This window comes from Pollicipes pollicipes, unplaced genomic scaffold (genome assembly GCF_011947565.3).
Source record: "Pollicipes pollicipes isolate AB1234 unplaced genomic scaffold, Ppol_2.1 Scaffold_6138;HRSCAF=7277_pilon_pilon_pilon, whole genome shotgun sequence".
Taxonomy (NCBI): domain Eukaryota; kingdom Metazoa; phylum Arthropoda; class Thecostraca; order Pollicipedomorpha; family Pollicipedidae; genus Pollicipes; species Pollicipes pollicipes.
This window is the reverse complement of record NW_023596818.1, coordinates 12,746,893-12,856,892: the sequence shown is the minus strand read 5'-3', so window position 1 is coordinate 12,856,892 and position 110,000 is coordinate 12,746,893. Positions and strand designations below refer to the sequence as shown.

General features: G+C 51.0%; 2 protein-coding genes and 1 long non-coding RNA gene across 3 annotated transcripts; 1 reads left to right on the top strand and 2 right to left on the bottom strand.

Annotated features, from left to right (window-relative positions):
* The first annotated feature begins 33,051 nt into the window (after positions 1-33,051).
* Positions 33,052-74,025, top strand: LOC119105318 (post-GPI attachment to proteins factor 3). Its single transcript, XM_037228786.1, has 8 exons — positions 33,052-33,069; positions 34,017-34,095; positions 34,555-34,670; positions 35,935-36,087; positions 53,093-53,217; positions 56,736-56,872; positions 63,352-63,556; positions 63,895-74,025. The coding sequence occupies exons 1-8, from the start codon at positions 33,052-33,054 to the stop codon at positions 63,953-63,955; spliced, it is 894 nt and encodes a 297-aa protein (XP_037084681.1). The 3' UTR covers positions 63,956-74,025.
* An 88-nt stretch (positions 74,026-74,113) lies between these two features.
* LOC119106490 (uncharacterized) lies at positions 74,114-80,967 on the bottom strand. The gene is made up of 5 exons (XR_005095151.1): positions 80,848-80,967; positions 78,125-78,268; positions 76,828-76,957; positions 76,298-76,439; positions 74,114-74,343 (listed from the first exon to the last, which is right to left on the bottom strand). It is a non-coding gene; the product is annotated as an uncharacterized LOC119106490 (long non-coding RNA).
* An 89-nt stretch (positions 80,968-81,056) lies between these two features.
* On the bottom strand, positions 81,057-106,590 carry LOC119105317 (dentin sialophosphoprotein; the record flags this gene model as incomplete). The annotated part of the gene is made up of 4 exons (XM_037228785.1): positions 106,580-106,590; positions 105,556-105,692; positions 87,964-88,186; positions 81,057-84,855 (listed from the first exon to the last, which is right to left on the bottom strand). Coding segments are annotated over exons 1-4 (4,170 nt in total), but the record flags the coding sequence as incomplete, so codon positions are not given.
* Positions 106,591-110,000: the final 3,410 nt, after the last annotated feature.

The following is a 110,000-nucleotide window of genomic DNA, read 5'->3' as shown; positions in this document are numbered from 1 at the left end:
TATGTCATTATCGAAATATATATATATATATATATATATATATATATATATATATATACCATTAGCAAATTCAAAATTGCTTGCTGATACTAATACATTTTTTAGGTTTCTTTTTAAACAGTGAGGTACAGTTTTTACAGATCACCAACGTTCAGGGGATTAAACAAGGAGCAGATGCCATCGATCTCTATGATACAATGTGCACCTAGAAATAAAAACACGCAAAAAATGTGTGTACATGCAAATGAATTCAAGTTAACAGGCATCACACATCAAGCATCATGCATGCACGCAAGCGATTTCAACAAAACAATTTTAATCAAACAGACATCACGCATCAGTTACGTGTGCAAGCGATTTCAATTAAACAGGCATCGCGCATCACGCGCCAGGCATCATTCATACATGAAAACGATTTACGCTAGCGCGCATCACACATCAAGATATTAATAACATTTGCATAATCGGCCACGATGAGCCTAGTGTGATAAGGTCTGGTCGTCAACTTCTTATAAGAACAGATTCATTTATTTTCCTGCCCAGATTGCCTCGTGCTCTGTAGATGACTTTGACCTCTAAAACTGGTTAAGAGTCCGTACCTCCCTGGATTTCAGCCTGTGTGTGCTTTGTTTTAAAAAATGTCGCTGGAAGGGGTATTTGCTGTTTTGTTTTTAGCGTCTCGCAGGTGTTCATTATGCATCAAACGAATTGAGCGCAAGGACTCCCGACATAGACTAGGTTCTCCCATGTTTTTTCACACAGTTTACAGTTCGTTTCCAAACCACACTTTTTTACGTGCAAACCCTTCAAACCAAGAAATGATGCCTATCGCCCCCTGGACACTTAGGCTTCGCAATATAATATTTTACCAGATACTTTTTTAGCTTAGTATCGTTTTTCAAGCTATGCATACGCGTACAAAGCAAGCTATACGCATAACATAAATCTGAAAATTTAGTGGAATCAGCGAGTAATTTTGATTTTACTGCTGATATTCGTAACGATAAGGTAGCCAATGTAGCCAAAATATCACATCGACCTTTCCATTCTCCTGTTTATTCTATGAGGAATAAGGCAGTTAATACCGTCCAATCTCACGTTAATTTAAAATGCGGAGTCGTTCGTCCTCAAGAAAGTAATTTGAAATATACGAAACAAAAAAAAAGTTTTATATTAACATTGGGAACACAGATTCAAATCGCCGAAATCCGGTGACAAATCAGTTTTTTGGGAGAGCTTAGGTCAGCGTTTTAAATTGCACTTCCAGTCAATTTCAGAAAATGGCATCCCTTCTCATAAGCATGCAAAAAGTTTATGCTATCACGGTCAAATGCCGTACATGCCCATTTCTCGTACGCGCTGTCACTGACAACAGTGTTGCACGGAATAAAATCTACATCGATCATCGGCACAACATTCGAACTCTTCACCGGGTGTGGTGCAGCCGTCCAAGCAGCGTGTCTGGCTCAGATGGGGACTGCCAGACAGGCGACCGACAAACTCGCTCGCATTAGTCGTCTAGACAAGCAAATCACGCTTGCATCACTCCACAGACAGCCGACGCCACGGGCGCTGACAGCGCCGCCTCAAATGTCGAAGCGCTGCTTCTTGCACCAGCAATATAAAACGCACCTTCTTCAGCACTCACAGCCGGTTCCCGCTCGTTTCGCTGCGCGATGAGACCGCGTCGTCAACACCGGTAGTGGCGCGACTCGTAGCGTAAGATTGACTCGCGTGTGGGTAATGCAAAATCCATGCCATTTGATGTCTGCAAGCCTTTCGGCATTCATAGGTTACTGGAATCATTGCCTATGTAAAGCCTTTCCGCACGTTGGGGTATTTAGCATATTCATTCCACCAACCAACCGCAGGTTTCTTTGGAAGGAGGATCCGTCCTAACCGCTGCATTAGCCACAATATATGTTTTCAATAGCTTGGCTAGATCGGGAAAACGTGGAGGAATCATGGGCTTGGCTATATGGCCTTGGGCTTGGCCAACGCTATAGGAAGGCAAGCCTTGGCGTTTGCTCACCTTGTTTCCCTATGCGTGCAAAAATTGTCTTCCTACGAAATGCCAAAAGTTGTCAAGTGCATTTGCAAGGATCATTATGCACATAGATACGACAGTAGCAACAGCCTTTCCTTTGAGAAAAGCCAGGAGAATGGAGATGTACATGCGCTGACATTTCTGCAGCATGCTTTTGTCGAAACGAATAGCAGACTTCTGCCACTCGTTTCGATAAAGGCATGTTACCGAAATATCAGCGCATCTATAACTCAATTTTCCTGTTTTTTTCTCCGAAGAATAAAGCTATTATTACTGTCGTTTAAATGTCAAAAGCGTTACTTTAGCTGCATAATATTGGTTGGCATCTCCTTGATGCACAGTGTCTTAACCAGTTTTCTGAGGTTTTAAAGCTTCCTTTGCGCGCTAAGGTTTCAATGTTTGCGCAAAGCTTTATATGGTGCCAATGCTCCAACTCTATACTCATCGCTGCTGCTGCTTTCCACCATGTTTTCGGTGATAAGGGATTTGCAAAACTTGCTTCTCCTGCACGCAAAAAATACCACGCACACCTTTCATCAATTTCAGAGTCTGGATTCTCTGCCAATCTATTTTGATTATTAATATATTTTAGACGCCTCCCACTGCTTTCGAGAATACTGCGGTTGGCTTTCAGTCAGACAGCGTCCGGGGACACACACACGTACACACACACACACACACACACACACACACACACACACACACACACACACACACACACACACACACACACACACACACACACACACACACACACACACACACACACACACACACACACACACACACACACACACACACACACACACACACACACACACACACACACACACACACACACACACACACACACACACACACACACACACACACACACACACACACACACACACACACACACACACACACACACACACACACACACACACACACACACACACACACACACACACACACACACACACACACACACACACACACACACACACACACACACACACACACACACACACACACACACACACACACACACACACACACACACAAAAAAATCAAAATCAAATCGAATCAAAAAGTGCAATTCAGTCATTTCCCGTAACCATGAACTTCGTCACACACGTGCCTCGCCTAGATCCATGTCGTTTCTCATACCCTACACTGCCTCTCAGCCGAGAACGGAGCCTCCCCCGCCAGTCAATCATGCGCTCCGAATCACGGGCCGAGCCTACCCCTCACCGGTCGCAGAGGCGTCCGGCCGGGCGCGGCGTTTATGTCTCGGGGTGAGGTGCTGGTGCCGTATCAGTGTCTGTAGCGGCCGGACCGACCCTGCAGTGCTCGCGGGGTGGCTGGTTGACTACTGGATGCTTTGGAGCTGCCTTTTCCAGGCTGGCGACATCACTCACAGTTATTTCATGCCGCGCGACTTCGTCCTGGAGTTATCTGCCGTCGGCCATTTCGGCCTCACGAAACCAAGCTGAACGTGTGTTGTTAAAACTTGGCCATAATTATGATCAAAAGGCGCTTAGTTGCCGGTGCCGGTTAGTTTGCCTCCGTGTTTTTTAATGTATGGGACCATTTGCCTCATTTGTGTCAAGGACCCTTCAAGCCCAACTGGAGGCTGTGTGCCAATTATTTGTCTGCTATCTTCTGTTTTGCTCGCATACCACGTACCTTTGTATTCCAACCGCACAACTATCCGTTTATGTATAAATATTGAATGTTTTGGGAATGCATTACATTAAACCAAATTAATCGCAGACGTGCATTGTTTCGACCAGACAAAAATGGCGACTGAGTAGGCGACAGCAAACCGATTACAAGAAGTATTTGCGTTACTTAACACGTTGTCCGGGCCCCATCGTTATAACCAGGCCCGATCCTTCTAAACATATGCTTTGGTTCATTTGATATAAGCATGACGTCTCCATCCCTTGGTTTTGTAATGTTTTTTATCACTCGGTATCATAAACAGAGTTTGAAACGTCAGATATTGACAATATAACCAATATTTGCTGGATATGATTCTTCAACTAGCACCTACTGTTGCCGTGAAGGTCGATAACGGTCAGCAAACGAACTTTGAACTCATACTGCTTCGATATAGCCACTTTTGGGAATGTTGTTACGACCGGTTGCTATTGTGCCTTACTATGCGATCTTTGACAAAAATATTGATATTCCACGGCAATACCAGTACGTAGAGTACGTTTTGTGTTGTCTTCTTTGGCACAAGGAAACAGAGGTTATGGCCAGGGTCCATTGCCATTTGTGTTGGTAAATGAAAGCTGCTGTCGAGCGTCAGCTTCATGAATTCATTTCTGATGTAATTCCGGTAAATGAAGATCACCAAATCATGCGATTTGTACATCGCACGCGATACATTGTCTTCCCGTTTTTCCGGCTTATCCAGCCGCGTACGCAGCGAAGACCGATGTATACATGCATTCGATATTCCAAAGTAATTTTACAGGCTGTATGCAACGAACTAGCCAAGTGTTGTCTTAACAATGAACCAGGGAAGGGGAAAGCTACTGATTCCAGCCACTGATTCACCTAAAGGGTGGTTTTGGCCGCTTTTCCATGGAGCTGTCTTCCTAAAATGTTGTGATATCAATAACCAACACGACTTTAACCGACCAGAACCATGAGCGCAAGGTCACAATCAATCTGAATCTTAGGTAAACGCTTACTTTGATCTCGATAACTGTTCAATATGCTACATCCTGAAAAGATATTGATGTTATGTGCAACTGAACGGAGCGTGTAAATAATGTCACAATTAGGATTACACAAATAATCATTTTAGGTTCTAGTGAGCGACAACGGAACCAGTACTAAAGGCGCACTCCACCGATGTCATCGAACGTGACAGACACCGGTTTGCGGTGATATCCTGCGCTAGTTGCCGGCAGCGCCGAGTGTGAACATGATGTCCACCAGTTGACAATATGCAGCAACACAAGACATCTCACTACCCTGAAGGCAAATAAGACACGGCCAGCTGAACGTGAAAGACTAGCCCAAATTATCAACGATGCATCGTGTGCCTTTCATAATCACCAAGCATTTGTTGCAATTCGTGTGAAGGCGTTGGCAGCGTCGACATTCTTTATGTGCGCGGATGCCAGCCCCTCGATCAATGCTGCCCGTCGCCCAGTTCTGCTGTCTTGATGAGGGCACCAGCTTTCCGTCGGAGTGGGAGGGGCGTCGCAGTCGAGAGAGGGCCGGAGGAAATTTGGACTTGCCGTCACCCCGGTCGCCCCAGCAGTGTGGGAATCACGCGGATTGAACACGGCACCACCAAATCCAAGGTTTTAAGTACAGAGAGAGTTTCGGAGAGAAGTACGCCTTCCCGCTGGCCTAGCCTGAACGCGCCCTTGGCGTCGACCCTGCACCCTGAGCGCAGCGTGCTCCCCTCCTAACCTGACCTGGACGCGCCCCTCGTCACGACCTTGCGCCCTGAGCGGGCCAGCGCGAGGCTGACGTGCTGCACCTGCGGGCGGCGGCGTCTGCGGCGGCGGCGCGTCGCAGCGCCAGCTACAGGCCAACGCCCGGACGCGTCTCGCCGGGTCTGGCCCGCACGCGGCGCCTGTCAGGGCTGGGGCTTTTATCCGATGTCACGCACGGTCCGGCGGGCGGGAGCGCCCCCTCTGTCTCCGGTATGAAGCTTGTGAGCTAGGGGCCTTGCGCGTGTGGGCATGCTGTATCCTGTCAGATGATGTTGCATCCTGCCTCTGAGATGTTGCCTTGGCTGCTGATATGATCTTAGAGCCTGGTATCAAAACGTAAGTCACTGCTAAATGACTGGTCCGGGCAAAATTTTCAGCGTGTCCACAAATGTTTATTTCTTACTGCGGAATGCTGGAACCACCGAACAACATTCCGCAGACACAAAAGTCAGGCACATCCAGAAAGGCATACTTACATAGATACTAACTTTGCTATCTCCTTTAAAGAACACCGGCCACTTTGGAAAGGTATCGTGCAAGATTAGGCCGACAGAACTGTAAGAGCGATAACAGCGAACTGGCCCACGTGTGTAAGAGCGGTGCGCTGTAACTACTAGAGTCTGTGGCTCACGTGCTGCATGAAGAGCCATATGTCTGTGGTTATGCGTGCCGCATGTTTGACCATTATGCGCATGATAGGTAATATTTTGGGAGATCTTTCCGGTTGTATGGCATGCGTTGACAGAGATAAGCCGTTTGGACGCGATGGGCAGCTTGACGCTGTGGACGGGCTTTGCAGGTAGGTGAAATAATCAAGTCTGAATCCGTCTTCGGCTTATTGTCTCGTCCACCTTCCTATAAGACAGAGCAGGGCACGCCTCAAAAACTGTAAGTGAAGAGATGAGAACGTATTTATAAGCAGAAGTGGCATTTTATGCAGCTGTGTCTCCCCTGTATATTAAGTTCAAGTGTTCATGGCATAACTGCAATGTGGGCATTTGTTACCGCAAGAGCCAACGGTGCGTTTGTCGCCGCATGAGCAAGGCTTGTGATATGTTCAAAGCGAGGTTTTTAATCATCTGATCAACAGATAATTTGAAATCCATCCGCTCTTGGCTAGTGTTCCATGGATTTTCATATATGAAATGCTATTTGCATGATTGGGATCCATGCTACAAGTGACATGTTTATGCAAGATGACTACGCCGACTGTGGCAACTGAAGGGCGTTTACAACGCAAGGAAGCTCGGACGCTTTTGAGCCTCCACTCACGCTAGATATGCTCGCTTCAGCTGGCATGGAATGTTGTTCAGCTGTGTTCAAATGATCACGATTTCTGGTCTCCAAATTCAGGCAGGACGTCAAGCTTGAGAACAGGATGGGCCCTTGATGCGCTTCCTATTCATAATTCACGATGCGGTCTGACGGAAACTTGTCAGGCGCAGAGTCTGAAGCCCGCATGCAATATTTCCCGCTAACGGCTCTACCAGTGATGCATCGTTCGGCCTAAAGGGAGGTCAGAGCAAAGGGCAAATGTATTATAATTGTTGAAGAGGTGAGTGCTAAATGTTTTCATTTTGCTGTCTTCCATTACTACCCAGTGTGATGATCGTTAACAAAAACAGAGCAGCACTCATTGAACTGCCAGGGTCTCCTCTAAAAATTGAGAACGAAAGCCTAAGTACATTCGGATCGTTTGATTCGTTGATTTCAATGTCTCATCGCCGGATCAGATATTGGTCCTTCCGTCCCGCCCCGGGTAATACCCAAACCGTGGCCCTACTCACATCCCTACTCCTCCCTCACACTGATAACCCGCTGTCATTTTCCTCAACTCATCCACTATTTATACCACCACTCCATCTCCCCCCTCCCCCTCCCCCAGCAGCCCCGCCCACGCGCTGCTTTTACGACCGCCCGGCTCTCCGTCGTCGATGAGCCCCGGCCCGCCCGCAGCTGATGCCGCAGAAGCCCCGACGGCGACGCTTTTGGCGCGCTGCGGCGGTCGCCCGGAGCCGACGCACCGGAGTCGCTCCCGGGGGAGGCGGCAGCTCGGCTGGGCTCCCATCCGGTCGGTAATGGACCCTTCCCGGCCGGCCCGGTCAGAGAAGGCTGAGGCCGTACTGAATGAGCCTGGCTCCCGGCCAAAGGAGGCTGAGGTTGTCCTCAATGGGACCGGCTTCCGGTCAGAGGAGACTGATGTACTGAGTGGGTCCTGATCAGGGGAGCTGAGGTCGTAAGGAGTGGGTGGGCTCCCGGCCAGAGGAGGCTGAGGCCGTACTGAATGAGCCGGGCTTCCAGTCAGAGGAGGCTGAGGTCGCACTGGGGAAGCCCGGCTCCCCGTCAGGGGAGGCTGATGCCGTACTGAGTGGCCCCGGCCCCCTGTCAGAAGAGGCTGTGATGTACTGAGTGGGTCGGCTGTTGGTCAGAGGGGCTGAGGTCATAATGAGTGGGTCGACTCCCGGTCAGAGGGGGCTGCGGCCGTACTGAGTGAGCCCGGCTCTCGTTTAGAGGAGGCTGAGGTGTACTGAGTGGGTCGGCTGTTGGTTAGAGGGGGTTGAGGTCATAATGAGCGGGTCGGCTCCCGGTCAGAGGGGGCTGCGGCCGTACTGAGTGAGCCCGGCTCTCGTTTAGAGGAGGCTGAGGTGTACTGAGTGGGTCGGCTGTTGGTCAGAGAGGCTGAGGTCATAATGGGTGGGTCGACTCCCGGTCAGAGGAGGCTGCGGCCGTACTGAGTGAGCCCGGCTCTCGGTTAGAGGAGGCTGAGGTGTACTGAGTGGGTCGGCTGTTGGTTAGAGGGGGTTGAGGTCATAATGAGCGGGTCGGCTCCCGGTCAGAGGGGGCTGAGGCGATACTGAGTGAGCCCGGCTCCCGGTCGGAGGAGACTGAGGCCGTACTGAGCGAGCCCGGCTCTCGGTCAGAGCAGGCCGGGCTGCCCTCAGGCGACATGGGTTCGCTGCGCAGTTGTGGTGTGGGCTCCTGCTGTCTGCGGACGCGGTAAAAGGTGGTAAAAAGGTGCCGCTGATGGAGAAGCACAGCTGTGGCTCTAGAGAAAATGGGCTGCAGTCGATGAAAAAGGGAGGAAGCTTTCAGTGAGAGGAAGGGACGCTGCTAATTGCAAAACAGGGCGTTTCTATCCAGAAAAGTAGTACTTTTAAAAAAGTAAGTAGTAAAAAGCAAAAGTAGTACTTTTTTGGGCTAAATAAAACCTTTCAGCATTTAGAAAAAAATGTAAGGCTGCAGCGGCGATTCGGTCATAGTGTATTCTGGCACCAATAGAAAGGCGTAAATATGGCTCAGACTGATACGAGTTGCGCATACACACAACATAGGTCTCCTTGTCTGTCCTGGCGAACAAGAGCGTTGAATGTTTCGCCAATATTTGAGGAAGACAAGCTCTTGCATTGAGGCATACTGTGGCACGTTTTGCCAGGCAGCAACAAACGTTAATGCATTTGCGGGGATTTGCTGTCCAGGGGCATCTTGCTTGCATAATGCCCTATATTTTTAAAACATTCGGGAAACGGGTAGCCGAACTTTTTGGTGGAATGCAAATGCTTAACTGATATATTTTATCGACAGCTTACCTTGCATTTTAAGATGTTCTTCATCGGAAGAGCTTTTTTGGGGCCGCAATAATAACCTGGCATAGCATCCCACGATAGTCCAAGAGCACCAAGAGCATAGGATCTATTTTTCATTCAGTTTTTTTTTGGCACTAACTTTGTAAAGATTTCCTTTGTACTGCGCCAAGAAAGCTGGCGTCAAAATTAGCTGCCATGTTGTGATGATGCTTCCAAATCTAATTATTCGAATTCGAAAAAATCTGTCCGTCCCGATGGCACAATTGGTTAGAGTGCTTGCCAAGCGAATTGCTCAACCGTGGCGAGGTAAGTTCGAGTCGCTTTAGTCTCTCGCTATTTGTCCTTGACAGGTATGGCCTGCGGCCGGTGGCAGCGACCGCGATAAAGGTCAGATGACGTCAGAGGGCAGGACGGACTGTGCCGAGCATTGTGGCACATTAAGCTTTCGCCACCAAACCCTGCCGTTGGCCTGGGAGTGCGTGATCAGACGTTAGGGGTCAGGGCTAGCACAAGCACTGCTTAGCATGAGCTCTGATCCGAGGATGAGGCTTATATGCATTTTTTTCTAAATCTCCGGCTATGTACGGGTCTCTCTCAGGAGTCAATACTTCGCAGTTCGAGGCCCACAGGATTCGTGCTATGTCAGTGGCGATGAGCTACTCCACTAAACCTGGTATGCTTCTAAATCCGCGATAATTTAGGAAGAGCGACGCGTATTGAAACGATACAGAGCTATCCTCTCATACCTAGTCATACCAGCATACATAGTCATACAACCTAGTCATACCACAGCATACATACAACCTAGTCATACCATACATACATAGTACACACCAGCCTCTGCTGATATCCCTCTGTCTTTTTTTTTATCTCTCTACTCCCAATGCTGCCGTCCCATTGGGTGGAATTGAGATGCTACAACAATTTAATGTCATGCTAAGATAGCTACTAAAAGCATGTATGAACAGTGGAGAAGAGGGCATAACAAAAAGCGCTTTGGTTACGCGCTGCATAAATACAGGCAGCCAACTAAATCACATACCAGTGCTGTGGTTAGTCACTACTAATAGATTGATCACAGCATATAGTTTACTACTGCCGCGGTCCCAATATTTACAAGTTCGAAAGGCAACTCCCGCCTGATTTTTCCTTAACTTTCTTATTTCTTATGTCAATGCTTTTAGGATTGTTTAATTCTGATCACGGAACAAGAAGGATGTGGTACAATGTGTGGAGAGACTGCAGCATCCGCCTGCATTGCACTGCACTCAAACAACGGCTACAGCAAACGCTTCTCCAAATGAGACCTGCTTAGCGTGTCATCTCTCACCAGGTTCTCGAATCGATGTTTAACGGCCTTGTGTTAGGAAAAGTGTTGCTTGATATGTCTGCATGTTTCAAAGCGATGTTTTATATATGGTGTGCATGCCTCATGGAAAGTTTTTGCAAACCTTACTCCGTAGGGCTTCGACGACCACCGGCTCCAAAACATTTGACGGGTCACACTTAGCAGGCACAAACTAGTGGCAAAGATGGCCGCGCCGTGCTATCTCAGACAAAAAGCAACGCGCTATGGTTTTATATAAAAAATTGCCTTCATCGTTTGGCTTTTCGGTTTGATTAGTTAAAAGCTCTTATGTAGATTTAGCGACCTGCATTATAGCAGGAGGTACTGGTTGAATAACGTAGTGCTAATCACTTGAGGATGAGCCCAGCTCAAGAAATTGTGTTCCGTCAATATAGTCACAAGTTAACACGGTAACGTCGTTTACCAACTATACATAAGAACTTAGAGCTCATAACGCAATACGGATTTTCTCAAAGGTTCCCTCAACTGTGTTTGTGTTGTGCCTTTCGTGATTGAACTCAACCTATGCACACTGAAGCCGGTAGGCAAAGTATTCCCCAGTCGCGGACAGCGCCCAGCTTTTGGTAAGTGGGAAAAGCAAATTGTGCAGGCTCTTGTAAAAACTATGGAGGATGTCTTGACGTCAGTATTTATACGGTTTCGCGCAAATATAACCGAACTGAATGCCGCAAAAGCCAGATAAATGGATCAGACGCGTCTGCCATCCTCAGAAGCGTGATGCCAAAGACGTCATTGGAACATGTTCCTTAGCGCGCAGTGCTGTCCTTTCCAAAAACCTGCATTTTCGCTAGTAGCATTCACTGGCGGTGGAAACCAATCACATTAGGTTCAGCCGAGCCTGAACTTTTGTGGCCGCGTCATTCGCGGAAGTCAAAAGCATGACCGTATGTGAAATGTTTTTCATCAGCTTCAGTTGATGTGTGCATGCGAGCTGGTACAACGCCGTGAGGTATTTTCAGCACATGCCGTCCTGACCAACGTCCAGCCTGAAGCCCCAACGGTAAGAACGCTTACATACATGCTAGGTGCCACAATACTTAGGTGCCACACAGACTGTGATCATGACTTGAATATTTCTCCTCTGGTGTCTGCATCTGCGCTGTTGGTCAGGCATTTTCCCGCACTTGGCTGAGGAAACTATAAACGATACATATGTTACGACTGTGACTGCACGACCCCAAATTGCCACCAATATCTAAGTTTTGTGTCTCCGGCATGCAGTGGTCAAAATTTACTTGCTTATACGTGTTGCGAGACATGTCCTGAATTTTGTAAAAAAAAAACGTGTTCCAGTACTAATTTCGTCGAATATTTGCGCCGTAGCTCGCTTCACGCGTATGATGGACGTGGGAAGATGGGGCATGAATGGACGAGCTGACGGACCAATGGCGTGGCATCTGTCGGTGTCGCCACCGAGCTCGGAAATTGCGAGCTCATTTCTCAATGACGCGCTCGCCAGGTTATCATGCAGGCGCGCTAAACGTGAACGGTGTTGATATTGCTTTGGAGTTGACTGAGGACCTGCAAAATTTCGTGGTGTGGCAAATCTCGTGCAGCTGTAGTTAAAGGGCCCAATATTTGCAGGTTCGATCGTCTGTAGTTGCCAAACTACTTTAAATCCAGGGTGGTATGGGGTCATACACGTTATATGCGGGCTTCGAACGGAGCAGAGAATGCAGAGGATGCGATTCTCAAGCCAGTGCAATTCGGAAGAGCCACTGTGGTAAACGCCTTAGGGTAGGAATCAAAGCCGTAGTAGAAAGCTTCGTTGAACTCGCGGGATAAAAGCTTCATGTTCATTTATCGTCTTGCCTAAACGGAGTGTCCTTTTTTGTCATATCTTACACAAACATTTTAGCACATCGGTGTGTTGCGAACAGTACATAACACATACGTTGGAGAGCCAAAGCAAATGATCTGCATCACTTCTTAAGTGGTGAGCGGGGAGTCAAATAAGATTTCTCTCGTAGAGCCGGCGTCTTTAAATAAATATTCGGAGTTTTCCAGGATTTCAAGAAAGCTAGTATTGCTGATCAATTCGTCCACATCGGATGAACAGTAAGTGAACAGTACAACAAAATATGGGATACCCACCCCCTCAAGCCGAGTGGAAACGAAGTGATCATTTCTGCCGTGGCATCCCTGCGAATTATAATCGATCGAAGTGTTCAATTCAGGTAAACACCGACGCTAAATTCACAACCAACTTTACCAAAAAAGAAATATACCGCACATTGCGTGCATGCAATTCGGCATGTTACAAGGCAATTGCAACTTCGTACTACCCGTGATGGTCCCTCGTACCGGCACATGTCGCGGCTTCGACATCTGACTCCTGACGTCGGCCCTGGGGGTGCAGGCGGAACGGCAGCTGATCCGTCGGCTGGCGCGGCGCTCGGCGTGCGTCCCCACAGCCAACACAAGGGCGCACCCAGCGAAACGTATCGGGGAGGACGCTATTGAAACCGCCCCCAATAGAGCCGAACGCTGCTTCGTTTAGACGCCGTCAGCTGCTGCGTGTCTTCGGAATTTTTGAAGGGCATTCCACCGTGAGCCCATTGGGCTCGCCCCTGGAGCCACGTGCCACGTGGGATCGGCCGCCGTCTGCAAATGTCAGCGCCGCGGGCGTTTCATTCCGACCGTCAGGCACTGGTAGCCTGGTCCGATCCGCATCGGCGAGCGACGCATAGCCAGCCGCGCGCCCGAATTCGACGCGGGTGATGTGATGTTGCCAGGGGCTTATCAAGATATGTTCGATAGGCGCTGCGTTGATGCCACTGTGGCAGCCGAGATGTGACCATCTAGATGTCTGTTGTTTGGGACGTAGTATTGAAATTCTGATATGGTGCATGTTTTTAATTCGCAAATAGGTAGAAGTCTGGTCACCTGTCTGTCTGGTTGCCATAGTAGTCTGGTTGTAGTATAGTTATAGCATTATAGTTGCAGTTCCGCAGTCAGGCAGTGTCAGGGCTGCTCAGTTATTAGCATTGTGGAAACAGGCCAACAAAATTGTTGATGTTTTTAGCGAATCGGCAGCGTCATTCGTCTCACCTTTCAAAGAAGTGAGCAATACCTTCAGAGACGTCCCCAGAGCGCTTACGTGTGGGCGGGTCAGTGTACTGATCCACTTCAGGCATTTTGATAAAAAGGAGGTTGCATTGCAGATGAAATTTGACAGCGTCTCACAGGCCAAGTCACCACCATTGTTGTCCGAATTTGCCACATCATATCGACAGAAGCATTTGCGTTTTCGAGGTTACTGATTATTGTGAAATTTGGTTTATATTTAACGCGGTAGAACATCTAAGACTTACATCAAAAGTTATGAAGCCCTATATGGCTAGTGAGTATATACTTACTCGTATACCATCAACTCGTAACCCAAGTCAGCAGTATATGGCTTTTCAGCCTCAGTGACGAGATGGGCCGATCAGTTGCTGATTGGCAAAACCAATAGGATTTCCCAACTTCGGAGGAACTCGGTGCTGAAAGTTGTTCCGCCAGAGCTAGTTATGCCAATAAGAATGCCAGGCCGGGCTGCTTGGCAAGTCAGCTCTTCTCGGAATCAAACGATTTCACATAGATCGAAGGCAATGATTAAGAAGAAGTGAAAGAGAGAGGAGAAGGGGAAGGAGAGTAGAGAGACGAAAAATCTTCCACATCTTCACACTGTGCTTTCTACTTCCTTTTGTTGCGCCCGGGAGGAAAGAGAAAGAAAGAAAAAGAGAGAGAGAGAAATATATATATATATATATATATATATATATATATATATATATATATATATATATATATATAAGGGGCAGAAAACCGGCATGGCAAGAGCGGCAGTCGCTATCATTTATGTAGTCGTCAACGCTACGATACATTGCATGCCACCATCAAGACAAATACAATAGTTCAAGGTCAATCAAGTCGCAATGAAACGTTAGAACATTTAACCAGCATCGCTGGACGTGACAACAGTCATGGTTAACACTATTCAACACGACCTTTCTGCACATAAGCAGTACAGCTTGAAAATACAGAAGCCACACGATGAAATATCCATCTAGACTCTGCACGAAAAAGGCTATCTTATAATTTGCGAAGGACATGCAGACCCCATGATGTTCAATGGCGGCTTTTTTGGTGAATATGAAGTGCTTTTAAAATCATAAGATCGAGAGAATTGCTACAACGCCCTAACACAGAAAAGTTATTGATGCAAAGAGAGTGTCACATGCAACTGAGTGGTCTCACGTGGGCGAAGCGTCTCGGTCAGACGGAATGCTCCCTGTACGCTCAGACCTTTGCGAGTGTTGCTGCAATGTGCAGTGCAAATTACGAAAGGTTGGACGCGCGTGAGATGCTCCACACGAAGCACCTACTTATACTTGTTGTCTTTCAATCCAAAGAAAGATCCAGCAGTAAAAGAGTTAACCAATATGATTCTTGTGAATAGAAAAAGGGTAAACACTTATATCAGGGTTGCAAGCTCATGTTTTATTTGTATTGAATGTTGTCCAAGAGGGGAAATACCATACATTTATTCAGTCTTAGGACTTCATGAACGGTGGGGTTTTGCATATTTTGCATCCAAGAGGCTATTTATTAAGCGATTGATGATTAAAAGTGGGAAACCGTTTCCCTGAAGAAATTATCTGAGCCGATCAAGTCCTGAATAAAGGAGTTTATAGCTGAAACTTAAATGGAAAAGGCTGTAAATAGCTGTTTTACACCACACAGCTTAAAAGCGTAACAAATGAATGAGGAAGCCCTCAGTCGAAGACCACTGAACGTGGACTTTCTATAGACAGAGGTTCCAAATTTGTCTTGCAAATTTCGGGCTCGTGCATCAAGGTGGGGCAAGGAGCCAATTTCATCCTCCCCCTCCTCCTTCAAAATGTCTTTTCTCCGCAGCCATTTATAAATGTTGTGCTGCTTCGTGTGGAGCATCTTACGTGGGTTTAACCTTGCATAACTTGCACTGGAGAGTGCAGGAACATTTGGGAAGATCTAAATGTACAGGTAGCAATCTGTCTAACCGAGACCCTATGCCCATCTGAGTATTCACTTGCGTGTGACACTCACTTTAACATGAACGTTTCTCCGTATTAGCGCGTTGTAGCAATTCTCTCGATCTTAGGATTTAAGAGTCATTTCACATTCACCAAAAAGGCCACTATTGACCAGCATGTGGTCTGCATATCCTTTGCAAATTATAAAGTAGTCTTTTTCACGCAGAGTTAAGAAGATATTTCGTCGCGCGCATTTTGTATTTTTCAAGCTGTCCTGTTCATGCACAGAGCGGTCGCGTTGGATTGTGTTAACTGTGACCGTTGTCATTTTCAGCAATTTTGGTTAAGTGTTCCAATATTCCATTGCAACTTTATCGACCTTGTACCATGGTACTTGTCCTGATGATGATACTGATGATGATACTGATGATGATACGCAATGTATCGAAACGTTGACAACTACATCAATGATAACAACTGCTGTCACCATTAGGCTTTTAATGCTTCTTACTATACAAGGATGTTCCACGTATGAGATTATATATATATATATATATATATATATATATACGACATAAAGATGTATATATATATATATATATATATATATACGATATAAAGATGTAAAACCTTCCGTAGATGCGCGGCATGTGCATTTCAAAGTGGACCTGAGTTATCAGACCGAGTCGGCGTGGGCCCCATCCCGTTGTCTCGTGAATTAAGTATGGTGTGACAACGGAAACATCCACAATGGGGTAGTCTTTGCGAAATGGCATCAGAGTACTGATTACACCAGCCTGTGATGTGGAACACGGTGCTATGAACGTTAAGCATGATACTGTAAGAGTTGCCTTGTTTTGCATATTTGACCTAGTTTGACGCATGATGACCTTGTCTCGTAATTTGACTCAATAGAATTACACCATCACGCATAATGATAGAATAGTAGAAAGATGTGTAGAGCTGCAAATCAGTAGACGCACTTCATGACAGTATTTTATTGAGCTTGTGAACGAAAAATGCGACAGGGGTCACCCACACTCAGAGGTCATCGCTTGTGACCTTCGGGGACGGAATTCCAGGGACCAGCAAGTTTTGTTCGTAAGTGTAAATTGCTCATTTTGTTCATATGTTTGACATGAATCAAATGCATGAGCACATCGCGCCTAGACAGCTTAACATATAATTAGATAAACTCAAAAGCATACACCATCAACAGCCATTTGTCGGTGCCATCAAACGTGACATTTACGGCCGCATCACCTCAGGAGCCAATCACATCAGGCGGGTCTGTCGGGACCGGCTGCCGTCGGTCGCCGCCGCTCGCAGGGTTGACAGTCTCATCTGGGTCCGCCAACGCCGTCGGCCGCTCGATACACGGTCGACGGGGGCGGGCCGTTACAGCAGCGAGTCCTCCCTCGCCTCCGCGGGGCCGGCTGCTCCGTCCCGGGCAGCGCTCCTCGGGGAGGCGGAGCGGCGGCGCCGGCTCCCGGAGCCGCGAGGAGCGACGCCATCAGAGGCGACGCGCCCCTGGAGGGAGCGGCTCCGACACAGGCGGCGGGAGGAGGAATCAGGCGACACAGGCTGAGGAGGAATCCTCAGCCATGCTCCCCCGAGGGCAGTGGTATTGCCGCGGGCCGCCGCTCCGGCAGACGGCGACGCGGCCCATTCATGTGGTACACTGCGCTGGTCCTTTGAAGGCTGCTAATGCAAGGCATTCAGACGCAGTCTAAGATACCTTATAAGCTTGTTTGCGGTGGCCGTGTTTTGTTCCCGTGCTGATGCGCTAAGTATGGAATGGTCGTTCACGATCCTGCCTAAGGCATTGGAGCCGCAGAAGAGGTAGCTATACAACTTGTGGCTGCGATTGCAACCCGTCTTCCGCCTAAGAATAGCACAACCATCGCGGAGGATTTCGTGTGGAGGTCACAACTTCATTCTGTGTTTTGTCTCTGTATTTTAAGCCTTGAAAACATCGGGATTTTTAAAAACCGTTTTGAGTGTTCCTAAGCATGAATTTTACATATCTCGTGAAAGTGCGAGCTCCGTTGTCTGGCAAAGACGACTCAGAGAGCCAAAAATTGGGGACATTTTAGGACACGTCACAGGCAATTTCAAGCGAATGTGTCGTCAACTGTCCACTTGCTGTACCCAGACGATGTCAGACTGGGGTAAGTTTTCGTACGGTTATTAACATCAAAAGTATCTCATCTAGGTAATGTGTGAATAATTTGCGCTGCATAGGTTGAATCCAGGAGTTTTCCCCAGCGTATGTGCGATGAAAGGAAAGTGGTTATTGTCACGCAGGTGTAGCATTAGCATTCAGACATGGTACTGACATTTGTTACATGATATTGGCCTTCATGGCTTAACTTTTACGCCAACTTCATGGCATTGCTTACCAAAACCAATTATTTTTTGTGACCGACTTTTGTCCGGGGTGCGACATTCATTTCCTTATTTATTGACGCACGTTTGCTTTTGACGTGTTTCACGTCTGTTTATGTGGGTCCCAATGCATGAGCTCTTTTGAAAATCAAAGCTTGACCAGAATAGCCACAGTGTAAAGGTTCAAAGGCATACACGGTTGTGTCTAATGAGGGGGGCTTAGAACATAGCTTCCAACATGAGTTGAAGTAAATGATTTATGGAAAGCGCATGACTCTGTCAAAGGTAGAACACACATAGATGGTGCATGAAATATGCAACAAAATCAATCAAGTCACATGCACAAGTAACACCAGGTGGGAGGTGGCTGCAACTGATGCTTATTTTGAGTGTGTCTTTTGGGCAATTTCGCTGTCATCCTAGTATATTTCTCTCGCTGATACTAAGCATTTTATAGTGGAAGTATTTCAGAAGGCTTTGTTGGCATGAATAAGGGTGAAACCAGTCAACTTGGGCCGACACTGAATACATTTTTATGTCAAGTTCACACTAATTTTCTGGTATTTACGCTCTAAAATGTCCACTGCCATGAAAATATTATAATCTATGGATCCAATAAAATATGACAGGGGCAAAGCCAGATCAGACAAAAAGGGGTCGTCTAGATAAGACAGTAATAATAGCCTTATTCCTCGGAGAAAAACTAGTAGAATGGAAATATACATGGGTCCATATTTCGCCAACATGCCTTCATCGAAACAATAGCAGAAGTAAATTTAAAACTGTCTGCCGATGATTCTACTCGATTTTTCAGGGTTTTTTTAAACAGCAAGCCACAGTTTTTACAGGACACCAACATTCAGGGGATTAAACATAGAGCGATTGCCCGCCACTACCACGATACAGTGCCTATCTAAGAATTAGAATACGTGAACATATGTGCACATGCAAACGAATTCAAGCAAGTAGGCACCACGCATCACGCTTCCTTAAAACATTCAAGCGAGTTGAAGTAAACAGGCATGACACACCGCGCATCAATTATGTATGCACGTGATTTCAGTTGAACAGGCATCGCCCATCACGCGACAGGTGTCACTTACACATGTAAGCAATTTTAGGCCAGCACACATCACACATAAACGCACATATCATGTTTGCATAATCGGCCGTGATGAGCCCTGTATGTTAACATTTGGTCGCCGACTTTTTATAAGAACAGATTCAGGTATTTACCTGTCTGGGTGGTCCTGTGCTCTGTAGATGACCTAAAGCTCTAAAATTGGCATAGAGTCAATACCTCCCTCGATTCCAGCCTGAGCGTGTTTTGCCAAAAATGTTCACCGAAATCATCATCATCATCATTCATATCAATCAATCATAATCGTTCCCTGTTTTGTTTTTGGCGTATCGCAGGTGTTCATTATGTCTGAAACGAAAAGGGTGCATGAACTCCACGAAAAAGACTCACGGCGTAAAGTCCCTCCCATTCTTTTTCACACAGACTGGACTTGATTTCGTTAACCACTTTCTTAGCGTCTCGCAGATATTCGTGGTTTACGACATCAAGTGAAAAATTGAACTCACTTCTGCTATTGTATTGATAACGGCATGTTGCCGAAATATCAGCCCATCTATATTTCCATTCTCCTGTTCTTTTTTCTCTCAGGAATAAGGCTATTACTATTGTCTTATCTATGTAAACAATCTTCCTCGCTAATGCAGTGAACAACTTACGTAAAAAGGGGTCATAGTGCATTTCACTGTGACATCTGAATTAGTTATGTGCGTCGTCACGTAATGCATTTACGTGAAACCGCGGAAATGGCCAAATTGGCATCCCCGTCAATATTCATGCATCTGCCACTGGCAGCAACAGACGTTGAAAGTATCCGTTTTTAGATTGATCAGATTGCCATTAACTTAATGAGGTCATCTGGTTATTTCACGGAGCAGGGGTCAGCTTGATCGTACTCTGCTGCAGCATGGTTTGTTGCAGGTGAGATTAGCGAAATCCGTCAAATGCCACTCACCGAGTTCGTTCCGCACCCGCTGCCAACTAAGTGCCTCGTTGGGTCATGACCGATCTATGCCATGGGTTCAAAACACTGGTGTGCTGATGAAAGTGTATGATATATCACCGGATTTTTACAGCTGCCATGAGGCTGGCGCAGTCGCGCGACCCTTGTACGTAGTGCTCGCGGCTGGGGTGCTCAGGTCAGCGTCCGAAGGTTACGGCGTCGGCCGGAATGAACCCGGATCTCCCGCAGGGAAGTCGAAGACCCTGCTGACTGACCCATTGCGTATGACTATGATGCACTGTAATCTTGAGTGGCCGAGCTGTGCAAAGTGCGGATGTAAACATGCATGACACTAGGTCAATGAATGGTATGTAACAGTCCTTTGCGGAAGAGAAGCGATGCGAAACACTGATTGTATACAACAGCGATTTCTCAAAAGCATTTGTTTGCAATGTAGCACTGCAGAGTTCAGCTTTATTTGCCGCATCGCTGCCCTCTCCAGGAGACATTAAGCATGGCATTGGCCCCGATGACCAAAAACGCCATTTCCACGTCACTTGGTGCGATTTGGCAAAGCGCTCTGGATTGAATCATCTTACAGTATTGTACCCAATAAGGATCATTGAGGGTTTAGGATCTGGCCCCATGCAGAACCATGCAGGCATTATACCGTTTAACCCTATCTCCACGTGGGAGTCCCTTCCCTCCCCCCCCCCCCCCCCCCAGATGTGTTTTGCAGCTACATTGCGAGCCGTAGGGTAGCGTTCTCAAACTTCGTGACGCTTCTAAAACCATTCTGGCATAACCTGTCAAACGTCACTAGCTCTGCACATCATCCGGAGACGGCTCCAAAAGAGGTTTTTGGGGAGCATTTCAGGGCGAATTACGGCCTGATCAATGCCACCGGCTTCCATATTTATACTGCGATGAGGACTCGAAGGCACGTAAGATCTTAAAGGGCGTTAGTTAACTCGTCAATCTGGCTTGAATGGTGCATTCTTTCGCGCTTTGAGCTCAAACCCTCGAATCGGGCATTTGGATGGACAAAAGACAGCAAGCTGCTAAGCCGCTGCCGTTCTCCCCGTGGTTTAAATCACGGGAAGAACAGCGGTGGAAACCCTTCGCTAAGCTTGGGTACTATTGCACGATGGCAAATGTGATCTTTGACAGGTCAAAGCAGGCTACATGGGTTAAATTTGCACTTTGCGGCACTTCTCATAATCGCATGAGCCAAATGTGCCGCTTACGACATGTCAAAAACAGTTTTGAATGGTTTAAAAGCTGTACGCAGATGTACGCTAGTGTAAATCGGCAGTTGCAGCCTGTGATATGTCATCTCAGGTGAAAGGGATGAAGGCTTTTTCCCATTGGCAAATGTGATCTTTTGTGTCTGCGTGTGTGTGTGTGTGTGTGTGTGTGTGTGTGTGTGTGTGTGTGTGTGTGTGTGTGTGTGTGTGTGTGTGTGTGTGTGTGTGTGTGTGTGTGTGTGTGTGTGTGTGTGTGTGTGTGTGTGTGTGTGTGTGTGTGTGTGTGTGTGTGTGTGTGTGTGTGTGTGTGTGTGTGTGTGTGTGTGTGTGTGTGTGTGTGTGTGTGTGTGTGTGTGTGTGTGTGTGTGTGTGTGTGTGTGTGTGTGTGTGTGTGTGTGTGTGTGTGTGTGTGTGTGTGTGTGTGTCTAATGTGTCTGTTTCTATCTGGACGTAAACAGCCATATTGATGTACATTTCAATGGCATGCATGATTGGACATTTCAGCACCGTTGTCCCGCAAAGCTGCAAGATGTGTTATTAGGGTTAAGATCTATGGGCTTTTAAGAAAATCAATCTGGTTACCGAGGTCAAGGTATGACCTGTGATCTCACCTTGCAAAAGCAGCCGCAACGATACTAATGCGCTTAAGAGTGATAGCATTTAGAAAAGTGGTCTGAAAAATCCCTTTGGGGTGTATTTCCTGTTATAAATAAGCGTCATTTGGCACTTGAGCGAAACGTTGGCGACGTGACCTCAGGGTTGAGGTGATAGGCCAGGGTTAAAGGCTTCACAATCTCAAAACAGTTCTGTAAGTGGCAAGCCAAAGGCGCTAGCCGTGCGCTCCAATTGGTGTGGGCTTTTCCTCCGGGTCTCTTAACTTACAATAGTAAAGAAGGCAGGCATATATACATCATTAAGACATTGTTTGTCAGCCGGGCGTGTCACCGGATAAGGGCTGTGCACTGCATTTGGCGTGGGCCTGCCGATCGTACGTTGACTTGGTGTCTGCGGGCTCTGTATGCTTTCCAGTGGGCGATGATCTTCACACCTGCGCGCCCACTGCAGGGTAGGCGCCGTTTGAACTGCTACATTGCACCGGCCAGTGAAGTGATGTGGAGTCCCGCCTCAGCCAGTATTGAATGCGACGCGGAGTGAAAGCCTGCCGCACAGACTGTGCCGCAGGACATTGCCGGCAGGCGTGACCGCCCCCGGCTGGCCCAGCAGGAGGGAACGGATGTGACACGTTCGTGAGGTTGGGCCCGCCGACCGGCGGCCGCGGGCCGCTGTTCTGTTCGTTACGGTCGCGTTGGGTGCTAGTGTAGGTCAACTGTATGTACTGTACACAACCTTTTTAGACACAAACTTTTAGTCGGCTGTTCCACGGCCGACTGAAAGTTGAGATATCGACGCACTTACGCATCACGTTCCCGATAAAACCACTACGAAAATGTGCTGTGCATGAGTTGTGTACTCATTAGCTTAAAATACTGAGTGACAATATGCTAAACTATATAGAAAATGAAAATTTTACTGGTTCCTCCCGCAATTCGTCAAGTAATTGCAGCTGTGGATTTTTTTAGATTTATGAAGGGATTTATCATATGACAAGAATTTGGACTAATGAGTTGGGCCCTTGCATTACAGGATAGAACCAATGACAAGTTGTCTGATTGTCTTTTATTAAGTGTATTCATTTTAAATCGTAGCTTAATTGGATCCCTGTATTACAGACAGAATATTCGAAAATGAATCTACCTGCGTTCTCTTAAGTTTCTATTTCAATCCAAAAAATTCCAACGCCATAAATTGCATCCTTTTTGCTTTTGCTCCTCAGCCTTTTAAAACTGAAGAATTAGGCACGGCGTTATGAATATTTCGTGTGTGATACTGCTCATTCAGCCCGTGTTTAAGTCAAAACTTTACTAGATTATTACGGCGCGAGAAAACTTCCGGACAAAAAAGGACGAGAAACCAGTAGATTATGTTCCAACTTCCCACATATTCAGCCCAAAACGTTTGTTTCGTAGGCTGCATCCAAAAATGCATACACATGCAGCTTTAGCTCTTGTTAAAATCTTATTAAACAGCGAAACTTCACCTTCAGAGACGTGGTAATCTTTAGTAGCGTCTTAAGTTTGTCTCCAGAAGAGTTGACAACTTAATTTGTTGTAATCAGCGTGGAACAACCTTAAAGAAACCGAGGGGTAGCACACAGGTCGCTTAATACAGCATTTACATGTATGCGCTGCGATGAGGACGTCATGCCAATGCTTATGGCGTTCAGGGCCCCCTCCCCCCCCCCCGCCCCTCCCCCCCCCCCCCTTTTGGTGAGTCGGGCATGGACAGCAAACTGTGTAAAGGACTAGGCGACAATTCAAGCTGCAAATCTCACCTCGCTTAGAACAGAATGGAAATGAAGTATGTGCCTTGAGAGGATAATACAACTTGCAATTTTTCCAAATTCACAAGCGCACGCACTCCCCTCCGTGTCGGCTGTTTACATTTGACAGAATGTCTGCTGCAACCTGGTCCGCCATCTGGCGATCATCCTCGTAACTTCTGAAAGGCTCTTCCGTGTCCAGGTGACACTGGAGGGCGCTTGGTGAAAAATGCCTATGTAGATTAAGGGACTGAGGAGGGCCATTCTCGGCTGATGACCTGTATAGCCTATCGTAGAAGTGGCTCCATAAATAGCTAGGATGCTGCTTGTAAACGCTTTGGCCATGGGCGGTCTCACCGCTGATTTTGGCGGCCGCCTGAACCGGACCTGGACCCGCTGCCATGAGAAGCCAGTGGCTGCCAAAGGCAGCTCTGAAAGAGTCTTGTGTCCAATACATTTGCAGGCAGCACCCCGGCTCTTTCCACAGCCATCTCCGCGATGCGGCATATGGGCTATCGACCCAGAAGATATACGGGGTTGACGTATACTGTCATCTAGCGGACCTTCGGAGAACTCCAGGATTGAGCAAGGACTGTACAAATGAGAGGGGCTGAAGACGGGCCGTGAAGATCAGGCGGGCTCAGGTGGGGCGCAGGGGATATGTGCCCACATCTCGAGAAGGAAACGTGTCTTGAAACGCGTCGGAAAGCAGCACCCCTGTGACAGGGCGGCATCCCAGGAACTGGGCGTCATAATCTCTCTAATCACTCCCACTCCCGTCATAAATAAGCACACCTCTGACATAAGTTGATCAATGCGACACGGTGGGATAGAAGGTACCCTCTCATGAAAACATCATCCGTGTGCTTTCATGTATTTGGCGTTGGAAATAGGCGATCCTTTACCCACCATGTCACTACTGTGAGCATGACATTAACTGGCGACAAGTATGGACACCACTCATAACACACGCTGCTGTGATAACCTATAAATGAGACCTCTTCTCTTATATCCTTACTCGTCGCTCTTTTCGCCATCTATGCAACACTTCGCTCAACCGGGACAAGCTGCATGCATCCGCCATGAGTGCGCCCCCCCCCCCCCCCCCGCTTCCCCGGCGCGAGCCCCGCCCAAGCGGCTGCACGCAGCCAAAAGAAGGTTCCTAGTGCGGAGTAGGCACGGGTAGCTGGGGGCGGGGGGGACTCCCAGGTGCATGCGGTCTTTTCCTACCACTCTCCACTCTCTTTCGTCCCATATCCCTCCAACGGTCATCGCTGTCGGAAGGGGCTCTAGTCAGGGCGTCACTTTATATGCTTTTGGGAGGCCTAAAACCCACCACACTGCTGGATTAGGCCCCCCCATGCTGATTTGGGCCCCCCCCCCCCATGCTCCTCAAAGCCCCCTCAATGCATATAAGCGATGAACCGCTGGACCAAAGAAATGCAGAAAATGATCGAATAGCTAAGACAATTTGTTATCACAATGGTATACCAGCACACTGTACCAGTGCACAAGGTACCGAGACGGGTCACTATTGGTGCCATGTTCATTGTGTTCCAAAAACTATCATATGGGTACATTGTGTTTTCTTCATGCCAGCGCCTTCATATGTTTGGTTTGTCTACAAATGTTTGGCTAATGTACACATGATAACAACTTGATTGGGAAAATAAACAACTAACAACTAACGTTCTAAAGAGTGGCCCAAATGAAACATAGCCCACGTTTCCGTCTACCGAACCAAGTTAATTTACTGCACAATTGTGAATGTGATGGTATTCAACTGCCAACTGAATGGTAAAGCATGATCAGCGACAGCGGTAATGATCAGTGATCCCACACCGGTGGTATCGTGACAACAGAAGTTGCTCCAGATGGGCCGCCTGGCGGTCCAGGATGCAGCACAGCTAAACCTGCAGCAGGCGGTTGACTGGCCGGTCGGTTGTCCGTTTTAAGTCTGAAGCAGTCCTTGGGGCCTTTTGAAAGTTCGCTTCCTTGTCCCCGCGGACGTGATCTTTTTTTTCTTTTTTTTTTTTTTGCTTACCCCACAGCATGGGGTGTAGAAATGTTCCACAATTGAAGACATGGAGGCAAACTTCTGAGATGATAAAAGAAACTCATTTGTAACTATTGGTGTGCTTTCAAGTGAAAAAGGCTACGCTAGATAGCAAAGTTTTACTGTCTAGCAGATAGGCTTCGCAATACGTCATCGGTTGATTACGTTAAGGAGCCTTTTTATGACGTCGGAGTCGCTGCTGGATGGCTGTGTCAGACTTGCTGTTGTATCGGAAGGACTGACTCACTTGTAGCATTTCAACTTGCCGAGAGGTGTTGCGCGTGCTGGCATGTGTTGAAGAATCCTTTATGGCTATGTGTGCGTGTTTCGGCCATTTCTCGTGATGTTCTTGTATATGTGTCCATAATTTTATGCTGTGTACTTGCATTCACGTAGTTATGGCGCTTGCCTTAAGTTACCCGATTTGCAGTCTTACTTCCGTCATACCTCCTACCATTTCCCAAAGTCACACTGCCCTGATGGGTGATGGGTTTTACCAAAATAGTTGAACTTATCTACACTCAAGCATCTGGAGATCTTAAGACGTTCACACCTCTCTCTCCCATTTTGATAAAGGACTGGTTCTTTCGTAGCCTTGGGGTGCACGGAGTCGTACTGAGAAGTGTGTTGGGGAGGCCAGTATTTTTTTAAAGCTCTGGCCCGAACCTTTTGATTGGATGCATTTTTCGGAAGGGCACCCACGCCAAGCAATGCTCGTTTGGCGAGCGCTGACCCCATTGCCAAATTGTGGGTCAGCGGCGGAACTTTGCGTCGGTAGCCTTAAGTACAAAGCGCTCGGCTCGACCTACCCTGCCCTCTGGAGTTACCTGGCCGTTACCGCCGCCGCTGCCACCTGCCGCAGGCTTCAACAGTCCGGAACAAATAGCGAACGCCTAAAGCAACTCGAACCCACCCTGCCACTGATTCGTGAACCGGAAGGCAGGCGCTCTATCTAGCTGAATTATCGGGACGGACTTAAGTATGTTGCGGGACGGGGCGATTTAAAATACAATTCAATGGTGTATTCTCCACCAGGCTGCACCACCAAATAATGTCAACGGATCAAATTAACATAAATTGTGCGGTGTCATCCTCCCGAAAAAGATATTGGGAGCGTGTTGATCTACTATTTTGAAATCCGACGATGGGCATGGCTTGGAAACGTCCAGTCTCCGCGACACAACCAATGACTTTTGAGAACATCATGTAGCCACTATTACCCGGTGTACTGAAGGTCAGTTACTTTTAGTATCATACTTCCCAACTCATCACCTAGAAACATCAAGTTTCAAAACCTTTCTTACTGATATCAGCTTCCACACGTGCCAAAGTGGTGGACTCGCCATTTTATTCGGTTGGTCATTCTTAAGACCCATTCATTGCCCGTCATTTCAGTTGTCGACATGCCTGTTCAAAGCGTCCAGAAAATTCCGTTTTGCGGTTATATATAGGTACATCACGGCAGCGTACTCGAACATTTTCCAAAGGCCCTCGTCCGTGCATGTCATCCCACGTCATTCAACAAAAAACATATGTTTGCAGCTCAGGCCTTGTTTGATGAACGATGAACGCCACCTATGTTTGTTCATCACTAGAGCATTCCTCTGCAAGCATCCTTCAGAGTCGCTGCTTTCCATCAAAAATATTTTTGGAACCCATTAAATATTTTCCACGCCGTTATTTAAATATCAGGATGTGGGCTGTGATGGCAGAAATTCGTAGATAAAACAGTTTTTAGGGGTAGGCTAGATCAACATCATCGGTCAGCCCGCCTCACGCCCAAATGATTGTAAAAGATGACGCCCTGGCTTTAATACCAGCTAAGCTAAACGCGTGGCGAGTAATGTTGATGAAAATACGCGTGTCGTTCAGAAGATGATGCTTGGGATAATGCGCAATGGACGCCAGTCATAGAGCTGGGCGTTCCTTTAACATCGATCGGGTTCGCGACGGGACACGGACATGTTTTTGAAAACCGATACTCATTTCATGTAAAGTAAGCAGCACGACATGACAGACTTGCGTTGCGTCCTCTGCATAAAAGCGATATCCGCGTGATGTTGAGCGTGTCTTTCTTCGGAACAATGGCGGTCTTTTCCCAGAGTGCCCCCCTATAGCCTTGAGCAGAAATCAAGAGAATCGGTGCCAGCATGGATAGGTAGAAGGCAGGCATCATGTCATGAAAGTGACCATGCCTTTAGCACGCTTTACGCGATAAAACCGTGCGCTTAAATTCGGTGTGGCCACCGAGGCCCACGGTGCTCTAGCATTGCACAGCGCTCGTTTTTACGCGGTAGACCACATAGCATGCAGCGCCACAAGATTCGCCGTTAGCTTCGGATAGAAACCCGAGTTGAAAGTGGTGAAGTGTTCCCGGACCAATAAGCGACCCGGGCACAGTTACGCAAGAGCTTGGAAGTAAACGGAAACAGGAGACACCTGTGGCAGTAGGTGAGTTATGTGTGATATACGTAGCAGAAAAAAGGCCAAAGATAGGCACAAGGAAGCTCATCCAGACGAACGAAAAGGTTGACGTCGAGCAAACACAAAATGAAGCGTATAAAGATCTGGTGACAAGAAAATTATAACTAGTATGATAGCCTGATGCATTTCAAATCATCCATATAAAAGCGAATGCACAACTAATAGAGACGAACAAAGTCATTGTCACTTTGCTAGCAGAGGCACCGCTTATCAGACAGATACTTAGTCTGCAAGCATTATTAGAATACTTCACGGTCGTGGGAACAGAGAACCATACAGACACGTCCCTCCCACTCTTCGCGAAAACTAGCACCACCATGTTTTTGATTCATGGGGAGCCCCTGAGCCAAAAGAGATCGGGCTTGTACATGTTTTGGGACTGCTTCTTTTGGGTATGCTCCTGACAACACTACCAGGCCTAGCCGTACTTCCTGCACGCAAATGAAAATGGCGTGTCTTGGGGTGTAGTTTCCTACCCAGGTAAGGGGAAGCTCCAGTTGCGCTAGCTTTTAGAGGGAAATTTGTCAAATGAGCGAGAAGTCTATTTTTCTCGTGTGTTAAGGGTAGGTTTAGCCACTTTTCTTTGCGTAGCCCGGCCCCCACTGACAATTTACTTTGGCGAACTACACCCATTGGCGTGCCAAAATGCGAGGAAATAACATTCAGTAAGTTGAATCTAGCATTTTCTTAACTCAGAGAAAACGTTGAAATATGTTGACACGGATGAAGAAATCAAGTATTTGAGGAAAAATTACCCAAAATGTGCTGCGCAGTCCGGTCGGCTCGCGGGGCACGCCGGCGGTCGGTGGCCGCGGTGTGGGCTGCACTGTGCCGCAGTACACGGACGCACGGCGGGTTAGGCTACCGGCGGTGCGCCAGGGCCAGACGCCCAGCGAGGCGCCGGGCGGTGGCAGGCAGGCGCAGGCAGTGGTCAGAAAACGGCGTGGCTTCAGGTGCGATGAACAAGGCTGCCCTGCTGTGGGTGCGCACGTGGCGTGTCAGTTTATAAATTTGGTAATGCGTCAAAGCAATCTAGAAAGCCCTCACATGATTATTGACACAATTCTACCGTTGTTGTCAGTGCAATGTTGCCCTCATGTCGTTTAATTTGTATAAAAGTACGCAGCGTCTGAATTCAGCGCACTCGATTCAGAGGATTCTCAATTTCGCAACATGCTACGTGACCCATTGCAGAGGATTTCAAAGTAACAGGAGCTTTCTTCCAATATATCGATCGGCAGGTACATGTTATGAGACACAGCTGTGCACGCTGTGTGATGAAGCTGCACGTACTGGGGGACACAGCTTGTGCATGTTGGGTCAGCTCTGCATGAAGCATGTTGCATCAGCCATACAACGGCCCGACAACGACGTTATTGACTGATATGCAGGGTATCTTAGTGGACATAACCGAGGTAGCAGTGGTTGTAAAAAAAACTTACTGATAACAGCAACTGACAGCAGCGGCAACCGAGGTGGCAGTGTAGCGATTACGACAACTTGCAAGACAGTGGAGGCGAAGGTGTTTTGTTCTAACTCTTGTAAAGTATTGAAGTGGCTGGCGATGCGGCCCATCTCTGTACTTCATGCAAAAGGAATAGATACTACTCTCTCGCTACGTGATACCATTTAGTCGGGTGTGGGGTTGTTTGCAGCGTTCGAAAGCGATCCACTGAAACTCATTTGCTTAAGAATTCATATAAGCTCAACGTGTCAATGCGTTTTGTCCAGAGAGTTGCCGCCACAGACGTGGCTGAAGGTTATAGCTGTCTGCAAATATGAGAATACTGGTCCCGAGAAGTTACGGTGTTATATTGTGTTAAAGCTCACAGTACGAACTGATGTAATTCGCTCTACTCTCCAATGCTTTCCTTCCTATCCGCTATGGCCGCATGCCGAGCCTCCGTTATATCCATGACCGTACATTAGCGACCCTTGCTAATGTGTATACCAAAGTCGGAGTTGGAGCCAGCGCCGTGGCCGAAGCCGGAGCCGGAACCGGAGCTGTAGCCGGACAAGTTTAAGACTTTGGAGCTCTCACGCCAGCCTCCTCTCTCTCTCTCTCTCTCCCACCTGGTGCAGAAAATGGCTGAACCATCGTATGTGGCAAATATGTGTCCAGACTAATGTCGCGGTATGAATAACCCAACCCACATGGGGACGCCGTTATCTGAAACTGGATCCTGATCCGCGATTGGAAGGCTGGGCACGGACCGAAGTGGCCGGCTCTTCGCTGGCAGGTGACTGACACCGAGTGCGGTCGGTCGGGGTCGAGAGGCGGGCGGGCGACGGGTCGAGAGGCGGGCGGGCGACGGGTCGCGACCGTTTTCCTTAAAGACCAAGCCTTTTTGTCGCCGCGCCGCCAGCGCTAAGCGTCACCGTGACGGCCGGAGGGCAGTGACGTGTCGGTGCGTTGTGACTCAGAACGGCCGTGTGATAGGGTTAGTGCAGTGACGTGTCGGTGCGTTGTGGTTCAGAACGGCCGTGTGATAGGGTTAGTGCAGTGACGTGTCGGTGCGTTGTGACTCAGAACGGCCGTGTGATAGGGTTAGTGCAGTGACGTGTCGGTGCGTTGTGACTCAGAACGGCCGTGTGATAGGGTTAGTGCAGTGACGTGTCGGTGCGTTGTGACTCAGAACGGCCGTGTGATAGGATTTCATATATGTGTGGCAGGAAGGCAGTGCATCGCCTGTAGATGATCACGCAAATGATGTGAGTCCGGCGGAATCATGTCACGACACTTTATGAGCTTCAGAAAGTTTGGCCCGTCGCCATCGCGTATTCGTGCTCAAGCGCACTATCCCAGCGTGATCAATGGCAGCCGTGCAACCAGACAGCTTTGAAAACAGAAGATCCCCGCATATTTCCAAACCATGCAACAGCCTTCACCGTGCCTGGATGATGCCGGGTCTTGAAAGCCAGTGGCACTGGCTTCGACCGTTTGAGCGTGAGCAATACACCTTGTTAGGACTGATTGGCGCACTATTGTCATCTGAAGCTTGCCAGAAAAGGTAAAGCGGGCGGGGCTTGAGGGTTTCCTCGAAGGATTACACCAGTGCAGTAACTCCATAAAGCAGCACCGTGCTTCTGGAAATGATCAATCTGGCCCGCCTCGCTAGCAATGCGGAGGGAAGATAATGAATTGGAGTTGGGACCTGCGCCGCTTGGGCAGCTTGGGTGCGAGCGTCAGGTTCAGCTTAGATGGTATTCTGACGCCGAAGAAGTACGCATGATAAAGTGTCTGAACGCTCGCCTGGGTGATGATCGACTTGATCACTGTGCGGGTTTTCCAAAAGTTCTGGTTAGGCGCGATTAAGCAACGACAAGGTTGGCAGAACTGTAGACATATTGATATACAATCTCGCGATCCAAAACAATTGACGCATACTTTTAAAAGCCACTGACTTGCGCACGAGTCACGTTCAAGACATGGTTGCCACCAAAGGCAATTCTCGCTGTTGCATTTCAGGTAATGCGACCGCAAATGTTTTTCAAGAAAGTTACTTAATTTGCCATGGCTGATTAGATAATTTGACCATCTGTATTTGGATGGATACATTGGGGATCAGATATGAAGGTCAGATCAAGGTTAAAAGTAAGCGATTTTTTGTTGGGGAACTTGTTCCTTGGGGCAGTTTCCGCCACTCATTCGAATTTTCCCGTCATAAAGACGTTGACAGATTCCAGGTCAAGTGTGCTCACCGTCCTAAGATAACCCTGATTAGCTGTTTGCTTTGAAAAACCTGTCGCGTATAGTATTTTGTTAGGTTGGTTTCAGATTTAATTGCTTAAATGATCTCACAATAATTTCTGCGTGGATGGATTCTTCCACAGTCAAGGGTTACTGACCTAGCATGGCCCTGACTGACCTGTTTCTAGAAAAGGCATCATCCAGGTTAAAGTTGGATGCGTGAGAAGTCTGAGGGACTTCAGACACTCATTTCTCGTTTGACCTGCTTTAATCTCAGTTTACCTGAAGGTCACGGGCTAGACATGTACAAATTCCACCAAGCTAGTTTACATAGAGTCCCATGCAGTTTGTGCTTTTGGTATTGCTAGCTCTCGTACTTGTGTCATATCGCAAGGTCGAATTCCACCGCTCCCACCACCACTCACATCCAAGCGTGTCGTATTCGCTCTGCCACCCGGACACATGCCAATAACTTGTATTTAATCTATTATTATGTTACACTTATAGTCACATCCACCCATAGCCCACTTACGGGTTGTCTTGATTTACCACTAGCAGGCTGCTACAGCTCGAGTGCCTGTTTTCCGATTTCTTTCTCCAGTTGCTTTGACGTCTATCATAGATTTATTGCATCTGCTCGTACATCGCTTGCCACAACAATGTGCTGCGCATGCTCAGAGCCCACCATGCCTTTCTTGTTCAAAATGGACTGTTTGAGCCTGGAACACTTAAAGCTTCGCTAATCACCAGCAATTAAAGTGGTCCACGCAGAACTAAAACACTTTGGCTTCAATTGAAACCAATTATCTCATTCTGCTAATGCAACGACAGATTAACGTCAGCAGGCATACGATACGTTATAATTAGTGACTGAAACTGTGGGCATGTTTGCCCGTTTATGGATGAGATGTTGAGCCTTCAAACTACCTTTAATTATGCGTAGTGAACTTTGTTTGTTATCGCTGCTTTTATGCGTTCTTCCTTTGTTCCAAAGTTCGCTGCCACGCTCTATCTTCTGATGAAGCTTCCTTGCCATTGACCCGGACCCTTTCGCGCCTGGTCATACATGCCCCACACTATCACAGAGTAAAGGATGTCACGAAAATAGAGCCTCGATGACGAGTCATTTGAGAGTTTGTCAGCCTTCATCAAAGCTTCAGCAGGCCAGCACGTGTGGTGAGGCAGCTTTGCACCAACTTCTGCAGTGACGCGTGGTTTTCCTAACGTGATCCTGAATTGGTTTGAGCTCTCACACTCTGCGACAGTCGCATTTTTTATGAAAATAGTGACAGTTTTTCACTCTCATAACTTATTTCGGTTGCGACACAATCAGCCATGGTCACGCACCTCAGGGTTAGTGCACCACTCTTCGCAGTTTTCTCAATGGATCTGAAGAACTGACCAGCAATATTACAGCTCTCAATGTTGTTTACAAAACCAGTGAATTGAAATTCACAGCCGTGACATAATCGAATTGCGAATGTGTGTCTAGTATGCACTCGCAACTAGAAGTGTTACTCAGTGAGGGATGCTATGTGCACTGTAATGTTAAGGTAAGTGGTAACCAAATGATGATATTCAGAAGCCCGCTAATGTGGTCTTACCCTGAATTTTGCGTGCCTGATTGTATTCCAAGACTGGTGAACAAATCGCGAAGATACTCTCTACATAGGATAACGGGTGGGTGATAGGTGGCTGGTAAAGGGGTCGGTCACGCAACAGTCCCTTCACTTGAAATCTGCCAGATTTTTCCTGGAACAAACCCCTGTTCCCTCTCACCCCTATCCCAAGATCGATATCGAAAGGCCTTGAAGACAATCAGCTGATCGGAGCACAACACACGCAGCTGACTGGGTCGGCCGCCGCCAGTGTGGCCGCCACTGCGCCTGCGCGGAACCCGCCAGCTGACCGACGCGGCGGCGGTGGCGGCGGCGGCGGCGGGGGTGCACTTCACTCCCTCGACAAGCGTTGTTCCCACCGGCCGGCCGGACCGCGCGACCCGACCCGACCTCGCCACCGCGGCAGACCCTCCGAGGGGCGACACCTCTCGCCGCGCCCCGCCTCCAGTGAGCACCTCTCCCGCACCCGGCCCGCGGCACCCCCGCTCCGTCCATTCACCAGCGCCGCCACGAGCGCTTCCACATCGATCTCTTTGTTGGCGGCGGCGGCGGCGGCGGCGGCGGCAGCGGCGGCAGTGTGCCGGAGCGCGGCGCCGCGTCACCAGCGCGATGGTCCGTCGAGCAGCGCCGGTCGGTCCGCTGCTCGCCCTGCTGCTGGCGGCGCTGGCGCGGCCGGCCGAGGCCTCGCCCGGCGACAGGGCGCACGTCTTTCAGTCATGCCTGGCCAAGTGCGTCAAGATGAACTGCACCCGGTCGGAAGGTAGGCCCGCTGGAGTGGCACGTGGCGCTCGTGGGCGGAGTGTTGTTGGGTCGATGGGCGGGAGCCACTGCGCGGCCCGCGTGCGGTCGGAAGGGAGGCGGCGTGGTGAGATGCCTGACGGGCATGAAGCGGTGTATGCTGCTTATCTAAGCTGTACTGCGTCATACGACGCAACACATTTTGAGATAAGCTTTCAATTCATTTGTACGTGCGAGTAATCGCGGTGCTTTGTTTATCTAGTCGAGGGTACATGCAGTTGCATTAACGTATTAGGCGGGCATGGCTACCATTTTCAACGATGCCTTCAGTTTGATGCGCCCATATTCCCAGCAAAGCCTGACGGCCTTGTTATAGTCCTAAGTTTGCAATGCGTTCGCTTGTAACTGGCGACGTAGTAAAAGTTACGTGCCGATGCTGGTCGAAGCCCCGTGCTGACAGGTGATTGCTCCCTCTTGGCAGGTCTGGCGAGAGGGCTGGTGTGGACGTGCCCTGACGATTGTAAATACGAGTGCATGTGGAAAACGGTGGACGCTTTCGTGGAAAATGGGATTGATATACCGCAATTTTACGGCAAGGTGAGCAGCGGGGATTTGTGTCTTTGCGCCGGAAGCGATACGGCTACAGTCGGCTGCAAAATGCGTTGGTGGTGATCATGTAGATGGGTAAGCCCTCTGTGGCACGTCTGCATAAATGTTGAAGCGTAACAAACTGGACAATGTATCAGTGTAGCACGTTGAACTTCAGCGGCGAATTGGGCGCTTTGCAAGATCCGCATCGCGGTAACCGATACCCTCGACCATTCCGTGGTCATAGCTTGGCTCCTTCGCAGTTATTGAGCTCACCGTGTTTTCGTCCGTGTGGTTTGTCATTATGGACTTATTTTCCCAGCCAGATTTTATGTAATGTGTTGTTATGGGCTTGTCGTGTGTCACTATAACTGCGTTTGTCATTACGCAATGTCAGTCTGATAATGTCGGGGTGTAATTTCCCGCGGCTGTTTTTGGCGTATTGATGCATGCGTTTACTGCGTCAACACAAAACACATGATAGGCCGTGCAGTTAATAACAGGGGGCACTTTACTTGCATAGCCCATATAGAACGGTGGGATTTCTCCGTCCACCGAGCTTGGGAAGCTCCACCATGACCACCACCACCAGCCTCGTCTAGGAACCCTGCATACGTCCCTGATTGGTGACCACGGTCAATTTTTGCGGAGTTCCTCATTCTTGTTTTGTGCGTCGTGCTGTTTGCCTCCAGGTATTCGTTTCATGCTGCCGAAATTTTCTCGACGTCTTCTACGCATCTCCGTATGAATGCGCCACCTCTATCCGTTTACCCACGGTCATCCAAGACCAGCTTCACCATTTGAGTGTCAGTGTCCGAGTTCTCCAGTGACTTCATGTCGGTGCATGTGTTTTAGTCTCGCTGTCAGTAGGTCTGTGTCCGTGGCCCTCTGTGAGAACATCTTAGCGTCAGTGACCTGTTGTCGTACCTCGATGTCCGTGGCCCCGTGTGAGACCCTGAATGACCCCCGTGACCCCGTGATCCCCGTGACTCCCGTGGCCCCCGTGAGAGATATCTCTGGGCCAGTCGCCCGGTGCTGAACCTCGATGTCCGTGACCCCCTGCCACCATATCTTAGCGTCATTGACTTGGTGTTGTACCTCGTTGTCCGTAACCCCTGTGAGAATATATCAGCATCAGTGAGCTGGTGTCATGCCTCGGCGTCCATGGCCCATGTAAGAATATCTCAGCGTCAGTGACCCGGTGTCGTACCTCGGTGTCCGTGACGTCCTGCCAGTGTGTGTCGGTGTCAGCCCCCACTCCCTCTGCCGGCAGTGGCCGTTCGTGCGGTGGCTGGGGATGCAGGAGCCGGCCAGCGCCATCTTCTCCATCCTGAACCTGCTGGGGCACGTGCTGATGCTGGTGCGGTTCACGCGGCTGGTGCCCCGGCGCGCGCCGCTCTACTGGCTCTGGATCGCCTACAGCCTGGTATGTGGCCGCGGTCGCCCAGCGGCGTATCTTGCAGACGACAGTGGAGATAACAAGCTCCTGGGCCTTGATAAGCGGGCATTGCACTGATGTGAAAGGCTTCATTCATTACTTCTGGTACAAAATATGACGGCTGCAGGTCACTGATTGACGCCGTCAAGGTAACACTTCTCCTGATGCACCGGATGAGTTTGTGACGAAACGTAGCAATAGATCAGATTGCATGCGGTGTGATCCACTTGGAACATATGCATTCTGGTCCATCTAATTCGCCTTCCCTTCACCCGAATAGAACGCAGTAGCTACTGCTTTCGATGTTCGTGTGCTATGTCCAGGAACAAAGATGTGGAATACCGGAAAAGTGTGCCGGCATTTCGCATGCTTGCTGCGCGCCATGTTGTACGCCAAACGTGATACGATTCCGGCGCGCATTTCCGCAAATCGGCGCGCCCGTTTACGGAATGGGTCAGCTGTGACCAGAGTGCTTCAATAACGCGGCCCGAAATAGCCCGTATGTGCGTTTTGTGGGGCAGGCTTACCCCCACGCGCCGAGTTCATTGCCCGTCCTGATGCGCTGGTATTGAAGTCAGGGATTTTAAAGTGCGAGCTGAGTGAACCACAAGCCCGAATAGACAACCAATGACAGCAAACGCCCATTCGGAGGAGGTCTGAGCTGGTGGTGGCAGGGAGCGAGTGATCAACGACTTCTAGATGTGGCTGTGTGGTGGTATGTGACCATCAAGCATGTGTTTATCCAGCGTGCATTCTCAGCAACCCGTTTTACATCATAGCATCAGGAAAGCACCCTTAGGTCACCGAAAAATTAAACAAGAACGACGGCCTGGAATTACGTGGCTGGCGCTTTGAAGACGGTCGCCAACACGCTACAAACTATTTAATTTTATCTGCGAGTGCGTCACGATCACCACGCGCTTTTCCGCTGTGCGGCCGGGACGGAGATGGTGCATCTGCGCCGCGCCCGCTCCAGTGACAGCGTCGGGAGGCGGCCCGTACCGGGAAATTAAGTTTTCAATGCCCTTGAAGTTTGTGGCTGTACTTTGTGACGAGCCAGCCATTGCGCAGCAGGTACTGGAGAGAATAGCTGGCCGATTCTCTCGAGGAGCTCTCACAGCCGCGTCGCTCAATATCCTCGGCAGTGCACGACCGCTCGGGTCCGCCGCCGGCTGATGGGATATTGGCGGTCAGCGGAGCGGAGATGTCGTTCAGTGCGCCTTGCGCCGGCCGCGGTCGGGGCTCAGCGGCATCGCGCGGCGCCTCGAGCTCCTCTTGCGCCGCGCCTGGATGATATGTGCGGCACGTGCCATCGTGTTGCGCATTTTGTGCGCTTGGTGACGCGAGTCGCCTTCAGCCCAGGAGGACGCTTGCGCAATTAATGAGATGATGACCCGCGTGTCAACCTTACTAAGGCTCATGACGGACGCGATGCGCTCGGGCGGTTCAGTCCCTTGTGCAAACTCGAAGCGGCTGAGTTCCGCAAGCGTGGCTGGCTGGGGCTCCAATAGATTGACATTGTAAAATGTGATGACTCGGCGCTGAAAATCGCATAAAGCACGCGGAACCATCACCATTGGCGCCGCCAGGACGGCATTCTGGACAGGATATATGGACACGAAACGCGCCGAGTTGTGAAACATTACTTCCAGCAGCCTCCCATGCCGACATAATACCTCGATCAGCCAAGTCCGTCGGAACGGCGGGCGCCCGTTCCAGCCTCAACGGCCGCGCGCCGCCAGCGTGGCAGCACCTCGAGCCCTCCCCTCCCCTCCCCCTCCCCAGCGGGTCTGTTTGCCGGCCTCCAGCTCTGCCGGCCCCGTATTTGCATACAGACGTGTACCCAGCGAGTTACAGCGCGGCCAGCTGCGCGCATCGCCGGGAACACCGCGCTCTTCAATGGCAGCCCGGACGGAAAGGTCAAATGTCGCCAGGTCGGCGCAGAAAGGTCAGCACGGCGGAAGCAGAGTCGCGGCGGGCGGGCGGGGAGGCTCGCGACTGACCTGGTCCGCTCGCTCGTCGCTGGCGGGGCTCGTTACCACCCGGGAGAGCCTCGCCGCTTATCCGCCGGAAGCGCGCGGTCAGCTACCGCCGCTAAAGATACCGCCTGCTGCGAAACGAGCAGGTGTCGGCTCCACGCCGACCGCGTTTGTGATTCAACTTTGGCGGTGCAGGAGTCGACCTTTCGACGCCGTGCTCAGCGCTGGGCCGCCGGCTGGCGAGTGGGGAGGGGGTGGACGGGGCCTCGACCGAGCGAGCGGAAAGTGGAGATGGGTTGATGACGTCTGGAAGGCCCGGAAGTGGGCCAATGGGCCTCGCAGGCTCGCTCCAGTTGGGCAATGACCTTGATGTCGACGCAGATGATCCCATAGCAAGCGTGCGTCCATATTTATACGCAATTGGGCTGTACAAGCTCCGTATAACGTTGTGTGTGCAGACTTCGTCTGTTGTCGCATGATATGTCTCTATTTGATTATGTATGCGACGTTTGTAATTGTATGTTTGATGCAAGCAAATGCACTCGCTTAGGCCACTTAATTGAAGATTGATGCGCTACGTTATCTCGCTAAAGAACTGTCATACTGCCAGGTAATTTGACGGCCGACACTGTTTTCGTTATCTGTCAAGTTACCTGTTGCATATTTTATCATTACCGCGATGGCTGCAATTCGATTGTCTCTCCCCAGCGCTGCTAACGCAATCACGGCTAATGGAGCGCTTGCGCGGTGCTGCTATCACACAACACTCATGGAGCTAGTCCATCTGCCGATACGGTTCGGCCAATGATGGTATTGCTGACTCGGTGTTAGCACCATGCGATTACTCGAGAGTTTCCGCCGCCAGTTTTCATGCCAGGCTGACTCTACTGACGAGTGTTGATAGGTGTTAAGAAACGTTTGGAGCCAAGTTCCAAATTTGCTACCAATTTAATAAAAACCAAGCACAATCAGGGTAACTTTGGGTGATTTCAGCGTCTTAACAAAGTCACGTCCCTTCGACTTCCTTGCATACTCGCTTGTGTTGCGTCATGACGGCATTACAGGACGTCGCTGTTCTGGCGGCAACACGGGCCTTCGGATGGCTTTGCGTTCAGGGCCTGCCAAATATTTTCTGTCTGGTATAGCACTACTTATTTTGACTTATGCCAGATTCAGGGTGTAGTCAAAATTGGCCTCGAATTAACCAATGTTTTGCTCACGCAAGGTGGGGACGATTCTCATGAAAACTCGCATGAGCCGGAGACAGAGCTTAGTTAGTGCATTAATGATGAGTTGCGATGATAAGATGATTGACTGACGAATGAGTTTGTAAATAAAAAATTGGGAGTGAAAACCAATGTTATCGTTCTGGCAGCCATAACACTTTAAGCAGATGAAATTTAAGATCACGACAGCGGCCTGTCAAGCTCGCTGTCGTAACCGAACAAAACTCAAAACTGATCTGCTGCTCGGGACCAGAGCCTTAGTAAACAGCGCGTGGTGGGAGTCGGAGTCCGAATAAATTCTGCGAGGCTGAAATGAAACAAGCCTGGTATTGATTTTGCTCATCATTCCGCGTAAGGGTGGCGTTGGTGAAAGAAGTGTCCCCTAAGATGTTTCATAATCTCTCGCAAAATGTGTGAAGCCACCATCGTCTTCAACAAATTATTGACCCATCTTCGATGTGCTCACCGCAATGCCTCTTCACGGCCACGGCATTTTCCTTCCGTGGTGCCAGCGTTGGTGGTGTCAGTACAGTCATATGTTCTGACTGCTCCGAACGAGTGTGGTGGCTTCGCTGGCGAGTGGTCTGACCTTTTATCCCTGAGGTGAGGCTGTGTCGCTAGGGTGATAACAGCGACCGACAGATGATATCCTTTGCCACCTCTCTGGGGTGACAAGCACCGGGATCTGCCGTTAGGCAGTGGCGGCCAATCAGGGGTAGCGCTGCGGAGGTTCTCGGACGTCATGACGATAACGCCTTCTCCTGCTGGTGACTGTAACCACGTTAAAGCCAGACGATGCCTGCCTCAGCCGCCAGACGCCCGCAGACGAGCGGGACAGCCGAGCATCGCCGGCCGGTCACAGCACGACGCCGCGACCTCAGGAATCCATGGCCACACCGAGCTTACGCCGGTCGTGCACTTCATTGATGTTTTCGCCAGTTCAGGTTGCAGCCGCTAAATTTAGCCTGCGCCTGCCCGCCGCGCTCACGATGACGTCAGAGGAGGATCGATGTCGCCAATTTGTAGTGCGCCCTCATCTATTTCGGATCGGCTGTGTCCGAGTGTCGACCGGCTTACTGGCGGCTTCCTCCGTGGCCAAAGGTCAGCTGCTTCAGATTCGCGGGCACTCAATGGCCGCGGGGCGGCTACCGCGAGAGCGAGCACGTCGGCGCGGCTTACCCACGCTCCGCAAGCTAACGAGCGATCCTGCCGGCCCGCCGCGTTTGGCGACTGAAGCACGTGTCTCCCACCCCGGGGCAACCCCGCGAACGTGGCACGAGGCGTATCGTGGCGCGCTCAAAATGAGTCATCCCCAGTCTGTGACTACTGCGCTGCATAAGTGTTTGGGAAGCACTCATGCAGGTCAGGGGCTCAGCCCCAAATTCGTGAAAACGCATCGGTTCGGGTGTGACCCCTTTACAGTGTTAACACCAACGTAAGGTGTAAAACATTATGATTCACTCTTTCAATAGTCTGTCTCCGGGATCATTGTGACACCTTGTAAAGTTAACTTCCTCGAAAACGCCGACCCGAGCACATCTTGCGCTCAGTGTAGTGAGGCTGCTTCCTTATGGGGTTTGTACCAGTGACTCGAAAGTTGTGTATTGAATACGTCTCACAGACCCACCATGTCTACGTGACGATGTAGCCCGAGGTCACCAGAGGTCACCAGATGTCGTCCATCAAGGACGAAGCGTTCGTCCAACGGTGCCCAGCTGCGAGCCGGCTCTGACGCTGCACATAACGCGGGCGACAATGGGCCGTTTGTTTCCATTCCGGAGATCATGAAGGTATATGGCCCCAGGGAGTCTTTGTCCCCGGCGCGAATGACTGAAAGTTTATAACATTGGCGGAAACACGTGCTGCCGCTGCCAGCGAAGAGCCATCACAGGTCAGGGCACTGACACCAGAGCCACAAAGAAGCCACGAGCCTATCGTCTTTTCCTCGTGCGGGCAGAAAGCAAAGATTTTCCCGGCTGTGGAATCTCTTTGGGCAACGGCATTGTGCTGGCCTCGTGAGGCTCCCAACGGCGGTGTTTGTTCTGCGCATGCTTGCGGACTTCTGCCGTAAAGACGGGTTCGGGTGTGGGGTGACTGAGATTTCATCGCCATGACATTGTGTTACTTTCCTGTTGGCCGTAAGCCTCTTCCAATTCTGCATTTTGTGATGTTCTTGCCTTAATTGGCTGCTATATGTTATTTGTGCAGACACTTGTATCCAGCTTGAAGACAAGCAAAATATTGAGAAGCCAAGTCGATATGACAGGCTTAGCAAATCAATCAAAGGAAATCTTAACCTTGCGGTGCAAGCACGATGATTTGATTTGATTAGTGCACAGCATCATTGTAAGATATCAGGTAAATCATGCTAAATTGGCCGCCGCAAAATCATTGTGACCACCCTGCAACAAAGCGAAAATGAAGCAAGCAAATTTGTTCATTAAAGCAGTCAGTAGCGTGAACGGTAGTCTAAGTGTTCATGCTTGTTTACCATGTGTGTTTTTTTACTCTGCCATGTGCAGCTAGTGCGAAAAGAAATGTCTTCTGGAATGCAGACATCAATAAACCCACACAAGAAGCAAGGTTAGTTATAATTCCTATTTTTGTTAATGTCCCTTCTGTCGAGCTGTCTGCCAATAGCTGAGTCAGTATAGACATCGGAAACCAGTGAACGAATCGAATAAATGTCAGTGACAATGCTAGCCTTGGACCTGCTTTTCCCCGCTTCTCAACGAACCGGGCAGTTAATATTTCCTGCCAAATCGTTGACACGACAAACCTGCTGATATAAATCAGCGCCGCAAAGGTCAAGGCGTGCGACCAAGTTGGTCGCCTCACCTTCACCACCGTGCAGGTGCTGTGTTCCCACGCCCCCGCCGCGGGGGCGTAAAGCTTGCAGTTGGGCCTGCGGGTGTTCTGGTGACCGACCGGTCGTTCCTAGCGCCAGGAGCTCTCCGTGTCCGTATGGACTGTGGCTTACGCCGGAAAGGCGTTTGTGATCAGAAGCGGTCACGCGGCGCTAGATGCTAGAGTGAGTGAGCGTGTACAAGGAAATAGCGACTGGAGTAGGATCTCATCAGGCAGGAGGTCCTGGCTTGCAAACTGGGCAGGGTTGTGACTCTACCACACTGTGTATTGGGGAATCACGGGGAACCTGCGGACGGCCGGCGCCATAGACAGCAGATTGAGGGTTGGGTGGGATGTTTCACCCCAGACTCACATTCCGTGAGGTTCATGCTATCCACATGGCTATGCTTTCACACTGGATTTGCTCCCTACCCCGTGACCTCTCATTCATAGTCGGAGTGGCGGACGGGTCCTCCGCGCGGCGGCCACTTTTAGCAGTGATCGTACCCTTTCCCCTGTGACCCCTTGTCTCGGCTTGAGAGCGTTCTCGTCCCCTGCGCCCTCAGTTCAGTGGCGTGCTAGTGGTTTTCCCAAACAGCCCAGGTGCCGCTGTGCCATTTTTCACAGAAAAATTGCTTGTTTCGCACACGGCTGCCTGATGAAGTATGATTCAGCGCCAATGGCACGTCCTTCGTGAGCGCCGTGGCCTGTGAAAGAAGGTCATTCCTGGGACCACTCAGATAGTCTCACCACCCTAGTAAAACTGCAGCCCACTCAGGCCATATTAAAACGGCAAACGTGCTGCAACTTTCCTGACCTTCCGTCCGGACTCCAACAAGCTGTTTCGCGCCCCGTGCTAATACATTACAACTCGGCAGCCTACCAACATGTCCGCTGAGTGCTCCTCTCTTCAACTTTTCACTTCTTGTCCTCCTGCTCCCGGCCTGTGCGCGTTTGACATGTCCACGGGGCGCCTCCACGGGCGCCGCGCTGCCTGGCAGCAGAGCGCCGCTCTCCCAGCGGTGACCCGAGCCCGCGTGCCGCGACCCCTGGGCCGCAGCCTCCGAGGCCTGCGCGCTCTGTGTCGCCGGCGCCGTATTGATTGCTGCCCGGCCGTCGCCCACGCGTCTCCCGCCGCCGGCAGGCCCCACCTGTTGGTGCGCTGGCAGCGCGCGCTCTCCCCAAAGTGCTCTTTGTCGGTAATGGCTTTGTCCACGTGCCGGGCGCGAGCCGGACGGCCACAAGGACGGCTGAGCCTTTCCCTGTTGGCCCGGCAACTTGCTTTGTGCGTGCGAGCTCGGCAAAATGGGATAGGGTTTTTCGTTCGGTCAGTTATAGCCGGTGAAAGGTCAGGTTGACTGCCCGGCGCCCGTAAGGGTAATCATGTACCAATCAGCGCCGTTCAGCTTGTGACGTTCGACGTCACCTTCCCGGGAATGTCCTGATTTGCTCCGCGTCAGAGCAGAAAACCGTGACAATTTCAGGTTAGTTTCAAGGTAAAGACCGCTGCATGTACAACGACGAAGGATGTCGACAGAGTTGGTGTTGCTGTGTATCCCGTTCTGCACTGTCCCAAGCAACCTACAGTTATGCCCCCCCCCCCCCCCCCCCCCACACACACACTGCGCCATTGTTCTTGGACAGATCAATGTATCCACTGGACTGGATCCGGCCAAGTTTGAACGGGCGCTGTTCCTCTTTGGAGCGCAAAGGTCTGTTGCGTAGTGGCTCGTACTTTGCTGCATAGTTTGTTTCATTCCGTTCTGACCCCACGATGTGTGAAGCTCCATTATTTACCCAAAACATCGTTATGAGATACTGCTTTATTGGCTTGGTAGAGATGCATGCTGGACTATGGTCAATTCAGATTGAAACAATTTCGATTATGGCTAAACCAAAGTTTGACTATAGATTTTATATTTTTTATATTTTTCCAACGTTTCTTGATGCGTGTTTTTAAGAGAGGTCAGTCTCCTTTGGACCAGCAAAGGTGATCCATTCTGCTGGAAGCTACGTTTTGACATAAATAAGTGGCCACTGTTACTCCTAGGTTTTCATATCATAAAGGTCACAATGACCTGGTCATAGGTTATGAGTGGCCTGGGCTGATTTATGACACACAGAGTTGACAACAGCACTGAATTCCGGATACGTTCTGCATCTTTTAAATCAATGTCATCTCAGATCAACTTGAAGGCATCTTTTAAAGTGAAGTGTTGGGATGCTGTATTTTTGTCAACACGTGCTTCGAGTTTTGGGAGACTTGGAATCAGAGTTGGTTTGCTTAGACCAGCTATCTGTTTCATACTTTTGATGTTTCCGTAACGGAGTAAACTGCACTGGATACCATCGTTTCGCAACACATTTTTGTCAGGCGCCTTAGCGCGTCGAGAAAATTTGTGCAGAATCGCTTTGGCGACCTAGCAGCTGCATTGTCAGTTAGCCATTCTCAGTCCTTAGAAATCAGGGTGGTAAGCTTTACTTGCTGCCTCACTCGTAAGTCCGAAGTTGGAGGGTAGCCCCGTTCATGGGTGAATTAACGATATTAAGAACTACTTTGAAGCCAACTTCAAAACTCCACCTGATGGAACTTGGACTTTGAGTGACTTACGATAACATCACAGACTTTGATGACACTCGTTATATAGTGGGTTATATAACACATTTCGAACCATTAGACAACACGATATGACGCGTATAGTTCTAGCAATGAGTTGAGAGCCGACGATGTCCCATATTTCACCCTCACGGAATTTTGAAAAAGCGGGGAATGGCCGTTTTCACAATTAAATTTCGTGGCATTGGCATATTGCGTTGTGGCGAAGTGACTTACATAGTTTTTTTGGTCGTTTTGAATTCGGAGATGACGACATCTATCTATATTTTGTAAAAATACGGAAGGGAGGTGTTAAATACAAGTACTTATATCCGTCAGTTTCTGTGAAAATGCCGCCCTAGTTAATATATGTGTCAGGCTGACTGAAAGAAATGTTCTCCTAAAAATGAAATGAAAATGACTGAATGAAATGAAATGACTGAATGAAATGTTACCCTGCGCTGTCAAATGCACAAACCACCTCGTTACTTGCAAAATTGGCGAACATATTCTAGAGTGGCAGCCCTTGTATCACCGACCGACATTTCCTATGAAGTCAGGGATGGAAAAACTAAAAGGAAAAGCGGTGGAGAAAAGGAAGAAATGATACGAACCTGTTTTACCAGCTTTGGTTGTGCAACGCGTATATATTTGCTCACAAACTATTCCAATGTTTGGTTGCATTTTGTGCCTGAATTAAAAGAAACAAAAACAGTGATTGAAGATGATTAATAGGACTGGGTACGATTTTAGTGATTCAACGTGACTGACACTTCAATCAGGTCAGACAATAAACCTAAGGCAATGTTTCCACGATAAAAAAAAACAACGAAAAGCTGTTGAGTAAAACTTGAGAGGGGTGTAACGGATAGCGGGCTGTAATGCTCATCGCCCGCGTCTCGATAAAAAGTGCGAGATATTGACTGACTCCCCGACCCCCAGACCCCTAGCGCTTCACTTGCCCTCCGCCAGGTACACTAATGCGCATTGATTAAATCCGTGCACTATTATTTCAAGAAATAGCGTTTGCTGGCCAAGAATACGATGCATACAGTCCAGACCAGGGGAGCAGTTTTCGTTCCACGCGGGTGTGTTTCAGACCCTCGAATTGGGCTATAGACCACCAACTTCGGGGAAAATGTGCGCCAAATGCAGGGAGAATCCTGTTTGCTGGCGTATTTTGGAGGTAGGTTGAGACTTTTTTCGCTCAGCACCCACCCCCACTCAATTTCTGAAATTACGCCGCTGGTCCAGAACGGTGAGGTGGCATTGCCGGTGCTGACACATTATGCAGTACTCAGCGAGGACGCGGACCCCAATGCCATTCGTGCATTCAGTGATTCAAGTATTGAAACATTCTTGCAATTGAAGGCAGGGGAAATGAAGGTAGGGGATAAGAAATAAGAATGCATTGCACGCACATCTCACGAAATAACTTTGGTAGTTTCGTGCTTTCTTTCCGGATATCTGACTTCTCTTCTTTCTAGAAGCTTTATCTCTAGATTCTTGCTTTGGCGTTCTTTCCACCAGTAATTCGTTCGCACGGCTGTGGTATGTCTGTAAATACTTTCTAGAAGCTTTATCTCTAGATTCTTGCTTTGGCGTTCTTTCCACCAGTAATTTGTTCGCACGGCTGTGGTATGTCTGTAAATACTTCCTAGAAGCTTTATCTCTAGATTCTTGCTTTGGCGTTCTTTCCACCAGTAATTCGTTCGCACGGCTGTGGTATGTCTGTAAATATTCGACCTCAGCACGGGCTTCGTGAGCGGCCGACACGCGGTAATGGTGTCATCGTTGTGGCACGGCGGCAGTTTTTATGTCATAGCATTACGGTGGAGTGAATATGAGCATCATTAACCCAAATGACCACATCTCCGTTGTTCTGCATTATGAAACATTTTCTCTGGCTGACCTGGCAGTTTCGTAGCATAAAAGGCATTTTCACACATGATAAGCAAATGCTCATGTTTGAGCGATGTGAGTTTCCTGCTGTAGCTTTTGAAAATAATGGCGTACGACGTGAGTTCAAGATTCCAAAGTCCAAAAGTGAAATCAGTCATTTTTCTCATCCGTCACCACGCAATATTATAATCCTGTAGAACTTCAATTGTGAACACGGCGATAATCTCGTTTGTCAACATTTGCGCGGCGAAAATAAAAGCATGGGCAATAGTTCAAATGCTAATTTTTCCGTCTACGGTTGGCATAATTGCTCGAACTCCCGTCCCCGTCTGGTGTACTAGTATAGAAACAGCAGACAGACAGACAGACGTAGTCGCGTGCCTAATGATGCATCGGGCGAAGACGATAGTTTGAACAGCTGGTCCATCTGTGATACTAATAACTCGTCTCAATCCTTCCGCAAAATTGCCGCCGTTTTGCGTATGTTGTAGTGGCAAAACTGCTTTTCTATCATTACGACGTTGCCCTGCTTCCGTGAAAACTACAAATATTGTTCTGTCTGAATAATTCGTTGTGTGTTGCTGTTCTCCTTCCTACATTTCCTCGTTAGTTTAACGTTACAAGCAGGTCATGCAGCAGGTTAGCACTGTCACGTGCAGGTCGTCATACGTGAAGTTACCTGCAGAATGAGCCATGAAACCCAGAACTTTCCGGTGGGTGCTTGCACACCGTGAGCCGCGAGAAAGTTCTCAAGCTTTCCACATCGATATCCGCCTGGTTATTTTGCGTTGCGTCTCGAATGACGTCAGGTCATCGCCTTTGAAACACGCCCGCATCTCCATAATCATATTTTCCTTGGGCTGCCAGCGGTGCTTCACGCCAGAGCGTTGGAGTCCTGGCTTCGACGGCAGCTGCTTCCTACGTCGGTGCGGGAGGTCAAAGACCTGGCACTAGCCGGAAGTCATTGATGGAAATGTGTTTCCCCACTTCCGGTTTCGGTGACCTCTGGATGATCGATATACAGGTCGTAAAGATCGGACTTCCGCTGAACTGTTGCCGACCTTTGGATGTCAGCGCGAGGCTGCGGCTTTCCCGACCTGTTTACTGTCCGTCAAACGCTGTCGTATTGATCACATTCGGCGAAACCGATGAGCCATGCGAGGGACTCATAGGTGGATGGTGCACGCGGCTTCCCAGAACCGCAAAACATTGCGAAAAACGACGCCCAGCCACTCGTAACGACCTCCGCTCGGAAACATTGATCGCTGAATCACTTCCCTTGTAGTTGGAATTGGTCCGGAACTGACGTGGGGAGCACCTGTTCGAAGGGCAGGTGCTCCTCCATGAAGCCCTGGAGTTGCGTTGGTCCGCCCCGAGGCGGGCCAGACGAGTCCAAAGCGCAACATGTCAAGCTTTTTAATACGTTTTAACTGAACGCAGTGCAGGTAATATGTAATTAGTTGAGTTGGTGTTTATAATGTCTCACATTTCTTAGCTCTTCATAGCAGAACTCCAAAACTTTGCATGGAGATCGGCGACATTTCGTTGGGAACAGATTGGGGCAGACATTTTTGCTGGAACACCTTCCACCGTGAAATTTAACACTGAAACAGATCCCACCAGCGGTTTCTCGCATGGCAAAAATTCTCAACGTCAAAACGGTCTCCGTTTTGGCCCGCCCAATTTTGGGAATATTGTATCATTAAATCATTGTCGCCGGGCAATTTCGTCCGCTCGCATTGTCGCAGCGCCGTTTAAGCGCCGTAATGTTCTTGAGGTTACAATGGTGCTGGCTCGTCGAGCCCAGCCGTGGCCGGTCGCCTAGCGTTCCGCTGCGAAGCCCGCCAGAGCTCCACCCTTCCGAGAATACCACTTACGCTCACGTGCTGACCGATGCCCAGTATGTGCTGAAGGCAGCCGCTAACAAGTGTTTAGCGACGAGTGAAACTGAGTTTAGTCGCTACCTTGGTGGTTGATTCATTAACGCTGCCTTTTGCCCAATCGAAGCTCGGTGTATTTTTTTAAAGCAAAAGTCATGCTTTATTCACCTTTGAATTCTTACAACTTTCAAAAGGATCTGCTGGTGGCCATTGAAAACTACACTTACAACACGTGGTTAATGTTTCATCTAGCCAAGTTGTTTGGTCTGTTCAGCCAGAGCTCCCTAGTCCGTAGGTTCAATCAGACTATTTCCTAGCCATCGTATGAAGGCGACAAGCAGAAAACCATGCGCGACAGCATCCAGCGCGTGTCACCTTTCGGCGACAGAGTATTGCTAATGCCCGGGCCTCAGTGGGATTGGGACCCATGCCCGGATGGGTCGGGACTAGGCTGTATGGAGGCTGTATCCAGCCAGCGGCTGACCGAGACATATGCCAGCCACGGCGAGCGTGTGATTGATGCGACATCTGGCCAGGAGAGAGAGAGCGCCAGAGGTAGAGAGAGGGGAGAGAGAGACGGAGGGAGAGAGAGAGAGAGAGAGAGAGAGAGAGAGAGAGAGAGAGAGAGAGAGAGAGAGAGAGAGAGAGAGAGAGAGAGAGAGAGAGAGAGAGAGAGAGAGAGAGAGAGAGAGAGAGAGAAGGTGGACGGGCACACAACCACCCAGCGCCTACCACCCGCCCCAATCGTCAAACCTAACCGCCGAACTTGCTCACAGGAACTCCCCGCCTTATCCTCACAAGACACTGTGAGGGCTATTCGGAAGAACTACGACTTCGGAGTTAATAGATATGCTCTGGCGGTCGCAGCCGAGTGTCTCAAACCAACCGCGCTAGCACCGCGCCGTCACGTGTGCCCGACATTCAAACTCAATTACGGGCAGCAGTGGGACTGGATAATGCCGGTGACAGCTGGACGGTGCTGAGCCAGAAGTTCAGGATTCCTCGGCGGCGCCGGCGCCATTTCCCCGCCAAACTGCATTTCGCAAGAATGACTCGGAGCTCTAATTTCCTCAGCCACGTCGAAGTTCTCATTCACGTGACAATGGGTGCTCGTCATGCATCGTTAAGCATAAGTCACCTCACCGCGTAGCAATGGCGCTGGCTCCGCATGGCAACTGCTCAGCAGCGGGGGGTGACAGGGAACACCGGCCCTCTGTTTCCTAGGCATCCCCTCGCGTCGATTTCAGTTTGGGCATCCACCTAGCCTGGCTGCGCACATGTGCACGGACCCTCGCCTGCCAGCACTGCGTCGTAAGTATTTTGCTCCGCGCAGTCGCCCGGCTCTCCCGGCCCTCCGTGACTACCATCGAATATTGCATGTCCTTGCGGGGTCACGAGGCCGTCTGGTGACATTTAACCTTCTAAATGGCAAGACGGCGCGGGTTGCATTATGGCATTGCATGAGCGCTGCTAGACAGTTGTAAAATAATCCCGTGCAGGCGTAATAAGATGGGTAATTATATGTGGAAGGTGCAAAGAGTAAATAGGAAGAATAGAAAGCGGGGTTGCCAAATCCTGTTCAGTTGGGAGATTCCAGTCCCACCAACTTAGGCTCTAGCCTCCCAAATTTAAAGAGGAGATGAGCCAAATCCGGACAGAAATCCGTTTGTTGGCGCGTTTAGGGGTTAGACTTTGTCATTTTTCACTGCTCAGCCCGTCCAACTAATTTTGCTGAAACTACATCCCAGATAGACAGGCATGTGCCCATGTGATAAGAATTAATTTTCTAATTAATGCGATAATTCTGAACTAGTAATGCTCAACACATGCGTACGTATTTCATCAAAATGTTATTATTGCTTGGAAAATTCGCGTCCTCTTCTAACAGTCACTGCAACGTACTTCGGGTTGTTCTTTTGCCAATTTCTGATGGAATCTGTATATTGTGGTCCAGGTACGTGCATTCCGTGCACATTATTTAGAGTAGCGATGGAGACCTGCGGATGCTGCTTTTCATTTTTGGCTTTTGCACCGCGCTGGATGTTCAAAAACCTAGATCGGATGTAAAATTAGCAATATCCCTTATGTCTAGCTGCAGAAGTAAGTATACGGCTGTTGAGAACGGCGGTGCTCGGAGGCCGTTCTTAAAATGATTGGTCGTGCTGTAATCCGATGCTGTGGTTTCTTGATCCGCGAGCAAGATTTTGAAGTGGTTCTGGAGAACTTCCGAGCCTGCCCTGTCACCGTTTATCATGCTACACATCGAGTCGAAGTCAAACCGGTCGCTTCCCTGGTAGTTCCTGAGAAAAGCTTGCTTATGTGATTGATTTACGGCCTGTCACGGAAAGGAAGCATGAATTTCTTGCTGGCTTTGCTTGATATTTCAAACTAGTAACTTGTGGCACCACAGATCAAGAGGTGGCTGCAAATTAGCTGACAGGTAGCTGTCGAAAACAGCGGGGCTCAAGTGTTGCCGCGAACTCAGAACTTCATTTTGATGACGCTCTGTATGTTTTACCCAATGACATATGTCGTCGTTTTCGCAGACCTTTTGTTGCCACCGGATGATTCACTTCGTAGGCATCTTGACCTTTGCGCTTCATTTTGTAGCACTGTCCTCGCTCGATGCACGCGTCTCTGCGGGCGAAACTTATTACCCTGGGTGCTCATACAGCGCCTGTTTCCGCCACTTTTCGCAGCCCTCTCACGTGTTCTCTGGCAGTAATTCACCAAACCTCGAGCCGCAAGAGGTCGCCGTGCGCTGGCGTCCAGCTCCCCTGGCGCCGCCGCCGCGCGGGGTCCCCTGGCGACGCCGGTTCGCCGTACGGGCGCCCGTGTTGTCGGTTGAGTCAGCGGGTCCGCCTGTCACCGCGCTCGTCGCTGGACCGTTCCTGGAAGCGGCGCCGGAGCGCCGGGCCGCGTGGCGCCGCCGGTGCCGACGCCGACGCTACCGACGACCGCGATACGGCTGCATAAACACGGCTACGGGGAAGCGAGGAAAGCGTGCAGGTTTTCTGGCCGCTATCGGCCGTTGTTGTGCGCTGTTGATGGCGCTGGGACGTGGACGAACGCCGGCCGTCTGGCCGCCATCGGCCGTTGTTGTGCGCTGTTGATGGCGCTGGGACGTGGACGAACGCCGGCCGTCTGGCCGCCATCGGCCGTTGCTGTTCGCCGTTGATGGAGCTGGGACGTGAACGATCACCGGCGCTGCACGATCATTGCGGGCATGTTTGCCATCAGTGTGATCGGTTGCGGGTTTTGTGGTATTTCTTCTCTCATGGCTAGCGACTAAACCGCCATGCGGCGATCTGCAACCAACTACATGCGCTAGTGCGAAATCCCGCGCAGATCGGAAGTTCCCGGTCCCTTCCCCTGCCCCTCCCTTCCCTCTTTTCTATCAAAGCACAACATATGTTGTAACAGAATTTGGAGTGCTCCCTGCTTATGCGTGAGAAACGACTGAAACATAGAAAATACAAGACAGGGTAGTGAACGTGCCATCAGTGCAATGCATAAAAATCAGTGCAGCGACAAGTGTTTAAGATTGAAGTGAATGCTTCTCTGTTCACTGACTCACCCAGAGCCAGCTATCGGAAGCTGTGTAAGACCTTGCGGCGTCTTGTTTGTGACAGATAACGCGATGGCTGGCTTTTTAGCCGGCATTGCTTGTAGAACGCGAACCTGAGCCAGCTTGTTGTCGGGTGAAGTTGTGGGCGGCTGTGAAGCTGACGTCTGATTGTGGAGGTTTGACTTCCTTTGTTCTGAAATTTCTGCTCGGATTTCTGCGAAGTTTGTGTCCTCCCGCGGCGCCTGAGATTTAATTTGTGATATTTCTGCAATAAGTTGCGGGACCACAACTTCGTATTGCGAAAAACGCCGACGGTGTGCCACTCTCTGTCCGCCAGTGATAAGCTTATTAGTTCTGTGGGAAGAACACAGTAACAAAAACGTCTGCCAGTCCGATGGTCCACCCGCACGGCGAGCCCGCCTCCTTCCCGGATCTGTGTCATTGTGTCAATTGTTGGCCCTTGACAGGCAGCGGCCGTCGCTGTGTGCCCGAAGCAGCGGTGCTTTCGACGCTCCATGCGCCATTGCCGTATACTGCCGCGGAGAAAAAAGCAAATTAGTTCGCTTGTTGGCGACTCGGCCCTGGTCTTTGTCGCCCGACAAAGATGCAAACCGCCGCATTGTGCTGTTGTCACGTGTCAGTCATAGGCTTTGTTTCCATTACGAGTGAGGGACTTGCATGCTATCTGCATGATGTACACGTGATCGCGCCGTATGTTTGCTACCCTAACGGGTAATAACCGATTCACGGTTGCCCGGATATAGCATAATTTGCCAAAGAGCAAAATAGGTAAATAAATGATGAAGGAAAAGTATGTCGGCTACAGCACGTGATGCAATACAGAAATCCATCCAAAAGGAAGGTTAAGATTGTTCAGACGGTGAAAGCTGTGCAGCATCGGGTAACAAACCTCGTGTTTGGTACTCAGCCAGTTCGCCTGGTCCCGCGCTCACCAGCGCGGACATTGACCTGGCCTCCTTTGCTTGTGCGCGCAGGTGTGTATCAACGCCTGGTTTTGGTCGACTGTCTTCCACGCCAAGGACAGTGACGTCACGGAGAAGCTGGACTACTTCTGTGCCTTCTCTATGGTCCTGTTCTCGTTTTACTCCGCTTGCATCAGGTAAGCACGCGCGCACAGACACGTGCACGTAAGCAGCGTACACAATGCCTTGACCCGTAAGGCATTCGGGCTGTTCGCATTATAAAGTTGTTGCAATGTTGTTCCCCATGCATGTCTTATCTTGGTTAGCTATAATAGGATCACTGACGTACGTTGCCCTTACTCATTGAAAGATGGACAATTTTCGCCACAAAAACTGGCTTCCATAAGATAAATATAAGTTCATCTTAAGCCCAAGGCTCAAGAAATTCCACAACGCACTTTTTTTAGCATAGTTAATTCCTCCGAATGTTAAGTAGCTGGCAGGCCTTCGTGAAGAAACCTTGCGCAAGGCACCATGGTGACCAATACTGGAGATATTGCGATAAGTGCAAACGGTGGCCATTTACATCCTGCCGCGAAAAGGCTCTTACAGGGATGAAGCCAGTTCTGGTTAACCATCAGCCGTGCCTCCATCAGTTTTCCGGCTAAAGCCTTTTAAAACTTGAAGGAATCCTTCTCCTAAAAATTAATTGGAGCTTGTGAGTATATGATGGAATAAAGTGCGAGCAATATCCTACGAATGCCATCGCTTAGATTCGACCACGCTAGCCATAGGATATGTCGCGGACGTGTGTGTGGCGATGCGTGTGTGATCGTGTGCTATCTTTTGTGTGGCAATGCGTGTGTGATCGTGTGATATCTTTTGTGTGACGATGTGTGTGTGTGTGATCATGTGATATCTTTCAATGGTATGGGGAACGGGAACAGGAGCTGATATCTGACGCATCTACATCAAATGATCAACCACGGACGTCATCTGGATCGGTTCCTCGATGCCGCTGTTACAATGCCCTCCTTCCAGCTATTCGGACATGCTTGAGATCTGACCCTGGGCTACCCGTTACGGTAGCGATCCTTACTGCCAAGAATAGTCTGCGTCGACCGCCAGCGGTTATAAATTAATGCTGCCGCCTATTTCTGGTCCCAGACAGCCGCTGCCAATGCAAGTGCGATCCTCTCTGTTTCCAGCCACCCCGTGGCGGTCAGCCGTGTTTCGGTGGTCGCCCCCAGCAGCCAGGCCTCAAACCTTGACAGTCGCCCTTAACCTTGGCAGCCTGCCTGCGCTTGGCGGCAGCGACGTCGCGACCTAGGAAGGCGCTGTTGTGTCATGCTAGCTCGTTGTCGGCGCTGTTGGCTCAGGCCATGCGTCACAGCTCCCGCGCCGTGCAGAATAGGCGTCAGCGTTAGGCAAGCGTCATACTGAGCGCGTGACGTCACCACGTGTGACCTGCTTTGTGCTACTTACATTGCGACGGCCCGAGTCGCGTTCGCTGAACCGTCGTTTATGATCCTCCTGACGTCATCCGATTCGATTGCTTCATTGCGCCGCGTAAAATGTTGATGGCGTCTGATGGTGAATGTCCTCGGTTTGCTCGCGGCGAATTGTAGCCGCCGGAGAACGCGAGCCCCGCTTTACGAGGCGCCGAAATGTTTCCTATTGGATCGGCGCGAGCTCCTCGGCGGCGTGACCGAGGAGTTGGAGAGACTGTTCGGAGCTCGAGTCAACCTGGCGCGCCCTGATGGCGAAATCCGGGCCGTACGTAACGTGCTGGGCTCCCGAAGTTGCCTTGAGGCAGCCCCCATTTCAAGGATTCCTCGGTGCGGCTTCGGACGGGCGGTAGCGCCTCTTTTAGTTCATTTTACTGCGCCACGTCTGCAATCAGGCTCTATTTCGGGTCGGTGCAGCGGTCATGGCTCGAGTGCGTCCAGCACGAACTCCGGCGGAGGGACACTCCGAACTCCCAGCATCGACCGCCGGCGCTCCGGCCGGCAAAGTCGCGCCGACCGCGGCCTCGGACGCCACCGTCTGCTGAGCTTACGGCGGCGCGGCTTCGTGCCACGACACACCGATCCAGGGCAGGCCAGCCAACCAGACACACACATACGCACACAGAGAGCTCGAGCACGTGACCGACCGCGAACAGCACTGTCGTGGCGCAGGCTGGTTCGCCGTTGGGGACGATGAATTAGGCGGCATTGGAAGGGCGATATCAGAATCAGTGATCGGCGAGTCAAATTTTCGCTCTGGTGCGGGTGTGCTGTGAGATTTGTTGTGGTGATTCGGCTGTCTTGACCGCATTCCTGGCTCTCCTGAATCGGATGTGTTCTTTAAAGGAAGTGCTCCACATTTATATGGGGTCTTGAGCCGAAATACCCATCTTGAAGATCTTTTGGTATTGTTCACAACTTTATCGTTTTCAAGACCTAAGCCCCTCTAGTTTCTGAGAGAGAGAGAGAGAGAGAGAGAGAGAGAGAGAGAGAGAGAGAGAGAGAGAGAGAGATATATATATATATATATATATATATATATATATATATATATATATATATATATATACTTCCGCGAAAATGGGAGAGTTTTTAAAAGGCACTTTGGCATTCATGACGTTCATAATAGTGCCGTACAAATCCAGCCATTCCATAAGACATACGGTGATCAATGTCAAGAAAAATTTACTTGCCGAGGCGATCATTTCTGGCGTTCGTGAACACCATTTCCAGATAAAACAGCCGTCAGCTGGCTCTCAGCCAATGCTGTGTAAGGTACGATGACGTAATCAAACCATGACGCATTGAGCAGCATTTTTACTCAACAGCGAATTGTGCTGTCTAGAGCAGTCTTTTCCACTTAAAAGCATACCCAAAGTTGAAAGTGAGCTTGTTTTATCATATCTGATGATTGCTTTGATATCTTCAAATGTGAAACATTCCCCTTAACGTGAGAGCTGCGTAGCGAGGCTGTCGTGGGATATGCTCTCAGTGTGCCTACTCCCGGGCTGGGTGCATATCGGCGATCGTGTTTGGTAATCGATATTATATATATATATATATATATATATATAATTAATATAATATGGTGTGTGTGTGTGTGTGTGTGTGTGTGTGTGTGTGTGTGTGTGGTGTGTGTGTGTGTGTGTGTGTGTGTGTGTGTGTGTGTGTGTGTGTGTGTGTGTGTGTGTGTGGTGTGTGTGTGTGTGTGTGTGGTGTGTGTGTGTGTGTGTGTGTGTGTGTGTGTGTGTGTGTGTGTATGTGTGTTTGATATTAATCTGGTACTTATATACGCATGCATGCAACCTTGACGATTATATTGTATCTGTAAATCATACAACCCAAGTCTCCTGAACCATGCGACCAGTTTTTCCAGACCTTTTGCCAAATCGTTCCCGGCATTTTGATGGGTTATGCAAAGCCGCAACATGTACTCAAGTTTTCCCTCCCCGGTTACCGAACCAGTACATCGATCACTCACTGCGATCCAGGTCCCGTCCTCTAATCACTGTACCACCCGGACAGGGCAAGTCTACATCAATAAAACTTATATGTATATGGCCGTGACCAGCATAGTGATATAAGCCTACTTCTGTAAACTATTTGGTCTGTTGTATGCGTCTTAGCATAACCTAAACATTATTGCGTAAGTGTATGCTAGCCTTCTACGCATGTCAGGTGATGGCGTCGCCATTTTCCTTTCGCAGGTTTCTGGGGCCGAATCTGTCGTGCTCTACAATTTCGGTGACGGTGCTCTGTCTCGGCTTCATGGTCTACCACATCCTCTACTTGTCGCTGGTCAAGTTCGACTATGGTTACAACATGAAGGCCAATATCCTTTTGGGTAAGCAGAGTGTCATCAACTGGGCTGTGAAGCTAAGGCTGCTTGTTCGTTGTCAAGAAAAACTTAATAAGTGATGTGCAAACGGCTACTAATTCATGTTCTAAAGCAGTACGGTCCAGTTAGAAATTAAATACATTGTCAAATGTATTTGCAAGGAGCATTATTTATAAAGACGAGACAGTACTAATAGCCTTATTCCTCATGGAATAGCCTAGAGAATGGAGAAATAGATGGAACGGCTGGCTATTCTAGAGGGAATAACTCTTCATCTGGAAAGCCGGCTCATTATTATCGAACTGCGTACCTACTAAGCGTTCAGATCCTTCCACATTGAAGTAGCCTAACTGTGTCCTCTATTGCCTTAGTTTGCTGAGGATTGCCTCAGTTCGCAGTGACTGTTAAGCTACCTCAATGTTCTGGGCAAGCATCGTGTGACTCCAGCCTCCTTTAATCCGCCGCGCATTTTTCCATGCCTCACGCCATTTCCGCACTACAAAGCAACGCTTAGGAAATTCCGGTGCAAAGCAGCCCATTTTAGGCTTGCTTGATCCCCTATTGAAGTCAGCAACTCGGCACAAGCCGTCTGTGCATGAGATAGGGTTTTCTGATGTATTGCATATGGTGCTCTGAATTGAAGCATGATCTCAGCTGGGACGCTGCAGCCCTGCTCCTGCAAACAGATCCTTGTCTCGGAATATACAGATCTGTCTCTGATTCCATGATTCCTCACTTTGGCCCACCCATATAGGCTGAAGCCGGACTTGACAATTTGTCGTCGCTCCAAATGACTCTACAATCAATACAGAGGATCTGTGACATGTGACCCTACAGTAATGTGAACCTGTCTGTCCGCTTTCTGATTCGACTTCACGACTTGTTCCGAGCCCGAGCCACGTGCCTCCCCTCCATCAGCTTCAGTCAGCTTATCCCTGAACTTGTTGATTTATTTACGACGGCCTTTGGACTGGCAGGTGACAGGAAATATCCACTTCGATATTTACACGAAACAGATGGCGCTGATCGCAGGCCTCGACAGCCAGATACCACAGCTTATATCCGATTCCATTTCAGCCAAATCGATTCCGATTCCGACCAGTGACACACTGAGCAGAACCCAACGCTGACTGAGTGGCGGGTCACACTGTTGAGTTGACTTTGATCATGACTAAGAGACAAGCGATGATTTTGAACTTGATTCCGGTGATAGCATGTATCACAATGAACCGTTCCATGTACTACAAGTAGGCTTGCTTCTGTCGTGTATTCTGGTCGACAGCCTTTGCATGTATGATGTTCATGTGTCGGGCTGCTGTCGCAACAAGAACAGAGGTTAGTACTTACATTCCATCCCTTTAGAACTTGAGTAAGCATTCTAGTCACTTTGAAATTGTTGTTTGGGAAGACCCGTGGATTATTTCACCCGACGCACATGACTCAACTCCAACATAGACTCATGCAGGTTTGAAACAAACCTGCTCTTCCTCGCCCGGTCGAAAGTATGATTGGTGCTGGAGGCAGCTGGATGGTTGTGTGAGCCCAAACCCAATAAGCCCAATTGTCTATCCCCGTGGAAGGCTTTACATTTCTTACACTTCTCAGCCTTGGGTGGCAGGACGTATGGAGCATTCGGGCAAGTTGCCACTGGTTGAATGGGTAGCACAATCCAATTTTGTGGCTTTCTGGCGACAAACATGCCTTCTTGGTGGTCCGTAGCAACCAAAAGGTGTTGCCCCGCTTGTGGCTGCACCAAGTTGCTCAACCACGACATCTGTGTCGAGCGATTCTCCAGAAAACGCTGCACGCCGCATGTCCCTTACTATCAGTACATTTCCTTCCTCTGCTAAATGTGATTAGCGAAACCCGTCGCTGATGACAGAAGGCACGAGCGACCTCCATCCCCGGAGCGTCACCGACCGCGGCCTGGTCTCACGAAACGTGCCTGCAGGCGCCATGGGACCGGGCGGCTGGCCGGCGGCGGCCAGCGACGTGGTTCGAATGGCCCGGACCGGGACCTTGACCTTGTTGTCCGCAATCGATGCCGCGGCCGCTCCGTCGCCGGTCACGTGACGACCCCCGTCCTGCTGTGGTGGTCGCCCCTCCCCCTCCCCGCCCCCCGTAAACCGGAGCCCCCGCCGGCACGGTAACAAAGAGACGGCTGCGGCGACGGGCGGGGTGTTGACCTTGTGGTGTGCGCTCAGCCCGCTGCCTTGGTGGAGGCCCTGGGCGATCGAAGCACAAAACAGGCAGCCTCGGCTGGGATCCTGGATTCATCGCAGTCGCATTCACTGGGGGAGGTTGGCGTGGCCTGCCTTTCGGGTTTTTAAAGGAACCCTCTGAACCGACGAATGTTTTGTAAAGGAGCTCCAACTAGCTCGGTTTCAATGCGTCTTTCACTTGACTGAGAGGGCTAAATTCCTATCAAGTCAGTTCATCGACTTTTGATTTTGTTCTTTGTGATCTTCACGACAAAAATGTGAAGCAGTGAAGCTCAGCGACGGATTCTGAGCTGACCTTGCATCACCTCTTCATGTCCAATATTCCTGTAGGTGGAAACTGAAAACTTCATCAGCGATTGTGTCGCTTCTTGAGGTTGTTGAAAGTTAGAATCGAATCCTGGAATTGTAGACGTCTTAGCTCTGAGGACCGATAAAGTCCACATTAAAGTGGCAGATATCAGCGGTGGTGGAGCGGTCACCCGAGGTCAATGTCTCATCAGGTCGGGCCTCCAAAACCGCTCCGCGCATTACAAGCAGGCCTTCCGCAGCGCAAGCGTCAATATCATGATGGACATAAACGGCGTATGTAAGAGATAATCAAAGGTTGTAGTCATGGGAGGTCATAGACGGCGATGGCATCACTGCCTCCGATATCATTCTAGGCCGGGCCTGAGCATAGTGCTGACTCATGAGGCTGGGTCATGCTGTGATGGTGCGCGTGCATATCAGACTAAGAACTGTGTCGAACTGCCGTCGGGATGATGGATGTGGGTAGGAAAACGTCCCAAGGTCATGGATCGGTCAGGGATGACGCTCGTAGCAAAAAGTAGCACGTCCTGAGTTATGTTCTGCTAGCATGCGCAACGCTACGTGCGGAGGTACATTCACTTCGTTTGATCCAATCTGGAAACCCGACCGTAAGAGCTCACGCATTACCCGCAGAATAGTTGCAGACCACGTACGGTACCCAGTTACGACCTACCCAGATAGGGATACAGCTGCTCCCGCCTTTTGCCTTCATGCTTAGGCACTGACACCTCGGGCGTGAATCCGCAAGGGGGTCGTGTCTGCGTTCCACCCCGCGCTGCTGAAGTCCAAGATGGAATACCAAGCGTCGGCGCGGCTCAAAATAGCGTGGATAGCGGAGCCAGACCCCGTCAAACTCATCTTTTCCTGGGCGTTCCAAGAGGCACCTTAAAACTGTCATCAATTTAGCTGCCTCCGATCTCACCGTTCCGAGATTTCAGATTAAACATAAAATACGGGGAAAGCATATTTAGACGAAAGGAGCTTTTCCGAGACCCAAGTGGGGACAGCCGTCGCAGGTAGCAGGCAGGCTTCACCTCAACATGTCACGCCCACGCGCCGAACTCGCCGCACCACCTACAGCTCGTGTGCACACAGCCGAAACCTTTCACCCAGTACCCTGGCAATGTCCCACACCCGTCCCTCGCGCTTAGCGGCCTCCGCCTCCGCTCGGGGGGGGGGGGGCGCAGCGGAGCGCCCGGCGCGCCGTTACGACCCCCTAATGCGCGAGGACGCCCCCGGTGGCCCACGGCCGCCCTCGTCGGCCGGAGGACGTGCCTCCACCCACCGTGCCTCCTGACGAGCCCCGGGGGCAGCTGGGGGCGTTGCCCGGCGCGTGACGGGTCGGGCCAGGCCAGGTCACGTACCGGAGCGCCGGCACCGTTGGCGGCTCGTTTGGGAGGAGTTCGCCCGCCGCAGGGGTGTGGCGTGAGAGAGCCGGGTTTGGGTTTGTCAGCGAGGGGCGAATGTCTCAGGGTCGAGCTCGGAGTCGAGGTCGCGTCCTGGAGCTTATGGGGAGCGGAGGCAAGGGCAGCAGTGATGCGGACTGTGACTGCAGGCTGAGCCTGGGCGTAGCTCGGAGTCGAGGTCGCGTCCTGGAGCTTATGGAGAGCGGAGGCAAGGGCAGCAGTGATGCGGACTGTGACTGCAGGCTGAGCCTGGGCGTAGCTCGGAGTCGAGGTCGCGTCCTGGAGCACATGGAGAGCGGAGGCAAGGGCAGCAGTGATGCGGACTGTGGCTGCAGGCTGAGCCTGGGCGTAGCTCGGAGTCGAGGTCGCGTCCTGGAGCTTATGGGGAGCGGAGGCAAGGGCAGCAGTGATGCGGACTGTGACTGCAGGCTGAGCCTGGGCGTAGCTCGGAGTCGAGGTCGTGTCCTGGAGCTTATGGAGAGCGGAGGCAAGGGCAGCAGTGATGCGGACTGTGGCTGCAGGCTGAGCCCGGGCGTAGTGCTAGTTCATGAGACGGAGTGGTGCTGCCGTGCCGCGGGCACGAATCAAACAATGAACATGGGCTGAATCGTCGTCGAGACGGCAGATGTGAGTAGGAATAGTTTTGAGGTCATGGAAATGTCCCGGATGGTACTCACGACGGCGAACGGGTTAGGGTGTGGGCCTAGATTCTGCTGGCTGTCTGGTTGAAGGTGGCGCGGATAACACAGTCTTATTCCTCGTAGAGAAACCGGAAGAGTGGATAGATAAATGCGTTGATATTTCGGCAACATGCCTGTATCAAAACGAATAGCAGTTGTAAATTCAAAATTGCCTGCTGATGTGGCAATATTTTGTTTGGGTTCACCATTAACGATTCTGAATTATACGAGTCTTTAGCCTGATGGAAAACTAAATGCGATGAATTTGCATTTCAATTGCCTCTTCTTGAAGGAAACTTACCTAAATGAGACAGTAGTAATGGCATTTTTCCTCGGAGAAAAACCAGGAGAATGGAGATATAGATGCGTTGATATTTCGGCAACAGGTCTTTATCGCAACGATTAGCACTTCTACTATTCGTTTCTATCTATGTCGCCGAAATGTGGACGTATCTATATCTCCATTCTCCGGATTTTTCCCCGAGGGATAAGGCTATCACCACTGCCTTGTCTATGCGCACAATGTTCTCCGCAAATAGGCCCAGTAGGCCCAACAACTTCCGAAACCTACTTCATCTGACTAGTCAAAAATTGGTCGCCAATTTTGAACTAAATGCTGTAAATCTTTTCCATCAAGGCATGTTGCCGAAATATCGACGCATCTGTTTCTCTATTCTCCTGGTTTTTCTACGAAGAGTAAGACTATTGCTACCGTCTTACTTGTATGCATAACGCTACTCGCAAAGGCACTTGACAGCTAGTATGAATAGCAGTGCAAGACTAAGTAGCTACTTCATGCGGTTTCACATGGTTCTACAGCTGTTTCGCGTAGTTTCACGTAGCTCTATAGCTGCTTTATGTGGTTTCACTTGGTTCTACAGTTGTTTCGCGTGGTTTTATGTGGTTCTACAGCTGTGTCACTTAGATTGCGTGCGTTATTTTGGGCGCATCTACTTTCTTAAGCAGATTTCCTTCAAGAGAAAGCAAGCAAAATGTGGGTCAGTCGCATTCGCTTTTCCATCAGGATAAGAACTCAAAGTATTCAGAATCGTCAATGGCAGCCCCGAACAAGATATTGCCACATACTTCATCATTGACTGTTCGTGCACGTTCCATGATGTAGATATTGACCTGCACATCACGTCCGTGCCATTTCCGGCACTTATCATTGACCAAAACCGATCGGTGCAAGGCATTAATCTGAATTCACCCAGTTCAGCAATCATGGCATAGACAGTGATGCGTGCGGCATGGCAATCTGTCTTCATGAACAGAACGTGGCACTCTCTGGGGATCTGGAGACGAATCCACTAGCAGGAGAGACGGCGTCGGGGGCTTGATCAATCTGGTGTTACCGCTAGCCAGCTGGGCGCTAGTGTCAGAGGTCACTGCCCCTGCCATACAGTCGATGCCCTCCGTTCGATACATGATACGCAAGCGTTCGTTACGATGCGGCCAGAAGTTGACCTGCTGGCTAGGAGTAACGGAAGTTTGAAAGAACGGATGTTATCTTCGTATCCTCCCTGGGCACGTTCGCTCCACCATTGCCGACACCACCAGTGGAGCAACGACGGTACAGTGTGCAGCTAACTGCACCGCGCGTAGTCCCGTGCTCCCCGCAGTGTCAGGGTGTGTGTGTGCGGTAGCAGTTTGAGCACTGGTTGAGTGGCGAGCCCTGAGCACCACAAACAAACAAACAAACAAAACATAGCACGTCCTCAAGCGGAAATGGCAGGCGCGCGGAATGGCACACGTCCGCCGCCAGGCAGGTATCCTCAGCACCCAACCAGCCTCAAAATGGGGGGCTCGTCGAGCTTGTGATACAGACCGGGCACCGCGGCGCCGCTGATAGCGCCATCTCTCGGCAGGCGCGGTGGACGTGGCTGCCTGGCTGGCCTGGTGCCACCACCAGCGGGCGCACGCCACTTACGTCTGGAAGTGCGCGCTGACGGTGATCCTGGTGTCGGTGACGATCTTGCTGGAGACGGCCGACTTCCCGCCGCTGTCTTGGGTACTCGACGCCCACGCCTTCTGGCACCTGAGCACCTTCCCGCTGCCGCTGCTCTGGTACAGGTGAGGACGGGGCGGGCATGCCGTCGCTGCTCTGGTACAGGTGAGGACGGGTGGGCACGCCGCCGCTGCTCCGGTACAGGTGAGGATGGGGCGGGCGTGCTGCCGCTGTTCTGGTACAGGTAATCAAAACGCTCGTACGGTCATCTTGTGAACACAGCAGAAACCCAAACAAGTAGATTTGGCGGCCGTGTTTTCTGCTGTCATGCTTGTGCAGTGCTCAGATGTCTGTCATGCATGCACAGTACCTACGAAAATACAACATAGGGCGTCCCATTTCCGGGGCATTTGGAACGTCCAAAACCAGCTGCCATGCCTAACACTTTTTGCCCTGTTTCCAGTTTCCTCATAGACGATTGTCTGTACCTGCTCGGCCAGAAGAAACTCAACAAGAACGTATGATATTCGGTGTACTTCATCCGACCCAAAGTACATCCGATGCGCAATCAGCCGGCCCCTCGTGGTTTCTCAACAAACTCGCAGTTGCCCCCATTGCCAGCAGGCGGCAGCACGGTGCAAGCGCCACACCTCAAGCAGTGGTTCACATCGGTGAGCGCTTGCGGACCAGCGCGGGGTCGTGCCGGGTCGGACTGGGTCCTGGATCACACCGTCATCGACGTGCCAGCTAGCTACAACCTCAGCTGACTGCGCGAGACGGTAGTGCCTCGCCGGCAGGGGCGGCCGCCAGGATTCTCAGCCCTGAACTCTCACGGGATTTTGTACGTTTTGTAGCTTTCTGCAGTGGTGTTCTGAACTTATATTTGCCTACTTGTACGGCACCGCCTTTGGTGTCAGCGTGTAGCTTTTTTGGAGACGGACATTGAGCGAGCTGTGTGTGTACGAAGAAGTAGGCTGGAGGATATTTGCATCTTCGTCCTCGAGTTGTGCATCCATGTGACTCCTGTTCTTCTGCAGCGCGGGGTTTTGGATTTGGGGCGTCTTTCCCGCCAAAAATGCGCTCATACCGGCCTGTAAATACTTGATGATACGACGCGTGGTGCAAAGATGTATGCAGATAAGACAACAGAAGCTGCGTTACGTGACAATCAGTTTTCCCGCGAGGAGGCAGACCACCTATGGTGGACCTCTTCCCCTTCCAACAACTCTGCACGCGTCTTTGCTTCCTCCACGCGAGTCGAGCTTGTGGCAGCGGACATCCGCGCCGATGGGGAGGTCGGGTACAGGTTTCGGACCGACACACGCGCGTCGGCCGGACACTGGCGGCTCCGATGGCTTTCCCAGCGCAGCCTGCCGTGCCCACCCTCACAGCGCGTGATAGCATGCCGGGTCTGGCTCCGCGCCAGCAGCGGGGCTTGTTTTGTACAGAGCCTGGCGGCGCCCGGGCCGCCTTCGCGTTGCTGATTTTATACGTGGGAGAGGGTTAATGTGGGTGAACAGCTGGCGGCGAGGCAGACGTGCTGTGTGATGTCTCCACTGCGGCTGGCGGAAGTCTTGTCGAGCCGCTGCTGTCGTGGTATGGCCGATCTACCTCGTGCTCGGTGTTAAATTTAGTTGCCGCCGGTATTTGTACTCTGGCTCCCGATGGGCACGCACCAGGCTAGCTGGCGTCGGTTTAGCACAAGCTCATTGGGCGTTGAGCTCGGGTCCGGTGGACTCATGGAACTAGTACCTGGACGAAGGCTGCAGCTGCAACCCTCATTTAACCCTCAGCCGGAGCGCGTATAGTTTGATCGAGGCATGCGCCCTTCCAGCGTTGAAGCGCTGGTCTGTCCCACTTGTCGCTCCCGTCAGACGCCCAGGCTGGTGCGTTGTCATGCGCTCAAATGCTACTGGGCTCTGTGTCCTCTGCGGACACGTTTCAGCGCACAGTCCACGCATAAGTTCACGGGTGTCTGCCGTTTGTCCGGCCTGGACCTCTGGATGCCGGACAAGATCAAGTAAGACGCGAGCTTTTATGTTGTGCTGCGAAGCGGTTTGATGGTTTTGGTGGGACGTTTCTGCCTTCTCCCATGACTGCCGAGAAAGCAGTGCATCAGCCACCTGTTTTGCGAATCGATTGGACTGACTGTACGTCTGTGATATGAGTCCTGACTCTCGGAGAGATCTGCTCAGACCGACGAAGCGATGCTTTTCTGCTCCTTCGAGGAGGTCTGGTCATAAGCTGTGTATCGTGGGCGCATCAGTTTTGCTTCGTCCTGTGCTGGGGAAAGGCCTGTTCCTCAGACAGGGCTCAGTTTGCGGCACAAATTTGACCCGGATTGCAATGGTTGATCAAACGGGCGTGCGTAGTAGGATATTGTTGCAGTGAGTCATTGATAGCGATGTTTTTGTCACATGGTTTGCACAATTGTTATTGTAGATTATGTCATTGCCGAATTACATCCGTTCACCTGAGTTGGTTGACGTTTATAACAAACACCGATGATATTGGCGTGTCGCTAAACTAACCTCGTTGCACGGCGCGTTCCAAAACTTGCCACGAACAAGCCGTACATTTAGGAAACTACGTTAAGTCGAAATTGTCTGGCATTGTATGCATGCACAAGTTTTGTGTCCAAAATATCATCCGGGGACCCCGATTCATGATCACGCGCGATGTCGCCACTGCTGGAATGATGGGCATTGTTTCTGGGGACTCTTGGGCGTCCCGTGAATGAGCCTTTCCGAGCAAGTGTTTGCTTTAGCCACCGGCTGTTGTGACTGTGAACTGGATATTGGAAATGCGTGGTGGTGATTTCTATCCAATATTTGTAACTTGACATTGGCGTTTGTACCCCTAACTTGGAATACAAGTATGTGTCACGTGCTGGCATTTTGATTTCGTGTTTATCGCTATGGATCACAGATGGATCACAGAAGGCTGGCTGTAGTTGCGACGCACAATTTGACGCTCAATTCTCATGGCGCACAACAGTGCAAGCGGCTAAGAGTGCCGAGAAGAGGACCCCAAGGTCCCAACTAATCCAAGCTCAGTGTCTTGCTCGAAAGTCGAAGGTCCAAGTCCTCCTACACTTGATGAAAACTCTAGTCATAAATGAGTGATCTAGTTCCGAAATGAAAAGGTGTCAAGATAGCTCATGGAAGACAAAAAAGGCCGCATTGAATCCGGAAACGGAATTAAGACTGATAAGACGGTAGTATAAGCCTCATTCCTCGGATAAAAACCAGGAGAATGAAGATATAGTTGGGTTGATATGTCGGTAACATGCCTTTATCGAAACGACAGCAGAAGTGAATTACTAAAGAACTCCTTATTCCCCAGAATTCACTTCCGCTATTGTTTCGATAAAGGCATTTTGCCGAAATATCAACCAAACTATATTTCCATTCCCCTGATTTTTATCCGAGGGTAATACTGCTGTCTTATCTATATGAATAATGCTCCTCGTTAATGCACTGAACAACTCACGAAATCAAAACTATCTGGTTCCCAACCGCCGAGACTAAAAAACGCGAAACGTTCCTTTCCTTTCTTTCATCTTGGATAAAACACTAGTTCCGGTAAACGACGGGCTTCCAGCTCAAATTTAGGAAATCGTTTGCCCACCGTAATGTTACAATACATGCTTGCGTTAAAATTAGCAGCGGTTACGAAACACATATTACAGCAGACATGGCAGCTCTTTAGGAAACAAATGTGGGCGCTAGAGAACAGCACCTAGGCTTACTCTCGCCTTGGCTCACGCTATGCCACGTGTTTTTTTTCACGAAGTGCTCCGACTAGTTTTTCCTGTCCTTAGATTTGCTTATCTACATTTACAATATTCGCAGCACTGAAATCAGCTTGGCTTATAAGATAGTAAAACCAATATGAGGTTAAATAAGTGATATAATGTTCTCATTGTGTTGTGATCACTAGTATTTTAGGTGATGGTGGCAGCAAGTCCGCGGGTGCAGACTTCCAATACCGGAGTGCGTTCGGACGAACTCCTGTGCTTTCGCTCATCTACAAAGGCCACATAGCGTACGACCATGTTGGGGATAATGGATGAGCAAAGAAGAAGCCGCCACTTACACACGAGACGAACAGAACCATTCATCGTTCAGAAGCAGCCGAGGAGCAGTACTTGCGTTACACGTCGGGACTGAAAAAGCCGAGTCCCCAGTTATATCTAACGTGCATAAAGCAGAACAGGCATTACACCTGCAAGACGTCCTGGGCGTTGGGGGATGAGTGAGGGGATAACACGCTCGGCAAGTGTTACCACGTAATCCCAATATCACGAGCAGATAGGGGCAGAAGCCTTTGAACCTCACACAAATGGATTATTGCAACGCATTGGAATGGTGCCTGTTGCGGGTGCTATGAAAGACAAACAGGTACATTTATGAAACGTTTGCGCACCGATACACAAGTTGCACCGCCCGATTTGTGAGTTGATGGAAACAAAATTTGTTAACTATCAACCAGGCTAGGTATGCTTATTCTAACCGAAAAAATCCGTAATGCAAGAAAGATTTACGACACGATGACTGACCACAGTATCGTAGACGACGTAAATCAATTTTCGTGGACATTGGTCACCAGTGATCTGGTGTCTACTTCTTTGTAACTGGTCTGTTCCAGTTGCACCTAGATGAGGACACTGTATGCTATATTCTAGACCGGTTCCGAAAATGACTACCATGGCCTCTGTCCGGTGGACAACAGATACAATCATGAATCGGCCGGCGCCGAGGTCGCTAAGCGATCGATAAACGACGCATTCGTCGACAACGTGCAAACGAGATGTCACGTTGTTGTCGCTGTTTATCCAGACATGGCAACGGTACCCAAAGACGCGTTAAACGGGTGAATCCGTGCGTAACACCCGCGATTAACCGGCAGTAGACACCAGCTCACAGCCTTGCCGGTGCGATCGTCCGTTCCCGTTTGCGCCGAACCGTGGTGGTCTGCTGAAGCGGTGACACCCAGTCACCCAGATATGCATCCGGTTTCGACCCGTGTGGTGCAGCTGTCTGGCATTTAGGATATTGCACGCGTTTCGTGTTTTTCGACGTAGGGTTACGTTTTGCGTGCACTACAACGCTGCAGAAGAACTATGCCCTTTCAAACAGCCTGGACGGGACAATAAAGTTGAAATAAATGCTTTTCGTACAGTTGAAATCAGTGTTCTTCGTTGAAATAAACGTATGGTTAAGATAAATGTTATTCGTGTGGTTGCATACTGCACTATGCCGTGTCGGTGTACCAACAATATATTAGCTTCCAGAACTCGTTACGACCAGGCTATGTTCTTGCGAAACCATCACGTTTAATAAACTCACACGTGGTTGACGACCTCGCTAGTGACACCAGTAAGATGTTTTGTGCGGCGTGCTGGACGAGCGCGGCGTTGCCAGATGTCAGAGCTGTCGATTTTGCCGTAGCTTTGCCGAGAAGTAAGCTAATGAAGCTAAACATTTTCGGCAACAAATGTCGGTACAGTTTGTCTTTCATGAAAATTTCGTAGGTGGACATACAATGAGGTAGAGTTTGCGCGTTAACTCAAGAGGAACATTTCTTGGAGCATTGTCAGCTATAATCCGGTTAGGCTTTGGAATTTTGATGCAAACAATTAATTGGCGGTGAATAGAGGTTTTGGCGATTAAAACCAGGTTACAAAGCACGCAAATAATTAGAAGAATATGCGTCAAAGCAAACGGAACTAAGCGCCCATGTCGTTTGCACGGCTGAATCTGTCTCGTCGTAGACCCCAGTGCATGGCATTTGGGATAAGTCTATTTTAATGCTGTCATTGGCTGGCGTCCGGTCGATTGCCGGCGCACGTATGGGTTGGATAGTTTCGGCATTCATTGCTGGGTTGTAGTCTACTCGACTACATCGTTCAGTTGATGGCACGGCTCCATCTGCCCTGCTTATTCAAGTGCGACGTAAATATTTAACAAATAATGACTGAAATCATGGCTTGCAAATGAAACCGCGTGACCGTCTGCACACCTTGAACTACACATTTTCCAACACAGTTGTCTGTTTTTCCTCAGCCAGAATTTGTAAGTCGCGCGTCGGCGCGACGTCGGATAGTAGGGATCTAGACCCGGCCTCGATCAGAACTCTTCAGCATTTTGGCAATTTAAACATTCATGCTAATGAAAAAGAAGGGCGATGCTTTGGTGACAATTGCAGAAAAGGCCGTTCTCCTAAAACCGGCGGCACGCAAAAGCCTAACAATTTCTATACCACAGTTTGGAAATGATTGAGCTTTGTGTTGATGAAAACTGAATGAGACCGTGGCCAGTGGATGCAAAGCAATCAGCTTTAAGGCTATCAGGGCGGCCGGGATGCAGTAGCTCAAAACTTTATCACGAGCTGAATAAGACTCGCCGGACTGCGGCTTCGCTCATGCCCAAAGGCACTATTCAGTAGCACGGCCACGTTGCTGCAATAATTGCAATATTGTCATTGCAGTGGTTGGACTCTTTTTTGGAAAAATGTCTGCTTCGCTTACTTCGACCATGACTTCAGACGCACGCGTGAAAGAATCTCTTAGTCTCAGCTTCGGATGAAGTGTGGTCGGTAGCAAAGCTCCCACATAAGAAAAGGAAAAATTTGCTAAGGGCGGGCGTGCCAAGACCTTCCATGTCATGTGGAAGATGTCCCTGTGACATATATAGCCAAGAGCCTGGGCCACAATTGTCTCGCAGATTGAACTTCATGAGTGGTTCGGTCGATGTAAACGCAACAAGTAACGCTTAATTGAGAATGCCAGTCGCAACATTTGTGTGAGGTTTTGAAATGTAATAGCTATATTGAAGACCATTCGATGCAGTTCGCAGTCTTGTCCTTCTCAAGACCTAAGACCCTCTAGTTGTTAAACTGCGCGCCCGCGAAGATGTGCTGGCTATTTCGGGGGGACTATTTTAAGGTCACCCAGGCGTAAATTACGCCATAATAACGTCATTTAAATCCTGAAATTTCATTAGCCATGTAACATCAAGGTCAAGAAGAATATGATTGTCGAGTTGTTCATATCTGGCGGTCGTGAGTGCGATTTCCAGATATGACGGTCGTCAATTGCCTTTCTGTGCAAGGTACATGACGTCATCAAACAATAACGCATTGAGAAGCATATTTACTCAACAGACTCAACAGTATTGTCTAGGGCAGTCCTTTCCACTTAGAGAAACGGAAATGGTATTGTCTAGGGCAGTCCTTTCCACTTACAAGCATATCAATAAGAATAAGTGAGCTCATGTCATCATATCTGATGTCTGCTTCCATATTTTCAAATGCGAACCATTCCCTTTAGCTTACGTTGCAAGCACTTCGTACATGTCCGGCAGTTCTCCTCATTGTTTTGTATTCTATCATTTCGGCAGTCTTCAACATTCATATACTTTTACTGGCAGTGGCGATTGCATCGCTTGAAACAAAGAGCAGGCATACCGCGTATCATCTCTAGGCACGTGTCACGTCAGGCGTAACGCTCATAAATCCTACAAGTACAACCATTTGCAAACGCTGCGAGCAAGGTCGGAACATGTTTAACAACTGGTGCGAGCTTAGGAACAGACAAGGCAGTGCGAGAATAACTCTTTTACATCCCAATTCGTCTGCAAAAAGGAAATTTACTCTGGCCTGGGAAAGTAAAACTACAAACTTACAGCACTTCTATGACGTTTTAAAATCGCTTAGGCCCCTGATGGATGGCAGAGATTCGGGGAGATCGTATCACTAAGCCTACAAAATCCGAATTTCCAGTCGAGTACCACTTTGCACACGCTTTGGGCAAAACGAGGCAGATCTGCGAGGAGCTTGCTTTAAGCTGTTAAGAGTTCTTCATTCGGAATCTGTGATGAACACTTTGCGTGGCTTAGCTGCTTCGAGAGACGTGAGCGCTAACATCGCGCCCTGTTTCTGGTGAAACCCTTGAAGCTTTGGTGCAGATATAGATCGGTGGTGTTTGATGCAAAGCACGCAACTCAGTGATCGTTATCTAGCAGCGAAAGGCTTTGCATATACAGGTAGATGCGTTTATAAAGTGATGAATGACTGTATCAACATCTCATGAAAAGAGTAGTATCTTTGCCGCGTTGCGTACTCTGACACGATGTCTTTGGCAGCTCAGAACTTACAAGCTAACAGCTACAGGAATTTGAGCACAGTACATTCGGCCTGACTGGAGTCATTCGTACAAGAAGTCTTCCGCCGTTCCTGGTAGACACAAGTTGACAATCTGGAAAGGAGAGCGCATCAAAGTTACACCAGACAGCGATAGGCGCGTTACAAAACTATGTACATGGGCCATGCCACGTCACCACCAAAGAACGTTGCTCCCAAAAATTATAGAGCCGAGGCCTGAACAGCGTAGTCCAGAAGAGATGGTAGCGTCTGCAGAGGTAAGAGAAGAAACTAGTGCGGCGACGTGCAATTATGCAGCATTTGCAGCATTGTAGGTATGTTTTATGCTTGATGCGGATGCTTTAGACGGGCATTGTGTGTGGTTATAAACGGAGCAAGCGTGAGCAAACTTGTTGGGTTTTGTAAGCGGGGTAATTGCCACCAACGTAAAGCTCATGCTTGGCCAAAACAGCGCACCAGTTTTTAACAGTAACGTGCTTTTACAAATAAAAAAACAAGCATTTGGTGTTGCTTACCTGTGCATTTAACCGACTTGGGAGCGATGAAATGGTAGTATGTGGCCATATTCAACAATGGCATCGAAAGAGCAGTCTATATCTATTCTATATGTGTAAGAGTATAATTATCGATAGAGTTTAACGTTGACACTAAGCAAGCTTATGCCGGTGAAAACCACGGATCAGAGAGAAATGTCTTGACTGCTATTGCATCGAACCCCTAGCACAATTTCGCATGTCTGGGGCGCATGTATTTGTAGCAGTTTAATCACTCCACAGACCGATTTGAAACACACAGCATAAGAAACCTGAGCGTTCCAGTAGAGTACCTCAGCATAAACAAGCCTAACCAACACATCGCCATAGTTACAATGAAACAGCACAGGCAAACAAACTAGAGCATCTTCAGCCCCGAGACTGACGCCAGATGAAGTATGATTCGATGACATTGCTGTTCGAGAGAATCGCAGTTAGTTGGGCAGCGAATGCGTTAGGTTCGATAAACACGTGGCCTGCGGAGGAAGGGTCTGGGCACTACGCGACCAAAGCCATACACAGCTGAGGACTGACACTGCAGCGCCGCTGCGGAAGGGCAGACCCAGTCGCTCCCAGCCAGTGCTAGAGCCCCTGCCGACTGCCGAAGACACGGTCGACGATCCAGCACAAGTCTCGGTTCCGTCCGAGACTTCAGCATGCGTCAGCGCCGGGGTACGTTGCTCGCGGCGTCGCGGTTATTGAAGCCAGCGGGTCTCAGACAAGAGCGGCAGCGCGTGAGGGGAAGTGGAGATTATGGCGCATAGTGCCTGACGCGTCCGATGCGTCTCAAGGCCGCGGCGCAACGCTTCCGGGGGGGAAAGCCGATATTCAATAGATGGATGACACATTGGGTATCCAATACGATGCTTGTGGTGGCGACTAAAGAAACGGGACGCAGGATTTGGTGGAAGGGGTATCAGGTTGGGGTGAATGCTAGTATTTTCCAAGGTTTTTATCAATGTAAAATGTGCTGAAACTTCCGCAAATATACAGGATGAATTGTCAGTGGTGATATGACACAAATGTGATGAATAGTTGCCACGACATACAATTCAAATCCCTTCCTTCGGCGAAAGGGTTTGCATTTTTTAGTAGGATGAAAATATTCAAGCCAACACAAGTGTTTTACGAGTCGCTTGAATTTTGGTAATGGGATTCGCCGGCGTAAACGCGACGCTCTTGTTCACTCGAGTTAACTTGCCCGCAAATTTCAATACAGCAGATGGGTGGTTAACAGCCAGATGACAAATGATAACAAGAGACGAACAAACGGATGAATTATTAGCTGGAAAATGGAAAAACTCATGAATTCTGCGCTGCGACCATTCTACCATTTTTCTTCGCAAGCAACAACTTTGTAAGTGTTGCGCGGGAGGATGTTGGTTGAGGAAAGAAATGCGTTCCAATTTAGCACGCATTTTTCAGAGTTTAAGCAGCATGATAGAGAGTATCTTACATGTAACATTTATAAGCTCTACTAATATTATATGAGTGAGGAACTGCTGCTGCGTCCGCAGTAACGCAACAATTTGTTTCGGATAAAGCACTGAATCATATACAATTCGTAAGCAACCCACAACAAGCCTAATCAGACCTAATACGGTCTTTTCCCACTGGAAACTGTCCACCAAATAAAAACAAAACAGAACGGGGACGCCGGGCATCAACCGCACTACCACCACACTCGTTCGGGCCTCGGCGTTACTCTACGGCCGCTCGGCTGTCGGCGCATGCGCGCTGGCCACCCAGGTGTCGGGGCGGCGGCGACGGCGGCGCGTCATCCGCTCCCACCTGGTTGTGCTGGCGCTGGCGCTGGCCCGGGGCCACGGCGTCGCCGTATCGCACCACCACCGGGTCCACCGCCACCTCCACCTCCTCCACATGGATGATGGGCAGCCGTGGGGGCCGGCGCGGCGGCGCGGCCGGCTGCCCCGTCTCGTCCGCCGCCGCCGGCAGGCTGGGCCGCCGGCCCGGCACCACCGCGTGACCCAGCACCCGCTGGTACTTCGCGCGCCGCCACCCTAGCGGCCCGCCGGCTGGCGGCAGCTCGGGCTCGCTGCTGACGCGCTTCAGCTGTCCGCTACTAGGGGCGCTGACGTCGCTGGCGAGCAGGTGAGCCTCCACCAGGCGCGCGCACGCGTGCCGCCCGCAGAAGTAGGCCCACTCGATGCAGGTGAGGCCGCGGCCTGGGTCCTGGATCAGTGGGTCGGCGCCTGCGGCACGCACGCGCTTGGCTGAAGCGTGGATAGTGGAGCTCACCGCCGCGACACCGAGTTACTTCACAGGCGTGGTTTGGAATTCGGATTTACAATCAGCGAAAGATTATCGCCGCATGTAAGCCGGTATGAGGCAATTGACAGTCACTTATTTCACAACATCGTTTTCCCTGTCAAGTCGAATCTTATCCATCTGAATCATGACTATGAATCTGAGTCTGAATCACTAATCCCACATTCATCAATGTTGACAATGCAATATAACGCTGAAATTAAAATTAAAGTGCATCCCTTTTCAGGAACAAGAGCATGCGCTGCGGATTCATGATTAGATCATTAGAGGCATGACCTTGGCAGGCCGTGGTGTACTGGCGCTCGCACCGTCGCCCACTAGAGCCATGACCTTGGCAGGCCGGGGTGTACTGGCGCTCGCACCGTCCGCTCGCTACACATCCGTGGTTAGAATATCAGCCGACCTCTTGCCGGACATTCCGGGGCAAGTTTTATCGGCTAGGTCATTGAATTTGGAATGTTCTACTTTTTGGGTGATTGAGGCCAAGACGTAGGGAAAACATTAATGCTGTGAATGTTTATCGGTAACAATGAATGAGCTATGTGCATGTATAGATTTAAAGACATACTCTGCGTGCATCTTGACCACAACCTGCCACATTTAAGACCATCTTCGGAGAAGGTGACGCTGGTGGCTTCGCGGTCTGTTGCTGGCGCATTGATGGGTCAGACAGTGTGGAGAGTGTTCAGTGAAGTATAGACGGCACGTCCACCTGCATTACACAGCTGGCTCCGCATATTTGTCCGCCCGGGCTGAATATGTTTTTTTTTAAATTCTAATATATATATATATATATATATATATATATATATATATATATATATATATATATGATTTAAATATATGAACTAGTATAATAATATGTAATATATAATAATACAATATGTAATAATAAATACGTAATATATATGATATATAATTTTACTATTTATTAATTTATAATAATATAATAATTAAAATAAGAAATTTAACAGCAGCTAAAAGAAACGTCCCAGAACGGAAGGGTATATTACTTGAGCAGGGGTTACCCACGTTTTTTTGCAGTATGACTGCTCGTTTTTCCCTCCGGTTTCCCCTTTTTCCTTCAGCTTTTTGTGATTGGAAAATCTTCAGTCATCCATGCTAAACGATAGGTAGGTGAAAAAATGGGGTAATACAGCGTTGCAGAAATATGCCACCGCCGAACAGTCAGTATGTAAATGCTTTGGACATATCACGTAACAGCTTCTAGAGAATTATGGTACGTGCTGCTCAGGCTGTTGTGGCGATGCGGCCAGTGCTGGCAGAGATGCAATCCTGACAAAAGCGTGACTATCCGTGCCAAGCCGGGCCGCCGAGGTCAACAATTTCCGGTTAGAGGACAGACGGCTCGGTCAGTAGCCTCGTTCGTAAAAAACGAGGCTACATAACGATCAATAAGTGTTTACATAATAATGAAACTACGGTGAGAACAATATGAATAAAACAAAAAGTCCATGTAATAAAATGATTACACCCAAGGCCATTGTGTGCTGGCCAGGTGGTATTTCGATTTGGTAAAAGGGTGTTCATCAGAATCACGCACTAACTTTCAATGTTTGTTGTAACAATGGTTTAAACATCACTGAATACGCTCATGGTTTACCTGATTTAGAGACTGATAGTCAATGGATGTTAATGTATAACAAAGACCAACGCCTATTGCCCATATCAGGACCATTCTATGATATATTTTTACAGCATCCTGAACCTCAGTCGGAGAGCTTCAACGGCAGAATCATTCTCCGTTGGTTACATCGCATACCAGCGTTTTCTATTGCGGCCAATGAACCACGCGAGCGCCGAACAACCAGGGTGCGGTGGTCTCTACATTCATAAGATCTCGCCTCCGTTCCTTACCATGTGCGAGAAGTAGTTTAGGCGCATTTGCTTTTTCCTTGAACACAGGCCTTGATGAGAGGAGTAATTCCCTGGCCGTTCTTAGCATCCACTTCGATCTCCACATAGTTCTCCAGCAGCGCTGTGACGACTGCAGCGTGTCCTGAAGACACAACCCGATGGTTAAGACGGCCACCGTTTCAAACGACGTTATGAGCTGTGCGCAAGCGGCAGAGCGGTGACTGTGAAAGTTAGTACACGTCGCTTGGAGATCGTTATGAGATCTCCTTGAGCAATGTGTTTGGTTCTTCGGATGACACGCACATACTTGATAGCCGGTCACCACTAACCACTCATTGTTTGACTCGCCCACGAGAGGAGAAAGGTTTTGACGCAGACTAAACGGGGTCCAATGTCACCTTCGACGCTGGATTGGCTCAGTGTCATGTGCCGGTTACCTGCTTTAGTTTCGGGGCGGATCGCAGATTTCATGGGGGTAGCATGATGTTTGTCATCCCACGGGGGCGCCGCAGCGTGGCAGGGTCACTCACCAGCCTGAGCAGCGTAGTGCAAGGGAGTGTTGCCGTCCCTGTCCGCCAGGTTCGCATCCACGTAAGGCAGCCGGGAGAACTCCTCCACACACCGGCCGTTGCCATGGATACACAGGTGACTCAGCGGTGTCTGGGGAACAGAGGGAACTAAATGGCACGCTAAGATAATCATCCACAATCACTGCGTGCTGCATGTCTTGCATTGCGTATCATAGAAAAGATGTTATGACGAACAGCAGGGCGCATCCTTAAAGCCAAGATGCGTATGGAGCACAGCAACACAAGATCTTCAAAATATGTGACAACTCCCCCCCCCCCCGCATCAGCGTGCGGCAGGCATGATCCCTGCGAGGTCATGTACCATAGTAATTAGGACATCAATTTAGAAGTGTTTAGCTATCTGTAATAGTAATGCATTGTACTGCTTGTTGCATATCTCTGCGCAATTTACGGGATATTCCGGGACATAAGCTATCAGAACCACGTGTTATACATTAAACTTCAGCAATACACCTAAGACGTCGGGCAGATATTTTCCAGCAGATGTTTCCTGCCCCAGCCAATATAAGCAGCACCATCGTCAGAATCAGACGGACCACCATGAAAATATATGGCGTGAACAAAAGGACCAAGATCCTGGAAACAGAGGCCATTTGACGTTATTATTAGCCGGCGGGGTAACAAGAGCCGCTGTCAGTCTGCCCGGGAAAACATTCCACCTTCTCACCAACCGGACACGACACAGGGATCAGTCCGTCTCGGGCGCCAGGCTGCTCTGCTGGATGCAAACAGCGCCGGCCTGCTCACTGCTCTCTGTGTGCGCTTTTCCTCTCTGTGGCTTCGGTAGTGATTATGTGTACCATTTCTGTGTGATTTGTTTGGGTGCGCTGGAGGCGCGTCGTCCGTCCACTTGTTAGTCTTCAGCTGTGCCAGCTGCATGATCCGTCTGTCTCCCCGCTTGGTTACACGGGTCGTATGACCTGTTATTTGTCGTATGACCTGTTGTTTCGGCCGTGGTGGCTGCCCTCACTCACCCTTTTCCCTGTGCCTGGTTCCCCTGATTGCGCTGACTGGCCCATGTTTACAGGCCAATTGTGTTAGCTAAGCTGATCTCCTCCACAGCCTCTGGTTGAGATAGCTGAACTAACCATCCCCCTACCCCCTGACTGGCCTTGTCGCTTTATTGATCCGACCTCTGTCACAGTCATTGAACTTGTTGGGCACTGCTTAATCATACGCAGTCGACACACCCGAAAATTACAAATCAGTATGATCTGGTTGTGCGGGTTGCACTGACCCGTCCGCTGCCGTCCGTCTGGTTGATGGTTGCGCTGGACGCGATCCGCCCGGCCACGATCATCACCTCGCGGAACCTAGGTCGTTCAGACGGATGCAGGCCTGCATGAACTGCTCGTGCACGCTGCTGGCCGTCATCTGGTCCCTGAAACGGCGCACACGTGTTCACTACTCGCCGTCATCTGGTCCCTGAAACGGCGCACACGTGTTCACTACTCGCCGTCATCTGGTCCCTGAAACGGCGCACACGTGTTCACTACTCGCCGTCATCTGGTCCCTGAAACGGCGCACACGTGTTCACTACTCGCCGTCATCTGGTCCCTGAAACAGCTCACAAGTGCTCACCACTTGCCGTCATTTGGTCCCTGAGACTGCGCACAAATGCATACTGCTGGCCGTCACTGATCCCTGAAATGGCGCATAAGTGCTCGCTACACGCCAAAGACTGAAGCCAGCTCCCGTGGATCGTGTGTATGTTAGTCTGGTCTGCTGCATGATAGGAACGCTTTACATGAAACGAATTGCCCAGTGCCGACGAATATTTGTCCGACCTCTCGAACACGTCCTGTACACCATGCACAACTCGAGCACTCGCTCACTCACACTCGCACCTGGAACGCATCTGGTTCTCATGCCAGCTGGTCACTCTCACTCCGCCGACTTCTGTCTGCGTCGACCACTAGATCACCGCCCCATCAGCCGTCGAACCACCCGATCACGTTCGCTCTCTCTCCACTGTAGACGCTCCTTATTGGAATATTTACACCGCTTGCTACCTAGAGATGGCTTGTTCTTTTCGTCGAGGAGCAGCGACAAAATAATCATCGGGTGATCAAGCCTCATGCCACTCAAGTATCTTCCATCGCGTCTTTCCAAGCAGACGACGTGTTGTGTCACAGCGGCCCATACCAACACACGACTCCCACATCCGCCAACGGGACTGCCCGGCGCGTGCAACAAAAAGCGTCTCGCTCTCGCCTCCCGCCATTTCCGTCCAGTTCAGTCAGCACTTGGCAGTGGTGTGGGAGACCCATCGATCGTTAGGTCACGCGCACGTCAGACAGAGACACACGAGCGCAGCCGATCACACCGGCTGGTCCCACGGACGCTGACAGCTCGCACGTCATCAGCCTCTCCTCCAATCAGCGGCCGCCGTCAACATCCGGCAGCGAAGGACCGTCTGTCTCACAGCGAAGCTTAACCCGGGAGAAAATCATGAGGAGCCAGGGGGGGTTTCCCTGGCGAGGAGCCTGTGATCAGGATGGTGAGGCCTCCTGTCCGGGTGTCCGATACAGCTGGAGGGTTCCGGGCTATTTCTAAACAAGGCTGGTGTGTGCTTAAGGTCAAGGTCATGCTCCAGGGAGTTAGACTGGGTTCATGCCAATTGCCTATGACTGTTACTGAGTTGTGGCCAGAATCAATATTGAGGAGTCGGTTGCGTTTGAGCCTGGGAGGTGAGCATCGGTATAGAAAGTTACCGATAACCACCACAAAAGTGCATGAATAACTGCTTTTGGCCACATTGCTTCGCGTTTGACTGTTGCCGCGACAGTATCATGCCGAGGCAGTTATATTTCGTACGGTGACATTGCATACAACAATTGTGGCATGGTATCAAAAGTGATATTTGAAAAATGAAATTCACTGTGCAAGTGAATTAACTACGGGAAGATGAAATGTAATGCGTACAGCAAGTCCATTCAAGCGCAAGTCTTTGCGGTAATGGTGAACCACACCACACCATAAACGGAAAACTGTTCAAAGAAATAGCACCACACAACAAAAACGGACAAGAGAATTTTTGTTATTTGCGACATTGTGCGTGCCATTCGCTGATTGAGACTATGCATGCCATTCGAGCTTGATCTGCGAATCACGACGGGGGCTTTGAGTCTGATATCTGTGGTTGATCAGGACCGTGAGACTGTTGTAAGTCCGAACAGAAAGTTATAGTTGAGTTCAAAACTTTAGTGTACCTTCGAGGCTTTTCGGTGCATGTTGCACTGGTCAAGGGAGTTCGCAATTTTTTTACGATAAGGAACGCAGTTGTTGCGTTGGTAGTAGTATGGTAATGGTGTAGGCTGCAAATGACTCAGGGCCTTATTCGAAACTGCTTTATTGCACGCGCAATAGATTACTCCAAATGCCGTCTATAAATCACGTTACGCATTAAGCAGAAGGAGCATGTAAGCGAGCGTAAAAAGTGTAGCAATGGGGAGGAGCGCATTATTTTAAATCTCCCCCCCCCCCCCCACATGGCAAGTGGTTTCAGTAAGTTACCAGGTAGCAGTAAAAGAAGTATGGTAGCTTATTCACAGGCTATCATGCATTTGGTAGTGTAAAGTTTTAACTTCGAGACGCTGCCCTCATCATAGAGTCATGATCATCATTTTGTTTTTGCTTGATTTGCTCTGATTGTGCGCAACGCAGCGATGCACCACCAAACGCACCCATACGGACGTGGTCCGCCAAACGCATCCATCAGGCGTGGTGAGCCGAACGCACCCATCCAAGCGTGGTCCACCGAACGCACCCATCCAAGCGTGGTCCACCGAACGCACACATTCAGACGTGGTCCACCGAACGCACTCATGCAGACGTGGTGCACCGAACGCATCCATCCAAAAAGGATCCACCGGACGCACCCATCTAAGCGTGGCCCGCCGAACGCACCCATCAGCCGGGCGATCGCTCTCTCGAACGCTTCGTACCGAAGTCACTCACCTGGGCTTGGTCTGTATCTGCTGGGCGACGACCATGCGTCGGCGGAGCGGCGCCATGGAGGGCGGCGCGCCGCGCGGTGACGCCGAACGCTCCCCGAGCCGCACCAGCCGGTCTCCGACCTCAGGCGAGGAGGCGGTGCGCCGGATGCGCCGCTGCCGCCGCGCCACCATCGCCGCCGTCTCGACGTCGGCGCCGTCGGCGGGTGGCGGCCGGTGCCGGTGGCGGGGCGGTGCAGGGCGTGCCAGCGGTGCGGCCTCCGGGGCCGCGTCTCCGGTGTTCTGAGCCGACGGAGCAGGCGAGGGCAAGGAGCTGGAAGACTCCGAAGCGGGGGTATCCTCCGGCGACGGTGGGAGTTCTGGGTCTGGTCGGGTCTTCGGCCAGAGAGGACCTGAGCACTCGATCACGGGCGGGTGAGATATCTCCGGTGGGTGTGAGGCTTCCGACAGGGACGGTAGAGTGATAGGCGGGGTCTGCGGTGCCACCACCAACCTTCGAGCCGTCTCTTCTGAGGATGGTTGTATTGTGCAATCTGGTGCAAGATCCTCGTGGGCTGAAGCAGTGGGATCTGTTGCATGCGGATGTTCTTCTGGCGTCTTCACGGTCGCTGTATGAGAGGTTACGGCTGGAACATTTGGTTGAGTAGAAGGAGTTGATGAGCTTGAGTCCGAGGAGAGTGACTCAGACTCGGAAGAAACGGGCTCTGAAATTGAACTTAATGATTCAGATTCGGGTACGGAAGCCTCAGACCTGGAACAAACATGGGGAGACTTGGAGGTATGGCAGGAAGATGGAAAGGAGGGGGTTTCAGACTCTGTAGTTATGAGGTTTGACACAGTAATGGAAGAGTCTGAGTCAGGTGCTACGAGTTCTGGTTCCGGAATCGTGGATCCGGGCGGAAAAGAGCTCGGCTCAAGGCTGATGATCTCCTGCGCGGAAGGGATTGTCCAGGGCGCAGGCTCGGCCACTTCTGGCGCATCACGAACGGGCTTACAGCCAGGAGATGCGACTTCGGGTCTGAGGGGGGCGTCCTCAGTCGGAGACAGCTCCGATTCCTCCTTGGATTCTACCGATCCCGATGAACTAGATTCGGACTCGTTAGGTTCCGCATCGTGAGACTCTGACCAACTGGCGCAAGACGAGTCAGAGCTTCGGCGCTTGCTCTCGCTGGACTCAGTCGACTCCCAGCTGCTTGACTCAGACGACTCAGTCGTCTCATTCTCCCCAGACTCCATAGAGGTGGATGGCATAGACGCTGGTTTGATCATTCCCCGGGCGGGGGGTTTCTGAACCTGGCAAGGTTCGCAGGAAGGCACCGGCTGTGGCATTTGAGTTTCTTCTCCGTGTGATGCGGGTTGCGTAGAGGCTGACCCAGCGGCGGTTTTCTGAGCAATGTTGGCCTCGTTTGATCTAGCGGGCGGCTCTACCATCTTCCGCTGTACCGGGAAAGACTCGGAGGAGTCGCTAGACTCAGAGACAGAGTCGGAGCTGCTCTGCTCATCATCTTGGGGTTTTGTCGGTCTTAAAGAGGGAGAGGTCGACTTCATCGGCTCGACAGGAACTGCTTCGACAGGCTTAGAGAAAGACGAGCTGGACTCCAAACCTGCCACAGGGCTGAGTCTTACAGAACCAAGTTCAGCTTGCGACCAAGTCTGCGTCTTCTTTTGAGGCTCTGGGAATGCGGTGATAGTCTTTGGTATAGCTATCTCGTCACACAGCTCCCCCACGGCCGACGACATCGAGTCTGACCCGGACTCTGTTTCGTCGCTGTCTTCGGATCCTGTATTTTCAGAAGAAGTTGACTCAGGCGCCATCCTCTTGACGCGGTCCGACTGCACACGGCTGGCGGCAGCGACCTCCGACTCGGCCTGCTGGACATCCCGTTGTCCTTCTGACTCGGAAGATGTGGCCTCGGACGCAGACGAGCTGGTATCCTCCGAGTCAGCTGACCCAGATGACGAGGACGCGGTGTCGGAGGACTCCGTGGCTGATGACTGCGCTGGATCAGGTGAACATGACCTGGTCAATGCAGGTTTTGTACCGCTATTTTCAGGTGCTGGAGCCTGGCGTTTGGCTTCAGATAGTTTCACGTCTTTTGGTTTGGCATCTACTGAAGTGGTTATTTGTGTTTCTTTTGCATAATTTTCTGACGAGTCCACATGCTCCATAAGCAACAACTTGGGAGATCCTGGCGTAACAGATCCATCGCCTCTTGATGATTCTGTGTGAGGTGCCGTAGAAATCGGCGAGCGCTGCGTCTCTGAGGACGCCGCGCCGCTCATTAGTAGTGCGCCATTTTGCGCCGGAACGCCTGCCCCGTTGTTTGAGCTTGCGAGCTTCGATGGGGCCTGTTTCTGATTATCAGAGGGGCGTGAAGACTGCTTATACTTATCCTCCGGAGGCAAGGGCTTTGGTTCAAGAGGTAAATCGTCTTTCCGAATCGACGTCCCTGTATTACTGATAAGGCTGCCACATTCTGTGTTTGTTTGTGTACCGATCTTAATTGCCGGCTTCGGGCAAGGGATGCCTTTCAACCCATGTGGCGTTATCAACTTTGGCGAGACTTGTTTATCTTGCGGTTTTTGCTGAGCCGTATCACTTGTGCTGTTAGAATGCGGAGGATCATCAGGCTGCTTGGAAGTTTTTGCGTGAGAGTTTGTGGAACTCAAAGTCTCCTTTGTACTGGGCTGGGCCTCAGCAATCGTCTTTGTTTTGGAAACGTTTCCATTTTGTGGCTGGAGGGCACGACCTTCTAGTTTGGGTGGTGACGAGGGACCATCGTTGGTCTTTTGAGGCGCCTGAGCACTCGGCTTCGATGATGTGGACGTGATCTTTATTTCCTGAGGGCCACGTTGGCAGTGGGATCCTGTTGGCTGTTGAACAGACCCAGAAGGTTGAGGAGCTTGGCTTTTAGTGACACAAGCCTTGATATTCTCCTCTCGCTGTGGAGAAGAGCCACCGCCGGGCTTTGCGACAACACTGTTGTCTTTCGCTCGATGTGTCACTTCACTCGGCCGGTGACCCATGTTTGTCTGAGTGATCCGTACGGCAGGCGTGGGGCTTGTACCGCCTTGTAACTGCCGTGGTCCTTGCTGTGCACCTGTCTTCTGCACAATACGGGTACCTTTTGGTTCTTGCGAGCCTTTCGCCTTGGCAGTAGGCACATCTGCTTTATTTGCGCGCTGTTGGGTAGTTGGGGAAGCACGATGGCCACGTTGCTCCTCTGGTGAGCTTGCCCCGGGCTTGATGACGTGGCTTGAGGTTCCAGCTGCGCCCCTGACGGTCGCCGGGTCACCATCCCCTGCACGACCGGCCGGAGTCCGGGACCCTGCTCGGCCGGCCTGAGCCACGGAGTCCACTCGCTCAACGGTGCTTCGGACTGTGGACTCTGGCGATTCCGCTGGCTCAGCGCCCGCCGGCGCCCCCCTTCGTTCACCGGCGCGCAGGGAGTCCCGCCTGCTGACGACAGAGGAGTCCGCTTCCCTAGCATCAGACGGCGGCTCCCTCCGCTCGCAGACGCGCAAGGAGTCCCGCCTGCTGACGACCGAGGAGTCCGCTCCCCCTGCATCCACCGGCGCCTCCCTCCGCTCGCAGACGCGCAAGGAGTCCCGCCTGCTGACGACCGAGGAGTCCGCTCCCCCTGCATCCACCGGCGCCTCCCTCCGCTCGCAGACGCGCAAGGAGTCCCGCCTGCTGACGACCGAGGAGTCCGCTCCCCCTGCGTCCACCGGCGCCTCCTTCCGCTCGCAGACGCGCAGGGAGTCCCGCCTGCCGACCGGCGTCGGCGAGTCCGCCCGGCCGGACGGTGACTCGGCGTCGGCGCGCCCGGAGCGCCAGCGCAGGTCGCCGACTGACGCGACGGTGGTGGAGCGGCTGAGGCTGGTGCCGGCCGCCCAGCTGTGCCGGTTCTGGCGGTAGCGCGCCGCGTCCAGACGCGCGTTGGCCGGCCGCCGGACCACGTCGAAGTTCGCGTGGCCGGCCGGCACGTCACTCCGGGAGTACAGCTGGTACCTGGGGGCGAGACGGCGCCGCGAGAGTCAGCGCAAGGCGGTGGGAGTAGCGACAGCTGGGAGACGGTCAGTGCCGGTATGCTTTGCCTGTATCGGCGGTCAGGCTACAGAGAGTAGGCCTTTGCGATGGATGAGAAGCAACAATTTCGGCAAGGGCCCTTCCCGTGCATTGGCCCGTAAGCATTCTAGGAATTATATGACCTATGAGAACTCGCTGCATGTCAGAGCAATGACTTAGAGTATCAATGCATGACTGCAGTCTAGACAACGTGATTACTGTATGAAAGCGAACATGTAAGGAAGTTCCACATCTGACGCTTTTGATCATATGGTAAATTGGTAAATGGGTCACTTTGCTGGACATGGATGAATGAGAAGCTGCACTCCCCAACCAAAGTGTCACTTAAGTCTTGGGTGTATTCGCATCGCACCAAGAATGTTTCATTCTACGTGAAACCACGTAGATTTTTTTTCCGGACGTGTCCGTAACTGGACATACATTCCGTTTATATCTGCGTAACTGTCGTGACAAGAACTGCGCATCCAAGGACACAAGATTTTGTTTTGTTTGCGGGTACTACGTGTGCTCCTAACAATGGAAACTGCAAATTATGCTGCTTGTTGGGTATCAAAACACTTCTTCATCAACCGATTATGGTTACCCAAAGTGACCTGTTTATAACTGAGCACGTTGCGCCATTTCTGTCTCACTTTGATCAGGTTACAGAAAAGGATCATGCTAGCCAGCAATGATTTTAGGTGACTGCAATGACTTAAAGATCCAACTTCTTTGTCGTCCGAGTCGCTTCAGACACCAAAACCGCAGGATCTATGGGGTATAATGTCGTGAATGACGTCGATGGCATAGATTCTTTGTCATCAGAGTCGCTGCGAATACACACCTAACACAAGGAGGTGTTAGGTATATTGCATTTGTACCCACGGAGATCGATAATATACGATACGACAGCGGTTCACCAACCACGCAGCATCATCGTTTACGGAGGATGCGTTCCATTTGCGCAGTTAAAAATGACTGGGCGTAGAACAGTGTTCCCAAAGCTGTAATGCAAGTGCCCGAACATTCAGGACCAGTTGCAATTCCATATCATACGCGTGGCAGAACACGCCACAACGGATGTAGTGCGGGGCGGTATACCGTTCCGGCAGGTGTGTTGGGGCGCAGCGTACATTTTCCCTGAAGCATTGCGGGACAGCATACCAATCGAGGCTTTCGCAGACGGAAATGAGTGATTGGAAGTTCCCATGCCCAGTGGACGCCAGCAATAATCTTCTCGCGTTTGAACCGGAGAGATGGCCAGATAAGCATCCGCTTAAGTCAAACATATCCTGAGTACGGATTCTTCGCCCAGTCGTGGGCTCTCAGTACGGAAGGCCTGGAAGGCCTTCCTTTTGATCCACAATTCCGAGCGTGTTCCACGACGCGCACATCGGCTGAAGGCCAGACCCCCAGCTGACCGGCTGACCCTGTTTCTCAGCACCGACAACACTGATCAGCTGTTCTATGGTGCTTTCAAGATGCAGTGTGAACTGCGCGCCACTGGGAAGCGCTGTAGGACGGCGCTGCGAGCTCCAACGCCAAACGTCACTTCGCACTTGCCGAGATCATCACCTCCGCGCGCGCCGATACGGCCCGAGCCGGCGCACCTGTCGCGGGGGCGCCGCAGGTACGGGGAAGCCCTCCATCACACGCCTGAAATAGCGAGTTGGCCCCCGGCCGGGCGGCGGCTGGGGACGGGCCGGCAGCCGGCCGGCTGGGGACAGGCGGCCGCCCGCTCGCTGCCAAGGCGGCCGGCGAGACCCACTGAGCCGGCCGCAAAACACCGCACGTCAGCGGGCGGCGGGGAGCCGTCACACGGCGCCGGCCGACGTCGTCACACCGCTCTCAGGGCGCCAGATGGTGGTCAAACTGTCACGAAAGGTCAGTAGCTAAACGATGACTCTATTTTGGTTTATATTGCTCCGTTGCTGTTTTCGTTGCGATAGTTGAATGTGTCTCACACCGCTTTAAATAACCTTACGTAACTCATTAACCCGCTCGTGTGGTAAGATTGCTGTTTGCAAGCAAAATATGTCGGGCGGCCTGTCTCCATAGACGTAAGATGGATCGTCCCATGCAGACGGGTATAGAGCGATAAAATGCGGAAAAGTAGAGCTGGGCAGAGTAGCGCTTGCTTCTAACAGCAGTTTTGGCAGGATTTCTACGGCCATGCAGGTTTTCCACGAAATAAACCACGGATCTGCCGCGTGGTAAACGAAAATAGATTCATGCGTGCACGAACACTCTCCTTGCACGAACACTTTCCAGTGCGTTACCGTTCGCAAAAGCTAAAACATAGCTGAATTAGCGCACGATCCATATTCCAAGAGCGAAAGCGAAACAAAATGTAATGACATCCGCTAAACTATTTCCTGATGTTGACGTTCATCATTGTCTTTGGCAGATGCACAAGTTTTCAGAGAAAGCCCTCAGCACAAATGTGCCGACAGAATCTGCAGCGTGGAGGCCGACCCCGCCGGCGGGTCACCGGCGCCCTGTGGCCCAGTGAAGGGGTGGTGACGCGAGCACGAGTCTGCACGCCTCCGGTCGAGCTTCGGAGCCGTGCCGGAATCGGCGTCGCCGAGTGGAAGGAGACGACTGCTGGGGCCCGGCGGAGGTTTGGCGGACGGTTATGCTACCAGGTGAATCAAGAGAAAAATGCTGTCGGCATCACGTGGCTGCGTCTTAATGCGCATTTCGAACGATCGTATCTTAAGTGAGAACTTACTTTTAAAGTTCACTCTGTGTTCATTTCGTTACCCACTTCACACTCAAGTCAAGACGAGCTTGTTTAAAAGCGTCGCGCGCTCGTCACCATTCCACCGCGCCGCCATTGTGCCAGGATTCAGTTGCAGACATGCTAGCTCGTCGCATCACACGCTTGTCTAAGCTTACGGGAACAGTCCAACTGCATCGTAGAACCGTACATCTCCACAACATTCCACGTATTGGCCTGTTCGAACGCACTTTCAGACGACCTCGGGAGTCTGTATTCAGATGAGACCCAGTGCTGCCGGTCACCCGCTCGAGCAGCCTGGCCGACCGTACCTGCGCGGCACCCCGGTGCTGCTGACCAGTCGAGTGGCGCCGCCGGTGTAGTGGGTCGGTGCCGTTGACAGGTCGTACGCCCTGCCCAGCGGCGATAGCGGGCCGTAGCCGCCTGATGACGTCACCACGCCGTACTTGGCGCCCCCGGCCGGGGCGGCGCCGGCCGCCGGCCGCCGGTACGAGCTCATGCCGGGCGAGCGTGCTGCCGCCCGGCGGCCGTGACCTGAAACGGAGACGTGCAGGTGACCCCGCTGCGTCCGGCAGGGTCATGTGCCGCGTCACGGCTGGCGTGGAGGACTGGGGTAGTGATTTAGCTGCCGATTACGACAGGCATGTTTGCTTGCGGGGTCTGTGGGCGTCACCTGGTCGATGATTCGGTCACAAGCATAGTACGTTGCTAAAAACGGATGAGCAGTCATCGCCAGACAAAGCAAAGGAAATCAATACAAATAAGAATACCGTCGCTCGACTCAACACAATGCATCCGTCGTTGCTGTCTTTGCAGTTACGATATTATCCATTCATATCAGACGAGGCAGGACAGTTTGCACTGAATGGGCGGCGGCAGGGGAGCATGGCTTCATGCCGTAACGTGGTGTGGGCTATAAATAACAGGCTTGGTCGGTGCTGCCTCTGTTCTGTAACATGCCAAGTTACATCGCGCTTGACAAAAGAGCCTTGCCAACACAAGCCCCAGGACATTAATCGCGGAAACAATTCGAGCTACCTTTCTCCGTAACCATGCATTCTGAGCCATGATTCATCGCGGCGTGCGTGTTATGTCTAACAAACATTTTCTGACGAATAGTCCGAGACATACGTCTGTCAAGCTTGGGCTCGAAGGATTTTAATCAAGCGGTGCTTATGGAACCAATGTAGAAGATGGAAGGGGCTGGTTGAAGCCCCAGATCATTTTCCACACGGCAGACACCGAAGCGGACACGCCAGCTCGTGGCAGGTGACCACACAGAGTGATAGAGTGGTTCCGGTCCGCCACAGGGTCGGGTCACAGAGCACGACCGCCGCCTCAGACCGCGCGTGCCACAGACTCCACCCGTCTCACCGCCGAATAGACGGCTCCTTTGTGCGCTTGACATACCGCCGGGTAACGTCTGGCCAGCTAAGCAACGTGCCCGCCAAGCGCCCGTGCCAAAGGAGATGAAAATGCCGCTAGACTGGCCCCACGTTGGGGCTCAGCAGCTCTGGTGGGTTGTCGCAGCGTCCGTCACGCGTGTTTTTCTTTCCAACCTCACGTTGTGGCGTGTCGCGCGTATCCTCTGCCGGGACGGCATTACAAGATAGGACGGGCCGCACGCATGACCACCTCCACGATGGTTCTTTTTCGAGGACGCTCGAGAGCACAGCGTGGGGGCGGGGTGGAGGGGTGGGGGCTAGGGTGGGGGTGGGGGCTGGGGTGGAGGGGTGGGATGTGGGTGGCGGTCAGCCCCTTGTGCTCCGGCCAACCGTGTCAGGGTCGACAAGACCGCGGTGATTGGGGTCACAATCCAATCGGATTCTGCCGCCGTAGTGTTACATTAATCACTGGCAGTCCGTCAAGCCAAGAAGTCCGCGGATGCCAATAACGCTCTGAGATTCCCAACATCCTCAGCAGCTAAACGGAGCACACAGTAATGATTATATCTCTGACAAGGATAGATGAGCACTCATCAGGTTAAAGTGACGTGTCACCGGTTGGATTTTAATAAGTTTTCACTGTGGATGATTTTAAACGTCAGCCTGCCATTAAATGTAGCGAAAATTTTCCAGCAATGCACTTATCACAATTGCATTCAAGAATCCGTGTTACAATATCCACTCCTCTGACGTCATGGCGTACTTATGCAAAGCTAGGCTTTTGAGCAAAATCATGGATGTTGTGTTGTGCGGGGCAAATGTTTCCAATGACCAGTGACATGTATCGCTTTCATCGAAACTCCACACTCTCGACGTAACATATGGTGAAAGGCGGTGTCGAAATAAAACACAGCCCGTTCAAACCGAGGCGTAAAATATATTGGAAAGCGGCGGTGAGCAAGCCATGGCCACTCGTGTCATAAGTTCGAATCATTCGCGATGCGTGATGCATCAAGATCAGTTCCAAATAATATAAGTTATAAAAAGATGCCGAGTTTGTTTTCACGCATAACAGTCGAGACAGGTGTGACTAAAATACCATGACTTTGATCAGGAATGAGCAATCCTAAGCGCCAATAATTTTTGGAAGCCAGTCATTACTCATTACGTTATATTTGCGATTTAGATGGTTTGGTCCCCACAAAAATGAATAATGACCTACAGTTAGCGCAACTGCCTGGCATTTGTTATTGAATGAAACAACAAGCTTGCAACTATCAATATTTTCTATGGAGCAGTTGATATTCTACAGTAGTTCCGTATTGTTCGATAGTTAATCTCGAAGGAGGTGCTGGGCCGCGCCCGTGCCGGACCTTCGGTTTGGCGCTGCTCCTCTGACGGACCGCGCCCGGGCGCGTGGCCCAGATCCATTCCTTTTGGCAGTGTTTTCTTGGCGAGCGTTTGTGCGAGTGGCTGCGAGAAATGGTGACGTGTGCTGATGACCACAAAGCTGTCTGGCTCTGAACAGGGCGTGACGTCAGTGGTGAGTGAGCGTTGAACGCAATGATCGGGGCGTGACGTCAGTAGCGTCATTGGTGAGCAAGCGTTAAATGCGGTGATCGGGGCGTGACGTCAGTGGTGAGCGAGCGTTGAACGCAGTGATCAGGGCGTGACGTCAGTGGTGAGCGAGCATTGAACGCGGTGATCAGGGCGTGATCTCAACGTAGAGCCAGCGTTGAACGCGATGATCAGGGTGAGACGTCAGTGGGGAGCGAGGGATGAGCGCGTTGATCGAGGTGTGACGTCATTGGTGAGCGAGCGTTGAACGCGGTGATCAGGGTGTGACGTCAGTGGTGAGCGAGTGTTCAGCATGGCGATCAGTCACCGGTGACGTAACAAAGACTTGGCATTGCTTCGAGCTGACGCACTTAGCATTTCACGGCAGTGGCTCGATACTGTCGTCATCGTTAAGTGCGTCCTCTTGACCCCACCATGCGTGATGACAGCTGCGTTTCTACTAAGCAGCATGAGATAGCTATTCGCCCAGTTCCCAAGAACATCTCAGACGGACGCACCTGGCCGAGAACTTGCCCTCAGGGCGGAGCTCCCACGCGTCAACGTCCTAGCTGGAGCCCGGCGGCTATTTCTGGAGCAGACACGTCCTGCATGTGTCCGACGGGCCTGTCGAACGGCTCATTCAGGATCTCTCAACCGTGAAATAGGTTCTGCCGCAGATTTGAACCTCTTCCGACAAATGCAAATCCGTCATCGGCTTACCTATTCTTAGCGCAAACGATCGGCTGGCGGGCAGGCACCTGCCCAGATCCAGGGACCGCCGGGAGCGTCGATATCGCAGTGATCTCTTAGAAATAGCCCTGAACAGTTTGCACTGATGTCTTCAGGTGCATGTGGCGCAGGGCCCGCTGTGCTCACCACGAGCCCACCCCTTATGTATGTGAGGTTGCAGTGCAGCAGGCTATCTGACACCCACCGCCTATGTATGTGAGGTTCCAGTGCAACAGGCTATCTAACACCCACCGCCTATGTATGTGGGGTTCCAGTGCAGCGGGCTATCTGACACCCACCGCGTATGTACGTGAGGTTCCAGTGCAGCAGGCTATCTGACACCCACCGCCTATGTATGTGAGGTTCCAGTGCAGCGGGCTATCTGACACCCACCGCCTATGTATGTGAGGTTTCAGTGCAGCGGGGTATCTGACACCCACCGCCTATGTATGTGGGGTTCCAGTGCAGCGGGCTATCTGACACCCACCGCGTATGTACGTGAGGTTCCAGTGCAGCAGGCTATCTGACACCCACCGCCTATGTATGTGAGGTTCCAGTGCAGCGGGCTATCTGACACCCACCGCCTATGTATGTGAGGTTCCAGTGCAGCGGGCTATCTGACACCCACCGCCTATGTATGTGAGTTTCCAGTGCAGCAGGCTATCTGACATCTGGCATTTCCGTCTAGACAGTATTGTGGCGCTGGCTCCTGGCATGTCGTACAATGGCACGAGGCGGCCGTCGGTGCCAGGTTGACGCCCATTGGACACTTCCCAAGTGACCCGTATGCTCCGGTGGGGCCGAGCAACCCGCGCATTATGCGACTTTACCTGATGCCACTGGGATATCAGTCCGACATCAATTCTGTGGGTCACGACCGTGGCAAGGGACCCCACTCATTGACTTCACCTCCCATATATAATCAGTTTCAGCTGTGGCAGCGTTGCCATCACAGTTTGTGGCTGTGTGTGCGTCAACGGATCCCACCACAATTTAAAACTTGGCGCCCGATCCGACATCCTGATCGCTAAAAAATATCGACAAACCGCGTATGGCTCTCTTGAGATTGAGAAGAGAGTACTCATTTGAGAGGCTCGTGTCGGTTGCATATTTGCACGACTTTTCGTATCTACCAGTCGGTCGGACGCACTTGCAATACTCGCTTTTTAACTAGCATGGATACAAGTCACATGTCGGAATTGCTCTGGTGGACTGAATGGTTCGGATCGGTTGTCAGTTTCCGGTAGACATGCATAGCTTTATAAGTGATATGATCTGGAACATGCCGGGCATCAGTAAGATCCGCACGTAAAAATGCCAGATTTCGCGGGTGAGTCGGATGGCCACTATCATCACAATCTCGGGTGTACCAAGTGACTTGAATGTCAAGAGTTCACTGAGCGTTTTCAACCTGGTGCCTCTCCTGCGGATGACTTTGGGCCTTCTGACTCTATCCGTGCACAACCGTTTGATATAACTTCTGCTTGACAACTAAACATTTGATTCCACCTGCGCCTTTCAGTGCAGAACTGATCTCATTTCATCCCGACCGTGAGAACGTGGATGTCAACAATATACAAAGACGTGATCTCATCGGTGCAGCTTCACAGCTGTGAGCGGAAGGTTCTCAGCTGTATACAAACACCCGGTCTGACACAAGACCGTGATCGGAGTGACACCACCTGAACATAAACAAACACATGACCTGGCCTGCATGCCATTACCTAACCACGTCATATGTGACGTCACATGGCGGTCACAAAACCACGGTAAGTTTGAGTGCACGAGTGCACAGCTGCTGGTGAACAGACGTCAGCTGTATATGAACATCTGAGACCTGATCTCAGCCTGCCTATGACCATGCATCATCCAACACACGTGGGCGTTAGATGCGCGATGTGCGTAACGCACATGCGCGCGCGTGCTGGTCAACGGCATCGGAGAACACGTGCTAAGGAGACACAGCTGCTCCTCGCCAGACCTCACCTGCACCGAAACACACTTCTGTGTGTCCGCAGCCGCCGGTCGTTTCTCTCACCTGATGCCGGTAGCCGGACCTCCCGCCGCCCCCTGTCCCTCCCCTGCGTGCCACCGCCGCCCTCCGCGCGCGGGTGCTGCCGCTCCTCCGGCGCCGCCGCCGCCGCACTGGCGTACGTCGCGCCCGGGCCGGCTCCGAAATAAGCGGTGACGCCGGCGGCTGGCAGCCGGCCCGCCCCGCCGGCGCCGCCGCGGCTGCCCGAGCGGCAGCGCCCGCGGCCAGGCGCCAGCTGACGCGGGATCGGGTGGCGGGGCACACTGTCAACACGTGGGGCCACGGGCAGGATTGTGAGGAAGTGTCGGGGCCTTCACGAGTTTCCGAGCGATGATTCATGGGCAGAGGGCACGCGGAAGACCGGGGCCCAGCCTGGGGTGGGCATGAACGTGCTGCCATCAGGAGTACATGGGACAACATGACGTGGATTGGAAGGTCAGAACAGGGTAGGCGCTCCGCAGGCGCAGCTGACAAAGACGCACCAGTTCCGCTTTCTGGGTGACTTCGTGAATCACCAATAAAAGTGCAAAAGTGTTGGAAGTGAGGTCTTCAGTTCAAGTCGGAAGTGTGCAAATGATGGCGTGTCTTCCGATCCCAAAAACGCATGTAGGTCGCTGTGTGATGCAACCACACCCCGACGTTTTTTTTTTTTGCAATGATTGTTTTCATTGATCGCTGTTTTTCTCGAAGTTTTTTGCGTGACAAATAGGTTTCAGTAAGTTAAATAAACAAAACAAAGTTGCGCGTCTTAGTAGTATTTCAAGGGCAAAAACACGAGAACACCTTTCAAAAACCGGCTTACAAAACTTGGATGAAAGTTGGGGCCGTAGAGACTGAGAAAGGATCTTTCCGGAAAGGTCTGCTTCTGTTGTTGCGTGGCAAAAAGCATTACTATGGAGATCTCATGTTGGATTGTGCAGTGTGCGCTGCAATATTTTGTTGTGGCTGTCACCAAAATGCCTACTTCCAAGTATTTTTGACACTTAGTGATGTCCTGATAAGACTATTTTGTAGTTTTCTATATAGCAAAACTACCTGAGGTTACATTTGGTCGTGCAGATATGCCTGCTTTTTCCTTTATTTGTAGAAGTAATCGGTGATGAAAACACATCTCAGAGACAGCACACACTGAGGAGAAGTTAACACCACCGGTTTCACCAAAGGGCTTTTACATCGGTTTACTGTAGAAACCCATTGGTGAAACCGATGGACTTCTACAAACTTTTAACGGCAAATTTTTGGTGGGTACCTAAGACGTGTTTACTCCAATTTCGCCCAACAAGCCAGCCTAAAATGCAGAAACCGCATTTTCTCATCTTCCCGCGCACAAATTGCTGGTTCATGTTAATCCCGCTTAACCGAGATTTAACTCACGAATTTCAATTATTTATCCGTCCTCATCATCAGTGACGTGGCTACACTCATGGTCTGCTGTATAGCATAAATACATTAAGCAGATACTCGCAACGCAACAATCTGCAACCAGCAGAAACTTAGCAACTGGTGACTGTTTAACTTTTTCACATGGCAGTAGTTTGCTTGTAGGAAAATGAACAAACCATGCTTTGTATGGTCAGGAACTAGCCGCAGTAGCGACGATCATGAGCAGCAGGATGTCTCAAATGAGCTTAGCACCACCGCATTATTGCTAAGCTTGATATAACTGTGCTAAGCAATAGGCTTATTGCTATTACACAGTTGTGAACAAGATCAAACACAGAGCTTTGTTACAGCAACACCCCAGATGCGGTGTCCTAAGTCGTGCCCGACCGTTCGGCAAAGGCCACGGCCGGGGCCTGGCCAGGACCTGGCCAGGGCCGGGGCTTTCGAGAGCCCCACGATCTCGAGAACCATGCGTGATGGGAAGAAAACAGAACACCGCTCCAAGCCCGGCGGTGGGTAGGATTCAGAATTGCACACCTAGTCAAGAATAGTGCGGGCAGGCATTAGCCATTACGTTCGGTTATATTGGAATACCATTGGTGCATAAAACGTGCACAGACGGCTGGTTATAAAATTGCACATAGGTGAGGCAAAAAACTGACTTTCCACTTGCCTTATGCTAATCGGGTATAAAACCACCATGAATTATCATATAAGCCGTGATACTTAAGGGTTTTCCGCATTTCGTAATTGCAAACACAGGTATCTTGTCTGAAATCCTGTTCCAGTTGGCTTCAGACCAAGTCAGTTAAGATAATGCCAGTATATGTTATTGCACCTTAAGTAACATCAATGACATCTGAAGCACGTGTCAGCAGTTCTGAATTATTGCAACTTAAGATAGTATCAAACACCAGCCTGCTGATAACAATAGTAAATAAAAAGCCGTAGCCGTTTTTACGGTGCCCAGTTTATGCACATTTGTAGTACCTTTTCATTGTTAACACATCTTTCACATTGACGCGCTATTCTATAACACCAAAAATTATAACACTCTCGTTTGCTTCTCGCCAAGCTTTGAACAGAGCAGAAAGATGGGTAATAAGAGACATGAAAACATGTCATAAATGCTTCAACTGATGAGCATCTACCCTGATCTGCGTTCCATTGCAATCACAATGAGGGACGCCACACGAAATATTCCGGAAAATGAGCGCCTTTGACTCATTACCGGTAAACGACCAATGGTGGCGCTGACTCTAATTATTTTACAGCACACGAAAAATATATGACAGAGGTTGAAATTGAATTGACTTGTCATTTCTACTCGTACAAATGTAAAAAAACGCGGCGAGCAAGATACAGACTGCCTGGCTGTGCGCAGACAAAACTGCCAAAAAATACAGGGACGTTCTCACAGGGGGGTCTCAATCACCTGCCAGGAGGCCGTGGTCCTGTGAGCCGTCCTCCCTTAACAACGCTACTGAACCAAGCTCGTCGCATTTGTCGGAGCCGCTCAGAGCGACATCGACAGGCAGCGAGCCACAACTGCAAGCTGGTACCTGCAGCACTGCTAGCGCCAGCACTCTGCGGAGATTCTTGCCGTGCCTGAAGGGCAGCCTAAGCGCCACTCCCCCTGGTGGCTTGCCCCAGCACTTATGGTTATTGTTGGAGCAGGAGTGTACTATCAGTATTCGCTTATTTCGCCGAGATTCCCGTTACCTGCGGCTTTCATGCTTGACGTGCGGCGGTCTCCACTTCCGTCCCTTTTAGCCGTTCCGTGTTCGTGGATGAACGGCTGAAAGACGTCAAATTACCGGAACTGTTTTACTCTATGACACAAGCATCCCCGGCCCTCACGTTCTTCACATCCTTCTGTCCGGCTCAATGAATATTCCACAGCGGGTGAAAAGGCCGCTGGACTATCGCCTCGCACAAATGGTGCCGTCGGTGATCCCGGCCCCGGCGGCGACACTGGCACACCCGCTCTGCAAGCTGTGGGGGGGGGGGGGTGAAGACCTGGCCGTCCAGGGCCTGCACGAGCTGACTACTGTGTTGTGTCAGGAGCCTGATCAGCGCTGTGAGCGCGGCCGTCACGTGTAGGTGGCCGCGGTGCCTGGGTTGGGGGACACCCGGCATGGACCCCGCCGATCGCCGCCGGCCGATAATTGGGGTGGGACTGTAAGGACCGCCGATCACCGCGGGCTGAACCGGGATGCGGGGCTGTAAGAGCCGCCGATCGCCGGCAGGCAATCCGGGAGGCAGAAGTCGAATGGGCCGCCGATCGCCGACAGCAGGCGAAAAGGCCGTAGAAGAAGTGATCAGCTTTGGTGGCGGGAGACGTCAACACAAGACACCGGGCGCCGAGCTGTAAATGTTGGCGTTGCCAGTCCTCAGCAGCAGGGGTCGAGCACGGGCTGGCTGGGACGTAAGAACTTCAAAGCCCCGTTTATATAGGATCCGATATGCTGCAGACACACCACGGTGGGAAAAATTATCCAGAACTGGTCAAATAATTGTGCGTTGACAGCAGGTACATTGAAACTATTATGCATGTTTTTACGCGTTCCTTTAAGACAGAGTTATGGCACGGACTGGCAACGTAATTTCAGAGGTGTTTACGCCTGAAGAACTATTTGCACGTGCCCATAGTTTCGTATAGTGATGTTTGACGCTCCTGGCCCCGCAGCTGACATGTGGCCCAGCTTCCATGTCCCTTTAAGCCGTGGCCGCGGCCAGTTGAGATTTGTTTACTTTAAAGGTTCAATCCGAGCCTTTTTGAATGGATGAACTCCTGGAATCAGAGGCCACGCTAAACAGTATCTGTTGTGTGAACCATTACCCCTACCATTCGATAACGCATTTCCAGGTCAACGGCAGAATTGGTGTCAAACGTTGTCGTAATGCACAGCACGGCCCGTCCTGCCTTCCAACGCCACATGACCTCTAGCGCGCCCGCTGCCACCGGCCGCAGGTCATCCTTGTCAAGGGAGCGAGCGCCTTAAGCGACTCGAACCCACCTCACCAGCGGTGAATGAACCGGAGGGCAGGCGCTCTAACCAACTGAGTCACCGGCATGAGACTAATTGGTCTTAATTTCGTCTAAGGTGTGCCATCAGTTACGGATGGACGGGCACTGTCTAGGTGAAGGGAAGTCCGGAGGAAAGGCGAAGGGGAAGTCACACGAAAGTCAGATATGTCCTCGTCCCCCCCCCCCAAAACGTTAGGGGGAGCAAAATGCTGCCGAGCGGATGACTTCAAATTAGGCCTCTGGCTGCGCCTGAAACCTACGATAAATGCCACGCAAACGGGGCTCAAGGCTCAAGACGCACCCAAAAGGCTTAATGGTGACCGTGTTCCATGCGGCGGCCTCGTCCGCCATGGGTTTCCGGAGCGGTGCAGGGCCGTGCTGCGTCAGCATCTAGAGTTCAGTGTCCAGAGTCTGAGTCGTCACTCCAGCGGGGCAGGACGGCCAGTCCGCACTCCAGGCCAGTCAGCACTCCAGGTCCAATTGCATGGGCCGAGTGACGACTCCATTGGTGCAACGTGGTGGACGGGACACACAGCATCGGGCAGGCGCCGGAAAAAGACTTCAACAGGTGCGAATGCACTTCGTCGCGTGCGTAAGTCTGCCAACGAGGCTGAGCATGCGTTGGCGGCCACGCACCGCCCTCCCCTGCGAGGGTGTCCTCCTCTGACTTTGCCCTGCGAGGGCTGACCCGTCCCCAGGTGGATTGGGTCGGCGGGTACACGGCCTACGTATGATGTGCTGACAGGCGGGTCAAGACACTGATGACGGTCGCCGCGCGGCGCGATCTCGTCCGGTGCGAGCCCTGCGGAGGGTGCCGAGGGGCTCCAGTAGGCATGGCCTTTTTTAAGCAATTTTGGGTTGGGGGACATCCCAATGCCATGACTGATCCTGAAAATGGATTCACCTGTCCCACCCGAAAATGTCAATTTTGCCCCAGATTTTGACCACATCATGTTTGCGTTTAGACAAAAATGCATGTAGCAAACTGGCTGCGAGTTCTGATGGGGCTAGGACGGACCTGGACTCGGGGACGAGTACAGGATGCCATAAGTGGTAGAGGCGCGCATCTCTGTAGTACGCAGCACCAGAAATCACGAAAAGTAAGATTTGCCAAAAGTTAAGATGAACCAATAAGATAACCAGATTAACAGCACTATATTTGAACTGGTTCATGGACGGGATAGACGGGACCTGTCAGGTACCAAGTACGGCTATCTCTCCGGCATCCTACTTGCGGTATAATCACGGCATCCCACCTCCGCCAATATGGCGGCAGATCACATCTTAGAGGAGCAAGAACGGAACCGGTTAAGTTGAGCGAATGCTCGTTCTGAATATCATATCTCTCATGATACATAGCCCCCAGTCGGCTGGGGTATAGCGCCAACACTGAGTTGGAGTGGCAAGGAGCCCGCTTGATGTCGATCCTGAGAGACCCCACCCATACCCTTCACTAGTCCGTCCACTCTCCATGCATTCAGCACTCCCTACATTTTGTATGAATTTATTCCCAATGGTTTGCATGGGCGACTTCAAATTTAGAGTACCTACTAACCATAGCTTGTTGCGTTTATCCCGAACCCACCACCCAAGCGTGCCGTCCAGTTCAACAGATTTCACCCTTTCGCCAGACAGAAATGCGGAGGGTTTTACGTGTCGCACAATGATGCGGCACGACCCTCGTTGGCCAGCTGCCAGCTGGTCTTTGGTTGGTTGGTGATTGGAGTATACGGGCGCGCCGACTGCGGTGGTCATTTGACGCCCATAACGAGTTTTGTTTTGCCTATCTAATGAGCTGCATAAATGGTCCCAAAGTTGATGTGTTTGAGAACCAAAAAGATCTGTTGAAATTCCAGAAATGGTGAGTTATCTCTTAGCATATCACAGAGGGTAAGGGGCAGTCATGCTGTCCAAGATAACGTTGGTGTTCTTCCACGAGGCGCGGACAAGAAATAAGGATATGGCGAACGGTAAGGACAGCACCACATCGATGACAGATAGGTTTATCGGCTCCCTCCAACATATAGCCGTGGGTTGCGTACGTGTGCCCGATGCGTAATCTGCAGAGGATCACTTCTTCTCGTCGCATTTTGCGGAAACGAGAGAACCACTGACCCAGCTTAGGTTTTATCTCTTTGAGCTTATCACCATCCACCCGATCCCAATAACGCTGCCACTTGTTGTGCAGGAAGGTTTTTATTGCAGGGTAAAAGTCTCTGGCAGGAAAAGAAAGGGAGCGAACACATGGAGCCAGCGCTGCTTGCCTGGCAGCCGCGTCAGCCACCTCGTTGCCCGCGATTGAGACGTGACTAGGAACCCAACATAGCATGACTTTCTTTCCGGCCTGATCCAACTGAGTCAAACGCATTAAACTGTCCTGTATAAGGAGACATGACGGATAAAAAGACTTCACACTCAGAATGCTGCTCAGAGTCCGTCAAAACGAGATGTAAGGGTTTGTCACCGACTTCAGTGAAACATAGTGTCTTAATGATTGCTATGAGCTCTGATGTGAACACCGAAGCGTTTGGGGTCAATGAAAATGACCGGGTGACGCCACCGCTCACAAATGCACAGCCTACACCATCAGAAGTTTTAGAGTCGCCCGTGTAAGTGTGTGTGCATCCCTCATATAACGCTATACGCTCAAGCGCTCTGGACCTCATTATATCTGGCAGCGAGACATTTTTCATTTCAGCCAGGGATGTGTCTGTGAAGGGTGAGATCAAACGCCAGGGAGGAGTGCACAGGTGACCTGATCGCTTCACCTTTCGAATGGGAATTTCGTTTTCCCGCAGTAAGGCTTGTATCCGGGACCCAAAGGTCACCGCATGCGCCCGAGGTGCATGGCGAACAAACGGCACAGCAGGCCGCGGAAAGACGGCGTGATATGCGGGATGCCACGGAAACTGTCGCAGCTTAGGTGTGTAACGCATGCCGAGCATTTTCCTCCTCGCTGAAACGGCGGCTCGTGCGATTCTACCAGGAGGCTTCGGGTAGGAGATGTACGGAACGCCCCTGTGATGGCACGTATAGCAGTGTGATGGATGGTGTCAATGATTCGTCTCGTGGGCTCACACGCGCTTTCATAAATAAAGCATGCATAGTCCAGCTTAGAGCGCGTGATTGCCCGACACAGCAGCTAAAGCGTGCTCCGATCTCCGCCATACGATGTGCGCGAAACACGTTTTAATACGTTCAAAGATTTAAAACAGCGTTCACGTAGCGTTCTAAGATGTGCCTTACATGTAAGTCGGCGGTCAAAGTATACCCCAAGGTATCTAGCCACAGGCTCAGTTGGGATGCATTGCCCATACAGACGGATAGACAGGTCACCGCATTGCCGGCTACGGCAAAAATGCATGGCTACAGTCTTGCTACGTGAAAACCTGAACCCGTTCATGGTACCCCACTTCTCAACGCGGTCAACAGCTAAGTGGAGTTGGCGTTCCATCGATGGTGCTCTTGCTGCGCTAGTCCAAATGGTAAAATCATCAACAAAAAGGGCACGACCTACAGACTGCGGCAGCCCAATCCCGATGTCGTTGATCATAACGGCGAACAAAGCTACGCTGAGAACGCCGCTTTGGGGCACACCGTTAGCTTGAACATGCCTCTCAGAGAGTGCGTTTCCAACACGGACACGGAAAGAACGGTCAACTAGAAAGTTTTGAAGAAATGTGTCCATATTGCCGCGTATACCGTGCCTGTATAGCTTGAGAAGGATGCCTTGACGCCATGTGGTGTCATAGGCGCCCTCTATGTCAAAGAACACTGCGCCTATGTGTCGGTTTGTTTTAAATCCCATACGAATCGCAGTGTAAAGAACTAGAAGATTGTCCGCTGTGCTGCGATTCTTTCTAAAACCACACTGGGTGTTTCTAAAAGCGCCGTGATGTTATAAAAACCAAGTTAAACGGACCTTAACCATTGTTTCCATTAACTTACAGAGCGACGAAGTGAAAGAAATAGGTTTATAGTGTAAAGGATCTAGTCCACTTTAACCTGGTTTTAAAAAGGAACGACAGTAGCTTCTCGCCAAGAGTCTGGCAAGTCACCACTGGCCCACAGCGCATTAAATACCGCTAAGAGAGCGCGAAGCACGCAGGGCGGCAAATGCTGGAGCATGTCGTTGTGCATAGCGTCGGGACCTTCTGACACGCTGCAAAGCCTTGCAATCGCCCATTCCAACTCGACTAGGGTGAATAGATCATTATAGGAATGTAGCTCACTCGTCGAACAATCCACTGCGGATTGCTCACGTTGCGTCCGGTGCCGCACAAACTGTGGGTTAGTGTTGCCACCTTCGCTGCGGTAGGCCAGCGCCCGGGCAATCTCGTTCGCAACATTCCAACGGGTGCGTCACGGCCTGTCCGTTCACGCATAGCACCGGAAGAGCCATGGATTAAAACTGCCCCGATATGCGCTTAATTCGAGACCAAACCTGCGATGTTGGCGTGAACCGGATCAGCGTACTCACGTAAACATGCCAGGAGGCACGCTTCGCCTCCCTTACGGTGCGCCGAGCAAGAGCTCTCGCCTTCTTAAAGGCTATCAGGTTTTCTGTACTGCTCCTGGCGTCGAAAGCCCGAGACGCACGTTTACGCGCCCGGATGGCGCATCCGACACTCCTCCGTCCACCACGGAGCAGGAGTGCGTCGGGGAGCACCAGACGTGCGTTGGATACAACTGTTGGCACACTCTAAAAGTCTGTGAGTAAAAACCTCAATAGAGGGTGCCGTCCCTCACAGGCTCGGTTACAAACGATTCGTCGAGCCGAGTCATCAAATTCGCACCAGTCCGCTTTCTTAAAATTCCAGCGTTGTGGCCTAACACCCAACGCCCCACCTCTCTTAAACCGGACCCACACTGGGAAGTGGTCGCTTCCCATTGGGTCATCTCCGACACTCCACTCGAAGTGTTGGACGAGCTGGGGACTGGAGAGGCTTAGGTCTAGCGCTGACGTCTGACCGGATGGCATTGTAAAATGTGTAGAAGTTCCTGTGTTTAAAACACATAGTGAAGCACCTTGGATAAAATTCTCACACAGCCTCCCACGAGCATTGGTGACGTCACACCCCCAAGCGGTGTGATGCGCATTGAAATCGCCTAGAACAAAAAGTGGTGGAGGCAGTTCAGACAGCAAACATCTAAGGTGCACTCACGGAACAGCGATGCCTGGTGGAAGGTAAAGTGAACAAACAGTGATGTGTCCATGATTGAAATAAAGCCGCACGGCCACAACCTGAAGTGTGGACCGCAAGCTTAGCCTCCTCGCTAGCACGCTATGATGAACTGCCTAGGAGGACGCCACCGTGAGCAATGCTCACGTCACGTTAAACAACACGTCACGCCACAACACGTCGTTGCGAAACATCGCATATCCTTTCAAGGAGCAGAAATGTTCAGGGGCTAGCTTGGTTTCTTGCAGCGCCACGGCTGCAGGAGAGACCCTGCTGACGACAGCCTCGAGATCTGAGGGCGTTCGCTCTTACTCCTCTACAGCTCCACTGTAAAAACGCCTGTAAAAGGACGCATTAAAAAAGGGGGTAAGATGTGAAAGGCTAAAACAGGTCCCGGCTTAAAAGAACTCGACAGCGTCAGTAGTAAGCCCAGACGCTTCAGACCTAGGGCTACGGTTTAACTCCGGGGGGGCCGTGCCCCACCCTAGGACGAACCCTTGGGCTCCGCTCCATCAGATGGAGAAGGGTGGCCGGCTGGGGCACACATTACGCCAGTGTACCCAGTCCGGGGTGGAGGCGGGGGAGGGCTTATCGGTGGGCCTCTACCGGGGTTCAAGGGACCAGTGGGGGTCTCCACCGGCTTCCGTGGCGATGGAGTACTGTTTCGGGTGACGGGCTCCTGGCCTGTCCCGGACAGACGGCTTGCCGCCTTAGCGCGCTCCAGTTCGGCCAAGCGCGCTCGCTTGGCCCCGCGGGCGCGCCTGTCAGCTCCCTGGCGCTCCAGCGTCTCAGTCACACGCTCACAGGCACTGGCAAGAGGCGTCTGTAGCGAAGGGACCGATTGAGTCGCAGACGAAGGAACGACCGGCGGCGCGCGGGGACTCCGACCACGCCGAGCCGTCGTCCAACCGCCGCCCGCTGGTGATCCGGCGCGCGACCGAGGAGGCCGGCAGAGCGGTGTTCACCGACTCCTCGATCAGCGGTGAGGGAGCTTGGAGTACCGGCTGGGAGTCGGGCGTTCGGACCGAAGGAACAACCTACAGGCCAAACGACCTCAGAAGTCCCACGAACTGAACTGCCGTCATGTGTTCGATGGCATTACTTTGTGGCAACGAAGTTCTCACTTTGGACGCATACGATATTTTTGGGTGACTGTCGTTGTAAAGTTCATGAGCTTCACGAAAAGAGACGTTTTTAGAGGTTTTGATTAACAAAATCTCCTTTTCTTTCGCATAGGCCGGGCATGTACGGTCGTACGTCGTGTGTGGGACTTGGTCCTTGCCGCAGTTGACGCAGTGGGGTTCAGCAGAGGTGCAAACTTCGCTTGTGTGCTCAGATGACGCACATTTACCACATGCTGGGAGGTTACGACAGTGGAGCTTGGTGTGGCCGAATTGCTGGCATTGGTAGCACCGCATGGGGTTAGGCACATACGGTCGAGCCTTCACTCGAACGTATCCTACACGAATATCAGTCGGCAAATCGGTGGAATTAAACGTCAGAATGAGGTGGTTGGTGGGCATTAGTTCTCCTCCCCGTCTGACGAGAATCCTACGAGCGCTCGTCACGCCAAACTCTGAAAGTTCCTCGACTATCTCGTCATCGGCCACGTCATGAAGACCAAAGTAATTGACTACGCCCCTGGACGAATTTTTGGTCTTACGTAGTATTGCTGATATTGCCACGGTCTTTTCATGCTTTCCAGTCTCATCCCGAACACTTTACGTAAATTTCTTAGCTGCCATGGCCCTACTCGCCTCCAGACCACTAGCGAACTCTACTTCTATTTTTCCATCCCTGTGCTTGTCGCACCTGATGATTTTCCCAAACCCTGTCGCAACCGTACCGCCTCTGAAACGGTGAGAGGGAAGCCAGCTTAATCTCTTCACTACCGAAGATCAGGATCCGTGGACCGGGGGGGGGGGGCACAGATTCGTATCTGCATCCTGGGGTTATCGAGGTCAATCCCCCTTTCGGAGGACGGGTGTTTTTAAGGTGAGAAGAAGCCATAAAAGGTGGTTTTCATTTCGGCACCGGGGCTCCCCACCCACCACGGAGCCCAACTGGGGGACGGCCCAACACTCCCTCGGGAGGTGGTCACCGCCAGGGCTACCCCGGTGCTATACGGGGCGAACGACGCCTCCCAAACGGCCAGGTGTAACCGGGGAGAACCCTCCCCGTCCTGACCGAGGTTCAGCGCCGCCGCCCCTTGACCCCTTAAGCCGCTGCGCGCGGCCAGGCGCCCCAAGCGGAAACCCGCAAGGAGCACCCAACCGCAACGCGAGCGACAGTCCGCTAGACCCGTGTGGGGCCCCACGGGCCCCCCACGCCCCCGGATATCCTGGCCAAAGTAGAGCGTTGGGACGGGACAAGGAGCAGGAGCTCACCTACCGGCAGGGTCGCTACGCCCCGAGAGGATAACGACGTTCATCGTGGCTCTTTGGCCGCAAATGGAGCGCCATGACTCCTTGCTCCCGGAGATGTCGTGTCTATACCGGTCCTCGACCCGGCGCTCCGACCACTGACTTCCTTGACTCCTGTGTCCCTATTGACCTCCTTGACCCCTGTGTCCCTACTGACCTCCTTAACCCCTGCGTCCTTACTGACCTCCTTGAAGCTGTGCGGTTCCTGTCGGTCCTGTTTGTCGGCGTCGGCCGCTTTGAAGTACCACTCGCGCTCACCCACGTCCGCATCGCTCTCGCCGTACTCTATCACATTGGACTGGGTCGGCACGTGCGCCCTGCGGAACAAAGACGGACACGCTGTAGCAAATGAAACGGTCAGTTGGCCACCACTGGACCCACACCATCCACACACCGTTCCTGACTCCCGCAACAAGATGACCACCCATTCTCGACTCCCATAAGCAGTTGAAAAGTGCCAGCAGCGCTCGCAGTGCACGGGAAGGAAACTGCCGTAGCATGTTACAGTGGAAGAAGTCGGGTCCTTCCGCAACACTACGCACTGGGCGAATGGCCGCTTGAAGTTCCTGTCACGGTAAAATACTTGTGCGTCAGTACTTTCCCCTGTATAAACAATGACTTCCGAAGGTTCACATCATTCCCTGCATCGCAAAGCAACCGCGGGTCGAAAGTGTCATTTCGGCGCCGGTTTGGCAAGGTAAGCATTGTACACAAGCAGACATCCATTACCAACAGCCTCTATGACGAAAGATGGCCCCTAACGACACTCATCATGGCTCTCTGACCGCAAAGGGACCCCAACGGTCTATAAGACATCGCTAGGGTGCGTGATGTCCTCATTAGATGCTCGCAGGACGTGAAGTGAAAATGATGGGCTACAACACGACGATTCTTTTAATACGGGCCCAGACGTGCGACCTCGGCATAAGCGATTCAGTGAGCTGACGTAGCTGCGTCATCATTCATGTTTCGCCTCTCGCACAGTGCGGCGTGCAGCCTCGCCGACTCGCCTGAACACCACGAGGTTTGGTTCATTGTCGTGCTGGTAAAGTCCTAAAATCTCTCGGACGCGCGCGAAAAGTGTCTCAATAACCGTCGTTCATCCAAGATACAGAGGTACGACGAAGAAACCATAGGTACGCAGAATGCATCCTTTCGCCGCGTTCAAAACAAAAGGCGTAAAATCTTCCGCAGTCAGACTCACAGAGTCGACATGGCGAGAAAATAATTCATCCAGGCAGGGTCCCAAATCCGCTCCAGTCCGCCTTCTTTGAAATTCCACCGGTGAAGCCGGGAACGAAGAACAGTACCATCACGGTAATGGATCTAGACCGGAACATGGTCACCCGCGAGGGATCCCAACGGAAGTGTAGTACAAACTGCGGACTACAGATGCTTAGGTCTAACGCTGACGATCGTCCTGATGGCCGTGAAAAATGCGTCCTTGTTCCTGTGTTTAAAGCACATAAGCCTTGGTCACGTACAAAAACCTGACATAACTTACCGCGAGTGTCCCTGGAAGCCCCCCCCCGCACACACAGTATGATGTGCATTAAAATCGCCTAAAATCAGGACAAGGGGAAGGGAGTTGGGAGACTACGCCACGAGCTCCTGCAGATGGAAACGGGGCCACAGGTCGTAAGTAGATTGACCAGACAGTTATGGTGCGATGGTTTCATTTCGCCATTGTTGCAACGGCTGGCAAGTCTGTTCTTAACACTAGTTGCTTTGTGGACACACTGTGCAGAGCTAGTAGGACGCCACCGCGAGAAACGGTGCCTGCTGACATGTCATGTACCCTTGCACGCTGGAGGTCGTACCAGGCGCCAGCCTTGTCTTCTAGTGACACAAGGCTACCGGGGCAGTGCACACTTGAAATTGTCTGCGAGTCCTGGATGCTTAACCTCACGCCTCTACAGTTTCACTGTGAAGAGGCTGACGGAATAAGGGGGGGGGGGACTTTAAAATACCGCAAGGCTTAAAAAACTCAGCATCGCCAGAGGCCAGCATAAATGTCGGCCGTGTCTTCAGAATCCGCTCCCAATAAAACAGGGTGGGTTGTCGGGCCAATCCGGGGTCTACCACCATCTCACGGCGAAATAGGCCTCGGCGGGCCAAGCTATTGCGGGCGTTCCATTCGAAGTACGTAGGGCGCCGGCGAAGTCGTGGTCTTCGGTAGCGGCGGCGGCGGAGGTACATTAGGCGGACATTTCCACAGGCCTGAGCGGCCTGGGGGAGCTGCCACACGCCTTCGGGGCAGTGGGAGGGCCTCCTCGCTAGCACGGTCGCCAGGTCCCCTCCAGAAACCCGGTTGGCTGCCTTGTCGCGCCGGGCTCGCCAAGCGCGCCCGGTAACAAGGGGACGCCCGATGGCGCCCGGACGTCAGCGTGAAGCCCGGTCACGCCCAACTACCCTCCATCCACTGTCCCCTGCCACCGGCAGCGGTCACCAGCGAGGGAGAGGGGAGCAAGGTCGCAGCACGGCCTCCTTCGAACGCCACCAACAGCAGAGCCAGCAGGGCAGTGAAGCGCATGGCTGCTGGTGAGAGGTGTCTGTGTACCGAGATGGCCGTCGGCGCGGCCTTTTAAACCAGGAAGGGACAAAGCTCTGGCTTCGTATGCGGCTGGGGTACGCCGAGTGGCTCAGACCACGTGTTCATAATCAGGCTATTTGTCATCTGTAGACTATACGTCCCTCAACAATGCATGAATAAAGATCACTCATGCAAATTGATGCACGCCACGGGTGCTGCTAGATATTTATAGCTCTGCGCTCGCAGTTGATTTTAAATAAGCCCATTCTCCTTGGAAACAGAGCCACATTTGTAGCGCAAGCGAGAAAACACTCACGTATGTATTATTTGGCCTCAAGCCCCAACACATCGTATAATTCTTTAGCAAGTATTTTTCGTAGGTTAACAAGTCTTTAAGATTACTTAGGCTTTCAAGATTGACCGTCATCAGTAACAAAAACATGAGCTATTTTTCATGTATGCCTACTTACTAAAGTACTACAAGTGACCTCGCGGTGTGCAGCGGCGTCAACTCGATGGAGCCTGCTAAACCCCAGGAACTGGGCTGGGCGCTCAGAAGCATGGGTGCGTCCAAGGCACATAACGATGGTAGTAGTAATCTATCCATGTTACGTCTCATGTTTTTAGCGAGTCGACACCACTTATGACATTTAAACGCTTCCATTGTGTCTGGCACTGAACCATCAGAATGGAAATTAGTTAATATTTCACCCCTGGATGAGGCTGGTAGTCAAACTGCTCCAAACAATTATGTGCTAATTTTCCTCCATCCAATTCATGTCATCACTCGTGCTTCCCGTCTCTTAGCATCGTTTGCTCGTCTTTCGTGCAGCGAATGCTTCCACGACTGAAACGTTATCAGTTCACATACGCGGCCGCCGCATCTAGCGCAAAGATGCAACGGCACGAAGAGCCTGCCGGTGACAAATAAGGGGTCGGGCCGGACAAAGATATCCATACTAACAGCGGCGGGCGTGCAATTCGGGTGAGGGGTGGGGGCTGCGGGGAGAGGGAGGGGCAGCAGCTGAGGGTGACACGACCCCAGCCGAGGACCGGCAGGTGAAGCTACAGGTGGCTGCCTCAGCCGGGAGCCTGGCGGGCGCAGCACAACCGAGAGATACGTCACCCCCCGCCCCTGGATATTCTGGCCATAGAAGAATGTTGGGGCACGCCGCGACTGACACGCACGACGCGCGACTCAGCCACCAGGATCCGATCAACCCGGGGACGCAGGCGAGGGGGCAGGGCGACCCGATAAAACGGGGATGAGCGCTGGTCGGATGGCAGCACGCCGGCATGAATGGTGACGGGAGCCGGCATGAATGGTGACGGGAGCCGGCGAAGCAAGGAGCACCAGTTCACCTACCGGCAGGGTCACTTGCCCTTCGAATGCAGCTTGCGCTGCCGACCCGTAACCGAAGCTGGGACCTGAGAGGGCGCTGGAACCCTACATCGGCCGAAGCCGGCGCAACTGTGGGATTGCTCATGTTTGTTTTGACAACAGCATGCAGCCGGAACAACAATACGCCAATCTTTGCTTTCTCCTGGTTAATCGACGAAGAATAAAGCTAACGGTACTGTCTTAACATAACAATATTTCGAACGGCGGAAGATGTCCTCCTCATGATCAGTTGTATAATTTCTACTCAATGAAAACTCCCGCGTAGTCATCAATCTGATCAGTCTTGATGAGAAAACCACGTTTCGTGCAGATAAAATATGTTCTTTTGTTCAAACAGTGTCTCTTTCTAATCAAGTCTTGTAATCCCATGCTGCAATTGATAGAACACATGATAAATATAACATTAAATGGCCGAGAATGCATGCAAGTCAAATCTAAGTAGTTTTACCACTTATCCGCCATCTTGCACCTGCTCAAACAAGCCGTGAAGATTTGAACAAAAACATCAACGGATCTTCACAAACTAGGGTAACCCGGAACGACAGGTGCGCATCCAAACGAGTTTTCAGCACGAAAAGTTCAAAATTAACATTCAGTTTATTTTGCAGATCATTTTGCGACATGTCTTCATCAACGGGATGATCAAAACAGGTACGAACACGTTGGCTGGCCTGTGACGAGAGACCTTTG

What these genes read in the sequence shown, in the direction of transcription:
- LOC119105318 (XM_037228786.1), top strand. An exon ending in TACCGCAATTTTACGGCAAG is followed by an intron (nt 34,671 to 35,934) that starts GTGAGCAGCGGG and finishes CTCTGCCGGCAG; the next exon opens with TGGCCGTTCGTGCGGTGGCT. An exon ending in CTGCCGCTGCTCTGGTACAG is followed by an intron (nt 63,557 to 63,894) that starts GTGAGGACGGGG and finishes CCCTGTTTCCAG; the next exon opens with TTTCCTCATAGACGATTGTC.